The following is a 144,179-nucleotide window of genomic DNA, read 5'->3' on the forward strand; positions in this document are numbered from 1 at the left end:
TTTTTTAAAGTTGATTTTGTATTGTTTAAAGTCTCCATTTCATTTCTTTCTACTCCCTTCTGTATTACCCCTTACCAAATACTAATGTTGGCTTTGGTTTGTTCTTGCATCCATTCTATAAGAAACACTGTGACATTGTTCACATGAATTGTGCTTTTTTTTTTGATGCAAGCAATTATAAACTTTATCATAGACCTGTTTTTACTGCATCACATAAGCTTTAGTCCAGCATCTCTCCGTTTCATTTGTCTCAAGAAGATTTTTAAATTCTTTGTTCTTTTATTTGTCTTCTGGAACACATCTGTTTAATTTGTACATGATTCCAGTTTCCAGTTTTTGCTGTTTGTTTTTATTTTTTAATATTATTGGTTTCTAGCTTCATTCTGTTGTTCTAGAAGATATTTGGTATGATATAAGTTTTAATTGTTTGTGCTATTTTTTTTTAGCATAACATCCGACCTATCCTAGACAATGTTCCATGTATAGCTGAGAAGATTTTATGGTGTATAGTTATTATACAAAGGATGGGTACTGAAATGATGTATTTATTTGGACTAAAGAGCAATTTAAATCCATTTTTCTTCATTGATTTTTCTGTCTGGATGATCTGTCAATGACTAAATGTAGTTGCTGCATTCTTCTCCTCTTATTGTATGGTAGTCTGTATATCTATATCTTTAAATCAATTAATGTGTACTTTCTATATCTAGGTGCTAAATTATTGGATGGATATATATACATACATTGTTGTTTCTTCCTATTGTATTTCTCCCTGCATATTTATTTCTTTACATAAAGGCCATGCTTGTTTTTTTAATTTTTTAAAACTTTTATTGAATGTCTATGATTTAAACGTCATACACCAAAATCTCTCTCTTCCCCAATTAAAATAAAACAAACAGACAAACAAAAATTCTTGTCACAGAAGCTGTAGTGTATCTCACAGTATAGCCTTTTGTCCACATATGTTTACTTTCAAATATTCATTGCTACAAGTCATGGGTTTGGTTTGAGGCCTACACTATCATGACTGGATCTTCACTGCGACTACTGTTGGATACACCGTTGGTACCCTGTGTCAAGGAGATTCTTAATCTTTGAATCTGCAAGTCTGGCCTCTTCATGTGTTGCTGCAGGTCATAAATGGGGTATATGTGGGAGTGGGGTCCACTCAGAGCCCTGGATCAGGGCTTACCCTTGTCCTCAGGGCAGGGCCCACTTTCCCACTCCTGTGTCATCAGGGCAGGCTCAGCTCTCCTGATCCCATGACCTTGAGGCAGGGACAGCTCTCCTGCTCACGTATCCTCAGGGCAAGGCTGGCTTTCCTGCTCCTGTGTCCTCAGGACACGGCCAGCTCACCTGCTCCCTTGTCCTCAGGGTATCTGTTTCTCTCACTGTGGTGAGAGGGCCAACATGGAGAGGTAGAAATATGATGCTGTTCTGGCAAACTCATCTGTGTTTGCTGTCAGTGGGGCCTTTTCTTCTGTTCTGTGGAACATACAAGTGACTTTGCCTAATTCTCATGTTTTTATGATTCCACCAAGGTTTCTTTTGTGGATAATTGCTGGCTCTTCTGGCTAAGAGTGTGTCAGCCATCTTGGTGGCATCTCTCTCAAGTCTCTAGCTTTTGTTCCTCTTTGCTGTAGTAGTTTACACTTTGTGCTAAAAACACTGAGTTAATATAGAAATAGGCAGATTTATTGGAGATGCCGAAAGTGCAACTAGAGACCTGACTGTTGGAGCCTTCTGTAGACTACACAGCGTTGGCAGGTTCCTGTTTGCTGACATGCCTACCTAAGCATTCTGATTGGATCAGAATGTGTCACAAGCTCTTGTTTTGCATCTTCTACTGTGAGATTTTTAAGATTGGTCAAAATTTGGTCAAATGATTACCATTTGACCACTTTTTTGGCTTAGGTTATGGAAGAATATGAAGTTTATATTGGACTTTGATGGGGATGACATATCAAGAGGTTAATTCAACTTTAGAACCTAACAGTCAGCCACAGGTAAAATTTTAGAATTTGAGATTACTAATGGCCAAAATATAATAATTTTTCAGGGCACTCAAATAAAATCTGTGGTCTTGGATTGATATAAAAACCTATGACTATGGAGAAATATTTGCATATTTTAAGACAAAAAAAGACTGAACTTATATCTCAAATTATACATATACTATCTGTGGTATATATTTTCATACTAATTAACTTCGATTACAGATGAAAAATTTAAGTATAATCTTCTACCTAATTTACTTTTAATATATTCTTAACTCCTAAAGACAAATTAATACTAGATAGGAAAACCTCTAAAAACTGGTTATTTTTATAAAGGACTGCAATAACTTAAAAAAGGCTCCCACTAGAGTAACCTGAATGAAATACAGCTAAAAGTATCAGGGTTAAAATCTCACAATCTCACTTTACTAGTGAGTTTCCTATGTTCCATAGGGTCACAGAACTCAACTATCATATTAAAATTTCCCCATGTTCTGTTCTGCCAGCAGTCTTAAAACATTTTGTAATCAAAACACATGCTTCTATTATTTTAGGGATTATAATGTATATTCTAAAAATGTCCTTCAGCTGGTAAAATGTTTGCCAGTACTGCCTGGAACATGCCTCAAATCTGAAAGCAATGAGATTGGCTCTGCTGATATATATATATATATATATATATATATATATATATATATATATATATATATATATATTATGGATTTAAATTTTTTTATTAACTCTGATTCCCATGAAATAGTAAATAAAATTATAGTGGATAAACTAAGAATCTTACTTGTACCAGTTTTAGAAGAAGTAAGTGCAACACAAGGAAAACACTTGTCTTTGACCTCATGCTGAGAGCACTATTGACTATATGTTTAAATGCCATCATCAGAGGTCATGCTTCAACACACGGTAAAGATACTTACGGAGAAACTAGCTCCAGCACCCAGGCTGGTGTTCAGATTGATGGAAGGAGACCGTGTATCTCATGAGCAGTTGGCCAAGTAATGAATCACACATACTGGTGCCAAGGCAGCTTTCCAAACCAGGATAGTGGAAAGGCTTCCAGAAAGGATGTGGGATTCATTATAAAGAGAGAAATCCAGTGGGAGAAACCAGCTCCAGCTCCCATGCTGTTGTTTAGGTTGGTGGAAGGAGGCCATTTATTATTCACCTGCGTTATCAACCTGTGAGCTTGACTTGGACTTAGATGAACCCATTCATCTTTGGCTTTAAAATGCTTATTAGAGTTTCCAAACAGCAGTGTTTTTCTATCTTAGAAAAATAACTTTATTACATAAGCATGTTCTTTGATAATCTCATACATGTATATGTGTTCTGATTAACTCCTATTGCTTCTTATCTCCCCAATGTTTTTTACTGAGATAATATCACACAAAGTACACATTACTTTGAAACTATCTTAAGAAAGTGATATCTTGAAGATTTTGTAGAACTAATGAATATTTTTAAAGATTTGTTTATTTATTATTATATATACAATACTCTGCCTGCGTGTAAACCTGCAGGCCAGAAGAGGGCATCAGATCACACTATAGATGGTTGTGAGCCACCATGTGGTTCAGGATGTCTGGGAGAGCAGGCAGTGCTCTTAACCTCTGAGCCATCTCTGCAGCTCCCCAAACTAATGAATATTTTTAGAAAATTTTTTCATTCTCTGACGTTAACCTACTATACTTTACTTAACCATAAGAGAAATACATGTTTATGCCTAAATTGATATTTATTGGTGCTTTTTTCATTGTTATAAGCAAAAGTTCAATATATTAGATGATAGATGTTTAGAAGTCAATATTATAATGGTTTAAATTTATTTAAAATAAAATTTCCTATATATCCTTTCATATATTTAAGTCTTTGGTTTTTGTTTTGTTTTGGTTTTGAGACAGGGTTTCTCTGTGTAGTCTTGGCTGTCCTAGACTCGCTCTGTAGACCAGGCTGGCCTCAAACTCATAGAGATCCACCTGCCTCTGCCTCCAGAGTGCTGGGATTAGAGGCGTGTGCCACCATCCCTGGTTCCATTTAAACATTTTTATGATCAGTGTATTTTCCTAGAGGCCTTTGGAATTGATTACTTTTAATGTTACTTTGTGGAAATCATGATTAACATTTATAGTTATAGTGCATCTATAACTTTTAATGTCTGAAATCTTGGTGTCTGTACTGTATTGGTTAAAATTTTTAAATTTGCATACATTTGAATGTCTTCAGATCTAAGACTGAAGTGAACTACAGAGCAAGCTCTTCATCTTGTATGCTATATATAAATTTTGTTTTATAAAGATTAAATGCCAAGCTGACTACATTCCGTTATGTCCGTGTACCACTCTGTGACTGTTGAAAAGTTTGTCACCTCATTGTTGAGTGCCCCGTTGCCCACCTCCTGGGCTAATAGTAATCCAAGGTTTCTTTTGATCATAAACATGAGAGTAGAGACAGTTAAAGCAATGTCACTTCATCTGATAGTTGCTGCAATATTTTATATTATATATATAAGCATGTCTTTCTTCTATATGATACACATTGGAAAGAAAGACTACTCAGAATAGTGAGAACTGCATGTATATTTGTATTAGTTACTCTCTTGCTGTGATAAGATGCGATGACCAAGGTATCTTACAAAAGCAGGAGTTTATTGGAGGCTTACAGTTCTAGAGGGTTACAGTCCATGGCCACCATAGCAGGGAGCATGAGAGCAGGCAGGCAGGCACAATGCGGGAGCAGTAGCTGAGAGCTGAAAGCGTACATCTTGAGGACATGGCACGGGCTTTAAAAACCCCAAAGCCCCTCCACAGTGACACACCTCCAACAAGGCCATGCCTCCTCATCTTTCCCACTCAGTTCCAACTGTGGGCCAAGCATTCAAGTGTATGAGCCTATGGGGGCCATCCTCATGGAAACTTAACATGCTCTCATGTAGTTCTCAGAGGATAAGTATTTTTTATTTTATTTTTGGTTTGTGATTATAAATTTTGCATAATGTAAGGGGGTTGCTTATGTATGTAATAGTCCAAGGTAACCTTAGTTACACATGATTACAAAACTATGGAACTAAGAGTCCTATAGCTAAACTGAAGCATAGAAAATTTGGTGATCATGTGCAGCCAGGAAAATGTATTAATTAATTATTAAGCCATTTATTAGTCAGTAGCATAGAATGCTATGTGCCTGGCCTCTAAGGACTATTGAAATTTAGAGCAGAGCTTGGAAAAAAATTATCATTGCCAACTACAATAAAAAAATTATCTCCTCTTTAAATTTGTATCAGGAAATAATGATATGAATCCAGATAGCAGATGGGGTTTGGTTAATAGATGATGGAAGAAATGGTTACCTAGGGAGATTTTTTTTTCATAAAGAAATTACACTTGAAAATTATTTAATAGGATTAATAACGAAGAGTATAAATGGCATTTTCCCAGCATTCTCTTAGTTGTGTATTATAGACAGAGACAGCAATAACAGGAGGCACAGAGCTTCTCCCAGTCTGTAGAGACTTATTAGAGTAATGAGGCATTTTCAAGCCAAACTTCACATGACATGGTGTGAAAGAAGTAGTGTGAAAATCAAGTGCCTTTGGCAGAATCCGAGGTCACTTAAACTGTGGGACAAATACGTTCTACTGAGAAAACAAAGCCACGAAAAGTGTGAGAAATTAATCCCTAATGGATATAGAACATCAATTCCAGGAACAGACTTTTGAACAAAACAATTTAAACCACCACGATGAGGCGAATGCAGAGCAGGGGGCTTTCCAGAGGGAGGAAAATGGGGAGGCAAATTAGATAAAGAGTTAAGTTCTCTCTGGCCTGCCAGAACAGCTTACTGTTCTTCCTCAGCTACCTCATAATTTTAAGCATTATTAGTAACTTGCATCTAAGATATATAAAGTACGATCAAAAAAGCACTGCTAATTTCATGAAAAAATTATCAAGTTAAGCTGTGTGTTAATAATTAGACCACTATGGTCTAATGGACTCATAAAACACTAGGAAGAAATGGTTAGTTCGTTTCATTAAGTGGATAATCTATACAATATTCTGCTAAAGAATTTAAAATGGACATCTGTCTCTAGAAGCTGCTAGGGTTATTTCCCCTCTAGACATAAAGGAAAAATTATATTTAGAAGGTTCCTCATGTGAACCACTGTAAAATAACTTACCATTTTTTTTCTGAGGGTATATATTTTAAGACCAACCGTGGATATCTGAAAGCACAGTTAATACCATATGCTTGTATAGTGTGGTTTGTGTACACATGTCATACTTATGAGGAAGATTAGACATATTGAGAAACTAATAAATAGCTTAATAGATTTTAGCAATATAATTTTTTCTTAACATTACTAGGAATGTTCATATCTTCTCTTAAAGAAAGCATCATGTGACTTCTTGTCACATCGAGAGTGCCAGTATCATGACTGTATTTTGGGGACATTTTTTAAAAACTACAAATAAGGGTTACATAACAGAGCGCTTTGACATTCTGATTTAATCTGGCTGCTGAGAGGCCTGCTAAGTAATGAACTCCCAGGTAAAATATACAGCGTGGAAACACTGAGGAATGGAATGACTCACGTTCTGGCAGATGGCAAAGGACAGCGCAAGTGTCCAGCATGCTACTCAGAAATGGTGTGCAATTTCAAATTTATGGATTATTTCTGGAATTTTCCACTTATTCTTCAGAAATACAGTCAGCTGTCAGTAGCATTGGCTGGCATAAGGGAGAACTGCTTTATTAGGGAGACAGATTTTATCAAACATACGAAGCAATTAAAGAGGAAATTATTTGTTGCGTCCTGCTCGAAACAGCAAAGGCCCCCTCATTCCGACATCTGACATTGGAATAACAAAGAGTGTACCCTTGGAGTTAAGAGTACACGGAAGTCTAACAATAATTTCTATGCACTTGGAGTTAATAATCCTTCTTAACAAATTTAATTCTGTAATGATTCCCTTTAATAAACCACTAATAATTCTTAAGATAACAACAAATCTCTCAACTTAGATGACTCATCATTTCTGAGAATGTGGATTTCTTGGGGGTGGGAGTGAAAGATAGGACATGAGATCCGGTCTCACATCGCCTAAGCTGGCTTCAGACGCGAACTCCTGAGCCTCCTGCCTTCACCTCCCAAATGCTAGCATTACGGGCTTGCGGCAACATGCCCGGTAAGCAGGTGGCTTTGAAAGCAGCTTTGCTGTCAACGTCTCTCAAGCTTCTGAGCCTTCAGCAGCACCATTTCCACATTCATTTATGTGTTTTTTTTTTAAAGAAAACTTTTATTATGAGAAATAAAAAAGATCTATTTCAGATTAGAGTGGATTTAAAGTAAAAGAACGTGTGAACTAAATAGAAAGGCAGCAAAGAGAATTAACCTGAGGTAGGATGGGGAATAGACTGCAGAGCTATCTCATCCACCTTATCCTGCAGTGCTTTCACAGCTCTTTGAGGCAGATACTCCTATTGAACTGGCTTTCTAAATGAAGACGTGGATTCTTGGGTGTGTAAAATAGCCACAGTCACTCACAAAAGATTTAGAACTAGATCAGGTCAGCCCCAGTGATTACTTTCAATCACTCACACATTACAGTGCATGAAAAAAAAATGTCATTGAGTTTGAGCTCTTAAGATTTCTTTCTTTCTTTCTTTCTTTCTTTCTTTCTTTCTTATTTCCTTCTTTTTTTCTTTCCTTCTTTCTCTTTTTCTTTCAAACTGGTAACAGGCAAGATGGCCTTTTCTAATTGATAGCTTCTGTAGGTTTCAACAATCCAACTTTATTTGGTTCAGATGTGTTTTCAGTCTCTTTACTTTTCAAAATGAAGGTATATCACTGCCTGAGATAGAAAAGAAAAGCATATTTATTTTAATTTTCCTGTGATTTCCTCCCTCCCTCTTCTGGTTCTAGTTTTATGACTGCCAGGATGATTTAGTCTTTCCTTGCTCTCCTGAGCCATAATTTTGAAAAGGATCCTGGGAAATAAATACCCAAGTTGTCTTCATTTGCGTATACATTTCTCTAAACAATGCACTATTTTTATGGAAATTTTAGTACGGTATTAATAAATACATAGGCCATATATAGGTTGATGTTAAGTAACTGCTTGTGTTTCATGTTGAAAATAATTCTGGATGATTCTGGAGGCTCCACATGGCTGTGGGTTAAGATGAAAATCAAAGGATGTACTTTAACAACCCGGTAGAGCTTATCATTTATACCAACAATGAATCTTATTTCATGGACCTTTGGAGGAGTCTTGGCTTTAACTTTTGGATCTGTCTTGTGTTAGCTATTTGACTTTACATCAGTCATCAAAACTTTCTACGTCACTTCATCTGCAAAATAGCCTAATGGTATTTACCTCGGAGGTTCTCTCAGTCACTCAGGTAGATACAGATAAACCACTTGACATTGTCCCTAAGATTCTTTGAGCACCCACTGAAAGTTTGGCCCCTGCCTAACACCATGGCCCCTAGGTTTTTATCACTTAGCTTCTTTGCAGTCGTTTGCATTGCCATTCAAGCATGCTCTACAATGTCTTTGACCTGTCGCCCTTCCCTCCAATTCTTATCTACTGCTTATTCTGGTCACTGAGAATGGAGCTCTTTACAAGCTGTGCTTCAACCCCGCTACCCCTTCCTCCTCGAAAACTCTTCAGTAGACATTTCTCTTCTGAAACACTTGGCCAGGTTCCTATGGCTTGCACTTGGACCAAAATGCCAACTGTAAGTTTTCATTTAACTTGACGTGCAAACAAAACCTGACGAAATTCTTCCTTGTAGAAATGCTATTTCTTGCAGGAATTCTGAAACAGCACTCTGTTTTTGATACTAACCGTCAAGGCATGAAAAGCACATAGTAGCTACTGTGATTATCCTTTAACATAATAAATATTGTGCTGTCTTAGAGACAGTTAATTGTGAACTGTAGTAATCTATCCTTGACCTCTGTTTTGCTGTTGTTCTGCATGGTTGTAATTATCATTCACTGAAGCAACAAGGTTTTGTCAAATGTTTTCTATATGCTAGGATCTGTACTGAGGGTTTAGAAAGGTAACATAATTCCTATGCCTTACTCCACAGGGTGTTCTCTCCAATAGATGATACAGGATGGTCAGAGTATCTGCAAAAGATGAGACTTGCATGCTTGTGCATCAAAGTGTGTGGCTATGGCCAGTTACTGTTCTGTCAGAGATGCTCCATCCATGATCACAGACTCTAAAATTTAGAGTCTCTCATTCCTGCATCCAATGTTCTACAAGGAGGCTCATGTAAGGAATATTAAAGCAGTTGAAAGTAACATATACATTTTCAGTTTGTAAATAAGACCATGACATAGGATAGTTGCTCATTCAGTCACTGGGCCACCTGCTGTAGGCTCAATACACTCCCACACTATGAACCAAGGCCTTGACCCCAAATCAGACAATATGTGCAGAGATGTGGTCATAAGCAGTCGGTGTCGGAGCTCAGCTGGAGAAGATATGCCAGTTAAACATCTGGCCCCTGCAGCAAATTGGTAACAACAGGGCATAATGCTGTTCCAGGCAGCAATTTCAAACTCCACAGGCAACACTACGCTTCCTTTTAAGTGTTATTTATTTTCTGAAACATAATTCAGGGGAAATGGTTGTGCCATTTTAGATCCCACAATTTGGCTCCTATTAATTTATAAGCACTTCATTTTTTTTTTTTTATTGTAGGAAAACCTTTCAGTCTTCCCACAGTGAGCTCTGATGTCTTTTCTGTTGGTGGAGGTTTTATGTGGCGTTTGTATAATTACTGTCACAAACAGCATATTTGGTGGAACTCTGTGGACTCTCGAACTGGGTGTCCTGAGAAAATGGCAATCATTTCATTGAATGCAGACAATTCAGCACTTAGAAGGCCCTCAAATAGCACCTTCCTAATGAGTCTCTACCGTCTGACTGTGACTCGCTTTATTCTCATTCTTGAAATATTTTGAACCTCATGGTGCTCTAAACAAATTTTTACATTGAAAGATGAATCAATAACTTAAGATGCTCTATCTGAAAGTTAACAGGATGCTCTGTTATATGGCAAATCATTTCAACTTTAGAGGACAATCTAGTAACATCTGTCATTTTCCACTTAAGTATCTTCATGTTGGGCTACATTAGCATTATTTCACCAGACCTCTGACTTTGGAGGAGGCTACCATAGCAACCAACTTTGGCCTAGAGTCTTCTGAGAGGACATTTCTGTTGACGGTTACTTAAATCAGATTGGCCTGTGGACTTGCCTCTGGGACATTGTGTTAATTGTTAATTGGTGAAGAATGGTCTATCCCACTGTGGGTGACGCAATCCATAGGCAGGTGGCCCCAGGCTGCATAAGAAAGCTTAGTTAGCATGAGCCTATAAGCAATCCAGCAAGCAGTGTTGATGCAATCCTTCAGATTCCTGCCTTGAGTTCCCATGCTGACCTCTTTCAATAATGGACTGTGACCTGGAAGTGTAAGATGAAATAAAGCCCTTTCACCCTATCTTAGTCACTGTCCTATTTCTCTGAAGAGACACTGTGGCCAAAGCAACTCTTATGGGGGGAAAAAAAGGCATTTAATTGGGGCTGGCTTACAGTTTCAGATGTATAGCCCATTGTCATCACGGAAGGGAGCATGGTGACATGCAGGCAGTCATGAGAATGAAGAAATAGCTCAGGGTTCTAAATCCAGATCTACAGGCAGCAGCAGGGAGAGAGAGAGAGAGAGAGAGAGAGAGAGAGAGAGAGAGAGGGAGAGAGAGAAGAGGAGAGGAGAGGAGAAGAGAGGAGGGGAGGGGAGAGGAGGGGAGGGGAAGGGAGGGGAGGGGAGAGGAGAGGAGAGGAGAGGAGAGGAGAGGGGAGGGGAGGGGAGGGGAGGGGAGGAGAGGAGAGGAGGGAAGAGGAGAGGAGAGGAGAGGAGAGGAGAGGGGAGGGGAGGGGAGGGGAGGAGAGGAGGGAAGAGGAGAGGAGAGGAGAGGAGAGGAGAGGGGAGGGGAGGGGAGGGGAGGGGAGGGGAGGAGAGGAGAGGAGGGAAGAGGAGAGGAGAGGAGAGGAGAGGAGAGGGGAGGGGAGGGGAGGGGAGGGGAGGGGAGGAGGGGAGGGGAGAGGAGAAGAGAGGAGAGGAGAGGAGGGGAGGGGAGAGGAGAGGAGAGGAGAGGAGAGGAGAGGAGAGGAGAGGAGAGGAGAGGAGAGAGACTGACTATGGGTTTGGAATGGTCTTTTTGAAACGACTTCCTCCAACAAGAAAGACCACACCTCCGAATCCTTTCAGATTTATGAGCCTAGGTGGGCCACTCTCATCAAACCACTACATTCCAAGCTGCTTTTGGTCATGCTGTTCGACGCAGCGACAGAAGATGAGCTAGAGCACATGTCTACGTACATTTCTGACTATCATATGACCGGAGATAGATAGAACACCCAGTTTGGAGCAGTTCTAACACTAAACACATCTCACCTCTTGGTAAATAAGCATCAACAGCGTTAATAAGATCTTCAATGTTTTTGCTTCTAAGCCAGAGAAAGAAACCAAATAATTGTAGTTACACCGAGCACCCAGGCAAGAGGAGGAGGGTGCAGATGCTAAAAAGCCCTGGTTACTACACTCCACAGCCTGGCGACACAACAGCAAATCCCTTTCACTGAACTCAGGTCAATCTGGATGGATTTCTGTCATCACAAAGTCCTGACAACTATGGCAAAATTGATTTTACCCACTCATTTGTATCCTTCATCACCTCTCCATCCCATGTCCCTTGTAAGCAAGGCACATATTTGTTTCTTTTTATATGTGAAAAGAAATAAATTGTGGAGGTTGAAGCTGGTAATTTACATTAAGTTTTATTCATTGGAAATGGATTTGCTAGAATCAGCTTGCTATAAACTTTTGCTGTTGTTGTTTCCAGTGGTCCTCAGTACCTTTTGCTATTTTTTTTTTCTGCCCCTCAGTTTTTCGCAAAGCTTTTCCTGTGTTAAAATAGAGTTTAAATGACTTTTCTATCTAGGCCAAAATGATTTGAAATCAAGGATCTTTTCATGACACGAATAAGTAAAGGCTGGCACTCCAGATAATACATGCCAAAAACAAACTCTGCGTTTTCCCATTAGAGCTCCAGGAAAGTAGGTTGGACAAAGACAAAAACACCATCTAATTAAAAGCTCAAGGTTTCAGGAAATGCAACGGTCTTGAAGCCCATCTATAAAATTTCAGTTCACCTAGAGGAAAAAAAGAGATACTACTTAAAGGAGTAATTTTAGGTGCTACACTGATGCCACCCCATCTTTCAGAATCACGTGTCTAATAACATTTGTTGTGCTAATGTGCACATAAAACTAAAGAACGGGAATTTTTTCAGCAGGCCTAAATATTCATAACATTAATTTTCTTCCAAGGAAAATGTACATGACATTCATAAAATGACTCCTTAATTATCTCCTCCTAAAAGATGATTCTCCCTGTCAGAAATGGTAAGATAAATTGATTTTTGTTACCTTCCTTCTCTCTTAGTAACTCTCACTTTGAGTTATATTTTTATACTTCCTGCTAGAGATATTTTAGACATGCTTTCTTTCTGCTTGTTTTACTCTAGAGCCTGTAGGGGAGAGTCTATCTTTGAACTCCAACATACTCAGCAAGCTCTGGCATATGACCAATGCTCAGTGAGAACAGCCACTACATTATAGACTGAGCAGATGAAGCATGCACAAAGATAATCATTTGGTATGGATGGGGACCAAGTGAATATGACCTGCTTGGTTCTGTGGCTGACACAAACCAGTTTCGTAAATATTCGCTAATGTACCCTGTGTAGGAGGAGGTAACAGGAGCAAAAGTGTTCATCATGCAACGCAGAGATGCAAGCTGAACCAAAAGAGCAGTAGTAATGAAACACACGGTTTTGTTTTTTTCTATCTATTGACCCAGTATTTTCTTTCATTGCTTTGGTTAATTTTCTTTCTTTCTTTCTTTCTTTTTTTTTAATTAAGCGAACGGGAATAAACAAAATAGACAAATGAGGTAGATGATGAGAGGGAATTGGGAGGGAGGTAATGGGTGTGTGGTGTGTAGAGGGGAAAAGTAAGAAGAGTCAGGGGCAGTGGGGAGAGGACCAAGAAAGGGAATGGAAATCAATGAGGGAGCATCTTTGGGATAGGGGAGAATCCTGGGAGTCTATGGGGGCGACACTAGCTGAGACAACTGGCAGTGGGGGTTAAGGAGCCTGAAGTCATCACCTCCTGTAGCCTGGTGGGACTTCCAGTAGAAGGAGAGGACACCAACCTACCTACCCATAAAACCTTCGACCCAAAATTTGTCTTGCCTACAGGAAGTGTAGGGGTAAAGATGGAGCAGAGATTAAGGGAATGGACAATCAATGAGTGACCCAACATGAGACTCACCCTATGGGATAGAGCCAACTGCTGACACTATTAATGATACTTTGTTATGCTTGCAGCATAATTGTCTTTTGAGAGGGTTCAACCAGCCTTTGATGGAAACTGATACAGAGACCCACAGCTAAACAATAGGTAGAGCTCAGAGAGCCTTTTAAAAATTAATTAATTAATTTTACTAGTTTTTATTAATATTTTTAATTTTTACATATACATTAATATTATTATACATATATAGGATAAACTACTTATAGCAAGAAGAACCACGACACAATCAGGAACATAAATGTTATATTCTTAGTGTTTTGGCTATTTGTATTTGGTAGCCTTGAAGAAAACATTTTTTATATCTTGGTGCATCTAAAATTCTGAATTTAAACCAATATATATCATATCTCGTCATTATCAACTTAAAACATCTATCTAGATCTAAAAACATCTTAAGCCCTAAACAACTAAGCTTAATTTTAGAACTAAACTATCTGATCATCAATCCCATCAGAGAATAAAATGAGTTACCTGAGACTACCAAGAGTGCAGGTTAATAGCTGTCCAAATGAGAAGACAACAGAGCCGGTAGCAAACCTGAGGAGTCACCCACAACTCTCTATACCATTGGAGCATCATCTTCAGCATTCTGGCCCAATATATCTGAAAGACATATTTGTGAGGCAGGAACTATTGAAGACTTGCTTACCCTGTCTTGGCAGAGTTTGGCCTTTGACCCTGCCTGCATCCAAGCTTGCTGTTTTTTAAGGCAGAATTCTGTCTGTGGTAGAAATTAGGACCTTTTGTCCAGCGGCTTGTTTGCCACATTTGAAGCCATCTCCATAAGGAGGTTCTTTGATGCTTATCATCTTCTTTGAGGTAGGCTGGGTTAATTTGTCTCATTGTCAGTGAATCTTTAAAATAATAAGAACATTTTTAAATGCCATATTCTGTATGTCTCTGAGGTTTTTGAAGACCTTACTTAATTATTTTACCTTACCTTTCTATAGAATTATATCTATCTGTTACACCTAAGTTGTATATTCTTGTGATAAAAATAGACTAGTAATTGATATGATCATGATTTGATCAACTAACAATTAACTTGTATATCTTATTTATCCTAAACAGCCTACAATAGCACTTTCAAAGTTTTGGAAGTAAACCTTGTATTTTAATTGGGTTGTGTGGGTACAATACCTCATATTAGAATTCTATACCACTGTATCTAAAATTAAACTTACTTTGCATCTATATACACAATTCTATATCAATGATTTAAAAATAACCTTGTGAGTGGCAACTAAGGCATTAAGTTGAGGAGTAGATTCACTAATCTACTTTTTGTTCTATCTTCCCTATATATTTCTATATTCCCCCTTTTTTATTTTCAACCCCTATCTCCAAACCTAAGAATGGAAGATAAAGGAAAAGAAAGACATCTCTGACATGTTTTCAGATCAAAAGAACCAGACACTGACATTGGATCAGACCTGAGAGGATTCATTCCTCTCAGCATGCTGGTCACTGACATCCTGCATCCTTCATGTTCCGGTACCAAGGGCTTCAATTGCCGTTCCTCCTCAGAACAAGAGAGTTCCCAGGACACCTTCAAAGAAAGCTTCCAATCACAATTGGTCCAACATTTCAGACTGTCCCACACAGGACTCCAATTAAGCCTGGAATTTCTCAACATTTAGAAACTGGATCACAAATGCGATTCCTAGCTTGTTTAACAATGTCCCCCAATTTTATCTGGGCCCCTACAAAGATATTATTCATCCCAAATCAGCCAGAAGAAACCTTAAGAAAATGACACCCTATTTCCTTTAAGAGAGTCGGGTAGGTTTTTGGTTGCTTTCTTGGACTATAGAGAGTTATTGTCCATGGGAGTTGGTTACATCCAAGTTAATATTGGTCTTATTTCAAGAGGAAGGTCCAAGAATCTTGTGGAAGAGTGGGAGAAGAGATTGAGGAAACTGGAGAGGTCAAGGACACCACAAGAAGACCTACAGTGTATACTAACCTGGGTCCATGGGGACACACAGAGACTGAACCACTAATCAAAGAGCGTGGTGTGGGCAGAGACCCCCCTACGTATTTGTAGTAGATGGGCTGCTTGGTCAATATGTGAGTTCCCTAACAATGGGAATAGGGGCTACCTCTGACTCTTGCCTGCCTCTGAACCCCTTTCCACTAGCTGGACTGCCTTGTCCGGCCTGGGTGGGAGGGGATGCATTTAGTCCTGCTGTGACTTGAGGAGCCAGGGTAGATTGGTACCATTTGTGGCCTCCCCTTCTCTGAGAAGAAGGAGATGGGGACATGGGACAAGAAGGGAGTGTAAGGGAGGGAGTAGAAAGAGAGAGGGAGGGGCCTGGTATCACACTGTAAAGCGAATAAATAAATAAATAAATAAATAAATAAATAAATAAGAAAAAAATCAAATTGGGGAGGTTTGTTGAAAAAAATGTTAGAATAGAATCTTTGGAGATAAGATCTCAAGATTTATAGCAATTTAAAAATCTACACTTTAATTTTCACTTTTGAGAGTAGAATTTTTTTTTTTTTTGAAAAATCCAAGAAGAGCTTATCAACCAAAAGCTGATACACCTTTAAGATTAGGTGATAGCATGTGGGGTTATAAATAAGGCAAGCCTCCACACAATAAGTGTGATTTCCTTAGGTGGCTTGAAAATTGCTTCCACAGCAATCCCCAGGAACTCTATGGTGTGTGGTTAGCAGTGGTCTCTGCTGCAGGAGCTTGCAGTTTCTGCAGCTGAGACATTTATTGAGTACCAATCCTAGGGTTGGTTTGTTTAGGTTTCACTTTCATCCTGCTGTTTACAAATAGGATTTGAAACTGACCTCACTGCATATTAACTTTTCAAAATCACCAACGTATTTTGCTGACAGATATTATTGCTTTGCGTTCTAAGAGAAGGAATACATTTTACACTGGTTTTAAAGGAGATTGAAATTTGATCTAGAATCCTTCCCTTGGAGACTGATGAGAGGGTAAGCGATTGCTAGCCCGAACTGCCCAGTGGTTCCTTGGTCTTTATCTCAAGCTTCAGGAGATCCGACAACCTCCTCTGGCTCTGGCAAGTACACAGTCGCCTGTGGACAGACACATCCTCAACACCCCCCACCTCCAACCTTGCTCCTCATAACATAAATAAATTAAAAATCTTAAAATGCTAAGTCTCCTCTGATGACACAGTTTGTGTCTCAGTTTGCTGACTCACTCAAGTCAAACTAATCTGATTTAGGTACTGTGGTAAATACTTCTCAGGTGTGTTTCTGGAATTTTCTTAGGGAAGCCCTCAATTTTCTGTGCTAATCCTTGGGCTACAAAGAGTGTTAATTCTGTGGTTCACCAGAAAAACCAACTCCACCATTCAGAGACAAATTTAAAGCAAGCTTTATTAAATAGTAAATACTGACCAAGAGATGGACTTTGGTCAGTCCCAGAATTTCTGATCTGAGAATGGCTACATGTTAAGGGGTTTTTAAGCACAAACTAATAGGCTACCATATTTTCCCATGAGGCTTTGTTATTTCCTAGGAACTACAATTCTCAGCATCCCAAGAAATTACCTGGTTTCTGGGCCAATGGGGCTTACAAGTTAATTTTTGGATATTACAGGAGACAGAAGCAGCTACTATTCAATTAGAGATGTTTGGCTTGCTTTCTAAGGCTATTACAACAGCAAGATTTCCTGGTTATTTCAAGGGTCAAGGATACTGTTTCTGTGTCTGGAAAATATCTACTCCCATTTGGTTTTTTGCCTAAACAGTAAAAGGCCAACTTACCTCTAGTGCAATAAAGAATACAGAGACCAGGAAGCTGCCTGTCTCCTAAGACTAGTTTTGTGTGGCAGATAAAGAAAGAGCTACAGATAACATTTCTAAGTTGAATTTAATTAACTAGATGGAGAAACTTGGAGGTTATCTTCATATCCGTCTTTCACTTGTGACCTAAGGCCTTGGAGTGTTCCCTCGGGCCCTCATAGACCATGAAAATGAGGTTTTACGCTCATTTAGTCACCAGAACAAAAAGAGGAAGCAATTTGTAGAGAGCTTTCCTAGACTACCTGGGCTAAAAGAAACTGAAAGAACATGTAGTTTACCTCTTCTAAAACGGGGATAAATTGCAATGACAGAAGCCAGTTAGCAAGAAGTCAGTCACGATGGAGGCTCTTGATCATAATTTCATCCATCCTAGGCTGTCGTTCCTGATCTTTTCTTCATCAGCTTCATTTCCTTGTACCTACTGACTGGCCTCTTCAGAATATTTGTGGTTTTTCTTATAAGCTTCATTTTTGGGGAATTAACTTCTAGCTACAGCTTTATCTGGTACTTACATTAGTTTTCATGGAACTAGTTTTCATGGAATTAGTTTTCATGTTCTAATGCTGCTAGAAAGGTTTGACTCAGTGAAGTTTTATGTGAAGCTATGGACCACAGTTAACCATGGATGAAATAGGTGGCTGTAGGTAGGTCCCATGAGAGAAAACTTGTGGGCTGTAGCTCCTTTTGAAGAAGATAGTGGTCTGTGTCCATTAGTTTTCATGTCAACTTGACAAGATCAGGAATGACTTTGGCAAGGGAGCCTGAATGAGGGATTGTCTAAACTGGGTTGGCTTGTGGACATGCTTGAGGAACAAAATCTACCCTGTGTGTGTGTGGGGCCCTGGAGTGAAGGAAAAGCAGGGAGCAAACAGAGCACTAGGATTCACCCATTCTTTTCTGCTATAAAGATAATGTTACCCATTGTTTCACATTCTGCTGTCTTGGCATCTATGATCTGAGAGATTGCAACTGGAAACTATAAGCCAAATAAACCGTTTCTCCTTTAAAGAGAAATGTAATGAATTGGGCTGAGAAATTGTCTTAACTATAATAAACTCAAGTCATTGAAAAGTTAACATGGTAAAGAAATATAAAATTGATTGAGAGGTCAAATGCCAAAATATGAAGCAAATATTAATTTTTTTGACCACACTCAGGATATTTATCAAATATTTGGAGCCTCACATCTGTTGCTGTGTAAAAGATGTTTTTCTGTGTCAGGACATATAGCCCCCAGGACACTAAATTTCAGAGTATGTGAGCCAAATTAGCCACTGTAAGAATTTTTATGAAGTAATGCTGAGCTCACAGATAAATCCTGAAGCATGCTGCCAAGCTGCTATAGAGTGGCAGACACTGGGGCTAGCATCTCAGGTGAGCATTGGCCTGAGTTTAAGGTCTAGCTAAGCCATTTCTACAGTTTCTGTCTTTATGCCTCTCCAGAAGCTTGAAATGCAACTTGTTCTGCCTAGTACATCTCACTTAATTACTGAAATGCCCATGGGACTTCACAAGTAAGAGAAGGCAACTTTTTCTGCCATAGGTCTTTAATGGGATATTTTAAATATGTGTTCCCCCATGGTTTCTTTAATTGTAAATTGATGCTTTTGGACCAAACAACCAAGAAAAAAAACTTGAATTTCTTCCAAAAGAAAAGCTTTCTGGTTCTAACACTTTGAATCTTTAGAAGTAACTACCATGAAAACAAGAATAGTCATAAATTAGAAGAAAACCTTGGTATGGTAGTGTGATACAATTTATCCTTTTTTTATTAACTTATAAAAGCCATATTTTAGGAGAGCATTAATAAAATAAAACCGTATGTAGAACAACCATCAAAGTAGAAAGATCCAAACTTTTTTCCAGGATGATTTCATTCTTTTTCTCACTCCATTGATTAGGCTACTGCAGTATGCAACAGAAGAATATAATGATTGAAAGTGGATGTGTTTTTCTCTGCCATCTTGCCATAATCCAGATATAATGACAGATTTTTTAATTTACTTGTCTATGAAATGATTATGTGTGAGAATGCATGTACGCACACACACACACACACACACACACACACACACACACACACATACACACACACACCTTATTTTCTCTGTCCATCTATCTATATAGCAGTGTATCTGCCTCTTTACATTACTCCCTGTTAACACAACTCTATGTGAAGGGCACTGATATGTGCTAAATATACTATTGTTAATAAAACATTTAATTCTCAGACTGCTGAACTTCACTGACAACTGCAGAGAGAATCTCTTGTGTACTGAGAGGGAGCATCACCTGTCAATAAAAAGTTGACGGCCTATTAGCCGAAGCAGGAACTAGGAGGTGGGAAGTCTTGAGTCTTGGCAGAGAGAGAGAGAGAGAGAGAGAGAGAAAGAGAGAGAGAGAGAGAGAGAGAGAGGAACTCCGGGATAGAGTCAAAGAGAGATCCGCCCGGGACTCTGGGGAAGACAGAGGCATGTAACCAGCCCTGTGGCACTTATAGAATAGAATAAATGGGTAAAGTAAGTTATGAGCTAGTTGGGCAATGAGCAAAAGCTTATGGCCTAGACATTTATTCATAAACAATAGAGTCTCATAGTTGTTATTTCAGGAACTGGGATTCAGGACTATAGCCCACAGTTGCAACAGTAAAGGTTCTGTAATAACCCCGAGGCCTTTGTAATTCTTCCCCATCCTGCCAGATCCCCAAACACCCAGCAACACAAACAGCTCAAGCAGCAGCAGCAGCAGCGGCAACAAAACACCAAGCTCAACCACTTGATAACTTTGAAAGTCAGTCAACTCCTGAAGACCCTGCAGTGGCTAACCATGGGGTTGCTCCCACCATCCCCCCCCCCCCCCAGTTGCTGCTTCAATGACGTAACAGTTCACAAAAAGCAGCAGTTCTCAGCTGAGGGTGAGGTCTCTTTAGACTTGAATGAAACCCCCACCTCCAACACACAGGCAGCGGGCTGTCTGCAACAGCACTGAAATGTTGTATTCCCAGTGTGTTGTGGCTATTTGATTTGACTCAGTGCTCACACAGTGCGAAAAGTCCTGTCCCTAGAGGATAGAAGTTAGAAAATAATAGCAATCTTTTGGAAAAGTCAAAGCTGTCTCACACTGACTTTAGTTGGAGACATAAAAGCCTAGTCAAACATTTAAAAGGAAATCATTTGATAACTATGGGGAACCTGGAAAAAAAAACGTCTGAGTCTTGGGATTGAAACCTACAGTTATAGTTGGGCCCTGTATGTGCTCACAGAAGAGCAGTAAGAGGGAAATGTCCCAGTCTCTAACTTATGTCTGAACCTACAGCCAACTGAAAGCAAGAAGTGAAAGACATGAAGAGCTTAAGAGTGGCCTCAAACTTGAACTGACAGCTTCCCATGCTGGCTCCATTGGTAAAGGTGACAGATTTGTACACAATCAATGAAAAAGTCCTCTGAGTCATCCCTGGATCACCACAATATATATGGACCTAGGGGAAAGCCACAGGATGCTAGATTTAAAAATAAAAAGACTTTTAAAGTTGCTGGCAGAGAACTCAGTGGTCACATGCTGTACAGAGTATAAAATCTTCAGAGTTCGTCTAGGATATACAATCTATAGAATTAACCCAAGAAACCCATTAAATAAATAAGCATCTCTCTTCTTTCCAGACAGAAACATGATATGAACAGGGCTGTCATAATATAATATCTAAAATGTGCAGATTGAAACCAAAAGTGACGAGATAGACATGCACAGCATATACATTAAAAAGAATATGCTATGACTAAATAATTAAAATGTAAGTACAACAATTATTTCACATCAAACACACAATATCAACTAATAGAAATAGTATCAATAAATTTTAAAAGAATTTAATACAGAGGTGAAAGTATAATAATTTAAATCCAAGATTCTCTAGAAGAAATTAATAATAGATTAGATATAGTGGAAGAAAAACCAACGAAGTTGAAAACACATCAGTACAGATTTTCTACTTTAAGGAAAAGGGAAAATGAAGAAAAAACACACAGAGCATTTGAAAATGATGAAGTCCCAGCAACCATACCATAATGTGTCCCTAAAGGAAAAGAGAATGGAAGGGGGCAAGTATTAATCAAAGAGATAGTGTCTCCAAAATTCCCTAAAGCACTGAAAAGTCTAAATCTCCACAATCATGGCGCTCCATGAACTCTATGCCATAACTCACAGAGACTCATGCCTAAATACAGAGTAGGTAGACAAGACAGAGATTGCAAACAATGTCTTCAATGCAACGAGACAAAATGGTTTGCCGTGTGCATGGAATCCTTACCTCATTGAGATATAGTTACTTCAACAGTGAGGGAGGAACTAAGACATGCCACCGCTCATTGCTGAGAGACCCATCCAGAAGAAATACTAATGCAAATTGTTTTCCTTTGTTAGTGAGACAGGGTCTTGCTATGCAGCCCCAGTTGGCTTGGTAGTCACTCATAGTCCAGGCTGCTCTTGAACTCATAGCCGTCCTCTGCCTCAGCTACCCTACCACGACAATACTGAGTCTACCATAACGCTCTAAATGTAATTATTTGTGCTGAAACAAACAGTAAGTGAGCTCTAAATCATGAAATAAAACTGAAATCTAAAGGCAACAAGGTAGACAATGTAAAACATACTGTAAATAATTTGACTATAATTTGATTGCTGTAATCCTCCCTCACCAAGGAGAAGACACATGCGTTTCACTTTTGCCTTGAAGGCAGATGTGTTTAGAAACATCTTGGAGTCTACTATGATAACATGTGATCCATTCAGATGCCCAGAGTTGGTATCAAGAATATTTAAGGTGAAGTCAGTTGCTGTTCAATGGATGCATACAGAAAACTCTTTGGACTTTTTTTTCTTTTTTCTTACCAGACTTAAAGCAGCAGTTTCTGGGAGATGAGCCTGCCAATCATCCTGCTTCATGAGGACCTGCTCCCAGGAAGACAGAGTAGACCCTCTCTCCAGGGCAGCTTTTGGCTTTGAGAAACATTAAAAAATTAGACTTGAGCCCATCAAACCCCTCTTTTCTGTTGTTCTGTGAAATTTCATTTGTCTTTCCTGAAGAAACACACTTGCTCTTCTTCACATAGGAGATTTTTCTCTGAAATGCATCCCTGCCCAACTAAGCTCAGTGAATGAACCTCTAACCTTAAGCTTTTAATGAGCAAGCCATTTCGTTTGTTAACTTTTATATACACGTAAAGTATTCTCCCCATTAATCTGTCGTTCCCCCCCCCAATTTAATGTACATTCCTCTTTCCCTGAGCCTAACAGAAAAGAGAAAACAAACTCTTCATGGATAATTATGAGGTTAGAACCATCAACATTGTATCAGTACCTTTCTGCTATTGTTTGTTCTGATTAGGTATTTTGAGACATAGTCTTGCTATTTATCCCAGCTTGGCCTGGAACTTCTTGTCCTTTTACAGTTGCCTGTTCACTGCTGGGACTACAGATGTGCATGAGCCAGAACATCAGGCTCAGTTCCATCTGTTTGTATTTTTAATTAAATTCATTCATTCATTCATTCATTCATTCATTCATTCATCTATTCATCCTACAGCCCGATCGATCGTAGTCCACTCCCTACTCTCCTCCTGGTCCCACTCTCCCTCCCTCTTCTCCCTCCTTCTTCCTCTATTCCTCAGCAAAGGAGAGCGCCCCTAGTTTTTAAATGATGGTTTCTCTGCCACAGACAGACCTGATGGCCACCCACTTAGTGCTGAAATCTTCTACTATAATTTCTAGAAAACAGCTCTGGACTTTTTCTTTTCAGACACACAGAACGGTAAGCCCCCAAAGGTATCTAAGTGTTTCCAAAGGCTTGAGCTTTCTTGGTGTTTTGGGGGCATTGGGGAATGGTGGGGTATCCTGTTCTCTGAGGAGCTTTGCTTCTTTAGAGTACCATGGTGTTGCCGATTGGCTTCAGCTGCCCACACCACGGTTTTCATTGCTATTCTTGTCAGCTTTACAGTCATTGGCATTTTTTGGCTGATGCCAAATTTCCTACTTAATTTATGTTATTCTGGGTTTATGATCTCTTTTTAAAATCTGTATTTAGTCATATTTGTAGATTACAAGAAGAGTTCATAGGTGCCATTTTTTTTTTACAAGAGACATTTAGATTCATAAACCTTCTAAGAAACGAGGAAACCAATTGACAATGGGTTTATTTATAGCTTGGTCAAAAGCACTAGAGAAAGACTTCTAGCTTTGTCGCACCTTTCCCGTGCAGGGTTACATGATGTAGGAAATAGCAAACAAATCCAGGAACTATGCATACAATAACTTCAGTTGTCAGTGTGACATCTGTTCCTTAGAGGCAAATTTCTTCTGCCTTTCTCTCTTGCCAGCATGGCTTCTTGGAGAATGTTTAATTCGTGAGATGCATTGTTTTAATACTCTTAATAGCTGGAGGAAAGGGCACAGGTGCCCCTCTTTAAAATATCTCCTCAGCTGTCAAGATGGTTACACTATGAATATTCAGTTCAATGTTTGATAAAGAGCTAAGAGCTCTTTTTGTGCCTTTGTTATAATTTAAACCATTCTCAGCACTTCCATTGTTATGCTAAAATACCCCGGGAAAACCAACTCTGACTAATGGTTACTGAGGATAGTGTCCTGGTAAGAGGTAGAGAAGGCATTGTGGCAGGGACAGGAGGTTAGCTGAACACATTGTATTTACTAGAGAGGTGGGGTGGGGTGGGGGTGGGGAGCCAAGCTATAAGATTTCAAAAACCAGCCCCCTAGTGACATACTTCCTTAACGAGGCTCTATGTCCTAAAGCGAGGCTCTACCTCCTAACTGTTCCATAACCTTTACAAATATTATCAGCAGCTGGGGACCAGGTGTTCAAACACTAGCCTATGGCGGACACTTCCCACGCAAGCCACAACCCAAGCAGAATCTAAATCTTATATAATTGGGTTAAAGAACAAGATAGGAGGTGAACAAATCATTTATTTATTGATTTAAAACACTATTATAAGCAATAGGATAATTATGTAGAATATAAGTAAACGTACATTTTGCTTCCTGATATTTCAATCTTAACAAAACCTTTTTGGGCATGCACTACTATAATTAACAATTGAAAATTAAAAAAAAAAAAAGCATGGCCTAAGCCTTATTAATCCTCTAAGGTTACAAACTGTGTGTGCACAGTGCATCTGGGATTAAAGAGCCCAGCAAGCCAATCTAAATTTTCTGCTTTTGTAGCATTGTTTTTATTGCTTATGTTTAACTAATCTACAAAAAGATTATATGAACAATGTGTTGCTAGCGGTAGTAATGCTTTGCCCTGTAACAACATATGCATAATTGCTTAAGTCTGGCCAGCGTTTACTTCCTGTTCATGTAAAGTCTATAATGAGTACTCCTGAGTTATAGGCAGCCGTTTCCTTGTGATTATAATTATTTCAGATTCAGTTTCATTGTGCACCTGTTACTCACACAGTGATGGTCAGTGCTTCCATGCTGTCCAGTTGGGGACAAGAGTTAAAAGCAATACAAAAGACAAAGCTGCCCTTTCAATGTCCCAGCCCCTTGTGAAACACCTCTCCTATGCTTATACTTAATATGGGAACATTTGTGTATGATTAAGGCTTACCTCAAGGGATGCTCTGAAATGCCATTCAGCTCGGTTTTTGGAAGAAGGAAAATGCTTGTCGGGTTACTAACCAGTCTTTGCTACCATTGCCTTCCGGGCAGCCTTCTCTCTCTTCTTCCACACATAAGTGGCAATGACAGGACTGTGTTCAATCCACAGCCACAGCTGAGAGTTTTTTGTCGTGTGGATGAATGTGTAATTTTGAAGTGCTTTCTCTGAGCAATGTAAGAACCATTGGCCCTTACACTCAGAAAAAAAAAAAGTTAATTAAAACCTCAAACTTGATTCTTTGTTATTTATGCAAATGTCCCAAAACATTTTCTGTATTGTACATGAAAAAAGATAACATGAAATGTTCCTGTGGTCCCTGGAGGAAGACTCTCTGGACTTGAAATCATGGCTATGCTACTTCCTGTATGTGTGTTGGGAGCAGAATCCATTCCTCTGTTCATCAGAAAAACAAGCAAACAAACACAACTCTGCCTGTAACACTGGGTGACAGTCAGATGCAAACTGTGTGACATAAGGAAACCATGCCTACATAGTAACAGTTACTGATCTGTTAACAGCAAGGACCCTGTGTCACAAATAAAACTAAATTTTATGTAATTGTTCATAATTCCTCCTTATCCATGAAGGTCAAATTTGCCTGGTTCATCAAGACAATAGATACCCACAGCCTTCCAGAGAGTGGTGGTCATTACTGTGCAGAGACAAGGATAAGAGGGAACCCAAAATATCAGTGATGCTCTTGAATACAAGTCTTTTGGTAACTGTTTAAATCTAGCAGCTTTATATCTGTATCAGCAAAAATACACAAGTTATATAATAATGCATTATTAGTCTGTGCTAAAGTCCCCAGCATACTGAAAAATAGCCATCTTGATTGATTGTTAATTACAAGATCTATTGGTGAGCTTTTAAAAAGAGATGACAATTCTGGCAATGTATTAGTGTTTTCATGTGTGTGATGCCTACACATAAAAACATGTATTCAGAGGCAGACAATCCTTTTAAAGTTCTGGTATGATGCCTTCCTCTTTACTGCTGTTTTATAAAATAAGTGCCAATGTTGAAGGAATACTTGGTTTACAGAGGGTGAAATCACAGGCTTAATTGGCAGAAATTTATAAAAAGACCTGTTACATATAAAGGTTTAGATTTGCTTTCTCTAATTCTCTCTGGCCTAGACTAGAAACAATGCCATGCAAGTTTCTACCTAATTTGCTTTGGCTCTGTTCTTGTGGATCAGTAGAAAATGAAAGTCTGGAAGTGCACAGACCATTAGCCTTTGGACTCAAGCTCAAACCCAGGAGAGGCCCTTGGCAAAGGCACACAGTTTGTATTCTTCCTATGTAGCCTGATTCAGAGGAGGTGAGTGCTTTAGCCTTCCTGATATATTTCCCTATTCAAAGGCTAATTACAATATTGGATAAAGGCCATTCCACTAGGAATTGATTTTATCATGAAAGGGTATTGCTTTCTATGAATATAAATAAGAAGTGTATGCTGATTGAGCTGAACCGATGACCTCCAGAGACATCATACTTGTTCACAGAAAAGCAAAATAAACTAAACCAGTGAAGGAGACTACTCCCCTGGTCTGATCCCCAGACCTGTAGCAGACCACTTGTTTCTGCCTTCCCTTCCTCCCTGTCCCCTCCTCTCGAGGCTCACAGAGCTCTTCTCCTACAAACTTCCTTGCCCCTATTCATCTTTTTATTGCAAACCCCAACTCCAGAACCTCTTCCCTGGGAGCCTGCAGAGCACTCCAGCCAGGGAAGCATGAACGCTAATGACAAACCTTCTCTTCTCCTTCTGATCTTCTAAATCAATTCTCCCAGTCTCACCTCCACCTCCGTATCAGGCCACCTGTGATGCCCTGCACCTCCTCTCTGTTCTCCACTCCAGTAGATTATACAGATCTTCCTCTTCAGATTTCTTCCCCACTCCTCCTTTTATCTCAGCCTCTACCTAACTCCAGCATTCCCTGGGAAACCACCAGCCAAACCTATCAGAGAAGTCAGTTGGCCAGCAAAACAAGTAAATGAACTTTAGATCTTCACTCTCCCTCATCTCCATATCCAATCTCCCAGTCTCAATCTCAGCTCTGTAGCAGAAATAAACCCAACAAGGAAAATGTAACTAGCCAGGCATGGCGCCCTCTCCTGTAATCCCAGCACTCAGGGAGGCAGAGGAGGGTGAATCTCTGTGAGTTTGAGGCAGCCTGGTGTACAAAGAGAGCCCAAGGCAGCCAAGGCTACACAGAGAAACCTATCTTGAAAACAGAGCAAACAGACACACACACACACACACACACACACACACACACACACACACACACACACACACACACCCTACAGCATGAAAACAACATAATAACATCAACCAATGAACACTCCTCACGTCTGTCAACACCAGTGGTTTCAATTGCCCAATAAAAAGACACAGAGTAAGAGAATGGTTGTGAAAACAGGATTTATCCTGCTGCTGCCTCCAAGAAACATAGCTTAACCTAAAGAATAGACATCACCTCCCCCAAGTTCATAATGAAACATTACTACAGCTAAAGCCATATATTGACCTTCAACAGGAATAGTGGAAGACTTCCACTCTTGCCGATAGCCAGGTCATCCAAATAAAAAGTAAACAGAGAAATGCCAGAGCTAACTGACTTTATAAACCAATTAGCCTAACAGTTATTTGCAGAACATTTCAATCAAGCATGAAGAATATACCTTCTTCTCAGCACCTCATGAACTTTCTCCGAAATCGACCACATACTTGAACATAAAGATAGTCTCAACAGATACAGGAAAACTGAAAACACCCTGCATCCTGTCTGTCCACCATGGATTCAAGCTGCATAGCAATAGCAGTAGACACAACAGAAAGCTTGCAAACTCGTAAACACGAAACAACTCACTACTGAATGGAAAATGGGTCAAGAGAGAAACTAAGAAAGAAATTAATGACTTTCTGGAATTAAATGAAGATGAAAACACAACAGAATCAAAGTGATGAAACACATTTGAAGATGGTTCTTAGGGGCAAGTTCATAGCGTTAAATCAAAATTAGAGAGTAATGTAACAGCATACCTGAAAGCTCTAGAACAAAAAGAAGAAATCACATTCCAAAGGAGTAGACAGTAAGGCATAATCAGACTCAGATCTATTATCAAGATGATAGAAATAAACAAACAAAAAGTACTAATAAAAAGAATTAGTGAAACAAAGTATTTGTTCTTTGAGAAAAATCAATGAGAATGAGGACCTCTTATCCAAATTAACTAAAGGCAGAAAGAGAATATCCAAATTAACATTTTTAGAGAAAACTGGAACATAACAACAGACACCGAGGAAATCTAAAGATGCATAAAAACATATTTAAAAGCCTGTACCCCACCAAACTGCAAAGTTTAAAAGAATTTCTAAAAATCTAAAAGATGTTTCTCAATACATACCACCTATCAAAGTTAAGGCAACACCAGATAAGCAATTTAAATAGCTCTATAACCACTAGTGAAATAAAGGCAACTATCCAAATCCCCCTCCCCCAAACCAAATCCAGAGCCAGGTGGTTTTATTTTAGAATTATATCAGACTTTCAGAGAAAGGGTAATACCAATATTCCTCAAATTATTCCACAATAGAAAGAGAAAGAGCATTGCTCAAATCACTTACAAGGCCACAGTTATTCCTGATAACCAAACCACATAAAGACCCAACAAAGAGAAAGGATTATAGACCAATTTCCCTTACTAATATGAACACTTACACACACACACACACACACACACACACACACACACACACACACACATACACTTCTTAATAAAATACTTGGAAACTCAAATATAGAGAATATCAGAATGATGAAGTAGGCTTCATCCCAAAGATACAGGATTGGTACAACATACTTAAATGGATAAATGTAATCCATCACATAAATAAACTGAAAGATAAAATCATATGAACATCTTATTAGATGTAGGAATGGATTTTGACATAATCCAACACCTGTTCATGATAAAAAAAACCTTGGGGGAGATTAAGGATACAAGGCACATGCCTCAAAATAATACAGGCAGCTTATAGCAAGCCCATAGCCAATATCAACTTAAATGGAGAGAAACTCAAGGCAGTTCCATTAAAATCAAGAACAAGAGAGGAGGTTATCCACTCTCTCCATACCTGCTCAATCCAGTATGGAAGTCTTAGCTAGAGCAATAAAACAACTGAAGAATGTCAAGGAAATAAAAATTAGAAAGAAAAAAAAATCCAAATGTTCTTTATTTGCAGATAATATACTATACACACAAGTGTCCTTAAAAGTTTCATAAGGAAGCCTCTACAACTAATAGTTTTATTAAAGTAGCTAGAGACAAGATTAGCTCTAAAAAAAAACAAACAAAAACAAAAAACAAAAAAAACCAGCAGGTCTCCTATAAACAAATGACAAAAGGACCAAGAAAAAACTCAGTGAAACAATAACTTTCACAATATCCTCAAATAGTGTAAGTATCTTGGGGGTAACTCTAACCTTACAAGTAAAAGACAGACGACAAAATATAGTTTAATGAAGATATTGAAGAAAGAAACTGAATAAGATATCACAACACAGAAAAATCTCCCACGCTCATGGATAGATAGGGTTAATATAGTAAAAATTGTCATGCTACTTATAGCAATATATATATTCAACAAGATTCTCATCAAAATTCCAATATAATTCTCCACAGATCTGAAAGGACAACTGTGCATTTTTTCAGTCACTATCGAAGAAGCTTCCTCCTGCTGAAGATGCAGACAAGCACAGAGACCAATATCGAGACAATATGCAGAGAATGAGAGACTTTGGAACACTCAGCTGGGATTTCTCCGTCCAATAGGTCCTCTTAGGGCTTAGGGAACCTTGGGGGAAGAGATGGTAAAAAGAGTGTAAGAGCCAGAGAGAGAATGAGGGGACACCAAGAATTCAAGGCCCTCTAAATCATCAGGATTTATGTGCATATGAACTCATAGAGACTGGGGCCACATTCATAGACCTGCATGCATCTGCACCAGATGGGTTCCTAGAACTGGGAGAAGGAGCAGACACCCCTCTCCCCAATCCCTAACCTAGATGCTTTCTCCATCCACTCGCCACTTCCAAATAAAAACTTAGTTTTCTCCAAGGAATTCTCACTAGGAATGCAAACTAATTTTTCAGGGTAGGCTTTATTCGCAGCACTAAGTGGCCAACAGAAAAACGAACTCAACAGCATCATTGGAGGTTACCTGTCTCATAATGTCATTTCAGGACATTTAAAAATCTTATTTTTATTTTATTAAATATATATATTATATCTATACACAGAGAGAGAGATGTATACATACACACATACATGCAGACATATGTACATACATACGTCTCTCCTTTAACCTTAGATGTCTTTTGTATATATATTATGACTTCCATTTTAGTGGTTTTGGAGATTCCTGAATGCATAAAACAGTGGACTCTGAATATCTGTTTCATATGCCCTTTGGGGTTTCTTTTTCTCCTGTTTGTTTTGTGATATTCTGATATAATAGTCCCTTTTATCTTATTTTATTTATTTTATTATTATCCCTTAGAAGCCTGTATATTTTTCTAATGAGAGACAGGAGGGTCTAGACCGGGAAGGGGGTAGAAGCTGGAGGAGTAGAGTGAGAGGAAACTGTGAGCAGGATGTGGGTGTGTGGGTGTGGAGGGGGGAGGCTATTTTTCAATAAAGAAAAGAAGACATCAAAAATAGAAAGAAAAGCAGAATAAAAAAATTTACATGTTGTTAAAAGATAATCTTTTTTATTTTATTTTATTAATCTATTCTTATTACATCTCAATGGTTATCCCATCCCTTGTATTTTCCCATTCCTCCCTCCCTCCCATTTTCTCCTTACTCCTCTCCCCTATGACTGTGACTGAGGGGAACATCCTCCCTCTGTATATGCTCATAGGGTATCAGGTCTCTTCTTGGTAGCCTGCTATCCTTCCTCTGAGTGCCACCAGGTCTCCCCATCCAGGGGCCTCAAATATGAGGCCCCAGAGTACGTGTGAAAGTCAGACCCCACTCTCCACTCAGGATCCAGAGGGTCCTAGAAACCTACAAGAAGAACACTATGAAAAGATAATCTTTTAAAAGATTTATTTAGTCATTTATTTATTAAGTACAGTGTTTTGCCTGCATGTATGCCTGCAGGGCAGAAGAGAGCACCAATATCATTACAGATGGTTGTGAGCCAACATGTGGTTGCTGGGAATTGAATTTAGGACCTTTAGAAAAGCAGGCAGTGCTTTTAACCTCTGAGCCATCTCTCTAGCCCTAAAGATAATTTTAATAGTTTATTTCAAATACTACTTTTATCTTTGAAAATATAGTAGTCAAGAAACAATACAATGTTCTGATTTAAAAAAAAAATAAGTGTGTGTGTGTGCATGTGTGTGTGTCTGTGTGTGTGCGCATGCGTGTGCACGTGCATACACGTGTGTGGGGCAGGATTGTGCATGAGTGTAGTTCTCCTTGGAGGCCTGAAGAGCAGTGCAATCCCGTGGTCCTGGAGTTACAGGTAGCTGGGAGCTGCCCGATGTGGGTGGTGGGGATTCAACCATGGCCCTCTGCAAGAGTGGTATGTGCACTTAATCGTGGAGCCATCTTCCTTTCCTGACTTTCATATTGTTTACATGATGGTCCCATTGTCCTCTCCTCACCATTAGGATCTTTTTCTAGGTATTTGGCTTCTCTTTAGCCTTTCTCCATTTTTGTCGTCACGACTTTTATCAGTGTGATGTTATAGGAAACAGAATCTTTGGTTAGCTTGGCAGCCGAGCAGTAACTGCATCTCCAGGTAATTTCTGAACTTCACTTCTCTCTCCTGTAAAAAACCAAATGACGTTCAACTCACAGGATAGCTAGGAGAAATTAGGATAATGTGCACAAGATTACAGTCACTATCAGAACTTTTTTTTTTGTTCTTCCCCTGAATTTAAAGCAATTACAAAAACCTACTGTTCTCTCTTGCCCATTTTGTAAATCATTTCCATGTTAATTTTAATAAGAGTACTGTCTGATCAAGACACTCTCCTGATGGGATCTATGCTGCCTGTGGAATGAGTGAAAATGCTCAGAAAAAAAAACCTTGTCTAGACAGAAATTACATTGATTCAAATATCCAGGTTGAACCTGTGTTCACTGAATCTGGTGTTTTGCTTCTCTGCCTTTCCTATTCAGTCCACATGCATGCATTGTCAAAAGCCCGCTAGGTAATATATAATGCACCCTAAAGGCACGCAACAGCATCCATCTTATAAAAGCAGCTTATATTTCTTACCTTATATTTCTTAACCACATCATAAATAGCTATTTTGTCCTTAATATTTCATAGCTTCATTTTTGTCCTTAATATTTCATAGCTTCGTTACCTGGGCTACATGAGCATCTATCAACTGTTACATTGTTGCTTTTTAACTATGCCTTGGTCTCCATACCTTGTTGGTTTTACTGCACACTGCATTTTTAAAAAATGTTGTTGGGCTGAAGACAGAACTTTTTTTGTCTTTTTTCAGAGAAATTTCCTTCTGCATTCTTGCTAGCAGCTGAATTAGCAAAAAAACTACAAATTCCCAATAGCTTCCATGGGGTCAGGGATTTAGAATCAATGGCTACTGTATTCCCTCTGAGAGTAATCTGGCTCATGCTCATGCTTTTCCTAGTGTCTCAAGGCCCAACCTAAAACATCATTGATTCACTAAGAGCCTTCCATCTTAGATGTATGTTTACCTACAGCCCAAAATAGTTAAAAAAACAAAACAAAACAAAACAAAAAACCCTATCACCTGTTTCATGTCCTGTTTGCTAGCTTTTTTTTTTTTTTTTTTTTACTAACAAAAGGTTGTAGAAAAATACAATCCTTAGAGATTTGTAGGCAAGAATGGTAGCAACTTTCTGATTAAAATTTTTTTTAATTGGGCTATTTTTGTGAGTTTCTTCCCTTACCTCCTGTTTTTGACTTAATATATAAGTATTTGTATATATAGGTATGTATGTGTGTATATATATTTCATTTTTAACTAACTTCATAATATCTTCCTCAAATAATTTTTTGAAATATTTTGTTCAATTTATTTCATTGCTATTAGCATAATAAGTAAGCTAAATTGTGTAGTAGTACCCCATTATTGAAAGTCAAATTTTCAACCATTTCAAACGTTTCAACCGTTATTGAAGTATTACTTAAGTCCAAATTTCTTAAATTGGAATCTATATAGAACTCAGGGTATTCTTCATTTTAACATGAGAATTTTACATCTAAATTCTCATTAAGAACTTGAACCAGGTACCCTGACCTAAACCAAAGAATAATTTTCTGAACTGAGCACTTCAACTCTAGTACATAGAAAACCTACTGAATACTGAAAATACTTCAACTAAAATAATATATATGATATTTTAAAACTTCAATCAACAAAATAACTTCTGTTGTATAAATTTCAACACACACACACACACACACACACACACACACACACACACACACACACACAATGTATGTGCGCATATTAGTCTTCCAAAATTGAAATCCTACAGTAACTACATTCAAGAAATGTGAATTAGATGAAAGGCTAGAAAATCCAAAAGAATGATTATAACTATGTTCAAAGTAGAAAAAAATTTCCTGATCAAGAACACAAAATATAGATGATTGAATAAGGAAGGTGATGTGAGCTACAAAACAGAAATTCAGTGAACAGAGGGGAATACTGAATAAAAACTAGTTTGAAATGATTAAAATGAGAAGCAGTAAGTCTAATGACGAGCTCTGGGCAGAGGGTCACTAACATAATGGGTCAGTAAGAGAACAGAATATTTGACCTTAAAGACAAAATGGAAGGATTGGCATAATCCAACAAAGACAAAGATAAAATAAAAATGTACCAGCCAGAGTTCCAGAATACATTATGCACTGAAAAGATCAAATATGTGGGTGATAGCCATAGAAGGTGGAGAAGAATCTCACTATAAAAGCACAGAATTTTTAAAAAAGAGTCACAACAGAAAATTTCACAGAAAAAAAATACAGGCGGCGTTTAGGCCACCAAATCGACAATAACCACACCCTTGTAATAATACAATTAAAGACAAACCTATAGAACAAAGAAAGAACAGTGAAAGGAGAGAGAGAGGGAGGGAGGGAGAGAGAGAGAGAAAGAGAGAGAGAGAGAGAGAGAGAGAGAGAGAGAGAGAGAGAGAGAGCGCACAATACTAAAATAACAGATTTGTCCACTGGAACTTTGAAAGCCAAGAGAGCCTAGAATGATATATTACAAGTTCTGAGAAACAAAACGGCCAATCTATACTTCTATACCCAGCAAAGTTATCTGTGATAACAGAAGGAGAAATATGAAACTTTCCATGATAAAAGTAGGCTAAAGAAATTTGTAACCACTAAGAAATCTCTAAAGAAGATACTTTAAGAAATCTTTCATATTTAAATGAAAAACAAATCAATCTATAAGCCCACAGAAAAGAATGAACTGTGGTACAATAGTAATATGACAATATAGTAATATAATAGCAAGAGTAGTCACCTGAAAATAAACTAAACAGAAATATGTACATTAAATAGTATCATGGAATAAAATGACTTAATAGGCCTCTATAGAACATTCCATCCAAATATTGCAGAATACACGTAATTATCAGCAGCCCATTCAATGTTCTTTAAAATAGATAATATATTGAAAGTGTTAATAAATATAGGAAAAGTTAAATAATTCTCTGTATTCTGTTTTGGCACAATTGAATGACTACAAACCAACAAGAGAAAAGCTAGAATATACATAGACTCATGGACAATTAAAAAAAAAACTACTATTATAATGAGTGAGTTCTTTAAAAAAATCAAAAAATTTCCAATATTGAGTGAAAATGAAAACACAACATGTTGAAACTATGGTGTGCAAAGAAATCAGTACCCAGAAGTAAGTTTGTAGTTCTCGGTGCCTGTATCAAGAAAATAGAGTGATCTTAAATAAATAACATAAAGGCATATCTTAGATCGCAAGTCAGTAGATAGAAAGAAATCATTAAGAATAGAGCCAGAAATAAATGATAATAAAGAAAAATAAAAAATTTGATGAAAGAAAGGGTTGGCACCTCGAAAAAGCTAAACAAGACTTAAAAAGCCTTAGCCAAAATAACCAAGAGAAAGAGAACACACAAATTAATAAAATATAAGATGAAAAATGGGTCATTGAAAGAGATGCTGGTGAAACACACAAAATTTGTCTACTTTTATTTTATTGAAGTTTCAATTGTTATACTAGGATTTTTAAATTCATTTTACATTTCAGTCATAGCTCCCTCCCTCCTCTCCTCCTTGTCACACCATCTCTCTCTCTCTCTCTCTCTCTCTCTCTCTCTCTCTCTCTCTCTCTCTCTCTCTCCTGTTTACCCTTTCCCTTACTCCTCAGGAAGGGGACCTGACCTCCCGCCAACCCACCTCAGCACATCAAGTCATATCCTTGTCCACTGAGGCCTGACAAGGCAGTCCTACCAGGAGAAAGTGATAGAAAATCAGACAACAGAATCTGAACAGTGCCTGCTCCCACTTGAAGCCTGAGCTGCCTATAGGGTATAAATATAGGGGCCCCAAGCCCAGTCCTTACTTGGTGTTTCAGCCTCTGCAAGCCTGCCTAGGCCCAGGATAGTTGGCTCTTTGGTCTTCTTGTGGCACTCCTGTCCCCCTCCAGGTCCTTCTGTCCTTCCCCCATTCTTCTACAAGGCTGCCTGCACTCCACCCAGTGTTTGTCTGCAAGTCTCACTATCTGTTTTGATTAATTACTGGGTAGAACCTCTTAGAGGACCCCCTGTGTTAGGCTCCCCTGTGCAAGCATAGTAAAGTGTTTTTAACAGTGTTACAGGTTGACTTTTTCTCATGTTGTGGCCAGGGACTGACTACACTTTTCCTCAATCTCTCCTCTATTTTTATCCCTGCATATCTCGTAAGCAGGGTAAATTTTGGGTCTAAGTTTTTATGGGTGTGTCCGTGTTCCCCTCCCTCCACTAGGAGTTCTGTCTGGTGAGAGGGTGGCCTCTTCAGTCTTCATGTTCCCTGCTACTAGGAATCTTCACTAGAGTCACTCCCATATCCTCCCAGGAGGCTGTGATTTTGTTACAAATATTTTCTGGTCCTTGGAGTTGGGAATCTTCTCTTTCTCCTATTGATATTATTCTTAGGTTTCATCTTCTCATCATATCCTTGATTTCTTGCATGTTTTGTTTTGGGATTGTTTTTAGATTTAATATTTTTTTTTGACAATGTATCGATTTTCTTTAATTGTGTCTTCTATGCCTGAGAGTCTCTCCTCCATCTCTTGTATTCTGTTGGCGATGCTTACCTCTATAGTTCCTCTTCTTTAAGTTTTCCATATCCAGAATTTCCTCAGTTTGTGTTTTCTTGATTGTTTCTAGTTCCATGTTCAGGCCTTGAACAGTTTATTTCATTTCCTTCACCTGTTTGATTCCATTTTTCCTACATTCCTTTAAGTGATTTGTTTTCTCTCTAAAGGCCTCTGTCATTTTTATTGTATTTTCCTGTGTTTCTTAAAGGGGGTTTTCATTTCCTCTTTAAAGGTATGTATCGTCTTTATAAGCATAGGTATAAGGTCATTTTCTTGTGTTTCAGATGTGTTAAGTTACCCTGGGCTTGTTGTAGTAGGATAGTTGGGTTTGTTGGTGCCTTATTGCCCTGGTTTTTGTTGATGGCCTACGAAATCTGATCTTTAGCATCTGGTTTTCCCTTTGGTTGGATGGTTGTTTCTTGTGCCAGCTGGACTTGTTGAGCATTTGGAAGGAGTCCTGGGCTGGAGGCTGGATTTGTCTGGGGTCTGGCAACCCTCCTCTCAATCCTGGATAGGTTTTTGGGAGGGAGGTTAGATCTCAAAAATAGCACATATCTCTCCTCATCTGCCTGTGTCCCAGTTGGCCCTATAGGCAGATGGTTGGTGTAAGGATTTGTAACTTGTTTGATCCTGAAGTTCAGCATGTCTCTTCAGGAAGGCTAGTATAACTGTAGACTGGAGGCTGGAGCCATGTCCCTGGAAGTTGGCAGACATGCTCAGGAAATCAAGAAATCTGAGGAGGCTGGAACTATATGTGTCTGGCAGCTGGGATCCCACCTCTCACACAGGAGCAATGGTGCTGGTGTTTTGGAGTCAGTAGCATGGCTACTTGCTTGCTCCACAATCACTGAGCTCCTGCTGCTCAGACATAATGGGTTCTGGGATCCTGTAGGATCTCTTTTCTCTCTCTTTATCTTAAAGCACATATTTTCCTGAGTTAGATGAGCTGAAAGAAAACAATGCCAATGGCATACACACAGAAGAAGGAATCAGGGAACCAATTTTATTCACACAACCTTATAAATACCCTTTTAATAAACCTAACCAAGGAAGAAAAAGACGTTTAAGATAAAAACTGACATGCTGAAGGAAAAAGTTGAGGAAAATCCTAGAAGAAAAGAAGAGAGAGAAGTATACTGTTCTTAGTTAGAATTTCATTTGCTGCAACAAAACACTGTAACCAAAAAAATAGGGTAGAGATGGGTTTATTCAGCTGACACATCCACGTCACTGTTCATCACCAAAGGAAGTCAGGACAGGAATGTAAGCAAGGAAGGAACCTGAAGGCAGGAGCTGATGCAAAGGCCATGGAAGAGTGCTGCTCTCTATGGCTTGCTCAGCATGCTTTATTATAGAACCCAGGGCCACCGTCCCAGAGATGAAACCACCTACAATGGGCTGGGCCTTCCATCATTGATCAGTAATTAAGACAGTGCCTTACAGTTGGATCTCATGGAGACATTTTCTTAACTGATGATTCTAGCTTGTGTCAAGTTGACACAAACCAGCCAGTACATTTACTTATGGATAGGAATTAAAACTACATAATTGGGCATACTGTCAAAAGTAATGTACAAATTCAATACAGTTCTTCCCCAAATTCCAACGCAATTCTCCAGAGAAATATAAAAAGTAGTCTCTCTATAACATTACAAAGATACTAGATAACCAGTCTTGTGCAAAAGAAGTACTTCTGGTGCCACTTGATTCCAACACATGCTACAGAGTCACAGTAAGAAAAGCAGTGTAATGCTGGCACAGTAGAGACACATAGATTAGTGTACCACAATTAAGGACCTAGATGTATGTCACCTGATCTTTGACCAGGATATAAAACACACTACACATTAGAGAACAGACAGCATCTTTGGGAAACAGTGATGGGGAAAGTGGCCATATGTACACATCAAAGAGTAAAACTAGATCCTAATTTCACTCTGCACAAAATTTAGCTCCAAATGGATCAAGGACTCAGTAGAAGAGCTGAAACTCTGTGATTGCCAGAAAAAAAATTAGGGGTGTCCTTCAAGATAAAGGTGTGGAGACGGTGCAGATGACTCTGACCACTCAGGAGATAAGGCCACTAAACAGCAAATGGAATCCCATGATGTTAAAGCAATATTGCCCAGCAACAGAATCCATCTTGTGTGTGAAGCAGCAGCCCAGAGATAGGCAGTGTCTTTGGCTGCTATACAGAGGTCAGAGGCTGCGTGTGCCATCTAATTTCATTCTTCCTGACCATATTAACTTGGCTGTTCTCATTCTTTTACCCTTCGATATGAATTTTAGAATCAGCATGATACTTATTATAAAAATCCTGTGGGGTTTTGATTAGGATTTCTTTGAATATATAACTTGATTTGCACAAAATCACTATCATTACAGTTTGGGGTTTCTAGGCCATGATTATGGAATTACTTTTGTCAGAGTTAAATCTGAATTTCTCTCAGCAATGTTCTACTGACTTTTTTCTATCATGTTTTTTCTATCGATCATCAATGATTTGATAGTTTGTTTATGGTATGTACTTTTAAATCTAATTTTAAACTGTTTGATATAAACAGAAAAATAACCAGAAACTTCTTGATTTTGTTTGAGTCCTCCTTGTTCTTTCGATCTCAAATACATCTTCAAAGGCTCTCATTCTCCAGGATGAATTGGGGTTGGTAGTCCTTCATCTGCCCTTCAGATGACTTTTCAAGTAAATATTCTTTCTTGAAAATTTGTTTTTCCACTTCATTGGTCTGATGTGAGAAAAAAAAGGCAGATCTGGGTCCAATGACAGTGAGATATGAATTTTATAAACTAGTAAAATTGATTTACGCAACACTCTTGATGTCTACAATCTTGAGAGTTATTTATCTTATTTGGTCAACATACAGCATTGTTGTCTAGATTTTGTATCAATGCAATGCTGCCCACATACCATGGCTTAAGAAATAGTCCTTTCTTTCATATTTTTTTGGGAGAAGTTGTTTGTAGAATCAATATTATTTATTAAATATTTTGTTTGATTCACCTATGAGCCCACGTGAGCCTGCAGGTTTTTGCAACTTAGGTTTTAATGACTCTAATACAAATAAGGCTGGCCAGGCTTTCTATTTCTTTTTTGAATGAAATAGCATGGCTCTTTATTGTTCAGGATTTGTTTTCTATTCCCAATAAGCTACCTTATATATTGGCATAATATTGAGTTGTTCAATTTTTGCCTTTTTTTCCCCCAGTTTCTATTTTTTTTTTACTTTATTAATTTATTCTTGTTACATCTCCATGGTTATCCCATCCCTTGTATCCTCCCATTCTTCCCTCCCTCCCATTTTCCCCTTATCCCCCTCCCCTATGACTGTTCCTGAGAGGGATTACCTCCCCCTGTATATGTTCATAGGGTATCAAGTCTCTTCTTGGTAACCTGCTGTCCTTCCTCTGAGTGCCACCAGGTCTCCCCCTCCAGGGGACATGGTCAAAGGTGAGGCACCAGAGTATGTGAGAAAGTCATATCCCACTCTCCACTCTACTGTGGAGAGTGTTCTGTCCATTGTCTAGATCTGGGTAGGGGCTTAAGGTTTACTGCCTGTATTGTCCTTGGCTGGTGCCTTAGTTTGAGCGGGACCCCTGGGCCCAAATCTTCCTATCATAATGTTCTACTTGTAGGCTTCTAGGACCCTCTGGGTCCTTCTACTTTGCCTTTCTCCCATGCTTCTCTCATCTAGAGTCCCACTAGAATGTCCTCTCCTCTGTCTCAGCTTCCTGGTAAGTGAAGGCATTCGTGGGACATGCCCCTTGGGCTAATATGCAGATATAAGTGAGTATATACCATTTGAGTCTTTCTGCTTCTGGGTTAACTCACTCATTATGATCATTTCTAGCTCAATCCATTTATCCACAAATTTCGGGAATTCCTTGTTTTTAATAGCTGAATAGTATTCCATAGTGTATATGTACCACAGTTTCTTTATCCATTCTTCTATTGAGGGACACTTAGGCTGTTTCCAATTTCTGGCTATTATGAATAAGGCTGCTATGAACATGGTTGAGCAAATTTTCTTGTTGTGTGCTGGAGCATCTTCTGGATATATTCCAAGGAGTGGAATAGCTGGGTCTTGAGGAAGCCCTATTCCCATTTTTCTGAGATAGCACCAGATAGATTTCCAAAGTGGCTGTACTAGTTTGCATTCCCACCAGCAATGAAGGAGTGTTCCTTTCTCCCTGTATCCTCGCCAGCATGTGGTTTTGCTTGAATTTTTGATCTTAGCCATTCTGATGGGTGTAAGATAGAATCTCAGAGTTGTTTTGATTTGCATTTCCCTGATGATTAAGGAGGTTGAGCATTTCTTTAAGTGTTGCTCAGCCATTTGGTATTCCTCTGTTGAGAATTCTCTGCTTAGTTCCAAGCCCCATTTCTCAATTGGGTAATTTGGTTTGGTGGTGTTTAATTTCTTGAGTTCTTTATGTATTTTGGATATTAGACCTTTGTCAGATGTAGGGTTGGTGAAGATCTTTTCCCAGTCTGTAGGCTATCACTTTGTTCTCTTGACAGTGTCTCCAACCTTACAGAAGCTTCTCAGCCTCATGAAGTCCCATTTATTAATTGTTGACATTAATGTCTGGGCTGTTGGTGTTCTGTTCAGGAAGTTGTCTTTTGTGCCAATATATTCCAGGCTCTTCCCCACTTTTTCTTCTAAGTGACTTAGTGTCTCTGGTTTTATGTTGAGGTCTTTAATCCACTTGGATTTGAGTTTTGTAAAAGGTGACAAATATGGGTCCAGTTGCATTTTTTTTACACATAGACATCCAGTTAGACCAGCACCATTTGTTGAAGATGCTATCCCTTTTCCATCGAATGGATTTGGCTTCTTTGTCGAAAATCAAATGATCATATGTGTGTGGATTCATATCAGGGTCTTCGATTCGATTCCACTGATCAACCAGCCTGTTGCTGTGCCAGTACCATGCTGTTTTAATTACTATTGCTTTATAGTACAGTTTGAGATCAGGTATGGAGACTCCTCCAGAGCACCTTTTATTGTACAAGATTGTCTTAGCTATTCTGGGTTTTTTGTTTTTCCATATGAAGTTCAGAATTGAACTTTCAATGTCTTTAAAAAATTGTGTAGGTATTTTGATAGGGATTGCATTGAATCTGTAGATTGCTTTTGGTAGGATGGCCATTTTTATTATGTTAATTCTCCTGATCCATGAGCAAGGAAGATCATTCCATCTTCTCATATCATCTTCAATCTCTTTCTTTAGAGTTTTGAAATTTTTTTCAAACAAGTCCTTCACTTGCTTAGTTAGAGTAACTGCTAAGTACTTTTTATTGCTTGTGGCTAATGTGAAGGGTGTAGTTTTCCTAATTTCTTCCTCTGCAAGCTTGTCATTTGTGTATAGAAAGGCTACAGACTTTTTTGAGTTAATTTTGTATCCAGCCAATTTGCTGAAGGTGTTTATCAGCTGTAGGAGTTCTCTGGTGGAATTTTGAGGGTCATTTATGTAGACTATCATATCATCTGCAAATAGGGATAATTTGACTTCCTCCTTTCCCATTTGGATACCCTTGATCTCCTATTGTTGTCTTATTGCTCTGGCTAGAACTTCAAGTACTATATTGAAGAGATATGGAGAGAGTGGGCAGCCTTGCCTTGTTTCTGATTTTAAAGGAATTTCCTTGAATATCTCACCATTTACTTTGATTTTGGCTATTGGTTTCCTATATATAGCCTTTATTATGTTGAGGAAAGTGTCTTGTATTCCCGATCTCTCTAAAACTTTAAACATGAATGGGTATTGGATTTTATCAAATGCTTTCTCTGCATCTAAAGAGATGATCATGTGGTTTTTATTTTCAGTTTATGTGGTGGATTACATTGATGGATTTCCGTATATTAAACCATCCCTGCATGCCTGGAATGAAGCCTACTTGGTCATGATGAATGATATCTTTGATGTGCTCTTGTATTCGTTTTGCAAGTATTTTATTTAGTATTTTTGCATCGATGTTCATAAGAGAAATTGGTCTGAAATTCTCTTTCTTTGTTGAGTCTTTGTTAGGTTTAGGTATCAATGAAACTATGGCCTCATAAAATGAATTTGGTAATGTTCCATCCCTTTCTATCTTTTGGAGTAGCTTGAAGAGTATCGGTATTAGCTCGCCCTTGAAGGTCTGGTAGAATTCTGCACTGAAACCATCTGGCCCTGGGCTTTTTTTGGTTGGGAGACTATCAATGATTGCTTCAATTTCTGTAGGAGAAATGGGACTATTTAGCTTGTTTATCTGTTCTTCACTCAACTTTGGCAAGTGAAATTGATCAAGAAAATTGTCCATTTCCCTTAGATTTTCAAATGTTGTGGCATATATGCCTTCAAAGTAGGATCTTATGATTCTTTGTATTTCTTCAGTGTCTGTTGTTATGTCCCCCTTTTCATTTCTGATTTTGTTGATTTCAATACTGTCTCTCTGCCTTTTAATTAGTTTGGCTAATGGTCTGTCTATCTTGTTGACTTTCTCAAAGAACCAGCTCTTAGTTTTGTTGATTCTTTGGACCATTTTCTTAGTTTCTAATTTGTTAATTTCACCCCTGAGTTTGATTATTTCCAGACGTCTACTCCTTTTGGATGTTTCTGCTTCTTTTTTTCCAGGGCTTCCAGTTGTGTCATTAAGGTGTTTATGTGCGATGCTTCCAATTTTTTTTAAAGGCACTTAGTGCTATGAATTTTCCTCTTAGCACTGCTTTCAATGTATCCCACAAATTTGGGTATGTTGTTCCTTCATTTTCATTGAATTTCAGAAACTCATTGATTTCTTTCTTTATTTCTTCCCTGACCCAGGTGTCATTTAGCAGAGAGTTGTTTAGTTTCCACATACGTGTAGGCTTTTTGTTATTTCTGTTGTTGTTGAATTGCAGCCTAAGCCCATGATGATCTGATAGGATACAAGGTATTACTTCAAACCTCTTGTATCTGTTGAGGCTTTCTTTGTGAACTACAATGTGATCAATTTTGGAGAAGGTTCCATGGGGTGCAGAGAAGAAGGTATATTCTTTCTTGTTTGGGTGAAAGGTTCTTTAGATATCTGTTAGATCCATTTGACCCATGGCATTGGTTAATGATGTTATTTCTCGGCTTAGTTTCTGTTTCAATGACTTATCCTTCAGAGAGACTGGGATGTTGAAGTCTCCCACTATTATTGTGTGGGGATCGATGTGTGGTTTAAGTCTTTTTAGCAGATCTTTTACAAATGTGGGTGCCCTTGTATTGGGGGCATAGATGTTCAGGATTGTGATGTCATCTTGATTGACTTTACCTTTGATGAGTATGAAGTGTCCATCCTCATCCCTTTTGATTAATCTTGGTTGAAAGTCTATTTTGTTCGATATTATAATGGCTATGCCTGCTTGCTTCTTGTGACTATTTGCTTGGAATATTTTTTCCAACCTTTTATCCTGAGGTAATGCCTATCATTATGGGTGAGATGTGTTTCTTGAATGCAGAAAAATGTTGGATCCTGTTTATGCACCCATTCAGTTAGTCTGTGTCTTTTTATTGGAGAATTGAGACCATTGATGTTGAGAGATATTAATGACCAGTTACTATTAAGAGTCTTAATTTTGATGTTGGTTCCAGTTGAGCCTTTGTGTAGTTGTGTTTTTGCCATGGTATAGTAATCTATTTCCTGAGTAGTTTTGGTTGTAGCTTGACCCTTTGGGATGGAGTTTTCCTTCTAGTACCTTCTGTAAAGCTGGATTTGTGGATAGGTACTGTTTGAATTTGGTTTTGTCATGGAATATTTTGTTTTCTCCATAAATGGTTATTGATAGTTTTGCTGGGTAAAGTAGTCTGGCCTGGCATCTGTGGTCTCTTAGGGTTTGCAGGATTTCTGTCCAGGCCCTTCTGGCTTTGATGGTCTCTGCTGAGAAGTCGGGTGTAATTCTGATAGGTTTGCCATTAAATGTTATTTGGCCCTTTTCCCTTGCAGCTTTTAATATTTTTTCTTTGTTCTGTATGTTTTGTGTTTTGATTATTATGTGACGGGCAGTTTTTCTTTTCTGGTCAATTCTATTTGGTGTTCTGTATGCCTCTTGTATGTTTATAGGCATCTCTTTCTTTAGATTCGGGAAATTTTCTTCTATGATTTTGTTGAGAATAGTTTCTGGGCCTTGGAGTCTGATATCTTCTCTTTCTTCAATGCCTATTATCCTCAGATTTCTTCTTTTCATGGTGTCCTTAATTTCATGGATGTTTTGTGTCAGGAGTTTTCCAGATTTGGCATTTTCTTTAATGGTTGCCTCCAGATCTGTGATTGTATCTTCTAGACTTGAGATTCGTTCTTCCATCTCTGGGATTCTGTTAGAAAAGCTCAGCACTGTGTCATTCGCCTTCTTCTCTGAGGCCTCACGTTCTCATTTTTCTTCTGTCTGTGTGTTTATCATTGAATCCATTTTTATTTTCAGATCTTGAACGGATTTTTTTTATTTCTTTCATCTGGTTGTTTATATTTTCCTTAAAAATTTTCCAGTTCCACTCTATGTGCTCTTTTATATCTCGCACCTGCTTCGCTGCGTCTTCCTGCATCTGATTTCGAATTTTATTTGTTTCCTCCATTATCATCCTCATTACGAAGGATTTGAGGTCATTTTCTTGTGTTTCCGTTGTATTTGAGTTCTCCGGGTTATTTTCTTTGGGATAGCTGCGAACTGGAGACGCCATGTTGATTTGAGGTTCTTTTGTGTATGCTTTTATGCTGTCCCTTAGACATCTTGCCATCTCTGTTTTTGTTGGGTAACTTCCAGAGTTGGGTGGAGGGAGTCTGATGATAGATTCACTTGTTTTCTCACAATTTCCGTAGGCTGTAAGCCCTGATACTTCACTGGTGTGGATGTCAGGAGGTTAGCCCTGTCATTTTGGGCTCTCACAGCCAGAGATCCTCAGCTCCCCTTTGCTATGGGTCCTGCAATTGTTCTGGGTCTCTTAATGAGTGTTGGATCAGGCCAAGGTATCCACCGCCTTTTGGGTTCCCTGCCAAGTCCAGCCAGGGATACTGGGCCCGAACCACGCGTCGAGCTCAGCTAGTTTCTCAGGGCCTGAACCGTCTGCCACAGCAGGAGAACTGCGACTGCACTGAGCAAGCACCTAGGGTGGCAGTGAGCGCTCTGCCCAGCTTGTGCCACAGCAGGAAAACTGTGACTGTGCTGAGCAATCACCTAGGGTGGAAGTGAGCGCTCTGCCCAGCTTGCATCACAGCAGGAAAACTGCGACTGTGCTGAGCAAGCACCTAGGGTGGAAGTGAGCGCTCTGCCCAGCTTGCATCACAGCAGGAAAACTGCGACTGCGCTGAGCAAGCACCTAGGGTGGAACTGAGCTCTCCGCCCAGCTTGCATCACAGCAGGAAAACTGCGACTGCGCTGAGCAAGCACCTAGGGTGGAAGTGAGCGCTCCGCCCAGCTTGCATCACGGCAGGGAAACTGCGGCTGCACTGAGCTGGAGCCTAGCCTGTGTCACAGCAGGGGAGCTGTGCCTCGGGCAGAATTGCTTGCTGAGCTGAGCCAGCTTCTCCACGGCACCGCTCACTGAGCAAACCCAGGACTCTGGGGCTTAACTGTCTGCTGAGTCCAGTTTTCACTCAATAAAAGCAATAGTAAGGATCTGGACCCAGTGGGCCCTGCAAAAACTATTGTACCAACCAAAGACAATGCATGTAGTGAACCTAGACCCCTTATTCAGATGTAGCCAATGGAGAGCTCATTCTCCATGGTTGTCACGGAGTGGGGACTGCCTCTGATGTGAACTCTGGTGCTCCTCAGATTTGATCACTTCCTCTTGGTGGGGAGGCCCAGTGATCACACAGAGGAAAGGGAATCTAATTATCTGGATGAGACCTGATGGGCTGTGATCATATGGTGGGGGAGGAGGTCTCCTTCTGTCAGAGGTGTAGGGAAGGGCAATAGGGTGCAAGAGGGAGGGTGGGTGGTAATGGGAAGATACAAGGGAGGGGATAACAAATCAGGATGCAATCTGAATAAATTATGATAAATTAAAAAGTGAGAGTAAGGTGCTTTTTTAGATAAATTTTAGCATTAGAAGAAATTCGAAGGTACAGTTTATATACACCTCACTCCCAATTTCTCTTACTTAGATTTATTTTTTAGTTCAGTGGTACATTTGTTCCTGTTGTTGAATCAATTATTGATATATTAATAGATATAGTCCATGTATTACCCATAGTTTAATCTATAAGTGAATCAGGGATGAATAGAGGTTATGTAAATGAATGATTCTATAGTCTAGATAAATTACATATTCTGAGAAAAGCATGATGATAAATATTTGTATTCTTAAAGCTGGATATGAGGCAATCAAATAGCTCAGATATTACCATACGCAATGTGTAAATTCTTCTGTAAAACATACACAAAGAAAGAAAGAAAAATTTTCATAAATTAATATTAATTTTTACAGCTCCATACCTCTTTGGAGAGGTGGAGGAGGGTCTGTTTTTCCTGGCTTAACTGTGTTTCTATACAAAATTAGCAAACAAACAAACCTCTTCCTACATAGACCACCAAGGCAGAAGATTCAAAAACAACATTGACGCAAACTGCTCCTGTCTTTAACCTTTGGGGATGCTTCTAACTGTGAGTAATTCTGATTCTAATTTTTAGGGACCCAGGGAGCTTCAAAGACTAGGTGAGTGACTGATTTCATTCTTGGTCAGCAAGAGAGAAAAATACATCTTCTTCAAAAGGGCAATGACTCTTTATGCTTGTCTGCAGGGTTCAATTTTACAGTCATGTTAGTTTGTGTCATAACATATTGGAAAGCTGGTTGGTGACTTATTCAAACTGAACTTCTAGGGAAGACACAGTCATGCTGTACTTGATGTTTCTCAACTCTATAGGATGCTCAACCTGTGAGTTCTGCACTGATTACAGTCAGCGCAAGGCTTTGTTTTGTATTATTTACTTTTATTTTTTAACGTTGGTTCTTTGACAGTTTCACAGATGTATATAATGCATTCTTGTAACTTTTTTTCCATACTCTCTCTTATAACCTTCTTACCCTTATTAATACCTTTCTACTTGTCCTCCCAGATTCATAACTTTTGGGTTTTCTGTGACTCAATTACTTAACACAGGTCATCTGTGTGACTGTTGGATTGGGATTACTCACTGGATCCTGATGGAGTCACCTGTGAGTACCTAACTGAAGGCACTAGGTACAAGTCACTCTGGATCTGTACAGGAACTAGATCAGCAATGAGAGGCCAGGCTCTCTGAGACCTTGTTCCATCCTTGCCTGGCTGTTGCTAGGCCCAATCTTGTACAAACCTCATCTAGTCATCACTTCGTGGGAGTTTATGATTGCTCTGAGTGTATTGCACAAAATATAGCATTTCACAGTGTTTACCTGGAAGACAGGTTCTGTTTCTAAATTATGATTATTCATGAGTTTCCAGTTATACATCTTTAAATACACGCTTTACATTTTAAATATTAATTCGGAGATTGTCCTTTTATGGTAAGCCCATTGGCTTGAAAGGTAATAGTTTCTTATGTACTCAAGGTATAGACACCTTAGCAGGAAAGTCTAAGTGTTATAGAAATTTTTATTTACTGTGTAGTAAGCACTTAAGCAGAATGACAACTTTTAAAAATAGAGTTGTAATACCAACCAATGCTCTTGTTTTAATACTAAAGTTGTCAGAACTCTTTAATTCTTAAGTATTGTACATATAACTCTTTGTAAACTTCTATTTTCATTCTCCTTCAAATTTATATATACAGGCTGGTGAATTAGTTCAGCTTATAATAGTGCTTGTCCACAACCCTGATGACCAGAGTTTGATCTTTAGGACCCACATAAAAAATGGACTATCTATAGCCTGTAGTGTCTAGAGAAACACTGTTGTCTCATTATAAGGTAACTTTATTTTAATTCTTTGTTTGTGGGTACACATGTGTGTGTGCACACATGCGCGTGTGTGTGTGTGTGTGTGAGTGAGAGAGAGAGAGAGAGAGAGAGAGAGAGAGAGAGAGAGAGAGAGAGACAGACAGACAGACAGACAGACAGACAGACAGATAGACACAGACACAGGCACAGGCACAGACACAAAGAGAGATTCTGCATAACAGGTTTATATGACTTTTAAAAAACACCTTCAGTGTTATTATGAAAAATAATGTTTCAATTGCTCCTAGATGCAAGCATGTATGAAAACATGCTTCAGTGGTGTGTGAGAGCACCATAAACAAAATTGGGTAAGGGCATTCAAATTTTACCTTGAGGTGAATTGCTTTCACAGCTTTTGCATTTGTGACAGCTCTATGTTATTCACTATACTTTTCAGTCACAAACCGTGAAAAGAAGTGGTTCAACTGCTCCTATGACGCCAGCAAGTTCAAGGTTTATAAGAACACCTTAAACAAAAGTTTGGAAAGGTCTTTCATCATATTGGCATACATTTGTTTTTGTGAATGCGCCTTGTGGTGAATGGCTTTCACAAGTTTGACAGTGGTCAAACTACTGCCATATTTACTCTATTTTCCAGCTCCCTACTATCAATAGGAATGTATCAACTGCTTGACTAATGCAATCAGGTTCACAGATACAAGAATAACTTAAACTGAAGGTAAGGGCAGTCAGTTTACATAATATAGGGGTGCTTTTGTTTTTTTCAAAGATGCATTTGAAACACATACTTGGTGTCATATATTCCCTCCTCATTGCTCAGCTATTTTCTGTTAATATATGGTATGGCCAAATTGCTTATGACATCAAATGGTTTCATCATAGAATATGGAGAAATCAAACTGTTACCCACGTACAAGCTTTACCCTTACTGGAGAGGTTTCCTGGTGTCTGAAGGTGCTATGAATACTACTAGAGGAAAATATAATCATTAACTATACTAATCCATGAACCTTGTGATCTACAATAATGACTGGCTCAATGGTGACACAGTGAAACAAACATTCTGGGCGCAGCCAATCACTTTCTAATTGGATTTAAGTATTGTTCCACAAGATGAAATCCATACCTGTTACCATTATCAGATCAAAAGTCTGTGGTCATAGGTCTCAGCAGAGAACCTACTTCTGTTATTCTACCAAACAGACATAGTACCAAACTGGTTCCTAATGACTTATTTTATACCCATAGGTTAATGTGACTCTCTATCCTCATCAGACAACTGATTAACGTAGAGAGTCACAACTAGACTACAGAATGTTCAATCCTAAATGGAAAGTATACACTGCAACCCCTCCTCCCAAGGCTCATGAATCATGGATGATGGAAAAGAAAAAGTTTAAAAGGCAGAGGCAACAGACAATTACAAGTAAATGCTGTCTTCTGGACATAGCAGAACAGTTTCATATATGACCTCTGGCTTAATCCAGACAAAATTCCAGCATGGATAGAGGAGGTAGACCAGAAGTCCCACTTGCTGTTGGCAATTGATAACTGCTGTGAGAAGGAAAGCAAGTTTTCACTCTGATAAGTCAACCATGTTCCAGTGAAAGGCCACATGTCCAAGGATATTTGGGCAGCACAAATTGGTCCCAATGGGTTAAAAAAAAAACACAAAATTGAGTAAGTAGTGAAGGAGGGTGGATCAAGGAAGAGTTAGTGGAGAGAGGGAGAGCATGATTTGAAATGTATGGAATTCTCAAAGCTATAACTAAGCTAATGAAAATAGTTTTAAAAAATAAATAAGATAAAAATAATAAATTTCATTTTATTAACCATCTTCCAGGATAGACTTGTAGCTCATTATACTGTATGTATTGTGTGTGTTCAAGATCCTGTGTTCAATCCTAAGCACAACTGCATTACAAGAAATTAGTGATAATTACTGCTTTAATGCTTTATGTGATTGTTCAAAATAATCTCACAAAATCCTACGTTAGGTGATATCTTTGGTGTCATTTATTGGCACTTACGGATGCTCAGAGGTTTCTCTAAACATGTGAATGTTACACTTGAAGTAAACCCAATTCATATTTGATCAAAGCAGTCTGAATCTTTCACTGGGTAGTAATAAAGGCCCTGTCTACCATAAGATGGCTTGTTGGGGAGTAGGTGGGGATACTAGGTAAACTGTATTTCAATACAAATGAAGTAACAGAGTTGCAACAAGGATTCTGTCTGTTTCTTCATCTGCCAGAATGTTTGAATGAGTTAAAAAATGCCTGGAAGGTTCCAAACATCTCAGTTGTTTGCAAGCCACAATCTGGCCAATTCCCTTTCTCTTTTCATTTGGTATGTGTTTTCCCCTCAATTGAAAAAAAAAAAAAGTAAATGTAAATAAGTTGACTAACTTGCGAATGCAATGCTGACAGAAAATGATGCTGCTTTTCAGACCAAGATATTATAATTTAGTGTCTCAGTAGATAATAAGAATGATTTGAAATCTGGGATGTTATAATGACAAATCAAATTAAAGGCCGGTTTAGATGACAGTTTCTAATTTGTGCCCTGAATGTTTCTCCATGTTTTCTGCCTTCCAAATTTAAATATATTCAACTATTTTATACACAAAATGATTATAATCATTTGTATAATGAAGACTTTGTTTGAGCATTTAGGTACACAAATTTACAACAGCAATTCCTTCAACTGATCTTTTATTATTCTATACATGTGTATCTTCTAAGTTGGGTAAATAAAATATCTACAGATAGGACATTTTTATTGTTGCATCAGAAGTCCTTATCACTTAAAATTAGTGTGCAGATATATTTTGGGCAATTGTGAGTAAAATATAGATGCCAACAGTTTCAAAGAAGCAGTGTGTGTGTGTGTGTGTGTGTGTGTGTGTGTGTGTGTGTGTGTGTGAGAGAGAGAGAGAGAGAGAGAGAGACAGAGACAGAGAGAGAGAGAGAGAGAGAGAGAGAGAGAGAGAGAGAGAGAGAGAGACTTCTAAGGGAAGTTTCCAGTTCAAATCATACCCAAGAAGCCAAAACTTTCCGAATAATCTTTTAAACTCATGAAAAAGTAAACAGGAAATTGGATATCAAAGCTTCTCTAGGATCAAATGCCTCTGTAAAAACTAGAGTTTGAAAACATGTTGCTTATGTTGTTGCCATTTCCCAGCCTGAGCATGAGAGTAAATGCATACATTGTAAGTCTGCCAGGGTATCCCTTCAGCTCACCAGACCCCTTGGTCAACCTGCATTTTTCTCCTGCAAAAAAACAGCAAACTGCCAAAGCAGTTGTTTTCAGCTCACTTCCAGACACTCTGACTTTTATATTGTTGTACGGGGCAAAATGGTTTTGTTATAAAGGTGTGCAATATAAATGTGATATTAAAAAGTAATATAAATATAGACAAAAGAAATGTAGACATTGATTCTAGACATCTAGAGTATAGCTGTAGGCACTCTAGTTGAATTGTACTTCTTTGGCAAAGTCTCTTTAATCTGAGGTTTAGCTGTATTTTTTATGATACTATAGAGATTGCAGGCTAATGATGGTGAGGGACAGGGTCTTACAGAATAAAGAGGAATGAACTTTCATCCTCTGTATCACACGTTACATGAGCTCTGTCAACAAATCACATTGACCTATTATTGAAAATATCTAGATGCTACTTTCTAGCTTTTCATTTATTCTATCATTGAAAAGAGAGCAGGTGTGTGTGTGTGTGTGTGTGTGTGTGTGTGTGTGTGTCTGTGGGTCTGTGTGTGTATCAAGGTTCACATGTAGATATTCAGAGACAACTTTTAAGAGTTGGTTCTGTCCTTCTTCAGTGGGTGTTGGGATTGAACATTGGTCTTCAGGCTTTCATAGACTGCTGCCCTTAAATGTTATTTTGTTTCCCTATGACATTTACTGCTGCCTTTTATGGCACAAAGAATCCTCTATATTTAACCTAAATTACTGTACTATATTCCCCATTGGTCCCCTTCTTCATATCTCTGCATGTATCTTATTTCTTATAACAACCTCACCATATTCAGGGGGAGGAGGTCCCCCTCAGCCATAGTCATAGGGAAGGGGGATTGGGGTGAAAGTGGGAAGGAGGGAGGAATGGGAGGATGCATGGGATGGGATAGAAAATGAGATGTAATATGAATTATTTTATTTTTCAATATAAATGTGTTATTAAAAAATAAATAAAATGTGAGTCAAACAAGCCACTACGGTGCTCAAGATTTTTCCTGGCATCACATCTCCTTCAAAGAACCAGTATCCTTACAAGGGTCTGCCCAGCAAAGGCACACCGTGTTGGTGCTTTACCGACTGTGCTGCCCTCCCCACCTCCGACTTCCCTTACTTCCTCAGGAGCACAGGTCTGCAGAAGACTAAGTCTTTGCCCTGGCCTCTGCCTGAGATTCGCTCTACAGAAGCCACAAGGCTCCCATCTCTCACATTCATAACTTTTATTGGACCCCAATTTTCTTAGAAAAGCCACATCTAATTACCTTATTTTTAAATAACTCATGACTTGGCACCTGATGCCTCTTAAAGTCCTGCCTGACCCATTTTCTTCATGTGATTTTGCTGTATGACTTGCTGCTGTACTTTGGATATCGCTACCCTGAAGATTCATCAGTTAAAAGTCATTCTATTCAAGGGTGACAATGAGAGGTGACGGAGTTTCGTGGAGGGTCCTTGAGTTGTTATGGCATGCCTTCCCCCCACCCCAGAAGAGATCCAGGAACATCAGCCTTTCTGCTTCCTTGCCTTCAGCGTGTGATTTTTTTCACCTGCATCCTCACCTGTCATATGTGACATGGACTAGAGGAGTCCAGCCAGACCTGAGCCAATGTCATACTCCTGAACCTCTACAACTGTGAGCTAAGCATGCTTACTTTTCTATACTTACCCACATGTAAAACATTTAATTTAAGAGCAATGAAAATGGGCTAATATCATCTTCCTGCTCACAAACGGACACATTTACTTGTTATTTCTCTCTTCATAATCTCCACAAGGCTAATAATGGTTCCTTCTGTATAATTCGCTTATGAATGCACACAGAATAAAGAAGTGCAAGATTCAGTGTAGGGACTGACCATGTGATTTTTTAATAAAACAGTAAGAGAAAAAGTGAACAGGATAAAAAGCAGAATATTACTGCTTCATATTATCCCACTCAAATCTCCTAATAACACTAAATGAGGAGACCATGTTATTATCCCCATTTAGTAGCTCATAAGAAAATCTAAGTATCTCAAAAAAAAATCACTCTTATCAGGTAGAAGCATTCTGTCCCGAAAGTCTTTATTCTTCCACTATATTTTTACTGAGATAACACTTGAAAACTACCTGAAATTTATAATAGTAATATGTAGCTAAATAGAAGAGTTGTTGCTTTTATGAGGAATGAAACAAGGCAAGGTCATTTATTGTAACTTTGACCCCTATTCAAAGTAGGACATGTTGCATACAAGCACATCACAGACACAGATCTATCCCCAAATGAAGTGTTTTACTTCCCTTTTTATGTGACCTTTGAGATGTCTATTTCTGGATACTCCACGACATTTCTCAACTTTAGATGCATGAGGGGGGTGAACAAGAACAGTTGGTTAAAGTTTATATGTTGATTCATCTTTAAATATAGCCATATGATCTACACTGGACAAGGCATGCATATTTTATAGAAAATTGTTACATTTCCCTTTCACATAAAGAAAAGCTCTAAGTTTGGATCAAGCATAGGCTAGAGCAAAAAAGACCTTTTAAGGACTCAGCATGATATAATTTAGTATTTTCAGACTTAGCCATATACTGGATTCATAGTTTTAGATTAACAGCATTGAAGATACACTACTGAGTATTTTTTTTAATTTAAATAAATTTGATATCCGTACTTAAATGCATGACTACTTTACCCAAATAGTGAAACCACGGATTTGTAGTACCATTTCTTCTATCATATATCAAATACGTAAAAATTAAAAAAACTTGTAAAGCCTATCATTATGCTCAAGGGAATGGCATAGCCTTTCACATATGTGGCATGGAATTCATGTGTTTGAACATTTCATGGAAACACTGATAAAAAAAAACCAAATTAGCATTTTTAGTACTGAATGGGACTTTGTGTTAAGATGATTGCTTCAGGTAGAGGCATGCGCGTGTGTGCTAAATCTCAAAATGGTTACATAATTTTTAAAATCACTATTTCTTTAAACATTGAATTTGTGGCATACAAGAAGGTTTATAAAATATGGTTGAAATATTTATTTTATAGTGATCTTAAAAATGCCCTTTAAAGTATACATTTGTAGCCTCCCACTTCAGTGACCCTCTTCTGTTCATTTATTCACTCAACCAGAGCTCATATTTTCACTGTGCTGAAGATGAGTCAACATTCTTTAGAGTCTGAGCCTTACAAGCCTCTCATCTCCTTCAGTTTTTCTCATACTGTTGTTATTATTAAATTTTCACCATGATATTTGATGTTGGCCTACCTAATGCATACATTTATTATCGGTTTGAGTTTCTTGTACTACTAACATAAATCTATATGCATTAGTGAAGCTCTTTCTTTTGTCTTTGATTTAACTTGTTGTTGATTTAATTGTTGTGATTAAATTTGTTCTTTGACCTTTCCAGATGTGTATACAATAGTTCTGGAGGCTGTCAAGGCCCCAAACTGTTTCTTCTTCCTCCTTCCAAAAACCACTAATTTCTTCCCTACCAAGCTAGGTTCTCACACCCATGTCTTTTTGTTTGTTTGTTTACGATGCACTGACTTTGACCAGGGCCGTCTATGTGAATATGGATTTGGAGCTGTCTAGCAGAGCTAGCTGTACCAGCATGCACACAATGAAAGCCAATGGCTCTCCTTCTCTCAATCAACCAGTGGCCAAAAGTTCAACAGTAGACAGATAGAGCCCATGAGCCTCTTCCCACCCATTGCCAAGAACTGACAGGGCTACTCTTCCACAGGGCCAGTGCAATTAAGCACAGTTGCTGCTGTGAGCTCATATCTGCAGTGGCTGTGTGGTGTCCAGAGGATGGCACCTTGTAGGCTTTCTCCATATCTCTGGTTCTTACATTCCATCAGCACCCTCTTTTCCAATGTTCCTTGAGGTGTGGTATAAATGTCCAGTGTAGGGCTGAGCCCATAACCATTGCTCATCTTCAGCATCTTGGGCAGCCATTGGGTGTCTGGATTTCCAAATGTTCAGAGGCTTTCTTATGAGGGCAGAGAGTAACATTGTCTTTGAGTACAAACATGGGTATTTAGAAGGCAGATTGACACCATGTCTATTTAGCTAAAGGTCAATAGTAAGCCCCACCCTCAACACATATGAGATGATCTCTTTTCTCAATCCATTTTTATAACATAACTGATATATCAATCAACAGCTTTGGGTAAAATGTGCCTTTGAATTCCATGCTTTCATTTCTGAGTTACTGAGATGACTGTAGGAAAAAAATTATTCATTTGCAAAAGAAATTGAAACTTCTTTTTTATATATAGTCAAGGATATTTTTACTCATTAAATATCACATTCTTTACTAAGACTTTTAATATTTTCCACCCTGGCTACAATTGCAGATTATTCTACTGCTCTGTGAAAACCTTCACTAAACATTATGACAGAACTAAACACTATGGAGCAGAAGTCATCAAGGGCCATGGTTGTCCTCCTAGGAATGCTGTTGGGTAGATGATATGTAGGCCTATAGTCTCTCAAGCACAACTAAAAATAAGAAAGACTAAATTAAAAAAAAAAACCAGCAACAACAGCTAAATAGCTGTTTGCTATGAATGGAAAATAATGACCCCAGAGCCACAAAAATAATAGTGAACTTTACTTCCATGTGACTGTATTTTGAGGAAATCCCCAAGAGAAACTATAAAACTCCTTGATTTCCTGCTTACATGGCCCCATGTGTATTTCAGAATTATCAGTTCATTATTTCTATTTGAAACACTTAGATGATGTCAGCAACATTCCTTGGATTTGAGGGTTGTGTGCAACTCTGTGAAAGAAGTGATTGTAAGTTAGGAAAGGTGTATATGGGACCCACTAGAAAAATGCTCTCTCTCTCTCTCTCTCTCTCTCTCTCTCTCTCTCTCTCTCTCTCTCTCTCTCTCCCTCCCTCCCTCCCTCTCTCAATCTCTCTCTCTCTCTCTCTCTCTCTCTCTCTCTCTCTCTCTCTCTCTCTCTCTCTCTCTCTCTCTTTCTCTCTGATTTTAGATTTTTGAGACAGAGATTCCTCTGTTGTTTAACTTTGGCTGTCATGGAACTTGCTCTGTAGACCAAGCAGGCTTCAGTTTCACAGAGATTCGCCTGCCTCTGCCTCCCAAGTGCTGGGAGTAAAGGTATGTGCCACAACTACCTGACTAATGTTATGTTTCTTGCATTGGGAGATGACTTTAAAAATAACTATTTAATAGCTGGAACAATAGCTCAGTTAGCAAAGTGTTAGGCATGAAAAGATGAGAACCGGTGTGTGTTGCCCAGCACATATGTAAAAGCATGCATGGTAGCACACATTTGGGATTCCAGAACTGGGGCTGTCTGGCCAGCCAATCTAGTGCGAAAGCCTGTTTCATAAATCAAGGCGACCATCTGACTTCTCCACATACCTGCACTGTGGCTTCTTCCTCACTTCCAGATCTCTATAAAACCCCAATTTAAACAAACAAATCTAAAATTTCAAAGCTATAATCCACATTTGAAAGAAAACATATGGTGTTTAGTTTCCTGGGCCTGAGTTACTACTTAAATTTTTTAGTTGGTTTCATTCCCTGTAATTTTCATTTATTTTTTTTTACAGCTTAATAAAAATCCCATTGTTGATATGCTCTGTATTTTCATTATCCACTCATTAATTGATGGACATCTAAGCTGATTCTGTGTCCCAGCTATTGTGCATTGAAAAATACATGGGTATGCAACTTCTAACTGTCTCTATAGTATATAAGAGTCTCTATAGTATATAAGACATATGATCAGAAGTGTTAGTCATAATGGAATTCTATTTCCCATATATATATTATATTATATTTTTAAAAAAGAGTATATAAATATACTCTTTTATTGACATCTGGGCCAACATTTGTTATCATTTTTATTTCTGATGATAGGCCTTCAGACTAGGGTGAGCTGGAATGCCAAAGTTGTTTTAGCTTACATTTCCCTAAAGGCAAAGGATGCTGAACACTCTGTATTTGCTAGCCATTTGCATTTCATCTTTTGAGAACTTTCCAGCTCAGAAAATTTTTAAAGTGGATAGTTTATTTCTGGTTTTGTTGTTATTATTTCCTCTCTCTCTCTCTCTCTCTCTCTCTCTCTCTCTCTCTCTCTCTCTCTCTCTCATCTTTTGAAACAGGGTTTCTCTGTGTAGCCCTGTAGCCCTGGCTTCTGGCCATTGTGGGACTCTGTAGAACAGGCTGGCCTTGAATTCAGAGATCTGCCTACCTCTGCCTCCCAAGTGCTGGGATTACAGGCCAAGCTACTTCGTCCACCTCTTGTTTCTATTTTAAAGCAAACTCTGGCTAACTTTTATTTTAAGATAAACTGAAATGTTCATATTCTTTAAACCATCAATAATTTGTATAGTTCTTTTTGTTCCTTTTATTGAAAATAGCTTTTCCTCCTTCACATCATATATCTTGAGTACTATCTCACGCCCTTCTATCGTCCTAGCTCCTCCCCTGCTCCGCTCCCATCTGGATCCATGCTCTTTCTGTCTCTCATTAGAAAACAAACAGATATCTAAGGAGTAAAAATAAAATATAATAAGACAAAACAAAAACTAATAACATCAAAATAGGACCAAACAAGCAGAAGGAAAAGAGTTCAAGAGAAAGCACATGTAACCGGTGTAGAAACAGAAACTCACTCGTTTGTATACACAAATACCATAAAAACACTAAATTGGAAGCCACATACAAAGGACCTGTAAGATAAAGAGAAAAGAATGTACATACGTGTGTATGTGTGTATGAATAAATAAAATAATAGGTTTAAAAAGATAGACATGACGTTATGAGACAAGGAACCTCAAAAGATGGTAAGTTCATTTTTTGTTGGTCATCGACTGCTGGACATGAAGCCTACCCCTAAGAGTAGTCTGTGTCCCTTTGAGAGTCTCTTGGGAGGGGGGGGGAAAAGTAAATTTTCACTTGCAAGTGGTTGTTAATCAGAGATAGCATCTGGGTTAGGGATGGGGCGGTGTGTCTGCTTCTCCTTTCAGCTCTAGGAACCCATCTGGTGTAGACCCATGCAGGTCTATGGATGTGGCCTCAGTCTCTGTGAGTTCGTATGCACATCAATCCTGGTGATTGAGAGGGTCTTGAATTCTTGGTGCCTCCCATCCCCTCTGGCTCTGACACTCCTCCCTCTTCCTCTTCTGAAAGTTTCCGTGAGCCCAGAGTAGAGATACGTGATGGAGAAATCCTAGTTAGGGCAGAGTGTTCCAAGCTTTTTCATTATCTGTACAATGTCTGGCTGTATGGATCTTTGTACTTGTTCCCATCTGCAGAAGGAGGAAGCTTCCCTGATGATGGCTAAGAAAATCACGGCCAGTAAGTAAAGCAGAATGTCAATGGCAGCCAACTTATTGCTACTTTTTGATGTTTTAAAAACAGAAGTATCTAGTTTTACTCTCGATAGCTGGCCTAGATGCCTAGTCTGAGGTGTATGGTCACCCAAGCAGTGTTGGGTATGGGTTGCATCTCTTGGAGTGAGCCTTTAGTCAAATCAGATATTAGCTAGTTACTCCAATAAGTGGGTGTCACCGTTGCACTAGCAAATCATGCAAGTGGGTCACTGTTTTAGATCAAAGGTTTTGTGGTGTGCTTGGTGGTTACATTTCTCCTTTAGTAGCATCTCCTGTACTGAGGAGGCTAGTAGATGTGGGTGAAGGGTCTGTGCAGGCACCACCTCAGCTTCTCCGTGTTCAATGAGGTGTCCAGGTGTTGGAGGTGTCCAGGTGTTGTCGTAGTCAATGAGACCTTGCCTTCAGTTTGAAGAGGGCAAACTATAGTCTTGGCAATAACCTGGGTAGTTTGGGTTGTTCCCTTTGGACAACTAGTCAATGAGATGTATCATGACACTGCAAGTCTCATTTGGTTATAAGTAACACACACACACACACACACACACATGTATGTATATATATATATATTTTTTTTTACAAAATTTCTATTGCATTAGGTTTTCATACTTAATACTTCTTAAATGGCCATTAATTTCAGCTTTCTCTCTACATGTGTTTCTATTCTCTTCCTCTTTAATTCCCTTCCTATCTTGATCCTCCTGTTCCAGTTCCCTTAACTATTATATATATATATTCTCTTTTTTTTTCCTAGGGAGATCTATCTGTCCCTCTATTTCCTTATGTTATACAAAACTTCTGGGGTTATACAAATATAGCTTGGTTTTTACTGACTTGACTGCTATTATCTACATCTGAGTGAATATAAGTAAATAAACCATAAATTTCTTTCTGGGTCTAAGTTACCTCACTCAAGATGATTTTTTTCTAGTTCCACCCATTTACCTGTGAATTTGATGATCTCATTTATAAACCGCTGATTAATATTCCATTACATAAATTTATTATTTTTTCTTTGTTCATTCTTCTGTTTGGGGGCATCTTGGTTGTTTCCAGTCTCTGCCTATTATGAATAGAGCAGCAATAAACATGGTCCAGGAAGTTTATCTGTGGCAGAATGAAGCATTCTTTGGATTTATGCCCAAGGATGGTAGGTAGAACAGGATCTTGAGGTGGATTCCCATCTTCCTGAGGATCTGTCACATTGATTTCCATAGTAGCTGTACAAGTTTGCACTCCCATCAGCAATGGCTAGGTGTACCCTACTCCACATCCTTGCCAGCATGAGCTGTCATTTGTTTCATTGATCTTAGCAATTCTTAAATACGTAAGATGAAATCTCAAAGTAGTTTTGATTTGCATTGTCCTGCTGAATAAGAATGTTAAATAAAAAATGTTAAGTCTTTCTCAGCCATTTGAAATTCCTCTACTTAGAATTTTCCATTTAGATCTGTAACTTAATTTTTAATTGGGTTGTTTGTTTTCTTGACATCTAGTTTTTAAAATTCCCCATATAATTTGGATATTAGCACTATATTGGGTATGTAGTTGGTAAAAATCATTTCCCTTTCTGTAGGTTGTCATTTTGCCTTATTAACTGTGTCCTTTGCAATATGGAAGCTTTTCAGTTTCATAAGGATCCATTTATTAATTGTTGATTTTGGTCCTTGTGCTAACAATGTTCTATTCAGAAAGTCAATTCCTTCGTCAGCGAGTTCAAGGCTATTTCACTCTGGTTTTATGTTATGAACCTGGTTTTATGTTGGGGTCTTTGATATATATATTTGATGTTGAGTTTTTTTCAGCGTGGTAAGTATGGATCTATTTGAATTCCTCTATGTACAGACATCCAGTTTGACCAACACCATTTTTTGAAGTTGTTGTTTTTTTCTAGTGTGTATTTCTAGCTTCTTTACCAAAAATCAGGTGTCCATAGGTGTATAGATTTATGTCTATTTCTTCAATTCAATTCCATCGATCAACTTTGTTTTGTGCAAATGCCATGCTGTTTTTATTACTCTAGCTCTGTGGTACAACATACTGTTTTCACATTCATTCTGTTAGTCTATGTTTTTATTGGGATAAATGAGACCATTGATGTTGAGAGATATTTGTGATCAGTGTTTATTCCTGTTATTTTGCTGTATTTGTGTGTGTGTGTGTGTGTGTGTGTTTGCTTCCCTTCTTTTGACATGTTTGCCTGGGATTATTTATTCCCTGTGCTTTCATGGTTGTAGTTAATCTTCATAAATTGAAGTTTTCCTTCTATGTACCTTCTGTAGGGCTGGGTATATAGATAAATACTGCTTAAATTTGGTTCTTTCATGGAATGTTTCATTTTTGCCATCTATTGTGATTGAATATTTTCTGGCATTGCCATTTGGGCTGGCTTCTGTGATGTCATTGAGTCTGCAGCACATCTACTTTCTGGCTTTAGAGTCTTCACTGTGAAATCAGATGTTATTCTCAGAGGTCTGACTTTATATCTCATTGGTCTTTCCCCTTTTCAGTGTCTAATATTCTTTCTCTGTTCTGTATGTATGTTTTGATTATCACATGCCAAGATGAATTTCTTTTTTGATACAATACATTTGGTATTCTCTATGCTTCTTGTTCTTCGATAACCATATCCTTCTTTAAGCTAGGGAAATTTTCTTCTATGATTTTGCTGAAAATATTTTCAGTGCCTTTTACCCGGGATTCTTTTCCTCCCTTTATTCCAATTATTCTTAGATTTGGATTTTTCATAGTGTCTTGGTTTTCCTGGATGTTTTTTGCCACAATTTTTTGTTTTTTTTTTAATTGTTTTAGAATGAACATGTTCTTTTACTGTCACATCTATTTCTTTTCTGGTATGTTCATTGTCTGAGATCATCTCTTCTGTTCTGTTGCTGAGAATTGCCTTTGAAGTTTCTGTTTGAGTTCCTCTGTTTTTCACTTCCAGTCTTCTCTCAGTTTAGGTTTTCTTTATTGATTCTATTTCTTCATCCAGGTCTTTAAGTGTTACATTCATTTCTTTGTACTGTTTTCTACAAGGGATATGTTTAGTTCCTATTTAAGGGCATCCACTATATCCAATAAATCTTTTTAAAGGTCTTTGTATTGTGCCTCAGCTAAAGTATTTTGGACCTGCTGTGGTAGGCTTACTGAGCTCTATCTAGTGCAGACATATTGTCCTGACTTTTATTGGTTGTGTTTTTATTCTGGCCACTAGGCCTCTGGGGCTGGGGAGATTGGAATTCTAGGTGCTGATACCTGGTTTTGTTTTTGTTGGCTTGGTGTGTTCTCCCTTGCTTTCTTTTGCCCACCATGATTCATAGGAGGGTGTAGTGTTTGTGTGTTGCATGGTAAGGAATTCTTCTTGGATCCTGCTCCATATAGCTGCTGGAGGTTCCAGATAAAATGTGTTTCTAGGTATTGGGAGATGACATTTAGAAATGGAGATAGGCCGCGATGGGTTCTGGCGGGGTGAACAGGAAAGAGGAAAACAGGATGTTCCACGGGGCTATGTCTAGCTCCCTGAGAATGGGGGAAAAGAGAGAAAGCAGAGGTCACAACGTGTAGTATGCTATGGACTTGGAGATGAGACATACTGGGGACAGTATGTGGAGGAAGTGGGGTGTGGTGTGGATAAAGACGTAAAGCTCACCTACCTTCCTTGCTACCCTGCTTGCTTCTCTGCCAGGCATAGCTGACTGGTTCCCAGGAATGTCTGCTGGAGTTAGAGGCCTGGATAATAGGAACAAGGTTGGAGGGGAAAATCTGTGCGATCCACTGGTGGTGTGGCCATCAGGGAGAGAGACACAGCCCAGAGAGATGAAGATGTGAAGTTAGCTTACCTGCTTTCCTGGCCTGTGTAGCCTGAGGCTTCCCTCCCCCCCCCCCAAAAAAAAAATTGCCTGCTGGAATTGGAGGTTGGGATAATGGGATGAGTGATGGGATGGAGGTATGGAAGCGAAACGCTGTATGACTCCCTCAAAGTGGGGGCAGAGAGGATGGCGAGGCTGCAGGCGGTGGGCTGCTATGACAGGGATCAGACCTGGGGCATTGGATTTGAAGAAGAGGAGGGAGAGACAGATGTCTGCAGTTATGCCACAGGCTTTGCTGTGGTTTGTTTCCAGAATGTAATCCTTAGTTTTAAGTTCTTTGTACATCCCAGACACTCAGTTTGGAAAGACTCCCTACCCCCAAGTTGGGTGCTACCTCTTCATCCAATTAATGGTGTCCTTTGCCATACTGAAGCTTTTTAGTTCTATCCAGTCCCGTTTATCAATTATTGGCTTTTATTTCCCAAGTGACCAAAGTCTTACTCATAAAGTTCTTTCCTATGCCTATTATCTTTGAGTCTACTACCTACCCTTTCTATATATTTTAGAGGTTCAAGTTTTACACTGAAGGCTTGATCTATTTGGAGTTTATTTTTGTGCAGATTGAGACATTAGATCTAGTTTACCTCTCCTGCATGTAGATTGCAGCCCCACAGCATTTGTTGAAGATACTGTCTTTTCTCCAGTGTGTGTGTGTGTGTGTGTGTGTGTGTGTGTGTGTGTGTGGAGAGAGAGAGAGAGAGAGAGAGAGAGAGAGAGAGAGAGAGAGAGAGAGAGAGAGAGAGATCTGTTGACATGTCTCTTTCTGTGACAGTATCATGGCATTTTTATTACTGCATCTCTGCAATTAACTCAAAGCCAGACATGGTGATAATTCCCACAGTATTCATTTTGTTTTGGTTATCCTTATTTTTTTCTGTTTTTGTTTTTATCATTTCCATACATATTTTAATATTAGTATTTTTTTGTATCTGTGAAGAATGGCCTGAGAATTTTCACTGAAATTGAATCTGTAGGTTGGTTTTGGCAAGGTGTGTGTTTTCACAATGTTAAGTCTTCTGATTCCTGGGCATAGGAAGCCTGTTCATCATCCAGTGTTTCTATCAGCTTCCTTCTGCAGGACCTTAAAGTTTTCATTGTATGAAAATGTCATCTCTTTGGCTAGTTTAACTTCCTTATTATAGTCTAATAATGTGAAGAGGGCTTTTCTAATCCACAGTGAGTAATACTTACCTACTTTAAACACACCAACACTCATGTAACATATTAATTACTGAAGCTAAATCTTGACTAAAAATTAAACTAACTATTATAGAATTTGGCACCAATCAGATATAAGTTTAGATCATCTATTGATTTGCTGTCATCTGTGAGATCATATCAGGAAGTTGGTCAGCTCAGTGGATTATTATGGAACTTTATTAAACTTTGTTGCACAAAGGGTCTTGTTTGCCTTTGGCTTACCCTTTGGACCATCACAAACCCTGCCTTCCTCATAGTGTGCATGGACAGTGTGGTAGAGAGTGCGTTTGATGCCTCTGGAACCCCCTACCCCCACCCATCCTCACACAGACGACTTCAAACAGACACAAGATTGTATGTGTGCAGTTCTTGGTAAGAGTTCAGCTGAATAAAGATTTCTATACCCAAGAAATAAATAAGCTAGTTGATCTCCAGGCTTCCTGCTACTAACAATTTCCTAGAAAAATATAAGCTTGGCAACTTTTAAAGTAGAAAATCATCTCTGAATATCAAATAATCTTTTGTTCATATAGAAACTGATATTCTCACATGAAGTGTCAGAATGTAGTGTTTAGTGTCAGATTTAAAAGCTATTATTTCAACCGCACATGTCTGTGTCTATTACTTTATGCTTGCGACCAAATGCAACCAGCAATTTTGCACGTCAGCTCTATAAAATCATGGGTTTTGAGTCTTGAGGAACTCAGATTTGTACAGTGAAAATACAAAGAAAGTTTCTTAAACATGAGAATAACCTCTAATAAATTAGCAAATAAGAGTTTATAGAGCAGTGGCATTTCCTTAGGGAGAAACTGGGGCATATTTGATGTTTTTTGTTTCTTTGTATTTATAACCTCTAGAGTAGTGATGACTGATAAGTTGTGAAATATATCCAAGAACAGAGAAAAATACAGAATTTGTCTTTTTTCTAACTAAGAAGGAATGATGGGAAAAACAGGAGGTTTAAACACAAGAATTTGATACTAAAATATTGAAGCAAAGACTTGGCCTATGAGATGGCTCTGGGACTAAAGGTAATTGCCACCAACCCTAGAGAACTGAGTTTGATCCACAGGACTCACACGATGGAAGAAAAGAACTAATCCCTGAAAGTTGTCCTCTGACTTTCTCATGCGTTGACCTGCCCTCATAATAAATGTAATAAAAATTAAATTAAAAACACACCATTATTTTGGTATAGTTATATACTTTAATTTAAAATTCTCATACATAAATTATACCTTTTTCCATTTCTGTTAACCTTTTTAAAGTATATTCATAATTAATGTTTTCTAAAGGTCTACCTATACACTTCCATACATGAACATCTATACTCATTTGAATATCAGTAGACATTTTAAAGGGACGTATTCTCAGGCATCTACTCTCAGTTACCAACTCACAGAATGAAAAGAAGGTAAGATACATCAGTAACAAAATTATTCATCATTTATAAAATATAGCAAAACAAGTTTTGTTCATGACAACCGCAATGAAGTCAAACGCCTTTGCAGTGCAGTGCTGGGAAAAGACTGTCCCCAACTCCAAATGGTTCATGGTGAAGTGAGCATTCACAGCGAAGGAGCAGGGTGGGTTCCAAGAGATGGGAAACCACATCAAGAATGTTAGAGTTTAGGGATAAACTAACCTAACTGCTGAAGACAGACCAAGGTGAGGTGGCAGCGTTTGGTAGTAGAGGATAAGAAACCTGGCCAGGCACCCAGGTGATCAGATACGGAGTGTGGAGTGTAGGAGGCAGTTCTTGCTAAATGAGATTTTTTTATAAGGTAGCACACAGATGGGCCTAAGAAAGTTTGGTCAAGAAAAGAATCTCTGCCAGATTGCAATATGCTCTAACAAGATGCAGTGATGATCGCGTGTGCATGTTTTAGGAAGAGGATGCGGAGCTATAATCTTAAGGCGCTTGTCAAGGAATAGCCTGAATTTCGATTATATTAGGACTACCAAAGGTAGAAAGAGGGAATGGAATGGTTCTTTTGAAAATAAGTGTGTTCTGCTTTCTGTTGTGCTGACCTGGGAGAACTCAGGCTGGCTGGATGCTACTCCGAAGTCCAGCTGCTGGATGTCAGGATGATGTGCACCAAGTAGGTGAAGTCTAACTACAGGAGAGATCAAGCTACGACTCCTTCCAGTCTCCAGGGCTGTGCTTAAGGGGTGAGGCAATGTCGATGTTTTTGGTTTCACAGCTTCCAGCCCACCCACTTCGTAGTGCTCTAACAGCATTTGGGGTGGCTTTTTTGGGGGTGTGTGTGCTCTCTATGTGTCATGTTTTTTAACCTTTTCATACTGAAAAATATTTATGTCATTATTATTATTGAGTATTGTGGTTTATGACCTTTCTTTAAATGAGGAAGAAAATTCTATTTTCCAACAATATAAAAATATGTTTACCAAAATAAATGTATTAGTCATTCTTATCTATAGCCATAAAACTATGTAGGCCAAACATTCTATTCAAATCATCTCATAGGTATTTATATGCATTTGTACACAGAAACACACACACACACATACACAAACACACAGACACTTTGTATTAATAAAGTATGTTGCTTAATCCCTATGTATATCAGGAAATATTCTTTTTATAATGCAAAAGAAAAAAAGTCAGAAAATATTAAATAGTATTTATTATAAACTGTACAATTTGTCAAATAAATTTCCTTTAAAATAATCAATTAGTATTGAGCATGAACATTACAAAAAAAGCAAGTGTTTCTACATATTAAGGAATTAAATGATTAGGATCAAGAAAATCAGAAGGAAACACTTCTGCACTGTTCTGCACTTTTCTATGAGGCATTTGTAGCATGTGCACCAGGTCCTGGCAACATAATCTGTTCTATAGCTGAGTGGAGATGGGTCCAGGTTGATCCTAAACCACCAGGGACAGCAGGTCTCTGCATTTTTCTGAAATCAAAGTCTACTATGATGGAGCCTTTCTTTCCTTCTGGATGATACAAGACTTTCTCGAAGGGTTCAAACTCCTCTAATGTGAGAAAATTTTAAATTCTTAAGAATGTTTTCTCTCGCATTCAGGTAGCTGCTACTCTAACTTTTAAAAACATCACCATTGTCTTCACGATATTCCTGGCAGACGGATGGTCTGGCAGGGGTGACTGTGAATATCAGCTTTGACATTTTATCTTAATTAAACCACTGAGAACAGAATTCTGCCTTCAAAGGACACTTCTCCATTCAGACTGTGAATAAATAATCTACTCAGAAAACAAGACTGTAGTTTTATGCTACCTGGAGTAGAGAAACAATGTTTAGCTATCTATTTATCATTTGGCATAAATTATATCTCTGTTTCAGTACTCCAAAGGATTGTCCATTGTTATTCAACTTATAAACATCAAGAAGAAATGGAACTATGTTTGCAGGCATGCTCTAGTGTATGTAGCAATGAATCTAACCAAATGACTTATGAGCATTGCTGAAAAAACAACCTGACATTATGAAGACAGTTCTAACTCTGGCAAAGGCAAATGCACAGGTCTATTTCTGTGTCCCAGGTCCACCCACTGGAGGCTGAGTGGGTGCCTTCAGCCTCTGAGCCACACAGGCTTTGTAAACCTCAGCTTCCTCAGTGGAGAAGTGCCATAAAAAGGAATGCCTATTCAGTGTTTGATTATAGGGCAACAGTTCACACCTGCAAAATATTACTTGAAATTTGCTAAACAACAACAAAATGGTAATTTTCAAGGCAGGAAGCACGGTAAGCAATGGAGAAGTACCCAGAATTTACCAGCAACAGAAACCCATTAGAATTCAGGTTCCCCAAAGGCGAGGAGCTGGGTCCAAGGACCACAGGAAGAATCTGTAGAAAGCAGACATAGTTACATGATGCAGCTTCTTGTCAGCTACTGTGCTATGAGCACAGATTCAGGATATATAGTCCTGCTCTTTCTATGATGCTCTGACCTGTAGCTGGTGCCTCGCCCTATTACCTGAATGCTACAAGAAGCTAGTGACCAAAAAGCTTGAGAGATACATACGTGAGTAGTGTGCTGTGGAAAGCACCAAGCATATGGGAGCCTAAGAGGAACACTACTGGGAAACAGGAGTCACGTGGCTATTGGTTAAATACCCACTCTATGAAATGCAGGACCAGACAACTTCCTAACCACCTAAGTCTAGCCAAACTATAAACTTTCCCAGATGACTTCCTAACCACCTTCTCCACATCTAGCAAATCTATTTGCTCCTTCTTATGTGGTATGTTTTTCTTCCAGGAGAAATCAAGATAAGGAAGGGGCCTAATATTTGAAATAGACTAATGTCAGAAAACAGATAAAGAAACCACCGTGCAAGGGTCAGAATGGAAAAATAAAGCATCAGTAGAGCCAGGAAGCCAGAGACAGGAAAGGCTTTAAAGACAAAAGACTCTTGAGGATTGGATTTAGAGGAAGTCTTCTAACAATGTTGCTTACATTTTCTGAAAACCACGAGAGGAAAATATGTTGAAAAAATGAGTAGTGAGTACCCAAATCCAATACACACACACACACACACACACACACACACACACACACACACAGGAAAAGAAAGCAAGCAAACAAGCAAACAAAAAAACCATCAATATTCTAGGTAAGGCGTAGAAAGGGCAGAATGGGATAAAGTAAAATAGAAGACAGAGAGATTGGACAGAGATGAGATGAGAATAAACAGGGTTATTACAGGGAGAAATGGAAATGTGCAAGGATATGTCCCAAACAAGCTGCACAAACGTGAGGTTGATATTGTCTTGGCATTTTGGATATATGCCACAAACCATGAACCATTCATAAGTCTGATCTATGTAGACTTCTCCTACTAGCCAAGAATAAAGAGAAGGTAATTATTTTTAAATTTGAATTTCATCTTACAGGATTTAGAAATTTATACTTGATCCTTGCTAGGTAGAAGGAAAAATGGACACTGATACTGAGGAGGATTTGTCTAGTCGTTCCAGCTTCTTCCTCTTTTAAGATAGGGGAACACATGGGGCTGTGGGGTTTGAAAGATGAGGTCCTCAATGCATTCTGAGGAAGATGATTGTGTTCCAGAGCTACACAGAAATGTTCACTCCAAGTGACATGATTGGGAGGAAACACTTAGCACAATGTATTAGAAATATCCAAGCAGGGATTATCCAAGATAGTGTCAATCACACACTGTGTCTGATCTGCGGAATAGCAGTGAATGCACAGCCACTTAAAGAACCATACTGAGAGCTCCAAAACACAGTGCTGGTGTTTCCCAGAAAGAAGGAACTCCTGCAATGTAGATCGTCCATGCCCTCTTGCCGCAAGACCATGGGACCACCGCTGCCACGGCCTCTGCCTTTTGGGTTGTGGTCTTGCATGGTGCAGGCAAGGAGATGGCGTTCAAGGAAGGAGTGCTATTTGAGTCTAGACTGAGCAAGGGCTACACCGCCCACACCACAGGCCTCTGGGCCTGCTCTCATGGCTGGAGCCATGCTCAGTGCAGAGAGCTGGATCTTGCAGCGGTGGATACTAGGGGCAGCAGTAAGGCAGGGGACCATGGTGGATGGAGCCAGAGACTTGGGAGACACAAATCAACAGAGCCACAAGTACCCCTGGACAAGAAGAGGAGCTGGGCCAACATCAATGGTTTCTGCAAGCAACTCAACAAAGACTTTGAGTGGCCCCCACTTGCCACCTGCTTGATGGCCCAGAAGATCCAGTACCCACAGGAGTAGGAGGCTATCCAGGCCTTGATGGCCAGCAACAATCTGAGGAATTGAACGGGAGCAGGAGATCTGGCCCTGAGGACATGGAAACAGGAGAGCTGTCCTTGCCCTGAGGACAAGGGATCAGGACAGCCAGCCCTGCCATGATGATGCTAGCGGTGGGGGTGCGGTGGGGTGCGGGGCGGGGGCGGGGGCGGGGGTGGAGCATGCCCTCCTCTGAGGACAAGGGAGTGAGCCCTGATCCAGGGCTTTAAGTCGACCTCGTCCTAATATCTACCCCATGTATGACCTGCTGGAACACAATAAGGGTGGACCTGCAGATTCAAAAATTAAGAATCTCCTTGACACATGGCAACTATGGGATGTCTAACAGCAGTCCCGGTGAGGATCTAGTAAAGATAGTGTAGACCTCAAACCAGACCCACGACTCATAGCAATGAAAGTTTGAAAGTAAACATATGTGGACAAAAGGCTATACTGAGTGATATACTACAGCTTCTGTGACAAGGAAAAAAAAAAAAGATAGGGCGACATACCCAGAGGACAATTTGAGGTAAATCATGCTGTCTGTAATTAAATTAATTCTGGCCCAAATTCCAATACAGCTTTTTGAAGAACTAAATTGAGTCCAGGTAATGTCATTGTGAAGCTTTTTGAACTTTGTAAGGAATGGTCCGTTTTTAAAGCAGTGGTGACTCTGCCATGTTCTGTCTTACCAGACCTTCAGAGAGGCACGAGAGAGTTAAAGTTTAAGGGACGTTGGAAGAATCACAGAGTAAAGCTTAAATGAGCACAGCCATAAGATGGCGGTGTATGAACATAACTAGCCTTTCCCAGAGATGCCAACTCTGAGCCTGGCTGCTGGGGCTGCTTATCCCTTTTGGCATTCTGTTGGACTAGAGAATGACAGCAGTTGTCATGTCTTAGTCAAAGAGAAGGCACATAATCAAATTAAAAAGGAAAAGCATAAACTGTAGGATATAGGCCAACATCATATATACATGCATGCATGAGTGTGTGTGTGTGTGTGTGTGTGTGTGTGTGTGTGTGTGTGTGTGTGTGTTTGTATTTCTCTAGGATGTAGATGGCGAGGACAACCCCCTTGGGTGCCATCCCTCAGGCGCTAACTACCTTGATTTTTGAAACAAGGTCTCTCATTGACCTGAGCTTCACTAAGTAGTCTAGGGAGCCTCAGGGATCTGCCTGTGTCTGCCTCCCAACAACTGAGGTGAAAAGTACGCACCATCACCCTTGCCTTGTCCATGTGGGTTCTGGGCATCAAATCAGGTTCTCACGCTTAAGAAGTTAGTGCTTTATTAGCCAAGACATCTTCCCTAGACAGAGCTACATTTTTCGGTGACAAAAATTTGGCCTGTTCACAATGGTCAATTCCATGACAACTTTAGTAGTGACAGCTGCTGACACTAAAATTACATAGTGCAGTAGAATGCCAGTGAAGGTTTCCACACTTTGGTGCTTTTCCACGTAGCTTAACTGTGCGTCAGAAATTGCTTACCCAGATTTGCCTTAGCAGTTCAGCTGCACCAGGTATCTGGGTCTAAAGACTCAGCTTCAATCTGCTTCCTCTTGATCTGCAAGGTCATCATTGTCAGGTAAAGCCACTAGATAGATGTTTTTCCATGGGATTTGGCAAAGCCTTCATCCCCTGCTTGAAGACGAAATTACTTCCAGCTGGATCCCATCTTCTGAGGATGGAGATTAATCTTGAGAGGGTGTCAAAAGACCCAAAGTCATGGTGAAGATGTTGCGAATCTTTATTTTTTATATCTCACCATATACTCTCTCCCTCTCCTGGCTCCCTCTCCCATTCTCACAGCTCCCCTTCCTCTCTCTCTCTCTCTCTCTCTCTCTCTCTCTCTCTCTCTCTCTCTCTCTCTCTCCCTCTCTCTCTCTCTCACGCACTCAAATCTTCTGAGCCTCAGATTCAGTTTAACTCCTTAATTGATGCTTTTCTGTCTCATACATCCTACATCTTAGATGGGATACCAGCTGTGATCCTACCACTCACATTTTGCTAATTGCACAGAGAGTGGGAAGCTTGTGACGGAGCCACAGTTAGCTTCACTAGCCTTCCACCTACTTCACATCTGCCTTTGGCCTTGAGTTTGAATGTTGTTATGCCTGGTTCATGGGATGTTTGTCCATAACAGAGTGCTTGGAGATAACCTTCCACTGACAAGTAGGTGGTAGTTAGCCAGCTATGCATTTTCAGTACTGGATTTAAGTTTATAGCTGAACAGTAGACACATTAGTTTGAAAGTGAAGGCAGCAGTATTTACATAAGAGTCGTTGCCTGTACAGAAGCAAAGAGGCCTGTATTGTTCAGACTACAGTAAGAAGAAACTTAAAATAGCCTCAAATATAATAAGATGCTGAGAAGATTGGAGGCATGTGCTTCTATTAATGCTCAATGTTCAGTTTCAAAAAGCAAAGGAGTCTACCTCCACACCAACCTCCCACATCTAAACAAATTTAAAGGGTTCATGTGGTGGGGAGTCAGAAAAATTTCTCAAAACCAGAAGGTGGAGGAATGAGTTATTTGGGTGAAAAGTATATATAGTCTATATCCTTAGCCATAGTTTGGAAGCCACAGGTGTCCTGATAATCAAAATGGTTGTATTGTCAGTTGGAAGGATGAAGACTCACTCTTGCCTCACAGAAACAGGCATCAGATGCTGGGTTCCAGAGCTTCCAGTAAGAAGGGACTCAATAAACCATAGTAAAGGATTTAAGTGGCAGCTGAACTTGTGAACTCTCTATGTCTTAAATGACTGGAGGTCATTTATCTTGGTTTTATAGAGGACAGAGCTGTAATTAATAATTTATAAACAAATTTTAGATTATGTTTTCTTAAAATGGGTGGCCTCTTGTTAATGTTTCAAATTTTTCTTTATTATTATTATTTTTATATTTAATTAATTTATTCAGATTACATCTCAATTGTTATCCTATACTTGCATCCTCTAGTATCTCCCTCCCTTCCTCCCTCTTTCACCCTATTCCCTTCCCCTAGGCCTGTGACAGAAGGGGACCTCCTCCCCAACCATATGTTCACAGCCTATCAAGTCTCATCTTGGTAGCCTGCATATCCTTTCTCTGAGTGCTACCAGGAATCCCCACCAAGGGGAAGTGGTCAAATATGGAGCACCAGAGTTCATGTCAGAGTCAGTCCCCACTCTCCACATAACTGTGGAGAATGTCCTGGCTATTGGCTAGATCTGAGTAAGGGTTAAATATTTACTGCATGTATTGTGCTTGGTTGGTGCAGTGGTTTGAGCAGAGCCCCCCTGGGTCCAGATCCACCCATCATGATGTTCTTCTTGTAGGTTTCTAGGGCTCTCTGGATCTCTCTATTTCCCCATTCTCCCATATTTTTCTCATGTAGAGTCCCAATAGGAAGTCCCCACATCTATCTCAATCTCCTGATAAGTGAAGGCTTTCATGGGGCATTCCTTTTGGGCTAGTGTCCAATTATAAGTGAGTATATACCATGTGAGTCTTTCTGGCTTTGGGTTAACTCACTCAATATGATCATTTCTAGTTCCATCCATTTGTGTGCAAATTTCAGGATTTCCTTGTTTTTAATAGCTGAGTAGTATTCCATAGTGTAAATGCACCACAGTTTCTTTATTCATTCTATGAACATGGTTGAGCATATGTCCTTGTTGTGTGGTGGAGCATCTTCAGGGTATATTTCAAGGAGTGGAATAGGTGGGTCTTGAGGTACCCCTACTCCCAGTTTTCTGAGAAAGTGCCAAACCAATTATGAGATGGGGATCAGAATTAAATAGAATTCTCAACAAAGGAGTATTGAATGGCTGGGAAACACTTAAAGAAATGCTCAATGTCCTTAGTCATCAGAGAAATGCAAATCAGAAATGACTCTGAGATTCCATCTTACACCCATCAGAATGGCCAAGATCAAAAACTCAAGTGACAGTAATGCTGGTGAGGATGTGGAGAAAGGGGAACACTCCTTCATTGCTGGTGGGAATGCAAACTAGTACAACCATTTTGGGAATCATTTCAGATTTTTAAATGTCTAAAAAGTGTTTGAAGCTAAAAGCTTGTTATTATTTCACTAATTCATCCAGAAAGCCAATATGGTAGACAGCGCCTAGGAGAAGAAGGAGGCTAACTGGGGGCTTAGCAGTTAATAGCACCTGCTGCTCTTCCAGGAGATCCTTGGTTGGTTCTGAGCATCCACATAGAAGTACACAGCCATCTGGAACTCCTGTTCTAAGGGCTCCAATGCCATGTTTTTTCTCTGTTGGCCCTGGATTTACATGGTGTACATATATGCAGGCACCACACCCATACACATAAAATAAAAACAAATTAAACTCATGCTGAAGAAAGAGAGCAAATGGTGTAATCTAAAAGAATGTAAACACAAAAATTAGGCTTGCATTGCATAGGAAAAAAAAAACAAATTCACTTTGTTGTGATCCAACATGACAAGAAATACATTGTACTGAAAAAGTAACTATACAACTATAATATACATGTGTCTCACACTTAGATAAATAATAGATTGATAAATAGCTGGTAAACAGATACACAGATACGTAACTTGTAACTAAGAAGTCTTTCTTGAGTTTTAATTTAAAATATAAATCCTTTCTATATAAAACTTCACTGGAAACATGAAAAGAATATAACCATCTGGTAAGAAATAGTTTCAAAGCCTCCTTAAAACATGAGTCAGTCAAAGGTATTTAAGTGGGAATGCAAGCATTTGAGGACAGCAAACATTTTCTTCAGGATCTATTGCCTTTGAACGACAGAGTCATTGATTGTTCTTTTCCATTACCTAACACAATTATATGCACATGTCCAGTGTCAAATATATGTTTAAATTCTTTTGAAAGACCTTGGAGCTGTTAAAATTCTGACTCTGTAAGGCTCACTGGTAACATCACAACATTCGGCTGCAGATAATGTGCCATTAGGCATCTGTGTTTGGTCACTTTAACTACTTTAAGTTCTGTCCTAGCAACTCTGCTAGGCACACACTCACACTTTATGTCATTGAACCTTTATCTGAGGTATTCTGTTTGTTTTGACAAATGAAGGTACTAAGGTTCATGGAAGTTAATCAAATTGTAAAGAATCTTTAGCTTGCGGGGCTTGGTGGCACATGCCTGCAACCTCAGCACTTGGGGAGGTAGAAGCTGGAGACAGATCTCTGTGACTTTGAGGCCAGCCTGGTCTATAAAGTGAGTCCAGGACAGCTAAGGCTATATAGAGAAAACCTATCTTGAGAAAAAGAATCCTTAGCCATATAAACATGAATAAAATGAAAACATTTTTAAATATCAAAGCCCATACTCTTTCCATCTGTTAAGGAAGAACAAAGTGTCTACCCAGTGGGAATCTGTATTTTCCCAGACCCAGTACTAGAGACCACTAATTGATCTTGGCACATTCTTTTGGCTAATCCAGAGCTGCCCTGAGATTTGACTCAGCTTGATAATTTAGGTTCAAATTTCTAAGTAATTAGATATGTTATTGAAGTTGAAAACTCTGGGTCAATTCTACACAAGTATGTCCTGTCACCTTATTCTGAACACATGATAAATGATTGCCCTTTTCACTGAAGTCTCAATCAAAACACAGGTAAAGAGCATAACTATTGTGGACTTTATATTTGAAAATTATAAGACAAAAATAAAAGGGAAAAAATCAATTTTTGAAAGAACCAATTCTATCCTTAGAATTCTATTCGCATAAAGGAATGTTGAAAAGATATTCAAATTTAAAAGTGGTCCTAAAATTCCTCTCAGAGTGAAAATTGTGTTTAAGAAGATGTGTAGGAATGTTACTTGAGGTAGGTGAGATTTGCATGGACTTAGAGACTGGAAAGAAACCAGAGAGAAACCACTCAGGTATTGCATTCTCTAGAAAAAAGAGAAAGGAATAGGCTAAAAGAGTGGAAGAGAAAAAGGCTAGGAGAGAGATACTGGCCCCTCAACAGAGGGAGACACGAGAAAGCCACTTTATGAATTGAGGTGTTTCATAACCTGGTAGTTTAAAGAAGAAATGCTCCCATAGGCTCAGGAATTTGACCATTTGGCCCCCAGGTGGTGGTACTGTTTGGGGAGTTAGTGGAGCCTTTAGGAAGTGTAGCCTTGCTGAAGGATGTATATCCTGGAGACATGCTTTGAGAGCTTGGCCTATTCAGCTTCATGTTTGCACCATGTGCCATACCTCCACACCATGATGGGTGTGCCCCATGCTGCATGTAAGTCCCCCCCCCCCCAAAACCTCTTGTCTTCAGTATGATGCCTGGGTTGTGGTATTTTATCACAGCAACTGAAGAATAACTAACCTTGCTAATCTCGAGAGAAACTGCTGGTGGTTTTGCTTTGTTTTCCGTGGTGTCCTGGGAAAACAAAACAAAGTTTATGTCAACTTTTCACAAGCTAAAGTCATCAGAGAGGAGGTGCTGGAGGCCTCCTTAGCTACAAAGACTCCATCTTGCATATAGTCTCCTTCTCGTAGGAAGCTAAATTCCCAGAAACAGTTTCAAAGTCAAATGTCTGGAACTCATCTGGACTACAGTGTCTCACTCTACACTTCACTGATTAGCACCCAGTTGGACTGAGACCCAGCTGCTATTGGATGATCTCTGATTGACTGGCCTCAATCTAGGCCAAGTTATCAAGGAAGGCACTTAAGATATCAAGTATGTAATATGATGTGAAATATACAATGTATGCATGTATCTGATTAGATGCCTTGAACCCCAAACTATTTTGTGTTTTTGTTTTTGCTTTGTTTTTTTGTTTGTTTGTTTGTTTGTTTGGTTTTTTGTTTTTGTTTTTGTTTTGCTTTAAATAGTTGCCCTGTTCTACTCCATGCCACATGGTTTGGATCCCTGATAGTTCAGCTTTTGCATAAAGATACTTTTTGTTGGCTCAAAGTTGGTTTTCATAGTGGATTATTTCTCAAAATTTCAGACCCTCACAGAGGGAGCCTCAATTGAGAAAATGTCTACATAAAATCAGGCTATACGCAAGCCTGTAGGGCATTTTTAAAAATTAGAGTGAGTACCATTCCTGGGGTTGTGGTTGTGAATTCAACAAAAAGGCAGGTTGAGCAAGCCATGGTGAGCAATCTAGTAAGCAGCACCGCTCTATGGCCTCTCTACCAGCTCCTGCCCCTACTTCCTGCAGGGATGGACTGTTAACTGGAAGTACAAGCCAAGTCAGCACTTTCCTCCCCAAGGTGCTTAGGTCATGGTGTTTCATCATAGCAACAGCTACCCTTTCCAAGACTCCCCTTAACTTTGGATTCTACCCAAAGCAGAATCTGAAACATGTCTTATGGCAGATAATTCTAGGAAACAGAATTGAAAAAAAAAATAATTAGACTGAGTGTGAAGGGGAAGCTCTAATGAAAGATGCATTAGCCACTGGCTATTGCTATAGGTGAACAGCATCTAAAACCATGTGGAATCTTGTAAGAGACTTTGTCAAACATATTTCAAAGTTTTCACCGGTGACCAGAAAGATGGGAGTGATTTTCCTCTACATCGTAGCTACAATGGGATGAGAGTTATTCAAAAAGCCAAATGTCTCACTCTTCTGGCCTGTGCCTGGGCTCCTTCAGTGCTTTGTCCTGACTAGGCAGAAGCTCCAAGGCAGTCAAAGAGAGATTCCACATGACATAGAGATGGAAAAATGGCACTAGGCATGTATCCAAACATGACGGCTGTGTTAATAGCAGGAAACCAGGAGAAGGGGTGAGGAGCACTATGAGCACCTGCTGTGTGCCCTAATGTCCTTTCTTTCCAGACTGATTTAATTTCTTTGGATTCTATTGATTGTAAGCACCATACCTTAAACACGAGAACCATTTTAAACACATTAGCTCTCTATTATTCATTTCCAACGCTGAATTTATACTTCATTTTGATTATTTGAACTTTTGTAGCCAACCAGGAAAAAGCACATTCCTCTGATGGGAAAAATCAGTCAATAAAGTTTAATGTTCCACATCTTTAATTTAAGAATGAGTTACTTTACAGGAGCTACCATTCTTGCAGAAGACCTGAGTCTGGTTATTAATACCCATATTGGTTACTTCAGAATCACCAGTAACGCTAGCTCCAGGGGATGGATTGATGTCCTCCCCTAGCCTATAAAAACTCCTGTACACAGGCACACACACACATACACACACACATCAGCAATGCACCTTACCCAAAGAATCTATTTAATATGGAAATATTTAGTTATTAGCTAATATATTCATAGAAAATATTCTGAATTAATTAGGTGATGACAATCACAATTACATTGCTTCAGCTTTAAAAAATACTAGAAAGTAAAGTGCCTCAATTCTTGTTTTAATAATAATAATTTAATTAGCATATAAAATGATATGTAAATTAAGTCTAAGACATTTGATCATTGTGTATTTTGAATAGTTACTAGGCTCTTTTTTTTTTTTTTTTTTAATCTCATTGAGATGTTCAGCAAAGCTAACAAATCTGGACCCAGCGGGGCCTGCGGAGACTGGTGCACCAACCAAGGACAATGAGTGGAGAGAAGCCAGACCCCTGTTCAGATGTAGCTGATGGGCAGCTCAGCATCCCCATCCTAGTAAGGGGAGCAGAAGATATCTCTGACGTGGATGCTGGTGCTCACTAGTTGATCATTTCCCCCTGGTGGGGCGGTCTTGCCTGGCCACAGAGAAACAGAATGTAAGAAGTCTTAGCAACACTTGATAGGCTCGGGGCAGATGGTAGGAGAGGGCTCCCCCTTTCAAATGACTATGGGAGGGGGGGCAGAAGGGAAGAGATGAGGGAGGAGGTTACAATCCAGATGTAATGTGAACAAATCATTTTTAAAAAGATGTTTAACATTTGCAGTTTAGAAGAAACTAGAGGTGATAGCTTAAGAAGTGGCAGTCACGCAAATTAATCACCTCGGACAGTGAAGTTTTGTTCTACTTTCCCTTCTGATTTGGTGAAGAGGCCTGACACTAATGGAAGCTATACATCGTGTGAGCCAAGGGAACCTCTTTCGGAACACTCTGCCATTGACAACCATTTTGAAATCAACACTACATTTCTAAATTGGATTAAAGGACTTGTCTGCATCAAATGCTTCACCAAAGAATTATTCTGCAGTTCTATAGCTTGCTTTTGACTTCTCATTTTCTCCAAAAGAAATTATCAATGCTGTATTTCTAAAAACCAGCCCTAATTAAATAATGTTAGAGCCTGAACAAATTGATAATAATATTCCTTGTTGTAGTATTATGGAAACATCTACTTTTGTTTCCAAAATGTTTTGTTCCCTCGGCTAAACTAGGCATTATAGTGGATGTGCTTGTGTTCGATAGGACTCTATTTCTTTGGCTAATCAAAAGCAGATGCCTTTAGGTCGCACATATCTCACACTGTACATAGTACAGTTCTCATCACTGCAGAATTAAAATTATAAGACATGAGGAATATAAAACAAATGTAAAAAGCAAGATGTGTTTAACATGTCAACATAAAAATAAGAAAGGGGATTATGCACAAGACAAGATGAAAATAAAGGAAGGATTAAACACAAGAAAAGCAGATGGGAAAATATAGGAGAAAAATCTTGAAAGTACACAGTAAATGATAAGTGTAAAAGAGCTGAAATGTTTGCATCGGCAGCTATATTTTACTTTGTCAATGAAATCATTAAAGTGAAAGCAACTGTATTTAACTTATTTTAAACCCAGTAATCATATACATACATATATATGTATGTATGTATGTATATATATGATAATACTGAATTTTAAGGTACAATTTAGAACAATATATAATTATATTTCTATATGAAATTTTGTTTTCTCAGTAACATTCTTCTGCATTGTCCAGGTCATTAAAACCATTACAGGTAAAAACCAGCTGGGACAATGACTTAATTAGTGATTGTTTCTTCTTTATGGGGTCCTTTTCATTTATTTACTTTTTCTCTATGTCATTTGGTCTAGAGGAAAAACAGATAAAGACAGAATTAAATGGCAGCTTTGACATGCTCAGCCTGAGACTCTCCTAAGTCCTGTGTCCTAATACAGAACACTTCAAAAGTGCCACGGGAATATTTCCCTACCTTGGAAGGCAGGTGTGGGGCAGAGTGAGGGAAATAAAGACTGTATGGGACGTATGCCAAGTGTGTTCTGGGAAGCAGTGAGCCATCTCTTAAAGGTAAAGACAGAATGTGCATGAAGATTCCAATCATCTAGGTTAGACCAAGACTAGAAACAATGAAGGGGCTTAAAGATCCATTTATATCTTATGACACTGCCATCCAATTTTGTATGTTTGTCTGGCATTAAATGGCACAGTGTGGACAGACAGGGTAAACACAGGAAGCGCTGAGAGTACATCTGCCAAGACACATACTATACATGTTAGACACCTTGGCGAGAAGGCTAAATAATAAAACTTCAAACAGGACACTTGATTTGGAAACTACAGACTTAGATGTCATAAACAGGGCATATCAGGTGACAGCTGAACTAGTTATCAGGCAAGCATGACTGGATTTGATACTAACAGATACTGAAAATGGCTATTTTATTTTTAAAAGAATGAGGCAGGTAAGATACTCTGTTTCAGGTATAAGTGGATATTTTCGGCGATGTGAGTTATGGAGATACATTTCTGAGGCCCATATTCTAGCAGGGAGGTGGAGGTGTCACTGCCAGAATGGAATGTTGAAGGTGTCAGTACAAAACCATTCACCATTGCGGGAGGAGGAATACAGTTTGCAGGGTTTCAGGCAGTTGCACATGGAAATGATGACCTATATATACATAGCAAAAGGCAAGTAAAATGAAAATCAAAAAACCCATCACAGATTGTTGAAGGCTATAACGCAAGACTTGCCTAAGATTTCGAAAGACAAAAATCTCAAGTTTATGGGTGAATAAAATGAATCTCGCAGTTTATGGAAAACTTGGCCATATGAATTTATCTATAAGTATGTTCATATGTGATTTCAGTGGTGACTAAGCCAATGGGAGAGCTGCTGCAGGATAACTGATCACACTGTGAACCCTGAGATTGTGTGCTGGGAAACCTGTTTCTAGTTGTGGTGTGGCTCGGCCCTAGAACACAGCTTTAACCCAAGAGCTTTCTGTAAGCAAGAGATAAATAAAGCCAACCATAGGTCAAGAGGCAGAGCAAGCAGCCAGTTGACAGTAAACACAAGAACGAGGGACATTGAGTTGAAGGGCAATTAAGACAGAACAGAGCCTGGTGGAAAGTGAATGTGAGGATCCCAGCCCAGAGACAATTACCTTCCTCTACAAATTCATTAAGGGAGCTTGTCCTAAGACCTAAGGCTTTAACACAGCAAGGCTTGCTAACCTCACAGAGGCACAGAAAAGCAAGAGAATTTGAGAAGATGAATCAGTCACTACGACTGTTTCAGGAAGTCTGACTGGCTAGTGAAAGATCGACTACAGACACTGGTATCCCATAGGTTGCTGGCTTTGAGTAAGGAACTGTAGACTACATTGGAAACTGAGTCGGCTTTTGACAAAGATGGTAAATTTAGACAAAATTATGATCTAATAAACTTTATTTTTAAAAAAAGTGTAGAGGAGAAAGGGTCTTTTCCTTTTGGGATATCAGCTGAGTAGGAAAGCTGGGTGGTCTCTCTCTGCCTCTCTGAGCTAGCAGGTTTTCACCCAGCACCTGGCTCCTGAATCTTTATTGATAAAATCAAATGTTTGGGATTTTATTTTAAAAACAACAGAGAACTTTATTGCTCTCTCTTTTTATTTTCAAAGGAATTGTCCCACTGCACAGAATGGAAACAAGGCTGGGGGAATTAACACCTGAGAATCACACATGGGGAGAAATGATCCTCTGAAAGACAGGCGGAGTTTTCAGTTAAGAGGAAAATTTCTATCTTTAATATTGTTTGATACTGAGAAGTTTGTGGTTAATATATATTTACCCCATAAACAAAAGATATTTTAATATAGCTGTGTTTTATACATCAAAATTACTACTTTTCCAATACAGTTTAAGATTATATTTAGTTATACTTTTCGTGTGAAATACTGACTTTCTTGGTAACATTTCTCATGTGTTGTCAAGGTCATCAAAACCATGTTCAAGCCACACAAACAATAATTAATGTATCCAACTGTTTATTCTCTCTATTCCATTATTTTTATGTTTTTCACATAATATTTGTTTGTTTGTGTGTGTGCACATGTGTGTGTGTGGCCTTTGGGCCCAGCAGAAGGTGTCAGATCCCCTGTCACTGGGCACTAGGCAGTTGTAAGCCACTTTATCATGGTTCTGGAAACAGAGCTCTGATCTTCTACAGGAGAGGAAAGCATTCTGAAGCTCCATGCCATCTCTCCAGTCCCTGTTACTATTTTCCTAACATCATTTAGTGCAAAGGGGAAAGATACAATGAAAAGCTTAAGATGTTGCTTTCTAACATTAAGGTGTCTGTTACAAAATTTTTGGCTCCAGCCTGATTTGGATTCCACACCATTCTGCTTATGTTACGTGGCTCTGGATTTTGACTTATTATCAAAAGTTTGCTTAATATCTCTCAATGTAATAAACATAAGATCATACATAATTGATTTATATACCATTATCCCTCAAATGTGGATTTTCTATATATGCACTGTGAACATTATGATGCTTCCTTCAAATAACTGCATTGGGCTTAAAACCACAACAACAACAAAACAAACAAAAAACCCAGAGGAACACAGTGGGTGCAGCAAGGATTTTGGTGCAGGCAAATGACTCATAATACAACATAGGACACATAGGGAAGAGGTTGGAGTGAACTAACTTCCGCTGCCAACAGTTATCTATTGAGAGAGAGACACGGAGGGAGAAAAGAGAAGAGAAGAGACAGAGAGAAATTCTGAAGTGATGATGTCAGCAGTAAGATATTTATGTCACAGTGCAATAACTTATTTTGCAGTTTTTGCTATTATCCCCGAGGAATATTATTTTTAGGGAGACCATTCTTTCTTTTTTGAATATTATAATAACAAAGCCTTTGAATATTAGCCTGAATTTTCCATGCCAATTCCTGTGAATAGAAAACGGTCCTCTAGATAATGTGTCATTTATAAGAAATGTGTCTGCTTTACGTTCATATCAGGGTTTTCATATTTAGATGGCAACTCATGGACTATGTTGTCATGTTTGTAGACTAGACGTTGAAGGCATGGAGTGAGAGAATATTTTCTTTCTGCAGTAACAGCTGTAAAGGAGACCTTTCTCCAGCACAGCTCACGGACAGTGCTCCGCTTCCTGACTTGGTCTCTCCATCTAGATTGTGAGATCTTTTGAGCAGGTTTATGTAGGAATATTTGTGTCAGGCATATACTAGCTCCCTTAGTTACTGTTCTACTGATGTGAGGAGATACCATGTTCAGGGCAACTCTTAAATGCACTTAATGCATAGTTACAGTTGCAGAGGGTTTGACCAAGGTCATCAAGGCAGGAAGCAGGAAGGCATGGTGTCAGAGTAGCAGCTGGAAGGTTTACATATGTATCCTAAGGCAATAAGGGAGGGAGGGATGGAGAGAGAGAGAGAGAGAGAGAGAGAGAGAGAGAGAGAGAGAGAGAGAGAGAACGAGTAGGTTTTTGAAACTTCAAAGCCCACACCCACTGACACACTTCCTCCAGCAAAGCCACAACTTCTAAATCTTTTGCAAACAGTTCCACTAAACTAGGGACTAAGCATTTGAGCATATTAGCTTGTGGTGTCCAGTCTCATTCTCACTACAGTGGATATTTTATAATATTTGTAGGAGGAAACAGAGTATGAGAAAACATATTTGCAAATCAAATACAAATGGATTCACAGTTAACAGAACAAACAAACAAAAAATGGATTGCTAGGAGACATTTAAAAGCTTTTTACTAGAAATAAAATAAACTACTGCCTAATATAATTCGTCATTGTAGTGTGTATTTGTTTAGCTCAGTGATGCACCCCTATGATTTAAAAAGGATAGTGGTTCTATTATTTGTGTGTTTGATGGTTGTATATAGCTATTTATTTATTGGCTGAACCGAAGTATGGCCCAGTTAATTCAGTCATTTTGATTGAATAAATCATACTCCTGATGTTTGTAAGCAATTAAAAATCACAATTTAAAAAATATTAGCTATAATTTTATAGTGTTTGACAGGTGGATTGCTTATGGAAATGTGTTTAGTTCTCATGAGAATGCCACCAGGCTATACCTGGCATCCTACATGTGAGTGAAGGCACAGTGGCTAGACAATTCACTTCTTCATACAACTTTTAAGTTGCTCAGAAGAGAGAGAATTTAGTCTCATGCAGAAGCCAAAAATCTTCAGCATCTGCTGCTTCTTCTGATGTTAAAACTCTACTCTCAATAAATTTTTACTAAGGGCAAAATGATGAGAGCATCAGCAATAGAAACCAAACCAAAGCAGCTCTAAGCACATCTACTGAAGATGCTCTTGAAAACTTTAATGTCTCCAATTATGAAGACACATTTGTGTTGTCTGCTTCTCCATAGAGGGAAACTGGGGCACAGAAGTTACTGACTCTGGCTTTGACTGCCAGAGCATGGGACCATCAGCATCTTTAAAGGGTTAGAATGCATTTACCAATATAAATAAACTTTTAAAAAGGGTCTAGGGAGATGTCTAATTCCAGTGCTGGAAGCTAAAAGACTGGTAGATCCCTTGAGTCCACCAGCCAGCCAGTCTAGACAAATCAGCAAGACCCAGGCCCAGGGAAAGAATATGTCTAAAAGTCAAGGTGGCTCGCAACTGAGGAAGATACTGGGTATCCACTTGTGACTTAGACACACACACACACACACACACACACACACACACACACACACACACACACACCCTTGTGTTCATGGATTAGAATAAGTAACCAATCATTATCAAAATGATAACATCTTAAAGAGACACAGAAAGACAAGTACTAAAATTCATATGCAGCCACAGCGATCCAGGAGAGCTAACATAATTTTGGTCAAGAATAACAAAGCTAAAAGCAGCATATTGCCTGACCTCAAATCATGCTGCATACATATAGCATTCTACTTTTCTTACAAAAAAACAAAGGTGAGGCATCATGTTATATGACCTAGAAATGCACTACTTTAATCCCATAAACAGACTTTGTAGTGTGCAGCATATTACTGTCATAAAAATCAGCACACAAGTCAATGGATAAGACAGAAAACCGAGAAACAGACAGACACACACAGCCATCTGATGTAGGTATGAGAGACATACATCTTTGGGAGGGTATCCCTGTTATAAATGATACTGGGGAAATGTATATCCATAGACAGAGAAGTGAGGCCAGCCTCCAAACTCTCACTATATACAAAAGTAAACACAAAACTGATAAAATACTTAAATATAACACCTGAACTCATGAAAATGCTAGAGAGAAGCCTAGGTGGAACATTTCAACTCATCCTTATATACAATCTTTTTTAAAGATTTTTAAATTTATTACATATACAATGTTCTGCTTGCATGTACACCTACATGGCAGAAGAGGGCACCAGATATTATTATAGAGGGTTATGAGCCACCATGTGGTTTCTGGGAATTGACTCAGGATGTTTGGAGCAGCAGCCAGTGCTCTTAACATTTGAGCCATCTCTCCAGCCCCCTTATAAACAATCTTATGATCACAAAAGCAAAAATGGATAAATTAGAAATGTCCAAGGAGATTATCAAAAGAAGGAAGAGACAGCCTAAGTAAATATACTGAAATACTGGTGAAGGATTCATCCAGCAAAAGACTAATTTCCAGATATACAAACAATTCAAATAGCTCAACAGCAAAACAACAAATGATTTAATAAAAGAGAAGGGCCAAGGACCTGTGCAGACATTTCTATAATGGATATATACAATTAATAAGAGAAAAACATTGCCATTACTTGTCATAAAAGAAATACAAATCAAAACATACTGTGGGGTGTAGCCTTATTCCTGTTGGGTTAGAATAACTAATTAGCAAAACAACAACAACAAAACCAACGCTGACCAGCTATGTTGTTACGAGACATACACCCCAAGGTTGAGGTGTTCTTACTTACATGTTTATCGTAAGGAAATAACTAAGACATGGAATACGAGAGCTATCCATGGATGGGCAGATGTGTAAAAGAAAGTGTGGGATGGACAGATGTGTAAAGATACTGTGGGTTATGTACACAACGTTGAAATCTTCTCAGTGTGCATGAACTGGAGGGCACCATGTGAAATTAAATAAACCAACACATGGCACATTCTTGCTCTTATTTATTTTTTATCTGTCTGTCTGTTTGTTTGTTTTTAATTATTTATTTCCTCTTTTTGTGTGTTGGGTGATCCACTTGCCACAGTGCATGGAGGTTAGAGGACAGCCTTTGAGAGTTAGTTTTCTCCTTCTGCCGTATGGATCCAGGGAACTTAACTCAGGTCCACAGGCTTGGCAGCAAGGGACTTCACCCACTGAGCCGTCTCATAGGCCATCTTGTTCACATACGAAGGACATAACATTAGGCTTCCCAGAAGGAAAGGGCAGAATAATGGTCACTAAGAGTTATAAAGAGTAGTGGTAGGAGGGAAAAAGAAAAGATAACAGGCCACAAGTACATGGTCGTAGGGGAAGGAATATATGCTAGTGTTCTATAGCATAGGAGAGTAAAAGAAAATCATACCAAACTATAATATGTTTAATAAATAATCAGAAGAGTTCAAAGGGTCACATAGTGAAGAAATGATACAGACTTAAGGGGAGGGAAATGCTAACTACCCTAATTTGATTATTGTGCACTCCATGCACTATTCAATGATCACAGTGCATCCCATAACGACGTACAATCATCACACATCTATAAAAAGCAAAAGTAAAGAGTTGGAGAACATCTCTTTCCTTTTGGATGTAAAAGTTTACATATAAAAGTTACCGTGCATTTTATATGAATGACACTGAATTTAAAAAGTGCACAAATATTGACATGGTAATGACACAACATTTCTAATTACCATTTCAAATTTATGTATACATTTATCAACTAAATGACAAGGATCCCTAAGAATTATAAGCCTTCATCTTTTGGTTTAAAAAAAGATCATTAAAAATTCGGCAAAGCTCATTTTAGTTTTCTAAGAATTGTTCAATATAATTGCAGAGTCTAAGTAAAAGCTCTGTCTCTGTCTCTGTCTCTGTCTCTCTCTGTCTCTCTGTCTCTCTGTCTCTCTGTGTCTGTCTTTCTGCCTCTCTCTGTCTCTCTGTCTCTGTCTCTGTCTCTGTCTCTGTCTTTCTCTCTGTGTCTGTCTTTCTGTCTCTCTCTGTCTCTCTGTCTCTGTCTCTCTGTCTGTCTGTCTCTCTCTCTCTGTCTTTCTCTCTTTCTCTCTCTGTCTTTCTCTCTTTCTCTCTCTCCCCCTCCCTCCCTTCTTCTTTCCACCCCTTCCCTATCCCTCCCTCTGTGTGTATTAAGATACCCATGAATTCCAGAAAGGGCTGGAGTCAGAGTTCCAGATATTTGCCAGTCACTGGATGTGGACACTGAGATATGAAATCCTGTACTCACAGCAAAAAATGGTAATATTGTGCCATCTCTCTACATCCTATTCTGAGAAAAATTAAAAGAAGCATCACAATGGATTTATTGCCTGTGTGTGAAGGAATTCAGAACAAATGATTAGGGTGCCCTTAATAGATTTTATTTAATGATAAAAGAAAGACCAATCATTAACTCTTTTGTGAGCCAATTTGAACCCAGAGATAATTTTATCATTTCACCTGCACAGGTAAGGATATAGGTATGAGTCACTCTCAAGACAGTTCCTTTTGCAGAATTTTTTGTAGACCATTTTTCTAATAAAAATTTAATACACTTCTTTCCTCGTCTTTTCAGGAACTCAGTAACACAGGTTCTTTAAATCATCAACAAATTAGTGTGATGTGCCATACATACCTGGATGCCTCATGGAAGGTAGGGGCAAGAGATGGGAACAGAGTGCTATAAACACATCTGTCAAAGCAAGAAACATCATTTGGGTTTTATTGCTGAAGATACTTAATGATGGTCTCTTCTTTCTACAGCCTCTGGTCCTTTGATCCGACACACTGTCTACACACACACTTACGAGTCTCAGGTCCATGGCTGAAGACACAGAGAGTCCTGTGTCTGCTCTTGGCCTGGGTTTCCACTACAGTATTTTCTGGGACCTTTCTCTGATTATGTTTCCCTCCCAACTTGCAAAACACTGGTGCATGAGGAACTACAGACCTCACTTCTCACTCCTTATTGTTTTCTTTGCAAAAGGTTCACCTGGAAAGATCCAGGGTGCCCAACTGGCTCATTTCCTACTTTTATTTCTGCCCAGGAGCTTTCACGGATCTGTAATTTTTAATTGGATTTGAGATACAAAGAATAATCAAGTTGAAGGAGATGCATTTGACTGCTTCAAAATGCCCCTCTTGCATCAGGACAGTAAGCCTCATCTTTGTGTGATGAGGTGAAATATGGACAGTGGGTAGAGGAAGGAACAGTGTAGAAAGAAAAGCGCTTTTGAATCTGCTTTGAGCATGGTCCCTTCCCACTCTCTTGGCTCTACGCTATCACTGTGATTTCAGTCAAATGCCACACACCTTGTTTTTCTCCAAAATTTTAGCAATATTTGTGGGACAACTGCATTTGTTTTGTGTTATGAGATGGGCAAAGTCATGCTTAGGATTTCCTGGTGCTTTGACAAGATGGCTGAACTCCTAGTAACTCCTACTAACACACACTTCTGCTCTCCCCTCTGTTCTGTCATGACGTATAAAATTTAACCTCCTTGTTATCCACTATATAGGCCTGTGGAATACCTAACTATCTGTCTAAACTTTATTTGAATCTATAGAATAAAGACAATGCTTACACACACACACACACACATACACACACACACACACACACACACACACACACACACACGTAAGATTCATTGTGAAATTCTTTGCCATACCATCAATCTATGATGATGCGCAAAAAAGTTCATACAATTAAACAAAATGGCTGAACAACTGTGCAGCCAGCTGTGGCCAGTATGAATACTGTTTGGTGCACTGAGATTTAGCTTAGCTTTCACCCAGCTGTGACAATCAACAACGGTGGGAGGGCATGCTTTGAAAACACCCACTGGAAGATGTGATTATCCTTTAATGCCTACCTCAGAGGCTTAATAGCATTGTGCAGACTTGGAGACTAAGTAGCACAAGGCATATAAAACCTTGACATACAGAGTAATCTTGTTAAAATTTAGTGACATTTCTGATATTATAATATGATGGCTTAAGTTTAACAGACAGCCAAATGCAATTAAGAAAAAAATCCCCCTGGCAATATCTAGAGTTAATTAGATTTTGAGAAGTTAATGTCACTGAATAAGAGAAGAAACACCTATAATTTTCATGGAAGTTTTTGTGACAGCCTTCAGTAATTGTAAATAACACTGGTGTTCATTCTCAAGATATTTTTCTTTTTAGAAAGGAAAGCTAAGCCCTTTGCATTTTGGTGTCCTGTTGTTATGACATTTTCATGTTCAAACCACCTACTGTGAGATGTCCTCTAGGACACATTTAGCTTTGACATATTTTATGAAACACTAACTTATGAGTATAATTTTTAGCACATCGGGCCTAGAGACTTCTCCTTTTTCTCAGGCCTTCATTTGGAGAATCAATATCTCATGTTATTTTTCAATAGTTACTAAAGTAGGTTGGGGAATGTCTACCACCCATTGCCCATAAATTAACAACAAAGTTAGGGAGAAATGCTTCTATTGTCCTTATTCACTGCGACATTCCATGTAAAACAACTGATTGGAGAAAGACCAGCTTTAATGTGGCTACTTTCTTTTTTTTTTTTTTTTTTTTTTTTTTTTTTTTTTCAGATGCTTATTTTTATTTTTTTAATACATTTTTATTAATTTATACATATTACATCTCAGTTGTTAGCCCATCCCATGTATCCTCCCATCCCTCCCTTCCTCCCACTTCCCCCCCCCCTACTCCCCTCCCCTATGTCTGTGTCTGAGGGGGATCTCCTCCCCCTGAATATGCTCATACGGTATCAAGTCTCTCCTTGGTGACCTATTATCTTTCCTCTGAGTGCCACCAGGCATCTCCATCCAAGGGACATGATCAAATATGGGGCATCAGAGTTTGTGTGAGAGTTAGATCTTCTTCTCCACTCAACAGTGGAGAATGTCCATCGGCTAGTCCGGGTAGGGGTTCAAGGTTTTTACTGCCTATTTTTTCCTTGGCTGTTGCCACATGGCGCCGACCAGTAGGCACCATAGCTGATCTTCTCTGAGGAGACCAGGGACTTGAATGGAACCACAGACTGCTGGATTTTGAGAACTGTAGGTGAGTGGGGCCCCAAACTCCGCAGACCACCAGGGGGTCCAACCCCGGGACAAGCGACAGCCCCGAGGGCTAAACGCACTCCCCAAACTCTGAAAAGGAATCCACAATCAAGCTGTAGCCAGCACAAAAAACCCAAATTCGCCATTTGGGGAGGAGATTTTCCGGAGCCCCAAGCCTGAGGAGTCTCAGCGAATAGGGTGAAACTACCATTGATCCTGTACATCCACACCGCGCCGAACTGCGGACGGCACCTGCCTAACCCGGGTGGAAACACAGGTGGCGAGTCTCACCAAAACCAACTAGATCTGGGGACCGCGTCCGCGTCCTGCGCTCAAGCTGAAGCCAGACACAAAAGTTTGACCCTGCAAACTGGGGCAGTTAGCAACCGGCGTGGTCTGCTCCCACAGCCCAGTGGGTCCGCCCACGTTATAGGGAGCCGAGGGTCACGCTTGCAGGGACTAACTACTGCCCTAAAGGGAACTGGCAGTACTCCGGCAGCAAATTCACGCCAGCGGTCTGAACTGCCTTTGGCGCCAGCTGCGTGGCCCGACTGCCGGCAATCCCCAAACAACTGAACTAACTGGGCCCATCTTTGTGGGCCCGCGACAGATCCACCCAGGTTATCGGGAGCTGTGGGTCTTACTGGCAGGGAATATAATGTGGCTACTTTCAACATTTCCTTATAAGTAGTAAGGTGCAAGCATTTATTATAACAATTTGCCAGAGCTTCTAGGTATACAGCAGTCGTATAAGGGTTGCTAAAATAAGCCATGGACAGAGCTCTATTCCAGCAGGTTAATTTGCGTCCTGGGCATTTTCTAAGCCAACATCTGTGCATCAAGACCTGTGAAGGGGATGACAGTTACTTGCCTGGAAAGCTAAGTTAGCCAGCGTGGTCTCATGGATTCTGAAGGCAAGATTCTTTTTTTAGAGGCAAAAGACACTACATTATTCATACCCAAAACAGCAACCAGCATTGACGTCAGCCACCCCAGCACAATACCCACAGCATAGTAATGAAGAGGACCAGGAGATGCCTGCACAGCCAGCAGACTACATTAGGTAAGAGAAACACTGAGCCATAGGGAATCCATAGCTTTTATTGTGGTAAGTCTGCCCTTTGCTCTGCAGGGAAATTAATGTCTCTGAGAAGACTCTGTCTCAGTTTATAAGATGTGCAGAACTGTGAACCAGCGAGAATTGGATCTCATGCTCTCATTGTCAGCTCTATACACAAATCTTATTAATCTAAGCCACTGCTTAGGTTCATGGGTCCAACTTGGGATCCAGTAGAAAATAAACCCTATGCCAACTCTTTGACAGCAGCCATGGCTGGGAAAAGGGCAGGTGTGTGTGTTTGTGTGTGTGTGTGTGTGTGTGTGTGTGTGTGCATGTGCGTGTGCGTGTGTGTGTGTGTGTGTGTGTGTGTGTGACTGATGCATTTTTTAAACTAGATGTCTACATAGATTCTTTACTCCATGACTTCCAAGCACTGCTTTTCCTTTCACAAGATGCATTCACTTCAAGTTTCTCCCAGCGGCTTTTACTGCTTTATTAAAAATAAATAATCTGTGTGAGAGATCAGCAGTGGGAAATCTAGAGCCTTCTCATGAAAAATTAAAAATTTCCCAAAGTCCTGGTCTGGCACAAAGTGTACCTGCAGAGATGCTAGTAATCTCCTAGACTTCATTATTCACCATGGTTAGTTCTTATTAAAGTTCTTACAGAACTATTCAACAACTCCTGTTGGCCCTTCCATCACACAGACAGGAGTTGGAGAAGTGGAAAACAATACGGTTTTTTATCATTTTCAGCAAGGTTAAAAATAATGAAAATGAATAACTCACTTAGTGCAGGATACAAACACACCACAAACAGACTGTGGTTAATGAGGCCATGAACATGTGATCTTTGCTATGAGTGACACTCCCAGCTAAGGTCTAGCAACCAACCTCCACTGTCCCTAGGCTAGACCACAGAGCTGTCATCACATGTGGGAACAGGAGCAATCTGTTTAAGCTGTTCGTGGCACGTGGAGGTGTCCCAGTTCAGCACAACACCTCTGGTGGCTGTTTCAGGTCACAACTCAAGCCTGTGTGTTTTGACCTTTTACTTTCCATCAGAAGTCTATCCGATCAGATTTCATAAGCTTTCCACTGTACATCATGTGTACATGCTCTCTCTCTCTCTCTCTCTCTCTCTCTCTCTCTCTCTCTCTCTCTCTCTCTCTCTCTCTCTCTCTCTCTCTCTCTCTCTCACTCTAACCAGGAATATAAAGTTAGCCTTCTGAGTGGGGCTCTCCACACCATCCACCATGGTGATTAAACCCAAGCCCTCATATATGCTAATAATGTACTTTACAACCAAGCTACAGCCCAGGGGAAACCATGTAATTGTGATTTTTCTCTCACAGTCTGGTGTTTTACTTGCCTTTTTTCTCACCAGTCAGTATTTACAGGACCCATCTGCTCAGTGGTCTGTCTTTGCGCTTCCACAGCTCTTGTGACCTCATACAGTGCTCCCCAGCCCCCACTTGCTTTCTGTCCCTGCCCTTCCCTCCTCCCATCCCCCCCCCCCGCCACCCTTTTTTTCCCCTGGCTCGTCTTTATCTACAACTCCTCTACACATCACTATTTACTAGATCTATGAATTTGGACAACTTGCTTAGGTTTCTGCGCTTTCAGATCTGTTAAGTGAATATGATTATGGTCTCCATAGACTGTTAAGATTAGATGCACTAATATTTTTCAACTGCTTAGAAAAGTTTGAGAGATGGAATTTTAAGTAATTTTTTTCACCAAACAAACATTAAATTACACAGGTTAGTATTTGTCTCATAAAACCAACTTCTGTTATCTGAGAAGGCTACTTCTGTCTCCCTCTGCACTGTATTCCGTGGAAACGGGTAGCCAACCACCTTCATGTACTGATATTTTGGTACCCTCATTATAATTTCCTTTTTAATTCAATTCTAACATCATTCTTTACCAGAACATGAACAATCCATCATACTGGATTCTTGGTTTCTCTCAACTCTAACAGTCTCTCCACATCACCTCCATTATCCATATTAGAAGATGATCCTTGCATAAGGCTGCACAGGTTTTGAATTATGCAAAAACACCAGGCATGAAACCCATGATGGCATGAATTAATGTAGAAACGTCTTCTTCCAGCAAAGGCTTGCTGTGTCCTACCTACCTTACCATCACCTGAGTCTCCAAGTCATTTGTGATCCCTACCTTTGAGATCCATTAGCTTCCAAATCTCCATCCGTTACATCATGTGACATTACGGAGAATGCCAACTTGTCAACCTTTCTTCATCAAAACCTCCCACATACCACTTCCTTTCAGTATAGAATCCATGAATTAGTGCATATACTCTCTAAAGCCCTGGCCTATTTGAACACTTACAAGAAAAATATCTACTATGGATGATTATAATTCAAATATATCACTTCCTTTATCCATGTCTGTTTCTAAACAAAACCCATGAAACTAGAGTTGTTTGCATCAGGACCCCATGGTCACTCATCAGAGAACTGCAGTTGATTATTTTTTAAATAATCAACAAAATACATCAAATTGGTCTTCACATTTATCCTCAGAATATACTGCAATAATAGTCCCAATAATTCTCAAACAAAAATGTCAATGGTATCTTTGCCTCCAAGTTCAGTGAGAAAGAGAAAGCAGACAAAATTTTCTGTTTCACAGCTGGTCTACTAGAAAATTCTCAAATGTCAGCCTCTTTCTCTCTTCTTCTGATACAATAGGGAAATTCATTTCTTTCTAGTTGAAACCCATAATCTCCTATTATATTGCTGCCTCTTTAGCCCAGCCTTGGCTTTTGAATGCAGGAAATTCAACTATTGGTTACCCTTCTGCGACTCCATTTTCCTTTGTTTTTCATGTACCCCATAAAACATTTTTTTCATTAGAGCATCCCTTATTAAACTCACCAATTGTGCTGCTTTTCATTGCAGCAACCTTGTCCTGCACAGATAACCCTTCACAGTTCTCATATCCTATTAAATACCCATTAATAACCACTACATATTTGCTCTTGTTATTTCACTAAAATGGCCACGGAGTGAAAAAAAATAAATGGCCTCCTGCTGTTAGTTTTCCATTTTCTCACAGGCTTGATCTTTCCATACACTCTCTTATCTTCTTTTTTTTTTTTTTTGGTTTTTCGAGACAAGGTTTCTCTGTGTAGCCTTGGCTGTCCTGGACTCACTTTGTAGACCAGGCTGGCCTCGAACTCACAGCGATCCGCCCGCCTCTGCCTCCCTAGTGCTGGGATTAAAGGCGTACGCCACCACGCCCGGCCTCTTATCTTCTTAACCTCCCTCTTATTTGCCTCACACAACACAATGTTCTATGGGTTTTTTGTTTGTTTGTTTGTTTACCTTTTTCCTAAAAGATAACTAAACACTGAAGTTCTAGAACTCCACGCTGGCTTCTTTTCATTTGATGTTCTCTCTGTTTCTAGGATGATGACCCAACGCTTTGTTAGGCGTTTGGATTAGCATTGGTGGATACCTTCCCAGTATTTCACCAGTGTGCATCCCTCTTTTATTATCTCCATTTTAATTTGTTAGGCATTTGAATTAGCATTAGTGGATACCTTCCCAGTATTTCACCACTGTGCATCCTCTTTTATTATCTCCATTCTCAAAAGTAGGTCACTGAAGCAAAGAATGTTTCAAGAGCTCACTCAGAATAAGTTATCTCAAGTGTGAAGATCAAGATTCAAAGATATGTTCAGCCTCATGCCAGCATTCACATTCGATTTAAATACTGATGTGTAGGCTTTAACATTCATCTAGCCCTGGTGTTGAGTTATCTCTAAATATCGATGGTTCTTGCGTTTCTGTCTTTGAAGAAGACGTTATCATCACGTGACCACCTCAGTTACACACATCCAGTTTTATTCCATTGTTTGCATCCAAAGCTGCTTGGCATTTATCTTTACTGCTCCAAATGAGTCAACAATGTGACATTTTCTTCTACCTGGAAGTTCAAGTTAGAATACTCAGAGAGTTAGTCTTTGACCTTTTCCTGTACTTTTAGGATCTCACAAACTAGGATATGCTCTCAGCTTTAAGTTCTTATCACACACTTCCTTCCACTCATGCTGCCCCATGCTCAACCCAGGCCATCTCATGCCTCAGATGTAATTATATTTTAATTTCAAAAAAAGTGTTAATACTGAAGGACACCCCTGAGGTCTCATAGTTTCTAATTTTGACTTCTTAAAAGAATTTATTTTCAGGCATGAGGCCCTGCAGTGGCACAGGGGCATGTGGTAGGATGGGGCATTGGGGCTGCATGGGGCCTAGCAGCAGCACAGGGCCATGGGATTCAAAGGATGATGTCCTCAGTGAATTCTGAGGAGGATGATTATGTTCCAGAGCTACACAGAAATGGTCACCCCCGGCAGCGGCATGACTGGGAGGAAACACTTAGCACAATGTATCAGAAATACCCAAGCCGAGATCATCCAAGATAGCATCGATCGCACACTGTGTCTGATCTACAGAATAGCAGTGACTGCACAACCACCAAAGGACCATACTGAGAGATTCAAAACACAGTGCTGGTGTTTCACAGAGAGAAGGAAATCTTGTCATGTGGATCATCCATGCCCTCCCACTGCAGGACCATTGGACCACACTCTGGTGAGCTCCCAGGGACTCAGGGCTGCTGCCACTGCCACCACTGGTTTTCAGGTTGCGGCCCAGTGCTATGCGGACCAAGGTGATGTCATTTGAGGACGGGGTACTGCTTGAGTCAAGCCCAAACAAGGTCTGCACTGCCCATACCACAGTCCCCATGGATCTCCTCTCACAGGGCAGAGGCATTGCTCAGTGCTGAGAGATGGATCCTGCAAGGTGGATACTAGGGGCAGCACTGAGACAGGGGCCCATGGCAGATGGAGCACACAATGGAACCAGAGACTAGGGAGGTGCGAATCAACAGAGCCACAAGTTCCCCAGGACAAAAAACTGAGCTGGGCCAACCTCATTGGTTCCTGGAAGCAACTCAATGAAGACTTTGAGGGGTCTCCACTTGCAACCTGCTTGATAGCCCACAAGATCCAGAGTAGGAGGCTATCCAGACCTTGATGCCAGCAAAAATCTGGGGACCTGAATGGGAGCAACAGAGCTGGCCCTAAGGACACAGAAGCAGGAGAAATGACCATGAGGACACAAAAACTGGCCCTGAGGACATGGAAGCAGGTGAGCCAACCCTGGCCTGATGAGGAGGGAGCAGGAGAGAGGGCCCTGCCCTGAGAACAAGGGAGCCAGTGAGCCTGCCCTGCCCTGAGGACATAGGAGCAAGAGAACAGGCCCTGCCCTGAGAACACTGGAGTGGGAGAGCTGGCCCTGCCCTGAAGACACAGAAGCAGGGGAGCCAGCCTTGCCCTGATGACTCAGGAGAGTAGGCCCTGTGCGAAGGACAAGGGAGTAGATGAGTCGGCCTTGCCCTGATGACAAGTGAGCAGGTGAGCTGGCCCTGCCCTGGGAACACAGGAAAGGGAGAGTGGGCCCTGCCCTGAGGATACCAGAGTGGGAGAGAGGCACCCTGCCCTGAGGCTCTGAGTCAACCTAACTCCAATATCTATTCCATGTATGACCTGCTGGAACACATGAAGGGGCCATACCTGCAAATTCAAAGATTAAGAATCTCCTTGACACTCAGCAACAATGTTTGTTTAATTTTGCTGGGGAGGGGAGAGGGATTTTGGTGCATGATGTGCAAATCGTAGACATTCAATAGAAGTAATAAAAAATAAAATAAAAAAAAACAAAAACAAAACAAAAAGTAAGAGAGAACAATGTAACAGACCAAAAAAAAAAAAAAAAAAAAAAGAAAGAAAGAAAGAAAGAAAGAAAGAAAAAAAAAAGGAATTTATTTTCAAGGAAGCTAGGGTGATACTTTTAAGATTCAAATATAGTCATGATATTGATTGTTGAGCTTTTAAAAAACAAGCCTTACTTCTACACCAGATATTGTGGCCCACACATTTAATCCTAGCACTCAGGCAGGTGGATCTTTGTGAGTATGGAGGTAGCCAGATCTATTTAAGAAGTTCTAGATTAGCCAGGGATACATAATGAGACCTGTGTCAAAAACTAAAAATAATCAAAGTGAAGCCAGAATTTTAAAAATCCGGCTTAAAACTCTAACCTCTCCAGTTACATCTAGAATATGTTCTTCCTGTTTTTCTCTTCCGGTTATGTCCAGTGTTGTGGATTGAATGTGAAATGCTCTCCTTAGGCTCATATACTCAACATTTGATCCCCATTGGTGGCAGCATTGTGGAAGCTTTCGGAAACTGCAAGAGGTGGGCCTAGTGGGAAGCAGTTGGTTACTAGGAGTAGGCCCCTGGAGGTTATACCAGGTCCCTTCCTCCCTATCTGCTTCCTAACTGCCACAGGTGAAGAGCCTCGTGCTCCCAGTGGCCTCATTGACACAACATTCTACTTTGCCATAGACCCAAATCAAAACAGCAAGCACTGTGGGCTGAAGTCCAGAGTCTCAGTAAACCTGTCCATCCTCTAGCTGTTCCGGCCAGGGGCTCTGTCACAGCAACAGGAGACTAGCTGAAACACAAGCTAAATATAAAGTTTTTATACTCTCCTCAGCTGAAAATGAGTATCATAGTTTTTGGACCATAAGACACACTTTTCCCCCCAAATTGGGGGAGATTAGGGTTCACCTTATGGTCCAATTACTGTTTTTCTTGTTTTACTGCTCTAAAACTTGGATGCATCTTATGGTCAGGTGCATCTTATAGTCCGAAAAATATGGTACATTTTCATATGCAATCTTATTTTCTCATCTCAGGGTAATTTTTTATTTCCTGGGCCATGATGGGCCCTACATAGTGTATTTATGTGCCATATTTCCTAATGATTAACCCAGTTATTTGCATATTTAAAAGCACAATCAGAGCTTATGATAACTGAACCGGTGTGGTTTATTTTAGTTACCTTTATTTAGCTTTAGTAGCAAAACTGAAGAAAAGCACAGAAGTTTTCCACACATCCCTTTCGTAACTGCTGCCTTACATCACCATCCTTTACCAGGATTGGACTCTGCCATAACTAGTGACTACACTGACAACATTATTATCTAGACTTCACTCTTGATTTTAGCATCATACAGTTGTAGACAGATGTGTAATGGAAGATAATACCACTGCCGTACAGTATAAGGAAATTTCTCTCCCTGAAATCCCTGTGGTCCTCCTATTCACTCCCAGGCTTACTTCTATTTTGATGCATTTTGTCTGTTAATAACTACATCTCTTTCACATGGCAAAGTCTGTGACATGAACTGATTTTTGTCTGGCTGAGTGAGCACTGACTTCTTCCTCAGGCAATTGTGCAAGCAATTAACTGAGCGGCTGTATAAGGTGCCTTAGGTACTGGGATTTAACGACTGACAAACTTACGCATTGTAGCTACATACACATATACATCATATACGCATATACATATTCTATACCATCTTGAGAGTACTCTGGGGACACATACAGGGAGACGTATATTATGAACCTACATTCTTCATTTTCATTCTCCCATCCTGTAGGGAGGGAATGGCACGTTTGGATAAATGCTGCTTTTTTTCTGTGACACTTTCCATTTCTCAGTTTGATTTTTGGGTCAACTCCATTCTTTCTACTCTCATTTTCTCTCAGACATAAAAAGTCATACCTGGGCTCAATCCATTCCTCAGTACATAGAATCTTCTAAAAGTATGTCAGTAGACAAAAACATTGCCAACTTCTATCTCAGTGAGAAGTGTCGGGTTTACTGTGACTAAGGACTTCATCCCACAGTTCTTGCTGTTTTGATTTGGGCTTATGGTAAAGTAGAATGTCATGGCAGCAGGGACACAAGGAGCAAGGGGCTGGCTCTTTACTTGTAGCTGTTAGGAAGCGGACAGGGAGGAAGGGACCTGGTTTAAGCTCCAGAGGCCTACTTCTAATAACCAGCTGCCTCCAAATAGGCCCACCTCCTGCAGCCCAAACAAGTATCAGCTCATACAATCTAAAATAGTTATGTCAGTATGCATTTATTTGAAGTGTTAAGAACCATCTCTTCCAGAAATTTATCAACATATTTTACTTGTTTCACATCATCAACTATATACTCCCCCAGCACAAAGGACTCTTATGTAAAAAAAATATTTAGTAGAGAAATTGATCCAATAAGGTTTTTGCAAAGGCAATCATTTTGCTTGGTGTAATATATGTGAAAATAACTTTAAATTACTTATTATAGTGTATGTCTTAAACAATCCAAAGTAGAAATAGTGAATTTTACAATGGATATAATAAATAATAATATGGAAAATAGTATAAAAAATCAATGTATTCTTCAGTGCACTGAAAATATTATGGAAAAATTTGTGAAGCTTCTGATAAGTGACAAGTTTTCCCATTGGGATATAATCCAATAAATTGTCATTATAGAGTAAGAAGGAAAGTCAATTAAAAGCACAGGCTCAGCTTACAACACTAACATTAAAATTAAAGGGATGGCTGCTTCACATTAATGTGTTTTAACTTAGGATGCCCCTCAGATCTGTACAGCAACTGGAATAGTTGCAGTAGAGTTACCATGGTGTGAGGAAGATTGGACGTTATAGGCCTAAGACTGCTGTCCTCAATAAGACTTTGTTTTTAAGATTGGCTCATGTACTGTGTCTAATAATTTGGATTTATGGATGTTCCCCCCACCCCATCCCCAGGTCTCCTGAGGGTGATGAACAACGTTTTCTACTCTGTGACAGTGACGTGCATCATGTACAGCATTTACCTTCCTTGATCACTTGGCTCCTAGTAGAAACCCTGGGAGCTGAGTCCCTTATGAATTCCCCTGGTGGACATCATTACTGCTTGCTGCTGGAGGAATTAAGTGGATCCTCTGTGACTCTCTTGGTAAAGTACTCTTGGAAGCTGCTGTCTTGCTTACTCTAGGCACGCAGTGAAATATTGCCTCTTAATTTGCTTCAGATCCATTCATTGCAATGTCAAATCATGGGTATCATGAGTTGGGTTGTCTCTTAGTAACTCACCAAAATAGGATGGGTTTGGACTCTTTCGGGTACGTGGTTAACAATAAAGCTTGCATTAACTGGGAGATCTTTGAAAAAGCCCTTAAGCCTCAAAGGTATACATAGAGAAAAACAAAGTCTGAATAAAAAATTAAGAGCATATACGGAGAACCAAAAGTTCTCCATGGCAAATTTTAGGTCTCTCATTTCTTATTGTCACAAGGTAGATACAGCTGGGAATCAAGCATAGACTTGCGAAGGCATCAAATAGTAGAACAAATTGTACTCTGTCTTAACAGGATTCTTAACACTGATAGAGAATGCGTGGGCTCAAAGATCCGGGAGAAGAACATGTACAGAATGTAGACTGAGAAATTTGGACATCCGAATTATCCTTAATTGCTCATGTTACAGTTGGTTGGCTTTCCCCTCCCTGAGAATCTCCAGGCCACCTCTCCATGAAATCTCTCCTGGGTCAGTTGATTGGTTTCTAATCATATATAAGTTCCCATCCCTTCATGCCCTCCATTGCATCTCTTTCTTTATAGGATTGCACTTGAGTTTGATTCCATTTTGTTTCAAGCCTGGCACAAATTGACACACCGCCTCATAGTTTCATAAGAAACGCGTCATTTGACATATTTTTTTCAGTTCTTTTATCAGGTAGCCTGTAGGTGTACAATTACATGTGAATCTCCAAGCTAGAAAGGACACAACAATAGGATGTAATACAAGCCTACTGCTCGTTGGCATTTATGACCCAGGAGGACAGAGGATGAGAACGAATACCCTGGTACCATGGGCTGTGGCCTGTACCTGATGCTCACACTGAGCACCCAGCTTCCACCCTTCTCCAGGATGCTCTGTCCTCCAGAAGCTCATGCTGATTACCACCCTGAGTACCTCTACAGCCATTTTTCCCTTTGGACTGAAATAATGAGAAACATCAGTAAGCGTAAGAGGTAAGTCTATGGAAGAGAATGGAGTATGCAGTGCTCAGGTCCCTTCCCTTTGGGTCTGACCTTGGCCCTCAGTTCAAGGTCTCTCTTCTCTATGGTGCCAGCTGTCTCTCTTCCTCCCCTCTTTCTCAGTGCTTGGCACTGGTGATAGTTCTCCCACTGTTAGCCTCTGTTTACTTCTTTATCTACGTGCCCCTTGTTCCTTGCTTATTTTATATTGAGTCTTGGTAAAGACACACAGTTCAAATCATCTGGATTTTATTTTGCCATCTGTTCTTAGTTATGGCAGACTGAAGGGAAATGAAACAAAGGAGGTAGCTGCCATCATCTGAAGGCAAGGAGGAAGAATGAGACAACAAGATTGTTGGATAATAGAGGCAAAGGGCACAAGACACAGACTTGTGAATGGTAAACAACAATGACAAAAATTATTTCTATGTGTTGATATAAAAGAATGTAAAGCATTATAGACAGCGAGCAGGCTTTGATCTTTATGATGGTGCTTAGACCCATCTATCAAAGTACCAAAGGGTGTGTGATGGATCAGGTTAAGTAAAAATATGGTATTAGCTGGAACACGCTTGTAATCCCAGCACTCAGGGAGGCAGAGGAAAGCAGATGTCTGTGAGGTGAAGGCTAGCCTGGTGTACAAAGTGTATCCAGGACAGCCAAGGCTACACAGTGAAACCCTATCATTATCACTCATTCTTATCATCAATAATCATCAACCCTTACCATCATCATCATCATCATCATCATCATCATCACTGTTGTGTTAATTAGAGTTCATATTGCTATGGTAAAACATCATGACCAAAAGCAACTTTAGGAGAAAGGGTTTTCTTTCTTTTTTTTTTTTTTTTTTGGCTTATACTCCAGGGCATTATCTCAGAAACTCAGGGCAAGAGCTCAAGGAAGACACCTCGAAGCAGAAACTGAAACAAAAGGCACACAAGTGTTCTGCTTACTGGCTGCCTTCCTGTGACTTGCTCAGACTGCTTTCTTATACAACCCAGGACCATCTGCCCAGGGTCGGCACCACTCTAAGGAGACAAGGTCTTCCCATTTCAACCATCAAGACAATGCCTCACAGACTTGCCTGCAGACTGATATTATAGAGGTGTTTTCTTAATTGAACTTCCTTCCTCTCAGATGAATCTAGCTCTATCACGCTGACAAAAAACAAACAAACAAATCCTAGCCAGTACAATGACCGTTAATCCTTACTATCATCAAACCCTAGGATCATCGTCACCATCATCAGTGTTCATCCTCATTGTCATCATCATAATCACTAGCAGTAGCAGCAGCAAGTACCTCAATTAACATAGAAATAAAAATACTAGTCCTAGTATTAAGACTGGTGCAAGAGAAAGTAATTTGTATATTCTATACTTTCAGACAGAAGCCTTGCATAACCTTCATCAGAGAGGCTTCACCCAGAAACTGATGGAAATAAATGCAGAGACCCACAGCCAGACATTAGGAGGAGCTTGGGGGAATTCTGCTGAAGAGGGAGAGGAAGGACTGTAAGGGTTGAAGGGGTCAAGGACACCACAAGAAAACCTAGAGAATCAACTAACCTTGGCCAATAGGGGTCCACAGAGATGAAACTGACAACTAGGGAGCATGCATGGGACTAAGAGAGGCTCTTTGCATACTTGTAACAGTTCAGCAGCTCGGTCTTCATGTGGGACTCCTAACGGCAGGAGCAGGGGCCTTCTCAGACTCAGTTGCCTTCCATTGGGACCCTTTCCACCTACTGGGCTGCCTCATCCAGCCTCAATAGGAGAGGATGTGCCTGGTCTTACTGCAACTTGATATTTTAGGGCAAGCTGGTATCCATGGAAGGCTTCCCCTTTTTTTTGAAGAGAAAGGGAGCAAGAGTGGATAGGGAGGGGTAGAAGAAAGCCTAGGAGGAGATGAGGGAAGGGAAACTGCTGTTGGGATATAAAGTTAATTAATTACAAAAAATTAATCCTCCATTTTGGACAAAGCCAAACTTGTAAGATTACTGTGGGAGAGTGGATGTTTGAAGATATAGAGAAACAATAAAGTGAACTCGACAGAAAATGGAGATAATATAATATAGAGTCCTCAGATGACAGGAAAGGTTTTGCGCTAATAAAAAAAAGAGTCCTCACCCAACCACAAATATTTATTGACTTTCTTTTGTATGTCAGACACTCAGATAAATACAGAGGCTGTACCAGTGAGCAAAACAAATAAGCTCTCATTTTTAAACCACCTTTATTCACGGCTGCGTAAACAGATTGTGAGTAGGATTATTGTTTTTATAATTTTAATCTCTTCTTGGATGTTCCATAAATTCACCTGAGCATTGCTTTAAAATGTCAGTATTCTCAGCTACTTTATCTCATTTTCAATCTTTATTTAATCACCAAAGAAGTATGTTTCATTAGTGTGAGCACAAATAGTAAAAAAATAAAAACAGAAAGAAATAGGAAAGAAAAACCCAGCTACCTATAAAGGTGAGAAAATTGAGAATAAAGTGACTATATCTGGCATGCAACATGGCATAAGATTTTCATTTCACAAAAGCCTCATGTTTCTCCACACTCTGGCCTTACTGTGCAAGTGGAAATGAAGATTTATAATAGTTTAAATTAAAGGGCACTCTCCTTTGTGAATGATCAGCCCAGTGTGCTTCATTCCTCCTCCCAAATTCCAGTTCCTTGTTCCTTTAAATATTAACCTACTTTATATATGAATCTCAGGGTAAAACAATAATGGATCAAGCTATTTGTTGATTTGTATCTTTTAATGATAACAAAAAACAGGGCTCCTATACTAATTAGTATAAGTTACTCTAATAACTATAGTGCCCTAGGGTATTCTGTTAGCATATTAAGTAGGTAGTACACTAAGTTACTTTAAGTAACTCTATTAAATAACTATAGTATATTAAGGTACCTTAGCTTTATTCTTGGATCTGATTTTTATATTCGATTCTTAAAATTTTACTACAAAGAGTTAAAATAGGGCCTAACCATGTGTCCAGTTATTTCCACTTAATAACTGACCAGAAAAAATGAAACAGTAGGTCAATCAAAATGTTATGTACAAGAAATGTAAGCTCAATGGGCTGTCAGAAGCCAGGCAACACAGATAGCTGGAGAGTGCGGCCTGTGAACACGTAGGACTGGGTGAGCAGAAGATATGAAGTGATGAGCAGTACTTTTCTGTGGTACCACTCAACTCTCCCAAAGACATTTCTTACTTCATGATCAACTCTAATTTTTCCATCACTTTCAGGCATTGTGGAGATTTAATTTGAATATAAATTTCTTCTTTTATTTTCCTCTACCTTACAAACTGGGAGGCAAATCTTTTTGAAATGTTAAGGCTTATTTAAATGCATGAAATTTTACATCCATATTTATGGAAATTATAAAATCTGTTGTCCCCACAGAAGATAGAAATGTAAGCTGCATTAAACTATGTTTTCATTTTGATGTGATGGTTGTTTTGGGCCAAGACGGTAGGCACACATTTGAAATGACTTTTTAAAAATTCACTTTAGTGTGTGCTAAAAACTCTGGATAATAAATTTTTGGTCTTAAACAATATTTTTCAACCCAAAGTATACAAATATTAGCCCTGAGTTTATATCTAGAAAAAAAATTTTTAAGGCTTTTTATACCTTTCCTCTTAGTCAGCTTCAGCTCAGAGTTATCTGAGGGAGTCACGGTTAAGGGACGGTCAAGGTGAGACTAGCCCCTGGTCATGGCTGACAGGAATTGTATTGATTGTTGGTTGCAATAGGAGGTTGAAGTAGGAGGGTATTCTACCCATTGTGGGTAGTGGGCAGGTGGTCCTAGCCTGTATAAACAAGAGGGACAGCTGAGCAGGAATCAGAGAGAGTAAGCCATGAGCAGCTTCCCTCCATGGCTCTTGGGTCTGCTCTTGCTTGAGTTCCTGCCCCGACGTCCTTCAAGATGGGCTGTAACTTGGAAGGATAAACCAAATGAACATAGCAGCAGAAAGCAAACTGGAATGCTTCTCCACTGTCTGAGTCAAAATAAAGTTGAAAATGGCATAGAATTGCTTGGCACACAAAATGTTGTTGGTGACTTTTCTTCATAAACATTAACTAAATGTTAGCATGGCTCGGTCTCACATTGAGACTCCTGCCCTAATCAAAGTTTTCAAGAGGCTGTTATTGCCCTAAAGAAGAAGGACATAGCTTCTTTTGAAATTAAGATGCCTAATTATTTGTAAAGATTATTTAACCCAAAGAGTTCTGAATAATTCTTAGCTTTTAAATACATACTTTAGTGATATTAAAATATCATACATTATTTTCATATCATCAGAATTACCTAAATTACTTAACATAATTTCAAAGTTGGCTTTGTGGGTCTCTTGATTAATTTTGAAGACAAATGTAGATTTTTAAAAATAGGTTTTTTTTTAATTTTATGAAAGCAGCATTTATAAAAACAGGCCATGGTATTTTACATGTATATTTGTGTGCTTAATATCACTGCTAATTATGCTTTATATCAATCTGTCTTTCCTTGAAACTTGGGAGTTCCATTGTTCTTTTCTGAGTGCTTCTCCTCCTCCTCTTCCCCTCTTTCTCTCCTTCCCCTCTCCCAGTCACCTTTCCTGTTTTCCATCCTCCTCAGCTGTTGCTCTGCTGTGCTCAGAACCATGGGCCTCGCAGGTGCTAAATGAGTGTTCTATCTTCTAGCTGTATCTCCAGCTCTCACTGCCTGTGTCCTGAAGAGCTCCCAAAGGATGCACAGTGTTTATGACAGAAAAGGAAATATATGCAATTCTAAGATACCACTAGCAGCTTTCAATGGTACATACATACATACATACATACATACATACATACATACATACACACATATATAATATATATGATCGAACTATTAGAAAATAATATATCATTAACCAAAGTATTGTTTTATTAATGATTGAAAAATCAGACCCAGATATTCTGTTGAAAATATTATTCCTGACCTTTGAGAGGAATTTCAAGTAGCACAGTCAATTTCAGCACCAGCACCCTTTCCTGTCACCATGATGGGCATGCTGGATGCCCACTGCACATGGGAAAGTCTGTAAGCAGAATATTACTGCCTTCTGGGCTTAGAAGACTAAGGGACCAAAGTGAACTCAGCCTGGGAAGCTACACTTCATGGAGAAAGAAAGGCTAAATCCTATCTTATTTCTAAGGAAGATTTTTGTTAAATGTTGGCCAAAGAGGCATTAAAAAACAGAACATAAAATCTGACCATAAAGGTCAGCAGGTACTTCAGGATAACAGCGACATGTGGTGGTGGTGTAGCTGTCATCATTAGAGTCAACTGACCGTCCACACACAGAATTAAGAATTTGCTAGTGCATATCTAATATGTTAGGTTTGCTTTGCGCATTGTCTCCAATTCCAGGGTCTTGCACATCTTCACTATCGGTGGACCCATCCACAATCTCAGGCTACTATGTTCTGGTGATGAAGCCTTGGGAAACACTTATGATTATATTTCAAATGTTATGCATGTAGGAATTTCCCACAGGATATAACAAGAAGCAGAAGAAGGCCAGTTTTAGAAGCTAATTTTCACAGAGAGTTGAGCTCTGCAGAAGGGAAGGAACTCTCGCAGCAGGAATCGTGGCTGCTGTGTGTGGAAAGCAACGCCAGGAGGAGATGCGGCATGGAGTCACCGTTTGTGAACAAGCACGTAGGAAGCGGCTTTCGGAGCTTTCAGGGTGGGTGTTTAAAGCAGAAATCGCAGCGCGCGCACACTCAGATGCACAGCTCCCTACTTGCATATCACTCATACATGTCTGTGAATGTGTACACGAATGGAGAGATGTGATATAGGAGAAACTGAGGGAACATATTGCTAATAGTAAGAAAGAGGATGGACTTCATTTTTTTTTCTTTCTAAGTTAAACTTTGGAAGTTGTATCCTAAAAAATAAAAGTGTCCTTTGTAAAATGGGATAGGTTTACACTAAGAGTTAACTCACTTCCTGCAACTTCCAATTCCATAAATAATGTCAGTAGTTTAAGCATTTAGCTGGCAAAAAAAAATTAGATGAAAGTTTTTGACAGGAAATATTATATGACTCATTGGACAGTCAGAGAAAATTAGTAAGACACCCGTTCATCATGGTGGCATTTCAGATAATTCAGAGAGCAGTACATTTTTAAACAGTGATGACAATGCTGGCAGAGCCTAAATTAAAAGTCTGAAGACATTATAAATATGACAAATTATATACATATATGTATATATAAACTTCATAGCTTTAGAAGATGGCTACCTAGCTACAGTACAAATACATAGAGGTTTTAGTATCAGAATTAGCTGATTAATGAAATACAAGGACATACAAATAATTGATAGCCACTGTGTCAAACTCTATTCATCCCTTTTTTGTATAAACAAATATTTACTGGTTATCTATGAGGTCCCTGGCTTATGCTACACACTGGAGTTAAACCAAGGAACAGAAGAGAGACATGGCACCTGACTTAAGTTGTTTATGTTAGAGTTCAAACTAATGTCAAGTAAATAGGCAACCTTAAAGAAGTGTCCTGGCCATGTCCCTTTGTGGGGGAGGCCCAATGACACTCGGAAGAAGGATAGAGGACTACCAAGAAAAGACTTGATACCCTAGCACCATATTCAGGGGGAGGAGGTCCCGCACAGCCACAGTCATAGGGAAGGGGGATTGGGGTGAAAGTGGGAGGGAGGGAGGAATGGGAGGATGCATGGGATGGGATAGAAAATGAGATGTAATAGGAATTATTTTTAATTTTTAATTAAAAAAAAAAAAGAAGTGTCCTGGGCATGATGATCAATAATATGTAGTTCTCTCTTGGAGAACAAACATCTCACATCATCTTGAGGAACCATCATTCATGTGAAATCCAGATGGATGGAACTAAGAAATGATCATCCTGAGTGAGGTATCCCAGACTCAGAAACACATACATGGTATTTCCTCACTTAAAAGCGGATATCAGCCATACAGTACAGGATAAACATACTACAATTCACAGACTCAAAGAACAAAAGTAACAAGGAGGACTCAAGGGAGAATGCTTAAATCTTACTCAGAAGGAGAAATAGAATAGGCAGTGGAAGTGGTTAGAGAAAGGGAACAAGGTAGGAGAGGGAGTAGAGAAATAATGGTGGAGACTAAACCTGGGCGGAGCACAGGCAGGAGGACTGAGGGACAGAGAGAAGAGAAATCATCAGTGGGAGCATCTCTGTGACAATATGGAGACCTAAGAGAGTAGGTTTCTGGGAGGATATGGGGGTGACTCTAGCTGAGATTCTTTTTTTTGGAGGGGGGTTGGCCTCCCAAGTGCTGGGATTAAAGGCGTGTGCCACCGTGCCAAGCATAAATCTTTTTTTTTAAAGCCCCAAACATCAGCAGGTGTCATGACTCACCTTGCCACCTGCCTGATGAGATTCCAACATCCCACACAGTGGGAGATGAGAACTAGCTCTCATAAATTGTCCTCTGACCTCTACACATGTGTACACCTGCAGGCCAGAAGAGGGCACCAGAGCTTATGATAGATGGTTGTGAACCACCCTGTGGTTGCTGGGAATCGAACTCAGGACCTCTGGAAGAGCAGAGGGGTGCTCTTAACCGCTGAGACATCTCTCCAGCCCCACCCCCGGCTGAGACTCTTAGTAGTAGAGGTCATTGAGAATGAAGAGGACACCCTCTAACTAGACAGGACTTCTAGTGGAGGGAAGGGAACACCAACCCACTCACAAAAACTTTGACCTAAAATTTACCCTGCCTAAAAGATCTGCAGGGATGAAAATAGAGAAGAGATTGGAGGAATGTCCAACCAATGTCTGGCCCAACCTAAGACCCACCCCATGGGAAAGAACTAAGCCCTGGCACCATTAACAATATTCTGTTATGTTCACAGACAGGAGCCAGGGATAGCTGTCCTCTAATAGGCTTCAACTCACATTGAAACAGATGCTGAGACTCAGAGCCAAATATTGGGCAAAGCATAGGGAGTCTTGTGGAAAAGTTGGGGGGAAGGACATAGAGTTGACAAGAGCTCCACAAGAAGACCAACAGAACCAACTTACCAGGGCCTAAAGGGTCTTTTGGAAACTGAAGTACCAACCAAGGGACATGAATGGACTGGACCTAGACCCCCTACATAGATGTAGTCAACGGGCAGCTCAGGCTTCATGTAGGTCCAATAATAAGATGCTGTCTCTGACATGGACTCTACTGCCTGCTTTTTTTTTTTATCACATCCCCCTGGGGGATCTGCCTTTCCAGGCCACAGGGGAAGAGAATGTGGTCAGCCCTGATGCAACTTGATCAGCTGGGGTAGTTGGATTGGGGGGATGCTCCCCTTTTCTGAGGAACAAAAGTATAGAGAGGGGGAAGAGGGAGGGAGGATAGGACCCAGAGGAGAGGAGGGTTGGGGCTAAGATCAAGATGTATAGTGAATAAATAAATAAATTTAATTTTATAAATAGGTTAACTCCAGGACAAATAAAAATGTCTTCACTGACAGCCAATCATGAAGTCAATCATAGGACTTTCAGCAATCTCAATCAAGCATTGGATGTGAGATAATCAGGGGCTTAAGCTGTGTCTCCTGAGGACCAGAATGTCCTTCATGGCTAATATCTTTGGAGTGCAATATGTTAATCCTAATATATCAAAACAGAGACACCAGGGCATTCCCCACACAGGCACACTATCGAAGGATCTGTATCACTCTACTTCTCGGCTTTTCTAAAGGATATAAGATGAAATGCCCAAAATGAAGATCCAGTCTACCATAATTGGGAGATTTAAAGGATCACCTTACCCATGAATAGTCTATTTCTTCATAAATATTCATAAAATTACTTAGGCATAGCACTCCAGTCTCTTTGGAATGCCTTATTTTCTTTGGTGAATAAACTTCTGTTTCAACTATCTGCCTCTTAACTGAACCCTTTTCTATCAGATGTCAAAAATGGGGCTGGGATTTATTCTGTTTAACTGATAATCTGACAAAAAATACAATCAGGGCATTTGAACATGATGTCTAATCTTGGTTGTCAGGTGGATTGGATTGGGGATCAATCTACTAATACTTCTTTGTTTTTCCATCATAGACAGAGGACAAGAAATTCTCCAGCAATTCCCCAGGCCTTCTGTGGTACTGTTGGAACTGCTGAAGTGTTCAGACTATGGGTGGAGTAGCTACTGAGTTCTCAGCCTTTCCATTGTGAAGATAACTTACTGGATTTCCCAATGAGCATCATGTAATCCAATCTAATAAATCTTGTTTGTAATATATACCCATTCTGTTGGTTCTGTTCCACTATGGAACCCTGACTAAGACAATGAGGTAAAAGCCAATGGAAAAAAAAACCACTCATTTTCTACAGCAGAAGAACAGAAATAACTCCAACAAAGACTAAGCCCTAAACCAAACCAGACTTCTTATGTGGAGGTAAAGACCCTGCTTGTGAAAGAGTAGAAGAACAGCTTATGCTTTGATTAACTTAAATTATTGACTCTATGGATTTCTCTGACCTGAACCTGCAAAAAATAGCTGGCTTTTGTTGGGGATTCCTCTGCTGCTATGTATTCTGATGTTATTTACTGGCTCCCAAGATCTACTTCCTGCCCAGATGATCACATTCCCACATATACCTGTCCTTGTTGTGTAAAGCTTGCTCTATCTACTTAAAGTTTTTTTTAATACATTTTTATTAATTTATACATATTACATCTCAGTTGTTAGCCCATCCCATGTATCCTCCCATCCCTCCCTTCCTCCCACTTCCCCCCCCTACTCCCCTCCCCTATGTCTGTGTCTGAGGGGGATCTCCTCCCCCTGAATATGCTCATACGGTATCAAGTCTCTCCTTGGTGACCTATTATCTTTCCTCTGAGTGCCACCAGGCATCTCCATCCAAGGGACATGATCAAATATGGGGCACCAGAGTTTGTGTGAGAGTTAGATCTTCTTCTCCACTCAACAGTGGAGAATGTCCATCGGCTAGTCCGGGTAGGGGTTCAAGGTTTTTACTGCCTATTTTTTCCTTGGCTGTTGCCACAGTTTGCGGAGGACCCCAGGGCCCAGACTCGCCTGTAGTTTTCCAGGACCCACTGGATCCTTCCATTTCCTCTTTCTCCCAGGCTTCTCAGGCACTACACCTGGCCAGGGCAGAAATGAAGTAAGTGTTGCAAAGGTTCATGGGCTTTGAGTAGAGAAGGATCTTGGGAAGAAGGAGGAGAGGTACAGGGAAGGAGAAGGAAACAGAGAGGACACAGTGGGTCAGCATAGTGAGGAGCACATGGCCATATCAGCACGGATGGAGGAAAGCAGCCTAGATGAAGAACTTTAGCAAGTATTTTGGGATTATGGATGACAGGAATCATTAAATGTGATGGCCTGGGATGGAGGCTAAGAAGTGATCAGGACAGTTTAGAGGGCTAGTATCTGCCCAGTCCCAGGTTAAATGAGGCCATTCTAAAATATAGCAGGTGTCTGTGTCTTTATTGATTGAGGTGGTGGGTTTGATAGTACCACCATAATCATTATATGGTAAATTTATAATAAATATTAGATTATTCTATATTTAATACAACAGGAATTTTAATCTGATCAGCTGGTATCTTACCATTTTTGGAAGATGATACAGACACCTCTGCCTCAGAGAGTAACAAGCACTCCTTCAATATTGGTCCACAAAGAGACAGTAATTGGGTTAAGTCACCACATAACCCATCCAGATTTTTTTTAAAGATGTATTTATTTATTATGTATACAGTATTCTGCCCAGAAGACAGAAGAAGGCACCAGATCATGTTATAGATGGTTGTGAGGACACCATGTGGTTGCTGGGAATTGAACTCAGGACCTCTGGAAGAGCAGCGAGTGCTCTTAACCTCTGAGCCATCTATCCAGCCCTAACTCGTCCAGATATTTAGGATAAAGCAGAGATGGCTACCATGATGAATTACTAGACCTAGACAATAGGTCCTCACAAAAGCTAGGGAAGTATGCTTGGGATCATATGGTTTGTACACAAATAAGATTTTCACAAGATAATTATTGGTATAAAAGTATGCCTTCTAGATACATGATTAATTCTATAAGAAAGACTCAGAAAAACTATGAGCCTAGAATCATCGAAAGGCCATGGCTCATGCTATGTGTTATGTGGTTTATAACATTAGAAAATGCCAGATCTCAAGTGAAAAAGTGTGGAAACTAAAGACTAAAAGACAAACATAGGTAGTTTGGCATATATGTCATAGAATACATATATTATCAGAGTATTTCATTGTGTGCACTTTTCATAACACATAATTTACAAGCAATATGGTGTTAAGTCTGAGAGGAAGCTATGCTCATTAGTGGCTCTGATGTCTGGGGTAGGCTGACAAAAGATGTTTTTGAAATCCTGGCTTTATACATGGCAATGGGGTTAATGAATACCCTCCCTCCAATAGAGGCCAGACTGCAATATTTAACTCTGTAGCAATTATCATAATAAGTAATAGGTCAATGTGGTCATCAAGTGGATTTGACCTTCAGAGAATTATAGAGCTACAGCAGTAGGCAAATATTTCACAGTGACTCTTCAGCCACAAACAAGGACACTGCTCAATCGATACACTCAAAATTAATTAAAGAAGGTCATTAGGTTGTTGAGAAAAAAAATCACATTTATAATTAAAAACAACAGAAAAGGAGAGAGAGAAAAGAGGCCAAGAGGGGTAGTGAGGGGCAGAGAGGAGACATTTATAGACTCCTGTGCCCTGTTTCTGAACTCGAATCTTTACATTTTACACTGACTTTCTGTTTTAGGGCAGACAATACAGGAGCTAATTGAATCTGCTAACTGACTGTGGTCTCAAATTAGGGATACAAAGACAGATTTATTTTCAAGTGGGACATAAAAACATATATTCCTCTGAGGCAGGACAGAAGCTGAAAATAAACAATCAGGCACCAAGCTAGTATGTGTGTGTATATATATGTGTGTGTGTGTGTGTGTGTGTGTGTGTGTGTGTGTGTGTGTGTGTTTGTTTTTGTTTTGATCTCAAATGTGCGATATGAAACAGTCTTGTATAAAGGTGTGTGGTGTTTGTCTGCTGAAAACAGACTACTAAGAGGACACATGGTGTTTGTCCACTAGAAGAGGAACTGCCTCTTGTGGGGACATGGTCTTTGCTAGCTGTTAAACATCCTAATATGGAGTCTGAAAGGATATATATATATATATATCCCAAACCATATGGGTTTTGCATCGTTTGACATCATTGCTCTGCTTTGAGACAATCCTAGAGAGAAATGCTCCAGAGAACACTTCGAGGTTATGGATTCTGGCTGCTTCTCCAGGTTCCGGCTGCTGCTGTGGCAGTCACCTTTGCTGAATTGCTGGTTTGCTGTTTAACGTATCTGCTGGAATCTCAACTATGAAGATTGGAATAGCTCCAAGGAACTAAGTCTAAAAAGTTCTACTTTTCCTGCTGCTAAATTAGCCTCTCTTCTCTCCTTTCTAGGCTAGGTGGGTTGGAAGGGATATATAGGCACTAAAGAACCCCAAATAAATAGGTTTGTAAAAGTGTGAAGACTATGGTTGGGTGATAATTCTACAGGGCTGTCTCATAGTTCTTCCTAATCTTTAGGCAGAAGGCATTCAGAGCTTTTTTCACGTTGTTATGGATTTTTTTTTCCCAGAGTGTTGGCATAGTGAAGATCTAGCCTGCTGAGCCAGCAAATTTGTTTCCAAATAATAAAAAATAAACCAAAAAAAAAAAAAATCTTCAGTAGTGCCCAGACTACCCTGATTTGCTGGCAGTGTCTCATGCACATAAGGATTTCTTCAGCTTGATGCAAACCTAGTGAGTGTGAAACTTGATGGATGAAGGAAGCGATGTACAGTAAGTAGTAAGCATGCATAAATCTGTCCCCACTTTTGGGTTAGTCAACTCTCCATCTCTGTGACAAAATATTTGACTATAAAAACAACATAAAGGAAGAAAGATGTCTTTTGGCTCCGAGTTTCAGAGATTTTTTAGTCCATGCATATAGAAAATGTTTTGGTAGGAACACAAAGTAGAGGCAATTGCTCACTTCATGCTGTCAGGAAGCAGAGAGAAAAAGAGCAAGACACTTGGGGTAAGACGCGCGCCTAAGTTCTACTTACCTGCTTGCTCTCCTTAGGCCTTACCTCAACAGTCTATTCTGCTATCAATTCATGAATGGATTGATCCTCTACCCTCACAGTCCCACCTCTAGATGATGCTGCACTGAAGACCGAGGCATCAATACAGGATTCTTTGGGGGCATTTCATATATAAGCCTCAATACCTCTTCACCATGCCCTGCCAAGAAGTCTCTAGTACTGAATACATTGCTAACCCCTTTACAGTGCAGCTTCTCATGAGACACAAGCTGCTCCACTAAGGCCTCAGACCTTCCATTTGCATTGTCTGCTATAACTCACTTCCTTCGCTTCCCTGCTCTCAACTAATAATTCCAAAATAAAGCATCATTAACACTTAATTCTTTCTTAGGTATTTTTCTATAGAACTCTAAGTTATTTTGTTTGTTTGTTTGTTTTGTTTTGTTTTTGTTTTGTTTTTTGAGACAGGGTCTCTCTGTGTATCCTTGACTATCCTGGGCTTGCTTTGTAGACCAGGATGGTCTCAAATTCACAGCAATCCACCTGCCTCTTCCTCCCAAGTGCTGGGATTAAAAGCATTCTGCCAAGCTAGAACTCTAAGATATTTTATAGGTTATTTAAACACCAAAGACATATGTACCTAGGAAATGAGAATCAAAAGGAAATAATAATCAAATGGAAAAAAAATACCTAGTTACATTGATTTTTAACATCTAATCTCTGACTCCAAATCTAAGGACCACTGCTTATATGCATCAAACTAGAAGTTACTGTTCCTTTTAGACAAAGGTGAGAAAGTCAACATTCTCCCAGAAATAAGAAGGAAAAATGTATATGTTCCTTGGAGGTCATAGTAAGGTATTGGTATGGTATAGCTATGAAGTGGCCATCTCAAAATGCTCACACATTAAAGGCTTGGTCCCCTGCTGGTAGAATTGAGGCTTACCAATGACAAAGAAACTAACATATTTAATGTGTTAGTCCACTAAAGACTAGCTAAGTACCTGGTTGTTTACTTTCAGCTATAAGGAAATGTGGTGTGGTTGGAGCAAGCTGGTTATGGGAGCATAACTATAAAGGGCATATCTTGCCCTGACCTGATTCCCCCCTCTCATTCAGGGTTACCATTAAGTGAGAATCTTTCTTCTTCTATGCTGTTCTTCTATAAAAGACTTTCTTACCACTGGCCCAAGGACAAGTAAACCAAGAAACCATGGAAACTTCTGAAGCCATGAGCTCAAGTCAATGATTCCTCCTGTAAGTTTATTTTCTCTGATTTTTTTTCTTTTTTTGGTTAGGGATGATGCACCATAACACAGGTGCATCATTTAAAATATGCAAAAATTTAAACACCTGATTTTTTAAATGAAGAAGCCATAAATACACACTGGGGGGAAAAAAGACAGCATCTTTAATACTGATGCTGGTCAAAATTGCATGGCTACAGGTAGAAGAATCCAAATATTTTCATATTTATTAACCTGGACAAAACTCAACTCCAAATGGATCATAAGTCCAGATACATTGAACCCAACAGAAGAGAATATGGAGAACAGCCTTGAACTCATTGTCATAGGAGGAGCCTACCTGAGGAGAACACTGATACACCAACAACAAGCTCAACAACTGATGAATGAAACATCAGGAAACTGAACAGCTTCTATAAGGCAAAGGACACCATCCATCAAACAAAGTGGCAGCATACAGAATGGGAAAAGATTTTTTTTATCAGCCACACATCGATAGATGGCTCATACATAAATATATAAAGAACTGGAAAAAAAAGGCATCAAGGAAACAAATAAAATTTTAAAAATGGGCCTCAGACTGAAACAGAACTCTCAAAAGAGGAAAACCAAATGGCTTTAAAACTCTTAAAAGACTTCAACACCCTTGTCATAAAGAAAATGGAAATTAAAACTACTTTGCGATTTCATCTTACACCAGTTAGATGACTAAATGACATCTCATACTGGCTCAGATATGGAGTCATGGGAACACTTGCCCATTGCTGATGAAAAAGCAAACTTGCATAGGCACAATAGAAATCAGTGTGGTAGTGTCTTAGGAAGATGGAATATAGGAATACATACACCTGAAGTCCTAGCTATAGCACTCTTAGGCATATACCCAAAGGATACTTTATCTTACCACAGAAATATTTCCCTAACCATCGTCATTGTAGCTTTATTCACAATATTCAGAAATTGCAAACAGCCTAGATGTGTAACAGTGGATTAATGGATTTTAAAACTGTGATGCTGGGGAGCAGCTCCATGGAGCAGAGCCCACTGTGGGCAGCAGCAGAGAGGCCTAGGGGAAACAGCACAGTCTGCTGTATGCTGGGGAGCTCCATGGGGCAGAGCCACAGCCCACCCATTCCCTGCTCCCAGCATTGCCTTCCTGGAGCTCCACAGAAACTTGGACGCCAAGACTCACCCCTCTGACAAGGATATGGGATTCCAAGATGGTAGCCAACAGGACACCTGGTGTCTGATCTGCAGGGAAGAGAACTCAGAAGCTACTGGGAGCCACAGACCACCCCAGGAGCTAGGGATCACTGAGTGAGAGAGATCTACACAGTGCGGACCATGGCCCGTGGCCAGGTCTGACCTCCTGCCATCCAGAGGCACACAGAGGAGGGCAGACCAGTCTTCACAGCCTGGACCAGAGCCTGCCTGAGAGCTGGGAGCTGTGGCCTTGCTCAGTAGCACGAATTCAGTAAACGGGACTGAAATCATCATGGAAATGAAGCTTCAGAGCTCCTGGCCTAGGGAAATCTCAGGGAAATGGGTGGATCTGTCCTAAGACACCCCCCTCCTCCTGGCCTGTGCAACTTCACAGAATGCCCCAGTGCCACACGGGGGCCCAGAAGGCTGTTCACACTGTGACCAGATTCAGAGCATGGTCTGAGACCCGAGACACTATCAGGAACCACAGACCAGGGGATCAGGGGATCACTGTCTGAGAGAGATCCTCACAGGCAGGTCTGACCTCCTGCCAGTCAAAGGCACATGGAGGAAGGTAGACTAGTCCCCAGAGCCTGGTTGGGAGCTGGCTGGCGAGTTGGGAGCTATGGTCTTGCTCGGCAGTGTGAACTCAGTTAATGGGACTGAAATCATCCTGGCAGTGAAGCATCAGAGCTCCTAGCCTAGGGAAATCATGGTGAAATGGGTGCATCTGTCCTTAGACTCCCTCTGCCTGACACCAGAACTACCTCCCAACATCACAGATGGCAAAATGAATAAAGGCCAGCATAAAAACGTAAGCAGCAAAAACCAAAACAATATGCCATCTCCAGATTCCAGCTAATCCAAAAAAAGTAACCCGGAGAACTCAAACACAACTGAAATACAAGAAAATGACCTTAAATCATAGTAATGAAAATGGTAATGGAGGAAACGAATAAAATCCATAGTCAAATGCAGGAAGACATAGCCAAACAGGTGGAAGACATAAAAGAGGCCAATACAGAAGTACTGGGAAAAGTTCAGGAAAATACAAACAACCAGCTGAAGGAAATTAATAAAACTGTTCAAGCTCTGAAGGCCTATGAAGAGGCAAAGGAAGAAACTCAGGAATATACAAACAATCAGATGAAAGAAATCAATAAAACAGTTCAAGATCTAAAGATGAAAATGAATACAATGATAAAGACATGGACAGAAGAAAAACGGGAACAAGAGAGCCTAGAGAGGAAGGCAACCAACACAAAGGTGAGCTTCTCTAACAGAATCCAAGAGAAGGAGGACCAAATCTTGGACCTAGAAGATACAATTATAGATCTTGAAGCAGCCATTAAAGAAAACACTAAATATGAAAAATTCCTGACACAAGAATTCCTGACACAACATCCAAGAAATCAAGGACACCATGAAAAGAAGAAACCTGAGGATAATAGGCATTGAGGAAAAAGAAGATGCCAGACTCCAAGTCTAGAAAGTATTTTCAACAAAATCATAGAAGAAATTTTCCCCAATTTAAAGAAAGAAAGGCTTACAAATATAAAAGAAGCCTACAGAACACCAAATAGAAAGACCAGAAAATAAAAAACTTCCTGCCACAGAATAATCAAAACACAATATTTACAAAACAAAGAAAATATATTAAAATTGGCAAGGAAAAAAGGGCCAAGTAACAGGTAATGGCAAATCTATCAGATTCACACCCAATTTCTCAGCAGAGACCATAAAAGCCAGAAGGACCTAGACAGAGGTCCTGCAAACCGTAAGAGACCACAGATGCCAGCCAGATAACTATAGCCAGCAAAACTATCAATAACCACTGATGGAGAAAACAAAATATTCCATGACAAAAACAAATTCAAACAGTAGCTATCCACACATCTGGCTTTACAGAAGTTACTAGAAAAAAACTCCACCCCAAAGGGACAAGCTACACCCAAAACTATATAGGAAATAGATAAGCACACCATCACAAAAACACAACCACACAAACTCTACTCTAACCAACATCAAAATTAAGGAGTTTAACAGTCATTAATTTCTCACAACATCAATGGTCTCAATTCTCCAATAAAAAGACACAGACTATCTGAATGGATGCATAAACAAGATCCAACATTCTTCTGCATTCAAGAAACACATCTCAGACACAAGGATAGATATTACCCAAGGGTAAAAGGCTGGAAAAATATTCCAAGCAAACAGTCACAAGAAGCAAGCTAATAAAATAGACTTTCAACTAAAGTTAATCAAAAGGGAAAAGGAAGGACACTTCATACTCACCAAAGATAAAGTCAACCAAGATGACATCACAATTCTGATCATCTATGCTCCCAATACAAGGGCACCCACATTTGTAAAAGAAGTATTAACAAAGTTTAAACTACACATAGATCCCCATATATTAATAGTGGGAGACTTCAACATGCCCACTTTCATTGAAGGATACATCATTAAAACAGAAACTAAGCAGAGAAATATGGACATTAACCAATGCTATGAATCAAATGACTCTAACAGATATCTACAGAACGTTTCACTCAAACACAAAGGATTATACCTTCTTCTCAGCACCCCATGGAACCTTCTCCAAAACTGATCACATAGTAGATCTCAAAGCAAACCTCAACAGATACAAGAAGATTGAAATAATACCGTGCATCCTATCAGATCACCATGGTTTAAGGCTCGACTTCAAAAACAATAGAAATAACAAAAAGACTACACACATGGAAACTAAACAACTCTCTACTTAATGACAACTGGGTCAGGGAAGAAATAAAGGAAGAAACTAAGGAATTCCTGAAATTCAATGAAAATAGTGGAACAACATACCCAAATTTTTGGGACACATTGAAAGCAGTGCTAAGAGGAGAATTCATAGCACTAAGTGCCTTTATAAAGAAATTGGAAACATCCCACATAAGCAACTTAATGGCACATCCCAAAGCCCTATGGGAAAAAGAAGCAGAAAAACCCAAGAGGAGTAGACTTCTGGAAATAATCAAATTAGGGCTGTAATCAATAAATTAGAAACAAAGAGAATAATCCAAAGAATCAACAAAACCAGGAGCTGGTTCTTTGAGAAAATCAACAAGATAGACAAATTGTTAGCCAAACTAACTAAAAGGCAGAGAGATACTATCCAAATCGACAGAATCAGAAATGAAAAGGGAAACATAACAACAGACACTGAAGAAATACAAAGAATCATAAGATATGTGTCACAAAATTTGAAAATCTAATGGAAATGGACAACAGTCTTGATCAATTCCACTTGCCAAAATTGAATCAAGAACAGATAAACAGACAAAATAGTCTCATTTCCCCTACAGAAATAGAAGCAATCATTGATAGTCTCCCGACCAAAAGAAGCCCAGGGCAAGATGGTTTCAGTGCAGAATTCTACAAGACCTTCAAAGAAGAGCTAATACCGATACTCTTCAAGCTACCACAAAAGATACAAATGAATGGAACGTTGGAACATTACCAGATTCATTCTATGAGGCTGTACTCACTTTGATTCCTAAACCTCACAAAGATCCAACAAAGAAAGAGAATTTTAGACCAATTTCTCCTATGAACATTGTTGCAAAAATACTCAATAAAATACTCGCAAACTAAATACAGGAACACATCAAAGATATCATTCACCCTGGCCAAGTAGGCTTCATTCAGGTATATAGGGATGGTTCAATATATGGAAATCCATCAATGTAATTCACCATATAAACAAATTGAAAGAAAAAAAGCACATGATCATCTCCTTAGATGCAGAAAAAGCATTTAATAAAATCCAACACCCATACATGTTTACAGTTTTGGAGAGACTAGGAACAGAAGGCACATACCTAAACATAATAAAGGCTATATACAGGAAGCCAATAGCCAACATCAAATTAAATGGAGAGATACTCAAGGAAATTCCTCTAAAATCAAGGACCAGACAAGGCTGCTCACTCTCTCCATATCTCTTCAATATAATTCTTGAAGTTCTAGCCAGAGAAATAAGACAACAAAAAGAGATCAAGGGAATCTAAATGGGAAAGGAAGAACTCAACTTATCCCTATTAGCAGATGATATCATAGTGTACGTAAGTGACCCTCCAAAATTCCACAAGAGAACTACTACAGCTGATAAACACCTTCAATAAAATGGCTGATTACAAAATTAACTCCACAGAGTCAGTAGCCTTCCTATATACAAAAAAAAAAAAAAATGCAGAGGATGAAAATTAGGGAAACTACACTCTTCAGGATTGCCACAAGCAATTTAAAATATCTAGGAGTAACTCTAAGCAAGCAAGTCAAGAACTTGTTTGAAAAAACTTCAAATCTCTAAAGACAGATATTGAAGCTGACATCAGAAGATGCAAAGTTCTCCCTTGTTCGTGGATCAGGAGAATTAACATAGTAAAAATGGCAATCTTACCAAAAGTCATCTGACCAAAATTTACAGATTCAATGCAATCTCAATAAAAATACCTACACAATATTTTAAAGACATTGAAAGACCAATTTTCAACTTCATATGGTAAAACAAAAAACCCAGATAGCTAAAACAATCCTGTACAATAAAAGATCCTCCAGAGGAATCTCCATTCCTGATCTCAAGTTGTACTAAAAAGCAACAGTAATTAAAACAGCATGGTACTGGCACAGCAATAGGCTCGTTGATCAATGGAATCAAATCGAAGAACCAGAAATGAATCTACACACATATGGGCACTTGATTTTTGACAAAGAAGCCAAATCTAATGGAAAAAGGATAGCATACTCAACTATGGTGCTGGTCTAACTGGATGTCTACTTGTAGAAAAATGCAATTGGACCCATATTTGTCACCATGCACAAAACTCAAGTCCAAGTGGATTAAAGACCTCAACATAAAACCAGAGATACTAAATCAGTTAGAAGAAAGAGTAGGGAAGAGCCTGGAAGACATTGGCACAGGAGGCAACTTCCTGAAAAGAACACCAACAGCCCAGGCCTTAAGGTCAACAATTAATAAATGGGACCCCATGAGGCTGAAAAGCTTCTGTAAGGCAGGAGACACTGTCAACAGAACAAAGCAACAGCCCACAGACTTGGAAATGATCTTCACCAACCCTACATCTGACAAAGGTCTAATATCCAAAATATATAAAGAACTCAAGAAATTAAACACCACCAAACCCAATAACCCAATTAGGAAATGGGGATCAGAACTACACAGAAAATTCTCAGCAGAGGAATTTTGGAAGGCAGAGAAACACTTAAATAAATGCTCAATATCTTTAGTCATCAGAGAAATGCAAATCAAAGTGACTCTAAAATCCATTTTACACCCATCAGAATGGCTAAGGTCAAAAATTCACATGGCAGCACATGCTGGTGAGGTTGTGGAGAAAGAGGAACACTCCATCATTGCTGGTGGGAATGCAAACTTGTACAACCACTTTGGAAATCTATCTGGCATTATCTCAGAAAACTCAGAATAGAGCTTCCTCAAGACTCAGCTATTCCACTCCTTGGAATATACCAAATAGATGCTCCACCACAAAACAAGGACATACGCTCTACCATGTTCATAGCAGCCTTATTCATAATAGCCAGAACCTGGAAATAGCCTAAATGTCCCTCAGTTCAAGAATGGATAAAGAAACTGTGGTACATTTACACTACGGAATACTACTCAGCTATAAAATACAAGGAAATCCCAAAATTTGTGGACAAATGGATGGAACTAGAAATGATCATACTAAGTGAGTTAACCCAGAAGCAGAAAGACTCACATGGTATATACTCACTTATAATTGGACAATAGCCCAAGAGGCATGTCCCATGGAAGTCTTCACTTACCAGGAGATTGGGATAGTTTTGAGGACATCCTGTTGGGACTCTAGGTGAGAGAAGTATGGAAGAATGGGAAAATAGAAGGATCCAGAGGGTCCTAGAAACCTACAAGAAGAACATCATGATGGCAGATCTGGGCCCAGAGGTTCTGCTCAAAGTACTGCACCAAACAAGGACAATACTTGTAGTAAACACCAAACCCCTTCTCAGATCTAACCAATGGACAAGACATTCTCCATAGTTGAGTGGAGAGTGGGGACTGACTTGGATATGAACTCTAGTGTCCCATATTTGACCACTTCTCCATGGTGCTGAGGCCTGGCGGCACTCAGAGAAAGAATAAGCAGGCCACGAAGATGAGCCTATGACCATATAGTGGGGGAGGAAGTCACCCTAGGTCACAGACATAGAGAAGGGGAATAGGGTGAAAGTGGGAGGAAGGGAGGAAAGGGAGGATACAAGGGACGACGGGAGAACAATTTAGATGAAATCTGAATAAATTAATTAAATAAAAAATAAAATAAATGTGGTGCATTTACATAATGGAATATTGTTCAATTGTTAAAAAAATAAAATTATAAAATGTGCAGACAAGTGGAGGAACCTGGAGAACATCAACCTGAATGTGGCAATGGAGACCCAGAAAGTTTATTATGCTAAGCAGGCTGCAATCCATATAACCACAGAAGTTATATAGTAAAGGGACTGGGTGGGAAGATTGGATCCCCTAGGAAGGGGAAATAGAATAGAAAGTTATAGATGGGTGGGGGAAGGGGAAATAGAATGGGAGAATTAAATGGGGATGGAGAGAGACAGATAAAATAAAGGCCATTTGAGAGATAGTATGGAAACCTAATACAATAGACGCTTCCAAAAATTATACATATATGAAAGTGACATAAAGGAAATGGCCTAATATCTGGGGAACCCCATCTGACCATCTCTTGTCACCAAATGAAATTTCCAGTACCAGGAATGGGTTGCAAATAATTGAGTTGTTGGCCAAAGGGGATTGATGGAAATCCCCAAATGACTCAGGCTATTTCAAAGTCTATTGGTTACTCTCCACAAACTGATGGTAAGGCCTTATTGCCAAAGACAGCACTTATATAACTCATTGAAGATGAAGAAGTCAAACTGGTACCTACATAAAGCCTTCACCTCTATGGACTGATGGTTCATGATATTGGAAAATACTCTGCGTGCTACCAAAGGAAAAAGGTAAACACCAACCCAGCTACACTTCTTCCATCTGCAATGGTGCCCTACTTGCAAGATGTTTTTTTGAAACATCCTAGATGTATCTCAGTGAATGAATGGATTAAAAAGAATGTAGTTTATAGATGGAATATTTACAATGGAATATTTACACAACAGAATATTGCTCAGGTGATAAAAATTTACATGTTAAAAATTATAAAAATCTGCAGGTAAATGGATGAACCTGGAGAAAAATAAACTTGAGTGAGGCAATAGAGACCCAGCTTTTGAGAGTAAACAACCATTATCTAATTGGATTTAAGGCTCTCTCCATGATATGGAACTCATATCCAGTGCTGCTTGGTTAGATAAAAGGCTGAGAGCAGGTAAGCCAAAGACCTAGGGGAAAACTAAATACCACTGTCCTGATAAAGGAATATCACTATGAAATGACTCTTAATGACATTCTGCTGTACTTATAGACCAGCACCTTGCTTGCCCGTCATCAAAGATGCTTCCTACTGCAACAGATGGCAACAAATACAGAGACCACTGCCAGACATTGTGCAGAGAGCAAGAGACCTTGGAACACTCAGTCCTAACCGGGATGTCTCTATCAAACTCTTCCCCTCACAGCTCAGCAAACCCTACAGAAGAAGAGGCATAGAGTATAAGAGCAAAAGGGAATGGAGGACACCAAAGAAATGAAGCATTGCAACCCCAGAAGGGTAGACACACATCTGAACTCATGGAGGCTGTGGCAGCATGCCATTGGCCTGCACAGGTCTGTGCTCAGTGGTACCCAGGCACTGAGGGAAGTGAACACAAGCCCTGGGCCCTAACCCAGAAACTGTTGGCATTCTGAGTTATGCAGGACAGTTGAAGAAAGAGACACTGGAGGATGAAATAAGGCTTGGCAGCTGGGACAGCCTCTGTGGACTGGAGCTGGGAACAGCCTCGCAAAAGCTGTTTTTTATTGATTGTTAGACAAAAGGCACCTTTAGAAAGTTCGTTTCTGCATACCAGAGCCTTTGATATGATCTAGGAGTTGTCTGGAGGAACTGTTACCTAAGCAAGTCTCCGCCATTACAAGACTTCCTGGTCTAGGGTCTGAAGCATAAGGCTCTGAAGTTCTCACAGGAAGAGCAGCTCCATAAATCCCAGATAACAATCACTGGTTATTTACACAAGACCACTTCAAAGCCTAGGTGTGCTTGTCACTCCAGAGTTCATGCCAGATATGGCTCTAAGAAAAGTCCCACTACAAGAAGTTATCTCTGACTAATAACCACTTATAAATGAAAAATTTGTCCTCCCCAGTGGAGTATCACTGGGGATACAAACTACTCTTAAGGGAAGGGTCCCATTCCCAGCGGTAGATGGACAATATAAAACAAACTAAATAGCTTCTTTGGAGGGTCTTTGTCTCATAATGTCTTGTCAAGGTTTTTGGTGGGTTTTTTTAACCTTAGAAATCCTTTGCACATATATTATAGCTTCTAGTTCTGTGTTTTTATGGAATTCCTGTGTGTAAAAATGTGTGTGTGTGTATGTGTGTGTGTGTGTGTACCTATGTGTTTCTTGTACTTTTTTTCTTTGCCTCTATTTTTTCCATTTGTTTGTTGTGTCTTATACCAATTTGTTTGTTTTATCTTTGTATTATTTTATTTTGTTTTTATTCTTAGATGCTTGTTTGGTTTCTAAGGAGAAACAGAAACTGTGGATGCATATGGGAGGGGAGGTAGAGACATTCTTAAAGGAATCGGTGGACAGGAAACCATAATCAAAATATATTGTGTGAAAAAAATCTATTTTCAAAAAATGCATGCCAAAAGTACACAGAGGAGGATGGCCACATTTCGAGAGGTTTCTCTGCAAAAGAACAGTGATTTTCATCTTCTTCTCAGAGATTTTCATCATTTCAGGAACATGTTGTCAACATTTATCTCGTAAAATATATTAAAAACATTAATTGGTATGTTTTGGAGAAATTTGGAATGATAGGGGCAGATGTTCTTATAAACAGGAGCAGTGTTTTTGAACAGCTGTGTTTTATCATCAGCAATGGACATAACCAGAAAAAAAAAACTTGCTGCACTGAACTATCAGGCTGGGTAACTTTAGGCAAAGCAATGTGGATGTTATTTTTTTTCCTGCCCTTCCTTGGCATTGACCTAAGTATATTCAGTGAAGTCAGTTGCTGAAGTAAGCACTCGCCTTAGTTAATTTTCTAATGTTGAGACAAAATGCCACGACTGAGACAGCCTATAAAATAAAGCATTTAATTTAGGACTTAGTGTTCTAGGGGGTTAGAGCACATGGCCATCACGGTGGGTAACATGGCGTCGGACAGGCAGGCATGGTAATGGATCAGTAGCTTAGGCTCACATCTCCATCCACAAACACGAGGCAGAGAGAGCTAACTGAGAAAGGCTTGGATTCTTTTTGAGACCCGAAAGCCCCCCTTCCTCCAACAAAGCCACACCTCCTAATCCTGCCCAGACAGTTTCACCCTACTACGGGGTAAAGCCGTGAAATACATGAGGGTCACTCTCAGTCAAACTATGATGGCAATCAAACCATACCATTCACTCATTTCACCACGCCATGAGCTCGAAATGACTTTTCCTGTGGCCTCATAATAGGCGTGAAAATCAGAACCCAGCATAAAAATGTCTCCAAGCCCCGATGGCTGCCTGTGTCCCAAGCTGGTTCTCCTATACTCAGTAGCCCTGCCAATCCCACACAAGCTTCCTAGTATATGTATTTCTAGTAAATACCTAGAGTAGATTTCCTTGTCTTTAACGTAATCTACCTCCCAAAGACCTTTGACGTTCTAACTTAATGAGAATTATGTACAGAAGAGAAGAAGGATACTGACTTTTCTGGCTTCCTTCTAAAGCTTCACCAGATGTGTTTTTAGACCTGTCTCTGCTTGAGAGTCCTGGCAGCATAGTCAGGCATGTGAAGGTCTCTGGTCCTGACCATTTCTCAATCCTAAGCTTTGAGGTCAGTTGCTAAGAAACAGACTGTTAGAAACAGACTACGCGCAGAGGCTATCCTCAGTGGTGGCTTGAGGGTAGCCTAGAACGTTGTCCTGGTTGGTTTTGTCAGCTTGACACCAAAGCAGACATCAGAAAAGAGGGAATCTTAATTGAGAAGATGCCTCCAGGAGCTTGGCCTATAAGCAAGACTGTGGGAGCATCTTCTTGGTTAATGGTCAATGTGGCCTCCCAGTCTGCTAGGGTGGTACCACCCTGGGAGGGTGCGTTTGTGGTATATAAGAAGAAAACTGAGAAACCTATGAGGCTCTTATGCTTCCAGCTCATGTCCTGACTCCCTCAAATGATGGACTGTGATCTGGACATGCAAGCCAAATCAACATTTCTTCCACATGCTTGATTGGTCATGGTCTTTATCACAGCATTAGAAACCCAACTAAGGCAGGAGCAGTCTGGGACCACTTCTCATCCCTTTCCCCTCACCTGATGTCATGCTCACCTCCATGCTTTTGTTTCTGGTTTGTTTTTTGTTTTGTTTTGTTTTGTTTTTTTGTTTTTTTGAGACAGGGTTTCTCTGTGTGGCCTTGGCTATCCTGGACTCACTGTGTAGACCAGGCTGGCCTCGAACTCACAGAAATTCACCTGCCTCTCCCTGCAAGTGCTGGGATTAAAGGCGTGTGCCACCACGCCCAGCTTCTGTTTCTGTTTTTATAGAAGTTCTAGATTGAACACTGTGTGGAGAACAGCAGACTATCTTGGAAAGAAAATGAACTGCTTAATGCACTTTGCAATGAGAACATTTTATTAGTAGAAAAAGAAAACAATAAATTATAGACAATGTTTTAGACATAAAGTGTCAGAAAAATTTTGTGTTCAGGCTCCGTTGGGAAAACGTTCCCAGGAAGGATGGAATTTTAAAGAGTTAGAGTGCAAGATTTCCAAGGAGTGTTGCCACTGGTTACAAATTATAATCTCTTTTATATCTTTCAGAAGTCTCTTACAAAGAAAAGAATTCTATTAATATTTCTCATTTTTCCAATACATATATTTTAAAATATATAGAAGGCTAATGTTGAATAGAAATGATCCGCTAATTATTTTCAAAAAATTTAAACTACATTAATTCAGTTGTTTTGAAAATTGACTTTTCCCTCAGCTGTCTAAATATCGTGTCTTTTCCTCTTTAGTTGAAGACCCTATTAAAATAGGACAAGTCATAGATTTTTTTTGTATATACATTTCATAAGAAGATATGGAAGATGGAAAATCTTGATAACTGGATTCATTTTCTTAGCTGATGTTTTCAACTTTATTGGATGATCTGAATCCCTTTACTACATATTGTCTTTTTTCTTTGAGTGGGAGAGGAAGAGTCTAAAATCCATCTTTATCACCTAATTGTTAATTAAAAGTTATATTTATGATAAACTGTAAAACTTAAATTAATATTATATAATAAGCTGGTTAACTTTCAAATAAAAAACGAAAAAATTATGAAAATAAAATATTCCTGGGGAAAAATTATGAACTAACAGAAAGGACGACACATTTGGGCAGTGGGTAATTCTTGTTGCAGCTTAAGATTTTAAATAATGAAGTCAGGAATATGGCTTAAGCAATTAGTAAAATTTTAATTCAAATTTTGTTTTTAATAATATGCATTACATTAGTGCTCAAACCTACTAAAATTATATCCATTGTCTCGTTATATAACTGATAATTAAATGTTATCAGGAGTCTAAGTATATCTCATGTGACATATTACAGATTTATTTTTTTTTAAACTCAGAGGTAAATGGCAATGTAAACAGTGTTTGGAAGGAAAGGGTCACTAAAAGTAACAGTTGCCCAGATGCCCACCCGCAATTACATTTTGTGTACTCAAAGAAGAAATTATATTGTGAGTGACAAAAATACTCTCTACCTCTTCGGTTTTGAGACTGAGAACTGTACATGGAACCACTTTGTAAAGGGGAAATTGTACAGGGATGGAGAGGTAGCTCAACTATTAAGAGCATCTACCACACTCAGAGAGGATCTGAGTTCAGCTCCCAGCATTTTTGTTGAGTAGTTCACAACTAACAGTAATCCCAGCTCCAAGGTATCCAATACCGCTGACTTCAATGGGCACCTGCACATACCCACATTAATACACACACATACACACACACACACACACACACACACACACACACACACACAGATACACTTTAAAACAACAATCTTTTTAAAGAAGAAACTGTATAATTCTAATTACTCATCCCACTTTTCTTCTTTTGTGCACTTTACATTGTCTCTATTTGGAATTTGTTCTCATTGAACATATTTGAGATCAAGTCAGTCAAGAAAGTCTCATGGAAGAAATAGTTTGCACGAAGACGGGCGTGCCTATGGATGCTTCTGACTGTGTTAAGCACAGCAATAAATGCTATGCTGCATGAATCCCACTTGTCAAGTGTCATTTTATTTCCTAATCATTTATATGTGTTTGGTGAATAATAATCAGGACAGAGGTCCTGAAATCTGATGAAACACCAGCTATTGTTTCCAAGTATGGGATGAGATTGTCTTAAAGATAAACAAAACTAGCCACAGTCACAGGACTGAAGCAGAAAGAATTCAATGAAAACAGCTTTGAAAATCACTTGAAGAGCTCTTTTCAAAAATTGTAAAAGGTCAACACAGTTTTTATAGACAAGAACAGTCATTAGCCACACAATCCACAGTGCAGTTTGACGGAGAAGCTAGGACATTTTCTTCAATTAGAGGAGACCGGTATGTTCAGCATGGACTGACTATAGAATCAATATGACATTTTCAGAGAAAACTGGGGAATGTAGTTTGTTACTGGCTAAGGTGGGATGTAAACAAATCAGTGTGTACTTTGTGGTGCTGACTGCAAGTCAAGTGTGGCTCTGTGACAGCGTTCCAACATAGCCATTTTTGTAGCTTTTATAACTGATCTGATTGATAAGGTGGAACCTACTAAGATAAGGAAGATTTATAAAAAAAGCATGCATCCAAGAAAAAAAATATATACATGAAAACAAGCCAGAATAATATAAGACAGAACACAAAGACTTCTGCTTTCTTTCTGGTCTCCTCACCCTTCCCTACAGCCTGGGATGAGAGAGGAACGTGGAGCAATCAGGTAGTGGCATGTTCTCTGCAGATGGCACATATTACCCAGCTCTTAACGAAGTCAGGTGACTTTCAACCCACATTTAGAGAATGAAATATTTCCTCACTTTGTCTTAATTCAGAAACAGTTAATCTAGACAATAAACTGATGGAAAAATGCAAGTTCAAGTTCAATAGAATATTGTTATAAATGTGTGCCATATACAGTCTGCTGGTCAATGACACAGAGGACAGAGACTTCTCTAAGATGCAATTGGAGGGAAGGTTCTTCGTTATTGGTAACCTCAGGGCCATCACGATGTCACACAGCACAGTGCTTTGTTCTCATGCAGGAGGAAAACTGTATTAATATGGTTATGTGCAGCCAGAGCATTTGGTAATGAGAATAAGTGATGACTGACATTACTAAATTATGTATTTTATTATACTATATTTCTATTGTTGCATTAGATAATACTTTTGCTTATAAAGGAAATTTCACTGCCTTTACTGCTTTCCAGTTATGGATTTCTAGGTGTGGGTAGTTCTGGGGATTGTTTTGTTTTGTTTTGTTTTGCTTTTTTGTTTGTTTGGTGGTGGTGGTGCTGGTGGTTGTGGTAGTGTGTGTGTGTGTGTGTTTGTGTGTGTGTGTGTGTGTGTGTGTAGAGAGAGAGAGAGAGAGAGAGAGAGAGAGAGATACAGATCAGTTTGTCCTGAACCAACCCACTAATTAGGACATTTGTCTGAAACTTCCTAATTATCTTAAGATGAAAAGAGTAGAAGCTGTTCAAATTCAAAAGATTGAATGACAGTAATAAGTAAAATCTGTATTGCTTAAAATACAAATATCCTTTTGTTTTATATTTTGAGAAACAGAAAGTAAAAATATAGTGTCAAAGCACAATACATGTTCTTCTTAGTAACCAGCATGCTGCCAATAGTGTGTGGTGCTTGCAGAGAGCTGAGCAAAACTGAAAATAGTAAGTTAAGGATGTTATCATGCAGTGCATAAACCAGAGAGTGAGCTCCAGCCCTCTAGCAGCTGATCAGCACTCCGGAGACCACTAGACAAATAACTATGACATTCCTTCAGTAACCATAAAATAATGCCAGAAGAAAATGAGAATAGTAAAGTGATCTGTCTCAGTGTGGGAAGCCATGCCAGATTCTGCCATGTCAGAAATCCTGTGCTTAGGCTGCATGCTGTGACCTTCGAGTTGCTGACCTTTGCCTTACGAGGTCTTGTGTTCTAGGCTATCCTTGGACTATTTACCTTTGAAAGAAGTAGGGAAGTTCCAACTTGGAACCACCCAGAAGATCAAGGAAGTTCTTACAGGGAACTACTCAGAGAACTAGGAAGTTCTACAGAGAGCGATTCAGGCTATTGTATTTCTGCCTGGGGGCTAGGGTGAGTGAGATTAGAATAGAACCTATTGACCTTGCTCTCTCTATATTCTTACTAGTCAGGCATTAAAGGGAATCTTGATCAGAAATTTCCTGACTTGACTCGTTATTGCTTGCGTCTCTGTATTCTACTTTCAATCCCCACTCCTTCTTTCTGGTGAACCCTGATTCGATTTTTCTAGTGGGCTGGGACCCAACATCTCAGCACAGAGTTATGAGGGAATTCTGGAATCATAGCCATGGTCATAAAACAAGACAATCTTAAAGTGCTTCTTATCATGAGGGAGGGGTACTAAAGTGAAATCATAACGCCCACCATTTGGTGGAAATCACAGGTGGTTTGTGCCACGTATGTAAAATCCAGAGAGAATGGACATAGGCCACCAGGACCCTTATGTACCACACATAGTATTAATCTGTGGCCTCTTGATAACACAGCTATAAGAAAAGTCATTCTGTCATCAAATGTGACTTAAAGTGCAATGCTGAAATTTATAAGTTTTGACCATATACGTAGGGAAGACCAATATTCAACTTGATATTTTCATGGTTGTTCTATAAAAGAAAACTGCATTAGTTACTTTTCTCGTTGTTATGATAAAATGCCTGATGAAAGTAACACAAAGGATGACTAACCTATTTCGGCTGAAGGGGACTAGTCTATAACAGCGGAATCTTCAGCATAATGAATGTTCATGCTCATCCTCGCCTTTGACACACACCCCCTGAGAAACTTCATACTGAATACACATACCTGGAAGGTTCTGGGTAATCCAAACACATCTCAGACTAAGTCATGCTAAACTGATAATGGAATATTCAGTCTGTGCGCATTTCTGTCTGAGGTTTCAGGCTCCATAATTGTTACATGCTTGACCCAGTATTGCCTCAATCGTATATGGGCACGGAGTATGGCAAAAGTAAGCAAGTTTTCATAGCTCTTTTCCACATCGAACATTAAATACCAGGTATTAAAATAATAGTAGAAGAGTGGGAGGAAGGATTGTAGGAGACAGGAGGGGTCAAGGACACCATAAGAGCACAGCTCACAGAATCAACTAATCAGGACTCTTGGGGTTCACAGAGACAGAACTCAAAATCAGGGACCCTGTATACATCTGACTTATGTCTTCTGCATATACGTTGTGTAGGCTGGTTGCTCTTCTGGGACTCCTAACAGTAGAAGAAGGGGGCTGTCTCTGACTCTTCTACCTGCTTTAGAACCCTTTTCCTCCTACTGGGCTGCCTCAACCAGTCTTTATATGAGGGGATATGTTTAATCTTATTGTAACTTGTTATGCCATGTTTGGTTGATATCCCTGGGAGACCTGATCTTGTCTGAAGGGAAATGGAGGAAGAGTAGATCTGGGGGAGAAGAGAAATGGGAGCCACCAAGAAAAGGAGAAGGAGAAAAAACTGTGGTCAGGATATAATATATGAGAGAATAAAGAAAAAAAGAAAAAGAAAATAAAAAGAAAATTGCTTAAAATTCTAAAAACAAAACAAAACAAAAGAAAACCTAGCAGAATGCACACACTAAAGGATAAATATTAGCTATGAATAAGGTTTTGTAGAGCTTAAGCTACAGAATATATGGTTTAACTACTGGTTATGAGAATAAAATTTTAATTTAAAATTGAAATAATACTTCTCTATATTTTAATTAATAATATTTTTACATTTTTAAATTAAACTATAATTATATCATTTCCCCTTTTCCTCCTTCTGACCTCTTCCATGGATGCCCAGTTGTAGGAGACAAAAACATGTAACTATAAACATGGGAAAATAGTATTGAAAGAAGTTAAGGCACACAACAGAACACTTGATATTTTGGGTCTAAAATATGACAAATGTGGTGGCAAATGTCTCTACTCCTAGCACTACTCTATGATGAGCAGGAAGATTAAAGAATTCAAGGACAAATGATTGACGAGTGGAACCTCATAAAACCCATTTCTGCTAGGGAACAATTCGTCCACAGAAGAGGAAGCCAAGAGTGGGAGAGAACCTTTGCCAGCTGTACACAGAAAGGTCTTGTGCCATTGAGGCATCTCTGCCATCAAATTTCTCTTGACAGGGGTCCACCCCCTTCTGTCTCCTCCCTTTCTTTTTATATCCTTCTCTTTCCTTCTGTGTGTTTTCCTTCCCTTCTATTTCCTGCAAATAGGAACAAATCTCATTTGATGCACACTGTTTAAATTGTTCAGGTGTAAATTTATTATGTAGAAGAGCCTAGCCTCTTCTGTTCTTAAATTTTTTATTTCAAATTTCTAAAAAAAAAAGTATCAGTCAATTTGTATGACTCCCTTAAGAGGAACAGAAGTGTAGAGAATATTAGAACACACATAATCTTAAAACCTAAAGTTATATATCTCCAGCCATTTAGCAATCTGGTTCTTTTTTCTATTCTTGCTCCTCAAATCAATATGAAATGTTTTGTTTCAGATGTTTCTAAGTCAGTTAAGTGTGAGAACATACAGAAATCTCAGGCTCTATGCCACTTCTGTCCTCATGTTGCGGTAGTTCTGGAGGCCCCATTTCTAGGCAATAAAGCAAGAGATGATGAAGTGAGAATGGGAACAGGATGGGCAGAATTAACCTGATATCAGATCAGTGCAGGATCAGGATTATTATAGCACCAGCTGCGGACAACGTGAGACACAGTTGAGAAAACAAGTGGCCATATGCAGAGAGTAGATAAGGCTAATCACAAATGACAAAATTTACCTTCCTCTCAGGAAGGAATTTGCTACCCAAGAAAGACTGTAAACCATTTCAGAGAAAAGATAGCAAGTTTTATATGATTGTTTTCTCTGTGTGTAATTATTTATAAGAACAAATAAAAAAGGTGTGTGTGTGTGTGCGTGTGTGTGTGTGTGTGTGTGTGTGTGTGTGTGTGTGTGTGTGTGTATGTGTGTGTGCTCGTAGACATGACAAGTGTGGAACAGTCTGTTCTCTCCCACTATGTGGGTACCAAGGGTCAAACTCAGGTCATCCAGCATGGCAGCAGATGTCCTTATCTGCTGAGCCCTTGGCTAGCCTAATAATTTAGAAACTGATTTCAGTAGATGACAAGATGACTGGTGAAAATATGTCTGTGGAGCTCCCAGGAAGGGAGAGACGGAAGAAACATTACTATATATATATATATATATATATATATATATATATATATATATATATATATATATATATATATGACCATGCATACACTTTTTTTAGAGTTAATGTTTTTCTCAGTCCTCAATAATTGGTGGTCTCCTTTGAGAGACAACCTATGAGCAGTTTACAACCTGTGTTGTATGAATGAGTTGATGATTACACAAAAATAATTGATAAGGAGGTAGCTCGGGAAATAACGGACAATTGATTTGCCAGAAGGTTATTAAAATAATAGATTAAATACAGTTTTGGAGCATAGCTTAGGTTGTTAAAAGTCAGCTTGCTATGAAAAGATATGTGTTTAACTATTCCTACCTTGAACACACATTGCGTATGTCTGCATGCAGGTATTTCCATGAATTAGCTCAATGACCTTTAGGCAAATGAAAAAATGTCTCCAATCCTCAGATCCCCTTGATGAATAGTGCTTGAAATAGAGATCATTTTAAGATTAAAATAAATTCATTATTTATAGCAATTTTAACATAGCATTCTACAGTTATTATAGCTTATTATTGTTTTGTGCTATATGGAAATTTTATAACATATAAAATAGGGAAATAGTTGTTTTGTTAAGTAGGTTGGCTGTCCAGCAGGCCCCAGACATCTTCCTCTCTGCTTCCTCCAAGTGGAGTTACTGGTACCTGTGACCGGCCTGGCTTTTACACTGTCACGTGGATCTGAACTCAAGTTCAGATACATACACCTAGCCATTTTACATGTAAACCATCTGGTACAGATGTGTTACTTTTCCCAAATGACAATAAACAATCAAAACTAAAATCAAGGCAGCAGTTTAAGCAAGTTACTGTGGTGCCCGCGCCACCGCGGTACCGAGTCGAGGGCGAGGAACTGTGGATTTAACTCATGCACACACACAAGACATGAAACAGCATGACAGGCAGGCAGCCCAGTCGGGCCTGGTTTCTACAAGTTACTAATGATACAAGAAGACTCAAAAGTAGAATTAAAAGTAGCTAAGCAAAGGAAGCATGGCTGCCCTGGAGGAAGTCTGTGGTCTGGAAAACGTGAGCTAGGGAACTTCTCCCCTATAAATACTACATTTTAGGTACGACTTTTTGACATCTCATCCTACACTCTGTTGGTGCTTTGCTTGAGTTGGTATTATTTTGTTAGTTGTTTTGTTTTAAAAATCTGTTTAGTGATTGCATTCTTAATTTAGTTTTTAAAATCTGCATAATTTACCAAGACTGTTCACTTGAATCCCATGAACTACAGCTGTTAGATATTTGGTTAAGCTACAGCTAGGGAGATAGCTGACACATAAAGGCACTTGGTGTGTGAGCATGAGGACTTGGGTTCAGATCCAAGACCAGTGTAAAAGCCGAGCAGGTCACAGGTACCCATAACCCTAGCACTTGGGGGAAGCAGACGGGAAGTTCTCAGGGGCCAATCTACTTAGCAAAACAAAGCAAAATGAAACAGCCAAGTTCAGGTTTAGTGACAGATCCTTTCACAGAGGAAGACACCCAAAACCTCCTGGTCTTCCCTGGACTCTGAAAAGAAGAGCATATAACTGTATACACACACACACACAGGAAAACAAGAGACTATTAAAATTAATAAGGTGTTATACCAAATCACTGGGTATTTGTATTAAGTTTGTTTGTATAAAACTGTGTTTGTTTCTCAGTTTCTCCCTTAACCATCTATCATGCAAATAATTGAGGCTCATTATTATTTGTTGAATAATAAGCTTCATAACATAATAACTGAGCAGTTATTACTCTGTTCTTAAGCCTCTAAGCTAATTTGGCTTCTTCCCAGCATACATCCCAGAGACACTTGCGCCTTGTAGCTTTCCTGTTTCAGTACCTTTCTGATGTTTCTTGGAACCCTCATGTGGCTCAATCCCCTGGCTGATTCTCCCACTTCCTCTTCTAATTCCTCCTCTCCTGGCTGGCAGGAAGTCCCGCCCTATTCTCTCCACTGCTCAGTGATTGACTATAGGCAGCTTTATTGGCATATCAGGGGACAATTAAGGAGAAGTGTTTACACACCATTGAGACAGGAGATTCTCTGAACAAGGCTTGCATCCAGATATGGGCAGGGAGCACAGAAACCAGCATTTGAATTACACAATAACTTTATGCATACCTATTTGTTACTGTCATTAGGGAGAGTAAGTTTAATGAATACAATGGCTTTCTCATCTATCTCTTCCTCCTCTTCCTCCTCTTCCTTCCACCTCCTCCTCCTCAACTCCCTCTTCTTCCTCTTCCTTCTCTTCTTTCTTTACTTTTCTTTCTTATTTTTTTTTCTGTGATGTAGGCTAGTGTAAACTTTCCTAATGAACACATTATTCTTTAATCCTTAACACGAGTAGAGGATGTAATTTTTTTTTTTTTAGAAAAACTGGCAGTTAAGCACAGCATTATTGCTTTCAATAAATTTGTGGTGAATCATTGAATAATCAAAATGCTCTGAAAGGAAACAGGCCAGCAAGTAAGTGTTAACTATGCAAAGATTGGATGGCATTCTTTAAGGAAATTACCGAATAATGGTATGTGTCCTCTGTGAACCAGACTGTATAACCAGAGACACTTTCTTTGTGATTCCTCTGCAAGGATTCAAGTCCAACAGCCTTACCTAATATCCATCCCAATTTCCCACAGGTGACGAACACAATTACATCAAGGATGACTCCAGTTTAAAACAGGAATCATTCCTTTTTTAATTTTATTTATTTATTACGAATACAGTGTTCTGCCTGGATGGAAGAGAATCATTCCTTTTATGCTAATGATCATACCACCACCCCGCATATTCCTTTGTGTATGTGACAGAAAGTGACAACTATATAAAAAACAAAAACACAGGAGACAGAAAAGAACATCTTTGCTGAGAGTCTCCCGCCAGTCAGGAGTCCTCCTTTATTCTTGATAGAGGGTAGTAGAACGTCACCTCTCACAAACAGTTATTCAGAGAAAAGTCTCTCCACAAGTCTAAGGGTATACTCAGAATAAAGCTATCCATTTTAAATTTTAATTTGCTTTAAGAGATTTTCCTGAAATTGGGGTATATCTGTCTTCTGTTGCATGCCTAGATACTTATTTTATGAGTACCAACTGGTGGGTCATCTCCCAGGACAGGCTCTCCCCATCATTTCTACCATTGTTCATTATTTCTAGTTATCCTTATTGTCTCTTGGCCTTTGCTTAGACAGATGTGATTAACTTATAGTTAACATCATGACTGCTGATCCCTTGCATAAGATCTGGGCTAAAACTCTCATCATCATTACCTTAAACAGATTAGAAAGCCTCCTTTTGTATTTTTGTACAGATGAGATGAACAGAACGGAAGAATGGAGATACAAGACAGAGGGGCTCTTTGTGACTTGCTAAAACACAGTTATCCACACTGGTGTTTGTTTAGGGAATTATCCTACTCTCCAAAGATCTCATTCCTCAGATCAGTCCTATGTGCCTTCACAGGATAGTCTTTTAAAGATACTAGTCATTAGGTTACAGGAAATCCAGTTTAGTAAAACTAACTGAATACTGCTTTATTTTAAAAAATGACACGTGCAACTATCTCTGTGTCTTAGGATTTCTATTGCTGCAATAAAACATCATGACAAAAATAAACCAAGGTGGGACGTAGGGTTTAATTTGCTTACACTTCCACATTAGTCTTCATCAAGGAACTCAGAACAAGAACACAAGCAGGGCAGGGACCTGGAAGCAGGAGCTGATGCAAACAGAGGCCATGAGAGGGTGCTGCTTACTGGTTTGCTCTCTATGGCTTGCTCAGCCTGGTTTCTTATAGTGCCCAGGACCACCAGCCCAAGGTGGGTGGGGACCTCCCGTACCACTCACTATTTAAGAAAATGCCCTATAGCAGGGTCTTGGAGACGCGTTCTTAATTGCTTCCTTCTCTCTGATGACTCTAGCTTCTGTCAACTTGGTACAAAACTAGCCAGTGGACTCTGATTTCTGAACTTCCAGTAGACATGAATATTTTGAGGATGCCGCTAAACCCACTACAAAGTCTTGGTGTGCTCTTGCAAGCTCGCTCACTCTGAAATCTGTTCACAATTCCCATTGACCCACAACCATGAACTGTTTTCTCCCAGAAGCAACCACTCTGGTAAGTGTTTCAGAATGGTTTCACCTGATCACTGCATCTCTCTTTATTGGGCCATTCTGCTTTGTATCCTTACTAGCTACCGATAAGAAATTCCCTGAAGCTCAGCATGGAGGGCGAGCTTTAGATCTTCAGTCTCCCTCATCTCCTTCACACCCAATTGCCTAGTCTCATCGCCAGCCCTGCAGCAGAAATAAAATCAGCAAGGAAAATGTAACTAGCTGGGTGTGGTGGCCTTTAATCCCAGCTCTCAGGGAGGCAGAGGCAGGTGGATCTTTGTGAGTTCGAGGCCAGCCTGGTCTACAAAGCAAGTCCAGGACAGCCAAGGCTACACAGGGAACCCTTTCTCAAGAATGAAAGGAAGGAAGGAAAGAAGAAAGGAAGGAAAGAAGGAAGGAAGGAAGAAACAAACAAAAAAAGAAAGTCCCCAAATACAGAGAACATATCCTGAGCACCAATGCTCTCTGCGTCACTAGGAGCACTGCCATCTGAGACACTGGTGTGAAGGTATGACACAAACAGGCATCTGGACACATTTCATACAAGAAATCTGTCAAACAGAACACTCCACATGTTCTACCTTTTGGCACAAAGTCCCATTCTTAGCACAACAGTCCTTAAAGGAAGCTATAACCTGAGTAAATTAGGAAAAAAAAAAACTATGCAATGGTAATGGCTGTCACTTTAAAATGGAATATGAAGAAATTTCTAACAGTATCTTGGTGCCTCTTCAAGTAATTGTTAGTGTAAGGTAAAAAAAATTCTGCTTCATTTTTCTTTGCTTTCCAATTACCTTAGCAAACTGAATTCCTCTGCTATGTTACAACCCTGAAATAAGTTAGTTCCCAAGGCTAGCTAGCCCATGCACTTATACTGCAAAGATTAAATGCATTGAAAATATAAATAGCACATGTATTACAACTATCCAGTCTTGAAGTTAAAACAATATTTATCAATTGTATAAGTACTGGGCAATATGTGTATGTAGTACTTCACATTATAAATTTTTAAAATAATTCATAGCATGCCAAATAACCTGGTACAAATTACTTTCTGTGCTTCCTGGCTGTCACAGAATTTTCTTACATTTTCTCATTTGCAATTCAGAGCTTGAAGAATTACAGAGCTTAGCTTAGTTGTAAGCATTGTGGTTAGGCCGGGGAAAGGTCATGAAACTATTACAAGGAAAAATTATGAAAGTTTCTGTTTTTGGAAACCAAATTAAATCTCTTTACAGATATCTATAGTGAAAGAAACCGTACTTCTGCCTTTAAAGACAGTGTTGCTTTAGACATTCTTAGAACTTGAGCCTTGGTTTTTGTCATGGGCACCTTAATCAAAGACTGGAGTTTGTGAGTTAACTTTCTACTTTATAAAGTTGTTAAAGGAAATAAGTAACAAGTTACTTAAATGTTTTGGGAAAAATAAACTGAAATATAACTACAGATTTCTGTTTAGAGGAGTCTGACATTTTGTTGTCTTCTTTTCTTCAGAGTGCTGAATGACACTGTCTCCTAATTAATAGAATCCTCCACTAGTATAGGAAACACTATATTTCTCATATTATATGTAGCTGGAGGTCACCAGTCAACTATCATCTGACCAGTGAGATGTGCAGGCAGTCATGCTGGGGATTCTGGAAACGTCTCTTACAGGTCTGCTAGTGTTCACTGTTTCTAAACCTTATTTTATCCTCCTCTTCTCTGTTTCTGCTGCTGGAGATGAAGCCACGGTGAGCCACAGCAGGCACATAGCACAGTGGGATGACTGTGAAGATGAAGCCACGGTGAGCCACAGCAAGCACATAGCACAGTAGGATGACCTTGAAATGGAAAGCATACATTTTGCTGTTGAGCAATAAAATAGAAATGTCGAGGACTCTGGCTTGTGTTGTATAATGCCTCTCCAAACTGAGTGGATCTGGGGTCATTTTATAAGAGACTGCCACCTAAATCACATAATTTTTGAATATCTTGAAATATACTTGTGGCTGACATAAAACTAATTGTTGAGCATTACACAAAACCAACTCTTACTAAGACAAAATTTTGTTTTCCTTTCATTAGGTCTTCAGAATGGTCTGTGAGAAATACACAGAAAATGTTTCATTCCTCTATAAATACAAAATTAAATATGAATTATTTATTTTAACCTATTACCTTAATTCTCAAGTCATTTTATATATATATATATATATATATATATATATATATATATATATATATCAAGCATGTGTGAATATTTGTGTTCAGACTATATATAATTTAATGAGAGACTCTTATAATACAGAAAATATTTTTAAAACTCTCTAGTTGGAAATCTTAACAAAAAAAGAGCAATTTCCATCTTTAGCTCTGTTCTTTGGAACAAAGTCTCATAGTTTAGGCCTGGCTGGCCTTGAACTTTACATGTAGACCAGACTGTTCTCAAACTTGCAGTGATCCACCTGCCTCTGCCTCCCCAGTACTGGGACTACAGGCATGCTGCACCAGTATTGGCAGTTCTTTGAGAGAAACAGTACATATCAGAGGAACCTGCAACTGAAATATGTCTTATCTGTGTCTTAGTATGTATCGCTCTGTCTGTTTGAATGCAGCTATGCTGTAACCAATCGTCTCCTTTTACCTACACATTAGAATATAGTTAAATTTAAAGGCTAAAGAATTCATATGCATTGGGATAAAATGATGAAAGAAAGGGAGAATATTTAACTTTTATGAGTAATAAATTGCTGAATTTAAAGACAAATAAGGATATATATATGTATATATATGCATATATATATGTGTGTGTGTGTGTGTGTGTGTGTGTGTGTGTGTGTGTGTTAGATGTAAGATCCAAGTCTTACATTTTAGTGAAAACAAAGTTTTAAATGATCAGCTTTTAGAATCTCTATAGGGATGAAAAGGAATTGGTGCATGTAAATATAACAAAGCCTGAGGAGACTAGAAAATGATGATCAGGAAAGACAATCGTCAGTGTGACTGACTCATGAAGCTTTCTTCACGTTTCACCTGTCATCCAGGCTCATCAAAACAGATTCACTCATCAGGGTGTTTTTGATATCTTGAAATTGTAAGGGAAAACTTTACAGACAATTCAATTTTTAAAAATCATTCATGATGGTTAGTCTTATTACTTATTTTGACAAGAGTTTTAATTACCTAAAGGACATCTTTGGGCATTTCTGTTAGGGTGTTTCCATGGAAAATTAGCTGACAGTGAAGAATTTAAAGTGGGTGGCTCCTTCCAATAGGCAAGGGGGTTTGATCTGAGTGGGTTGGTGAGACGGTTCACCAGGAAAAAAAATACTTACTGTACAACCAAGAGGACCACAGGTCAGATCCCAGCACCCATATAACAGGGCAGGCTCCACATGTACGCCTGCAATCCAGCTCTGAGGAGCACGAGGACAGGACTGCCAGGGCTTGCTGTCTTTCAGCCAGGCTGAGAAAATATGAGTGTTCAAGAAGTGACTCTGCGTCAAAGTAAAAGATGGAGAGAGACACAGTAAGAAACCCTGACCTCTGTGTGCGTTCATGGGTGCATACCACTGCATTCTACACATATGTGTGCGCACACACATACACACACACACACACACACACACACACACACACACACACACACACACGCATACATACAAGTTAAAACAAATGATAAATAAAATCAATTTAGAATATAAACAGGTCTGCCATTGGCATCCCATCTCTTTTCTGAACAACTGTGTCTACGGCTGCTGCTGACAAGCTGACATCTTTTGCAGACTTCAAATTCAAAATCCATTGGGCTTCCAATGTGTGTTCAATACAACCGACTCTCCAGGGCCTACACAGGCTTTTAGCATTGAGCTGGGACTGTTGAGGCACCCAGCTTTCTGGACTGAGCGTCTCCTGGGTTCTCAACCTCCTGAAAACCCAGAAAACCATTATTATGAGTGCCAAACCAATAAAGCCTCTCTCTCTCTCTCTCCATCTCACCTCTATCTCTTTCCTGATGCTGTTTCTCTTGATAAACCCTAAACAACACAGGACAAAAAATAAAATTTGAACATGAAATCCAGTTATGTTAGGGCCATGATTGAGAGCTAAATGTGAATTTGACCTTCACAGTAAGAGGCTTCTGAAAAGAGGTTAATTAAGGATACTCATAGTTTGCATATTCAGGATTCCCACAGATTATGTTCTACCAAACAGCAAGCCTGTTTGTTTGTTTATTTATTCACTTTCCATCCTGATTATGGCCCAGTCCCTGTTCTCCTCCCAGTCCCATGCTCCCTCTTTCTTCTTCCTCCCCCACTTCACTATTCCTCAGAAAACAGGATCACACACACACACCAACCTACCCCAGCTCATCAAGTCTCATCACAGCTGAACTCATCCTCCTCCCCTGTGGCCTGGTGAGGCAGCTCCACCAGCAGGGCAGGGATCAAAAAGCAGGCAACAGAGTCGATATCAGAGACAGCCTCCCTCACCCCAGCTCCCCTTACTAGGGGACCCACATGAGGACTGAGCTGCCCATGGGTTACATCTGTGTAGGAGCCTAGGTTTATTATGTCCCTGCATCTTTTGTTGTGTGCTTCAGTTTCCATAAGCCCCTCTGGGACCTGGTTAGTTGGCTCTGTTGGTCTTCTTGTGGTCTTCCTGTCACCTTCAGGTCCTTTTGTCTTTCCCCCTACTTTTTCCCAAGACTACCTAAGCTTTGCCTCATGTTTGGCTCTGAGTCTCAGCATCTGTTTTGATTTGCTGCTGGTTTGAGCCTCTCAGAGGACAGCTATACTCCGCTCCTGTCTATGAGCATAGCCTAGTGTTGTCAATGGTGTTAGAGGCTGGCTTTCTTCCATGGGGTGGGTCTCAGGTTGGGCCAGGGATTAGTTGGACATTCCCTCAATCTGTGCTCCATCTATATCCCTGCACATCTTGTGGGCAGGGTAAATTTTGGGTCAAAATGGGGTATAGAGATAAACAGAGAATTCTTTTATTTTTAATTAATTTATTCTTATTACATCTCAATGGCTATCCCATCCCTTGTATCCTCCCATTTCCCCCTTACTCCCCTCCCCTATGACTGTGACTGAGGAGGACTTCCTCCTTTTTTATATGCTCATAGGGTATCAAGTCTCTTCTTCGTAGCCAGAGAATTCTTAACAGAGGAATCCTGAATGGCCAAGAAGCATTTACAGAAATGCTCAATGTCCTTAGTCACCAAGAAAGTACATATCAAAATGACTCTGAGATTCAATTTTACACCTGTCAGAACTGCTAAGATCAAAAATTCAAGTGACAGCACATGCTGGCAAGGGTGTGGAGAAAGGAAAACACTCCTCCATTGCTAGTGGGAGTGCAAACTTGTACAACCACTTTGGAAATCAATTTGACCTTTTCTCAGAAAATCAGAAATAGGTCTACCTCATATCACAATAAAAGTTAGGGATACAATGAAACAGTGTAAGCAAAAACAAGTCATCACATTTGGGGGAAAAGCAAAGGCAAAAATCAATGCACCAAATGCTTATAATATACATTTAAAACATCAAAGCAACTTTACTTCACCGATACTTGGTCACCAGCTAGTGGCACTGTTTGAGTAGGTTGTGGAACCTTTGGGAGGCA

The sequence above is a fragment of the Acomys minous genome (assembly GCF_964271855.1).
Source record: "Acomys minous genome assembly, chromosome: 15".
In the NCBI taxonomy this organism is placed as follows: domain Eukaryota; kingdom Metazoa; phylum Chordata; class Mammalia; order Rodentia; family Muridae; genus Acomys; species Acomys minous.